The following is a 111695-nucleotide window of genomic DNA, read 5'->3' as shown; positions in this document are numbered from 1 at the left end:
CTGCATCTCAGTGCTAGAGGTGTCACTACAAACCCTGGTTTGATTCCAGGCTGTATCATAGGGGGGCGCACAATTGGCCCAGCGTCGTTCGGGTTATGCTTTGGCCGGGGTAGGCCGTCATTGTAAATAAGAATTTGTTCTTAACTGACTTGCCTAGTTAAATAAAAGTCAAATAAATAATAGTGATTAAAGTCATGTCCAAATCACTTCATTAAGGTTGTTTCTTGTTACAATGTAATCTATTGCAATTTACTGTAAATTGAACACAGCCATGATATTTGCCTTGTTTTTTTCAGGTTGCTCATTACTTTTACCAACTTATGGAGGTGTGATGCCTTCCACTGTTCCCTACTGCATGGTTAAACGCTTCCTCTTGGATCGCCTTATCTTCGCCCCTGCATACCTGCTGGTTTTCTTTTGTGTTATGGACATCCAAGAGGTTAGTCAGCTGCCCCCTTAACAACTCTCCTGCACCATACACCTGAATTAACTCTCACTGCTTGGATCCGATAACCACCAGAATTGGTATTACTCTGTGTGGTTCAAATTTTAAGCAGGGATTGCTTATTAGTCTGTCAGTTTACATTGGCCCTAGTGAAATTATGCAGTACTTCTCTGACAGTTCATTTCCGTTAGTGGTTAATGAATTACTTTACAATCCAGACTATTGTTTATTTATTTAACCTTTATTTAACTGGACAAGTCACTTAAGAACAAATTCTACTGCTAACCTACAAAGCATTACATGGGCTTGCTCCTAGCTATTTTTCCGATTTGGTCCTGCTGTACATACCTATACGTACGCTATGGTCACAAGATGCAGGCCTCCTTATTGTCCCTAGAATTTCTAAGCAAACAGCTGGAGGTAGAAACTTCTCGTATAGAGCTCCATTTTTTGGAATTGTCTGCCTATCTGTGTGAGAGACGCAGACTCTGTCTTGACCTTTAAGTCTTTATTGAAGGCTCATCTTTTCAGTAGGTCCTATGATTGAGTGTAGTCTGGCCCAGGGGTGTGAAAGTGAACGGAAAGGCACTGGAACGACAAAGCGCCCTTGCTGTCTCTGCATGGCGGGTTCCCCTCTCTCCACCGGGATTCTCTGCCTCTAAACCTATTACGGGGGCTGAGTCACTGGCTTACTGGTTCTCTTCCATCCCGTGCGCCTAGCCATGTACTGTTATAATCTCAACCCGGCACAGCCAGAATAGGACTGGCTGCCCCTCAGAGCCTGATTCCTCTCTAGGTTTCTTCCTTGGTTCCTGCCTTTCTAGGGAGTTTTTCCTAGCCGCCGTGCTTATACATCTGCATTGCTTGCTGTTTGAGGTTTGAGGCTGGGTTTCTGTATAGTACTTTGTGACATCGGCTGATGTAAAAAGGGCTTTATAAATACATTTGATTTGTTGATTGATTTACAATGACGCCCTACCAAAAGGCAAAAGTCCACCTGCGGGGACTGGGGCTGGGATTAAAAAGTAAATAAAAATATAGCACAAAACACACATCACGACAAGAGAGACACCACAACACTACATAAAGAGAGACCTAAGACAACAACATAGCATGGCAGCAACACATGAAAACACAGCATGGTATCAACACAACATGGCAGCAGCACAACATGGTAGCAGCACAAAACATGGTACAAACATTATTGGGCACAGACAACTATTGTCATGCCTGTACATTCATTTTAATACATTCAAATGCTGTTTTAGGATAAGAGGTGGGCAAACTCCAGGACAAAGTGAATAGTAGTGCCTATACAGGTGAGCAATTCTCATTGGCTTTTCATTCAAGGATGCATACATTTGGAATGTATCGTGGTGCTCTGTTGCCAATCTGTGTTTTTGTGTTTTCAGTTTCAAGTGCTGTTTACCACATTGGTGGCATTATTTTGGAATGCTTACCTTGCATCTGTGAGGTAGTGAAGCCTCCAAAGACATTCTCCCAAATTACTGAATGAAGAGGGCACCGTGTGTGTGTGTGTGTGTGTGTGTGCCTCAGGAGTTACATAATGTTACAAGGGCTGGCCTGTGAATGCCAGTGCAGCAGTCTGGTACAACCAGGCAAATTAACTGGGGTGGTGCTTAGGACTTCGGTCAAATGCTACACAAGGTGCTACACTAATGAAATCCTAACACATTTATTGTGTTGCTCACATGCAAAATAACTTAGAACTGAAATAATAAGTCTTAATTGTATTCTTACTGATATTTAAAATATTGAATTAATTGAAACACTTGAGTATGCTTCCTTTGTGCCAATGTGTATTTTGGTTTGAGCAATGGTAAATACATGTTACCTATTCTTCATAGATACATATTTATATTTATATAATTTAAGATGAAGCAAAGCAAATGTGCTGTAGGAAATTAATAATAGTAACTGTTTCGGCCTTGAATCAAACTAATTTAAAACCATCTGAACATGCAACGTTTAGGATTTTCATCAGACCATGAAACATTGTGTATATTGCTGACAAGGCCGGCCTGTAGTTTCCCCATGTGGACTGCCTTGTCTCAGTTTGAGTCAACTCAACTGTAAATGTTACTGCTCTGTCTCTATCATGTCAAATAAGGGAGCAATAGCACAATGGACAAGAAACTGACCAGTACCTTATGTTGCTTTATCTTTTCTTTTGAGTTGGAGCCGTGACAATGATGGTTGACAGTTATAGTTTTATACATGTTTATTACTTGATAACAATCTCATTAATATATGCCTATATCAGCCATGCTTAATTTAATGTTTACAATTGAATACAAATGTAGAACAATTCACATTTTTGTTCAAGATTGATTGCTTTTTCTCTATAGACATGGAATGCATAATAAGTTAAGGGCTTCATGTGACAGGTGGTTTCAGGTCGATACTGGGTTTCTTCAGCCTCCCCTTAGACGGAGCGTCAGATGGATGGTGCTTTGATTTCTGATGTTGTAGTACTCCAGCGTCTGGCAATCCTCGAGCTGCCTACCCTCATGAATCAGCCTCTGTTGGTTGGCAGGGACTCCCTCCTTGTTTTGTACCTTGGCTTTGAACTGGGTTACAGTCTCACCAGGCACCACATCATATGTGTGTGTCTGGCCCTTTTCGTTTTTCAGGAACACCTGGATAGGAGCGGGCTCCGTAATCAGCACCATCACTTTAGATCCTGAATGCAGGCCGTAGTCGCTCAAAGTTTTTGAATCATCGCTGAGACTGATGTTGCTCCCATTGACACCTAACAGCCTCTGCTTTGTTGTGGCCACTTTAAAGTGTTCTTCAATCAAACTCTTGAGAGACCCCACAGTGGTGTGTGGCTGAACTGTCAGGGGAAGTGAGTTCCCGTTCAAAAGTGTTATAGTGAGTTCCATGATAGATATCTGAAAGAGGATGTAATGTATTATTTATTTGGCCTTACATTAGCATAGCTCAATGTTTTGAATGAATTCATTTAGTAACACAGGTGTAATGCTTTATAACTTGTTAAAAGCATGTATGATCCTTATAATAAGGCTAACAATATGTAATGTTTTGTCTCTAGCCAACATTTCAGCTGACTCAACTGGCTGGTATATAATGAGAATCATTATGAGATGATTGAAAGACATAAGGGAGTCATACACACTCATGACAAGTTATACTGTACAATGCATTATAACTTTTATATTTACCTACAGGCTTTAACATTACCATTTGTTCAGCCCATTGTAATAACTAACAAATTATAAGATAATTTGCTTGATATGCTGTTAAGCTTTTTTCTCCAGTACATTTCTGTAAGATAGGCCTGTTGTAGCTTAATAATAGAAAATGACTTACATGTTCAGTAGATATTGTTGAGGAGTTGTTGTGAAGTCTTGCAAGTTTGTTTTAAGAAATACTGTTGGTAAATCCGTATGCTGACAATTGAAACTCATCCGATGAAAGATGATGATAGCTCTGTCAGTGTACATCTGAGCAGTCTATTTAACATCTGATCTGCCCCGCCCCGCCCCTCAAATTGAGATTCGTTTTTCCCTCGCTGCCTCGCAGGTTTCGGTTTCCATTATAAAATAATGATATAGTCGGCTGCTGTTTGCAGAAAGTTGAGTGCAATAAATTGTTTCTTTGATATTTCCCAATGACAACTTGCCCCCATTCAAAGTATTCCCAATTTTGATTTAATTGATGCATATCACACTGAAATTCACAAAGATCACTCTAGCTCAGGGGTGTCAAACATTCGGACCGCGAGGGGTTCCAATCCGGCCCGCCGGTGACTAAAAATGAAACTACAGTTTCTTGACTGTCTGTCCAGCTCTCTAATAATCGCTAGACAGCCGGGGAGCATCGACAATTCATAATTTTGAGGCAAGGAAATATTTTTCTTTAGACGTCAGTACCGCCCTCCAGACGTCATTGAAGACCGAATGCGGCCTTAGGGGTAAAATGAGTTTGACACCCCTGCTCTAGACCATCCCATATAATTCATTATTCTAAACCGGGGTAGGCAACTATATAGATTCAGCCACCGGTCGATTTTTGTCGGAGGGGATGATCCAGATGCCAGAACATAATTATAATAATTTGTACACTGCAAATTGACTACAACGAGCCAAACATTAGATTGTATTTAAAAATAGAAATAATTTCATACTTTGATTACATTGAAACACGATCACATCTAGTTTTCTGTTCGTGGAAGTACTTGGTGAACAGATTTCTGCATAGTTCCTGGTGATTGTAGTCTTTTTTTGACCAGAAACTTTGGGGGGTCCGCCTGTTGGCCCGCAGTCCGCCTTTTCCCGAACCCTATTCTAGATCATTCCCTATCATTGAACCAGGTTCTAGATCATTCCCTATCATTCTAGAGAATTCCCTATTTTTCAACAAAGATATGTCAAACACCAGAAAGGAAAGAGAAACCTAATGTCATTATCAATGAAACCCAACCTCATTGGGAAAACCCAGGCACAGATGATACTAACAATGATGAGGAATTGCAGGTACCTTGTGATACGTCAGACATACACCTTTGTGAGTGCAGAGGGAGTTTTGTTAACAGCAATACAAATAAAAAGACTATTCCCTGCCTCCTCATTCCCAAAATGATATCAACACATGTTTATATTGTCAGTAGTTGAATCATGTCTTTCAGACTACACATCTTAGTCAGACTGTACCCAAAGTTATTCAGCCGTATGTTCTCTAGTACAAACAGTAACCAGTGGAAGTACAGTAACTTCTATATTCTCCAGTAACTTATGTTCTCCTCTTTTATTTCTACCTCTATGGATATTTCGGGGGTCAATGACCTCTGTGCATTTTACTGATGTAATTCTAATGAGTCAGACACCTTTCACCACTGATGTCCTGTTAGTAAAATACAAAGTCATTTTACATTACAGATGTGCCTTGAGTTAGAATTCTTGGTCATTCTAATTTCTGTCATAAGCAATGAGAGCAGAGAACGCTTGGGTGTTTATATTTTTAGCCATATGACTTAGCAGCAATTACAGTCATGGCGTAAGATGCTCCAATTTAACTAAAAAAGCAGATTGGGAAGGTATACCAAAGAAAATGTATTGCATACTTACACTACAACAGTGATTCTCAACTAGGGAGCCTCAGACTTTTCAAGGGGCCTGGGGGGGACAACAATTTTCAGGCTGACGCTATTTGCATGTGTCGTGTCTTTGGCTATGCCGAATTAAGTGATATGACATGCTAACTTATAAAATGATTTCTCTGTAATTAATATTACCTAATTAAGCTAATCATGTAAATGTAATTAACTAGAAAGTCGGGGCACCACGGAAGAACATTTATAGAGCCGTTATCTTCCGAATAAACTCTTAAAATACTTAGTAATATTTTACATCGATAGCAGTCAATATTAACCCTTATCTTATTTTCAGTCTCATAATGAAAGTTGTAAATTCTTGGCTATCTTCACGAACCCTGGCTAACAAGTTGAATCAGCAATACAAAATTGGGTTTAATTATTTATTTACTAAATACCTAACTAATCACACAGAATTACAAATACACAGAATACAATGATGTCATACAGAATTCACCCCTGGTGAACGGAACCTGTATGAAAGCTGGTTACACAAAGGAAAGGGGGTTGGGCTTGAATGAAAGAGCGGGAAGATTTAGGAACACAGAAACAGCAGCTATGCTATCGTAAATACATTATCTTATGCATTCTAAATTACCGCCCATTTGGAAAAGGAAAATGCAATAAATATTTACTCTGAGCTGCGCTTCGGTAGATTGGTCGTAGATGCTGGCCGGGTTGGCCAACAGATCTTCCTGTTACTCGGAAGAATGTCTCTGGTGGTAAATTGGATACGTGGTGGTATCTTCGTCCGTCTGTTAGACTGGATCCGTCGTCCGTCCTTTCCTAGCCCACGTCCACAGCGGCCGCTGCTAACTCAACGGCTAGGAAGTAGCACTTCTGTAGTGAATAAGCTCAAAGTTCATACCAGTTCATACCATAGCTCACGCCGAGGTTGGCTTAGTTGACATGTGTGTCCTTCTAACGTAGAGGCTGCAGACCTCCCGTACTGGAACTACCTGGTTATCTTTTCGTCAAAGGCTTATATAGTGGAGCGGGGGAAGGATGTGTTTCATCGTTTATAACCCCTGTCTCTTCACAGGGGTGGGCCACTGATCAAGCAGGGCATTTTCCTTATGAAAACCCAATTCTCTCATTTGGAAGCTAAAATTACATTTAATCTCCTAACAAACAATTTCAATATCAAACATTTCAATTGCATAACAATTCCATGTTACTCTGATAACTAGAGAGTGTATACTTTCTCAGGTACCGTTTATGTCGTCCTGTCATCAGTCATAATGTCTAAGGTGACAAGCGAACTGACATACATACTCATTACGTTATCAAGCATATTTCCAACTGGTTTTATTACCAAAATATGGTTCCTTTCCCCATTTGTTTGATGTTCCCAGACTCTCTATATTTAACAGGACAGCAGTCCTTCAGTAGGGTCAGTAAGAGAGGGGAAGGGAGAAAGATATTTATGGGGGGGGTCATAAACCTTACCCACAGGCCAACGTCATGACACATGACAGGCCTCAAGAAACAAAAACTAAAAACAATCAAACCAAAATAAGTTTTAGTTTGGTACTATTTGAAATACAAAACATGACATGCAGCCGGTAGATGATGGAGGCAGTGTTTTGGAAACGGATGTAACCTTTGAGAATGACGACTGGAAGAAGGCAAGATGGCAAATGACTAGGTTATGTGAGGCAAAAAGAAGGGTGCGAGGTTCAAACCCAAACCGACATCTGCGAAATACAAGCAGAGTACTTTCTTCTGAGTCAAGTACAGGAGAGATAATGCCATGTTCCGCTCCTGAAAACCCTGAGCAGTCGACGGATAGTGAACTCTCTCAAATTGAACCTAACAGAAGTGAAGAGGAAAAACCTGCGCCGACAGGTGAGGTGAAGGCTTCCGAGTCTCACACCAATGATCAGGAAATTGCCTGAGATGACTCTGCCCGGTAGGAGTATGATTCATGGAGAAAGTGGATCCATGCCTTTTGGCCGATCCGTTTGTGGAATCAGGCTGGGTGAAGAGGAAGTTGGGTTCTGTGAATTCGGTCAAAGTATCCAGAAGTGGACTCGCGTTTCCTGACTCGGAACGAGAGCTGTGGCCTGCTTTTCTCTCCGGAGCAGAGCGCAGCCGAAAGGAATGATAACAGGGGTTGTGTTGAGGTGGATCGACTGCATTTGAGGATCCCCCGGTGTCTGTGATGCACGTCGTTTGATGAGACGCAGACCCGGAGGGGAGCGCGAGACTGAGGAGACCCTGTCTGTCCTTCTGAGTTTTCATGTAGAGTGTTTGCCTCCGAAACATGACCCGCCAAGCCGTGCTTCTTAACACCCACCTGCTTAACCCGGAAGCCAGCCACACCAATGTGTCGGAGGAAACACCGTTCAACTGATGACTGAAGTCAGCCTGCAGGCGCCAGGCCCACCACAAGGAGTCGCTAGAGCACGATGAGCCAGGTAAAGCCCCCTCGGCCAAACCCTCCATTAACCCGGACGACGCTGGGCCGATTGTGCACCGCCATATGTTACTCACGGTCACATCCAGTTGTCACACAGCCTGGGTTCGATCCCAGGCTGTAGTGACGCCGCAACACTGCGATGCAGTGCCTTAGACCACTGCGCCACTCAGGAGGCCCAACATGCATCTTTTTTCAATGTTAAATTGACTGTCATTGAGAAAATAAAGGTTTCATAATGTATTTTTTTCTAACGTCCTTTCTGAATTTCAAAGTAATCCGAGAAGTAATCATGTAGTTTTTCAAAACTATCTGTATTTTCAGTTTACATGTAATCAATTACACCCCAACCCTGTTTGTGGTTGACTCGTAAGAGTATGGGGTTACTTTGATTTGCAAACTATGCCAAGGTAAATGTGCCCTTTGCCAAGATCTTTCCACCTTTCTCTCTGTCTTTTCAATCAATCAGCCTCTGCTCTGAGAACCCCCCCTTGTCTTTCCTGACAACAGTTGCTTTTATCATAGTTACGTTGTTTGAATTCACTTAAAGAAAACTTTCTTCAACTCTGACCACCACCATGACAACAAATAAACTGTCTACGTGTTTTTCAGTGGCATTCTCTCGGCCTTGGGAAGTCTTCTATCTCAAGCATTGGAAGCAAAACGAAAGGCCAAAGAAGGGTCCCCAGTGAAGGAGATTGACATTTCAGGACCTGCCCGCTTTGCCATTTATGAGTGGTCATTGAGATGCTCCCGAGTGGTGCAGTGGTCTAAAGCACTGCATCTCAGTGCTAGAGGTGTCACTACAAACCCTGGTTTGATTCCAGGCTGTATCATAGGGCGGCGCACAATTGGCCCAGCGTCGTTCGGGTTATGCTTTGGCCGGGGTAGGCCGTCATTGTAAATAAGAATTTGTTCTTAACTGACTTGCCTAGTTAAATAAAAGTCAAATAAATAATAGTGATTAAAGTCATGTCCAAATCACTTCATTAAGGTTGTTTCTTGTTACAATGTAATCTATTGCAATTTACTGTAAATTGAACACAGCCATGATATTTGCCTTGTTTTTTTCAGGTTGCTCATTACTTTTACCAACTTATGGAGGTGTGATGCCTTCCACTGTTCCCTACTGCATGGTTAAACGCTTCCTCTTGGATCGCCTTATCTTCGCCCGTGCATACCTGCTGGTTTTCTTTTGTGTTATGGACATCCAAGAGGTTAGTCAGCTGCCCCCTTAACAACTCTCCTGCACCATACACCTGAATTAACTCTCACTGCTTGGATCCGATAACCACCAGAATTGGTATTACTCTGTGTGGTTCAAATTTTAAGCAGGGATTGCTTATTAGTCTGTCAGTTAACATTGGCCCTAGTGAAATTATGCAGTACTTCTCTGACAGTTCATTTCCGTTAGTGGTTAATGAATTACTTTACAATCCAGACTATTGTTTATTTATTTAACCTTTATTTAACCGGACAAGTCACTTAAGAACAAATTCTACTGCTAACCTACAAAGCATTACATGGGCTTGCTCCTAGCTATTTTTCCGATTTGGTCCTGCTGTACATACCTATACGTACGCTATGGTCACAAGATGCAGGCCTCCTTATTGTCCCTAGAATTTCTAAGCAAACAGCTGGAGGTAGAAACTTCTCGTATAGAGCTCCATTTTTTGGAATTGTCTGCCTATCTGTGTGAGAGACGCAGACTCTGTCTTGACCTTTAAGTCTTTATTGAAGGCTCATCTTTTCAGTAGGTCCTATGATTGAGTGTAGTCTGGCCCAGGGGTGTGAAAGTGAACGGAAAGGCACTGGAACGACAAAGCGCCCTTGCTGTCTCTGCATGGCGGGTTCCCCTCTCTCCACCGGGATTCTCTGCCTCTAAACCTATTACGGGGGCTGAGTCACTGGCTTACTGGTTCTCTTCCATCCCGTGCGCCTAGCCATGTACTGTTATAATCTCAACCCGGCACAGCCAGAATAGGACTGGCTGCCCCTCAGAGCCTGATTCCTCTCTAGGTTTCTTCCTTGGTTCCTGCCTTTCTAGGGAGTTTTTCCTAGCCGCCGTGCTTATACATCTGCATTGCTTGCTGTTTGAGGTTTGAGGCTGGGTTTCTGTATAGTACTTTGTGACATCGGCTGATGTAAAAAGGGCTTTATAAATACATTTGATTTGTTGATTGATTTACAATGACGCCCTACCAAAAGGCAAAAGTCCACCTGCGGGGACTGGGGCTGGGATTAAAAAGTAAATAAAAATATAGCACAAAACACACATCACGACAAGAGAGACACCACAACACTACATAAAGAGAGACCTAAGACAACAACATAGCATGGCAGCAACACATGAAAACACAGCATGGTATCAACACAACATGGCAGCAGCACAACATGGTAGCAGCACAAAACATGGTACAAACATTATTGGGCACAGACAACTATTGTCATGCCTGTACATTCATTTTAATACATTCAAATGCTGTTTTAGGATAAGAGGTGGGCAAACTCCAGGACAAAGTGAATAGTAGTGCCTATACAGGTGAGCAATTCTCATTGGCTTTTCATTCAAGGATGCATACATTTGGAATGTATCGTGGTGCTCTGTTGCCAATCTGTGTTTTTGTGTTTTCAGTTTCAAGTGCTGTTTACCACATTGGTGGCATTATTTTGGAATGCTTACCTTGCATCTGTGAGGAAGTGAAGCCTCCAAAGACATTCTCCCAAATTACTGAATGAAGAGGGCACCGTGTGTGTGTGTGTGTGTGTGTGTGTGTGTGCCTCAGGAGTTACATAATGTTACAAGGGCTGGCCTGTGAATGCCAGTGCAGCAGGCTGGTACAACCAGGCAAATTAACTGGGGTGGTGCTTAGGACTTCGGTCAAATGCTACACAAGGTGCTACACTAATGAAATCCTAACACATTTATTGTGTTGCTCACATGCAAAATAACTTAGAACTGAAATAATAAGTCTTAATTGTATTCTTACTGATATTTAAAATATTGAATTAATTGAAACACTTGAGTATGCTTCCTTTGTGCCAATGTGTATTTTGGTTTGAGCAATGGTAAATACATGTTACCTATTCTTCATAGATACATATTTATATTTATATAATTTAAGACGAAGCAAAGCAAATGTGCTGTAGGAAATGAATACTAGTAACTGTTTCGGCCTTGAATCAAACTCATTTAAAACCATCTGAACATGCAACGTTTAGGATTTTCATCAGACCATGAAACATTGTGTATATTGCTGACAAGGCCGGCCTGTAGTTTCCCCATGTGGACTGCCTTGTCTCAGTTTGAGTCAACTCAACTGTAAATGTTACTGCTTTGTCTCTATCATGTCAAATAAGGGAGCAATAGCACAATGGACAAGAAACTGACCAGTACCTTATGTTGCTTTATCTTTTCTTTTGAGTTAGAGCCGTGACAATGATGGTTGACAGTTATAGTTTTATACATGTTTATTACTTGATAACAATCTCATTAATATATGCCTATATCAGCCATGCTTAATTTAATGTTTACAATTGAATACAAATGTAGAACAATTCACATTTTTGTTCAAGATTGATTGCTTTTTCTCTATAGACATGGAATGCATAATAAGTTAAGGGCTTCATGTGACAGGTGGTTTCAGGTCGATACTGGGTTTCTTCAGCCTCCCCTTAGACGGAGCGTCAGATGGATGGTGCTTTGATTTCTGATGTTGTAGTACTCCAGCGTCTGGCAATCCTCGAGCTGCCTACCCTCATGAATCAGCCTCTGTTGGTTGGCAGGGACTCCCTCCTTGTTTTGTACCTTGGCTTTGAACTGGGTTACAGTCTCACCAGGCACCACATCATATGTGTGTGTCTGGCCCTTTTCGTTTTTCAGGAACACCTGGATAGGAGCGGGCTCCGTAATCAGCACCATCACTTTAGATCCTGAATGCAGGCCGTAGTCGCTCAAAGTTTTTGAATCATCGCTGAGACTGATGTTGCTCCCATTGACACCTAACAGCCTCTGCTTTGTTGTGGCCACTTTAAAGTGTTCTTCAATCAAACTCTTGAGAGACCCCACAGTGGTGTGTGGCTGAACTGTCAGGGGAAGTGAGTTCCCGTTCAAAAGTGTTATAGTGAGTTCCATGATAGATATCTGAAAGAGGATGTAATGTATTATTTATTTGGCCTTACATTAGCATAGCTCAATGTTTTGAATGAATTCATTTAGTAACACAGGTGTAATGCTTTATAACTTGTTAAAAGCATGTATGATCCTTATAATAAGGCTAACAATATGTAATGTTTTGTCTCTAGCCAACATTTCAGCTGACTCAACTGGCTGGTATATAATGAGAATCATTATGAGATGATTGAAAGACATAAGGGAGTCATACACACTCATGACAAGTTATACTGTACAATGCATTATAACTTTTATATTTACCTACAGGCTTTAACATTACCATTTGTTCAGCCCATTGTAATAACTAACAAATTATAAGATAATTTGCTTGATATGCTGTTAAGCTTTTTTCTCCAGTACATTTCTGTAAGATAGGCCTGTTGTAGCTTAATAATAGAAAATGACTTACATGTTCAGTAGATATTGTTGAGGAGTTGTTGTGAAGTCTTGCAAGTTTGTTTTAAGAAATACTGTTGGTAAATCCGTATGCTGACAATTGAAACTCATCCGATGAAAGATGATGATAGCTCTGTCAGTGTACATCTGAGCAGTCTATTTAACATCTGATCTGCCCCGCCCCGCCCCTCAAATTGAGATTCGTTTTTCCCTCGCTGCCTCGCAGGTTTCGGTTTCCATTATAAAATAATGATATAGTCGGCTGCTGTTTGCAGAAAGTTGAGTGCAATAAATTGTTTCTTTGATATTTCCCAATGACAACTTGCCCCCATTCAAAGTATTCCCAATTTTGATTTAATTGATGCATATCACACTGAAATTCACAAAGATCACTCTAGCTCAGGGGTGTCAAACATTCGGACCGCGAGGGGTTCCAATCCGGCCCGCCGGTGACTAAAAATGAAACTACAGTTTTTTGACTGTCTGTCCAGCTCTCTAATAATCGCTAGACAGCCGGGGAGCATCGACAATTCATAATTTTGAGGCAAGGAAATATTTTTCTTTAGACGTCAGTACCGCCCTCCAGACGTCATTGAAGACCGAATGCGGCCTTAGGGGTAAAATGAGTTTGACACCCCTGCTCTAGACCATTCCATATAATTCATTATTCTAAACCGGGGTAGGCAACTGGTCGATTTTTGTCGGAGAGGATGATCCAGATGCCAGAACATAATTATAATAATTTGTACACTGCAAATTGACTACAACGAGCCAAAAATTAGATTGTATTTAAAAATAGAAATAATTTCATACTTTGATTACATTGAAACACGATCACATCTAGTTTTCTGTTCGTGGAAGTACTTGGTGAACAGATTTCTGCATAGTTCCTGGTGATTGTAGTCTTTTTTTGACCAGAAACTTTGGGGGGTCCGCCTGTTGGCCCGCAGTCCGCCTTTTCCCGAACCCTATTCTAGATCATTCCCTATCATTGAACCAGGTTCTAGATCATTCCCTATCATTCTAGAGAATTCCCTATTTTTCAACAAAGATATGTCAAACACCAGAAAGGAAAGAGAAACCTAATGTCATTATCAATGAAACCCAACCTCATTGGGAAAACCCAGGCACAGATGATACTAACAATGATGAGGAATTGCAGGTACCTTGTGATACGTCAGACATACACCTTTGTGAGTGCAGAGGGAGTTTTGTTAACAGCAATACAAATAAAAAGACTATTCCCTGCCTCATCATTCCCAAAATGATATCAACACATGTTTATATTGTCAGTAGTTGAATCATGTCTTTCAGACTACACATCTTAGTCAGACTGTACCCAAAGTTATTCAGCCGTATGTTCTCTAGTACAAACAGTAACCAGTGGAAGTACAGTAACTTCTATATTCTCCAGTAACTTATGTTCTCCTCTTTTATTTCTACCTCTATGGATATTTCCGGGGGTCAATGACCTCTGTGCATTTTACTGATGTAATTCTAATGAGTCAGACACCTTTCACCACTGATGTCCTGTTAGTAAAATACAAAGTCATTTTACATTACAGATGTGCTTTGAGTTAGAATTCTTGGCCATTCTAATTTCTGTCATAAGCAATGAGAGCAGAGAACGCTTGGGTGTTTATATTTTTAGCCATATGACTTAGCAGCAATTACAGTCATGGCGTAAGATGCTCCAATTTAACTAAAAAAGCAGATTGGGAAGGTATACCAAAGAAAATGTATTGCATACTTACACTACAACAGTGATTCTCAACTAGGGAGCCTCAGACTTTTCAAGGGGCCTGGGGGGGACAACAATTTTCAGGCGGACGCTATTTGCACGACAGGCCTCAAGAAACAAAAACTAAAAACAAACAAACCAAAATATGTCAAGTTTTAGTTTGGTACTATTTGAAATACAAAACATGACATGCAGCCGGTAGATGATGGAGGCAGTGTTTTTGGAAACGGATGTAACCTTTGAAACTGACAAAGTATCTAGAAGTGGACTCATGTTTCCCGACTCGGAACGAGAGCTGTGGCCTGCTATTCTCTCTGGAGCAGAGCGCAGTTGAAAGGAGTCATAACAGTGGTGGGGTTGAGTGTTGAGGTGGATCGACTGAAGTTTTGGATCCCCGGTGTCTGTGATGCACGCCGTTTGGTGAGACGCAGACCCAGTGGGGAGCCCGAGACTGAGGAGACACCCTGTCTGTCCTTCTCAGTTTTGATGTAAAGTGTTTGCCAGATAAAGTCATGCTAGGGTATATAAGTTATCCTGTGAGAGCTTTTGTTTTACGAACCCGCTATGGTGTTTCAGGTGCCAAGTTTATGGTCATGTTGCAGCAGTATGAAGGAGGGAGATTCGGAGGTGTGAATTGTGCAGGAGAGCATAGTTCAAAGGAGTGGGTGGTTTTGGTGTTCAACGCGCAGTGTTTACATTTTTAGGGCGGCCATGTTGTTGGGGATCAGAAATGTCCCGTGCGAGTGAGACGGGTTGAAGTTTCCAGGGTGAGAGCAGTGCAGAAAGTGTCATGCTGAGGCAGTGAGGAAAGTTAAGGATGGTGGGGAAAGGGTGAGGGACCCTGAGAGGATCCCTGTGAGTAGTAGGCCTGTACAGAGTGACCCGTACAGTTTGTGCATTGGTAAGGTTGGCTTTTTGGTGTTTATTGCTATGGTCATTGCCTTTTTCCCCCCCAATTCCCTTTTTTGTGAACAAATGTGCAATGCATTTTCCGAACTGTGAAAGGCACCAATAATCAACAAAGCCTCTAGTCTGCCCGAAAACCCCACGAAGAAGAAAACATGCAGACAAAAAACAGTGCAATTTGTGGGCAGGGGCGCAACCTGGTGGATGTGGTAGGTGGTTTTTGACGGAACCGGAAGTCAGTGGATGGAACTGGGTAGCCTAACTACCTTAAAGAAGCGCAGAGATCCTCCGACAAAGGTTTGAGGGTACCGATCTCTGGAGATAAGCAAGAAATAACATTATACGAGCTTTAGAAAAGAATCACAGCAACCACAGAGGTTGCAGGTCTGATCAGCGACACAGGAAGGTAGGTGACCTATCATGTACTTTTCTGCAAACCCAAAACATGGCACACGAGTCAGCTAGGCTAACTTGCTAGCTAGATGCTAACTTGCAACCGAAGCTAACGTTACATTAGTTAGTAGCTATTTGTTGTCGACAATTTGCTGGTTAAGTAATGAATGAACGGGCTAATCTGGGTTTTACATGTGAGTACAGATTGGGAATCCAGGCAGGTAGTTACCACGAGGCGATATGAAACGTGTTATGTTTGAAATATAGAAACTATCAAACTAGTTAGCTAACCACTGTATCCCGCCCCCAGCCATGTTATCATTTTTGAAAGGAAACATCACATGAATAGCTAGGCTAGCTTTAGCGTAGCAGGCTACCCTAGTCGAGAAGGGTGTAATTTCGTCCCGCAATTCGGGGCGTTCCTGTATATGCAGGAGCCCCTCTTTATACTTCTATTGGTCCATTTTAAAATACAATTTAAGATAGGACTCAGACGGGGGCGCTCCAGTACACTAGGTGGCGGTAGCCCATTCACATACACGACCTTTAGCGCCTATATATTGGTGATCGAATCTTCTGTCTGGGGGTTTTGTTAAGAGCCCCACGCTTGCTGTAAACGTTACCAAACATCTCTTGCTGTACGATTTGGAAACATAAGGAACCTATCTTTGATATGAGCGAGAAATCCTAATAAATAAAAAAATTACTCTAGGTTTTTATGTGGTTAGGGTTCCCACACAGACATATTTCCATGTTACAGCGCTTATATATGGGCGACGGGCGTACTGGTGCTAGTTCTGTGTCTCGGAACACCGGTGTGTAAACGGAAGACTGAGGCCACAAACGTGTTGTGACTGAAAAATACTGTCTGCTGCAACTGTTAAAACTGGTTAAAACAGCTTACAGTAAGTGTATCTTTAGTTTGTTACATTTTTGATGTGATATGAAAGCAGATATTTGTTTGTAGAACCGTACTGCAATTGAAAATGTATCCACGTTTAGCTGGAGTATTTGGCTGACAGGCCCATTATCCTCTAAAAAACAGACCACGTTAAGTTTCTTTAGTCCATTATTGGTCTAGGACACCGGTAGACAGTGTCCTTCACCTCCGCCTGTTGGGCATTGTTTACCCGCACTTCCACAGGAGGTGGGAGGCCGGGGCGACACCGCTAGTTAGCTAGGTCACCAATAGACAACCTGAATATCAAGTGTCGCACAAGCTTGAAGATGGCGTGCTCGAGGGAGTGGGGGGCCTGTTCAAGCCGGAACCAATGGGATGCTAGAGTGGGGGGCGTTCCTGCAGATGAATGAATGCCCACATCCAGGAACTCCCCGAATAAGCGGGCCGCAATCAGACACTATTGTCCGGCTGGGATTTCGTCTCAACAGGGCCAGGTTTTCTGATAGCGACGGAATTTAGGCGTAACGTTGCATCATTCCTACAACAGCCGAAAATGTAACAACCGTTTCCCAAGCACCACGCTGACTTGCCTAGTTATATACAGGTACAAAAATGAGAGAATGGTCGCTAAGTGCGTCGTTGGAGCATTTGTTGATACTGATAGGATAGAAAGTGAGCGCTGCTCTCAGATCAGCTTCCTCCATTCAAATCATTCCTAAACATAATTATTTCACAATACTGACGACGGATCAGCTTCTAGAGATATTACCACATACGGCTGCAAATATTAAGGTGGCTTATTCTAATGCTTACTCAATAAAAATGACAAATCACCGATTTGGTGGCACATTGCATACGTTTGTAAGTCGCTCTGGATAAGAGCGTCTGCTAAATGACTTAAATGTAATGTAAATGTTAGGCTAGTCCTCATAATTAAATATATTGTGACAAATTAGACAACAGCCTACATGTAGCAAAATAGAACTCAATTGATTTAACATGAAGTGCGTTTCAATATGATTGAAAAAACCTATAGCCTACTGTTTATTTTAAAGCAGTCATGCTTCAAATGAAAACCGATATATTTTTATACTTCGCTTGTTTGTATCAATTGCAACGACATTGGCAACTAAGTAATTGTAGTCAACTTTTGTTCTGAAGTTATCAGCGGCCACAGAGAGACGGGTCAACCATGTGATTTGATGTTTACGCGGAAGCACCTAACACACTTAACATGTAGTTAGCGTTTCTACGAGTGGTCTGAGGCAGGCATTAGATTACGAGCGTTTAAGTGCAACGTTAATACAGATGGTTTTGTTACAACTTCGATACTTAACGATGCTCCTACGAAGGTTCTAACGATGAACTTAACCTTAAGATGCTTTTGGGAAACCGGGCCCTGGTGGTTGAACCATTGGGTGTGGGTTGGGGTTTGATTAATACCTAGCTCTGTATTTGAGTTGTGTATATGTTGCAGTCTTGATAACATGTACTTGTAGGGGGTTGTTTGCAATGGTAATCTATTTTTGAACATTTATGAATGGCAGAAATTAGGGGTCAAAACATACATTTGAGTTCAGGGAGTGTTCAGTATTGATAACGGCTCTTTTTCCTTCAGGATCAGTTCAGTTAACATCATGGCAGATGGCAGGATCTACGTGGGTAACCTTCCAGCTGATGTGCAAGAGAGGGACATTGAGGATATATTCTTCAAATATGGCAAAATCAGAGACATTGAGTTGAAGAACAATAGAGGCACTATTCCCTTTGCCTTTGTGCGCTTTGAAGATCCACGGTAAGATAAACGTCCATGAATGGATTTCTTACTCGTTGACCAATAAGACCAGATTTACATTGTCATTTTAGTCATTTAGCAGATGCTCTTATCTAGAGCGACTTGAGTTAGTGCATTCACCTTAAGATAGCTAGACGAGACAACCACATATCACAGTCATAGCAAGTACAGTTTCCCTGAACTCGGTAGTAATGAAAAGATGGCAATGTGCTGGACGGCCGCCGTTTTGCGAACTCCGACTAAACTTAGCTATTTTGTGATTCATTTGGCATTTACTTTATTTTCACAAAATATGTTATCATGAAATATAACATGCTGCCACTTAATGAACTGTATGAGGCTATAAACAATCAGGAAAACTTGCATCCAGAGGCTGCCTTTCTTGTCGCCGGCAATTTTAGTTCCGCTTCATTAAGACACACGATGCCCAACTTTCATCAGCATGTCTCCTTCACAACTAGGGGCAATAAAGTCCTAGACCGCGGTTACTCTGCCCACAAACAAGATACAAGGCCCTCCCTCGTCCGCCATTCGTTAAATCAGATCATGGCTCCTTACTCCTGCTTCCTGTTTACAAGCAGAAGCTCAAACAGGAAGTACCCGTGACTTGCTCCATTGTGAAATGGTCATTAGAATCAGAGGTTATGCTTTAGGACTGCACTTTTATTCAATATTTTTTTGCTTAGATATTGCAGAATTATTGTGGGTTCTATCAAAGTAATTGTTTGCATAATTTCCTATTTTCCCCCCCTAACCCTACCTAAACTAAAGGATTGCAATACTTAGGCTTCTACTTCCAGTTTATACATACTATATACATTTTACGGACATGGTACATTTTACATTAGTTATCTATTTTTGTTGTTATTATTATTATTATTTTAAAAAAATTATTCCACCCTTCAGCTACCCTTAACCCCTCCCATCTCTAAAAAAAACCATCGCATCTTGATGTCTACTTGACAAATATTTAACTGTGGTGGGATGTTTCAAAACAGTTCTGAACCTTTCTATCATTAATTAACAAAGATTATATTGTTAACAATTTCAAAGAATGTTTTATTATCAATTAGTATTTTTCAGTTTAACCATAATATTTGAAATATTTGTTCTGTTTCTTTTTTGTGTGTTAAACTGAAATTGCAACCAGATTTCTATGGCTTGTTTTAAAAAGTGATAGTTTGGAGATTATTTCAGTTTCAAATGACCGAAAGTGACAGGTTGTTATCTGAATAAATAACATGCAATTTTTTAACATGGGGTGAGCCATTCTTACAAGTCTGCTGGAGAACCAGTTTGAATTTAAGTATGTATTATTATTTTTTTAAGCCTTTAGTGAGAGGTTCAATGCTTTAATATTGAATAATTTTAGTCTTCCAAATGTATATTCATTTTATAAATAGGGCTGTTGAATTTTGTCTGGCTTGCCAAATAAAGTGGAATCTCTTTGGCTCATATAATACATTTTTTAAAGGTATTCCAGTGTAGGCAGGGCCATCAGTAAATGGGTATTTATTTTTATTTAACTAAGCAAGTCAGTCAACAACACTTTCTTATTTACAATGACGGCCTACTGAAAGGCCTCCTGCGGAGACGGGGGCTGGGATTTCAAAATAAATAATAAATAAAACTGGGAAATGATTAAACAATTCATTAGTTATTTTATTTTTTTATTTTATCACAAATACAGTGCATTCGCCAAGTTATTCAGACACCTTGACTTTCAGAATTTGTTACATTACAGCCTTACTATAAAATGGATTCAATTGTGTTTTCCCTCAATCTACACACAATACCCCATAATGACAAAGCAAAAACAGGTTTGTAGAATATTTTGCAAATGTGTATGTATAAAAAATCACATTTACATAAGTTTTCAGACCCTTTGCTATGAGACTCGAAATTGAGCTTGGGTGCATCCTGTTCCTACAACTTGATTGGAGTCCACCTGTGGTAAATTCAATTTATTGAACCTGATTTGGAAAGGTGCACACCTATCAATATAAGGTTCCACAGATGGCAGTGCATGTCAGAGCAAACACCAAGCCATGAGGCTCCAGAGAGGCACACCGGTCTAAGGCACTGCATCTCAGTGCTAGAGGCATCACTACAGACCCTGATTCGATTCTAGGCTGTATCGCAACCGGCTGTGATTGGGAATACCATAGGGCGGCGCACAACTGGCCCAGCGTCGTTAGGGTTTGGCCAGGGTAGGCCATCATTGTAAATAAGAATTAGTTCTTAACTGACTTGCCTAGTTAAATAAAGGTTAAATCAAAAAGTAAATAAAATTGAAGTCAAAGGAATTGTCCTTAATGGTACAAAATGTGGGAAAAGTCTAGGGGACTGAATACTTTCTGAAAGTACTGTAGACAAGTATTTACCTTCCCATGGAAGCAAGATCTTGTATATTTTTTGCTAACTTTCTATGAAAATGTATTGAATTTATTTATTTCACAATATGATTACAGACTATGTCCACTTCACTGTCAGACCATTTTAATGGTAAACTACACGGTAATGTAAAAGTTGTATTTTTTTAGTGATCCAATACGTAATGTGTACACATCATCCAGAGAGGTTAAATACATTATCTAGGTCCTCTGAGGCTGTGCAGGGATCCATATTGTGGATTTAAAAGAAAACATGAGTCGTCCTCGTACAATGACCCCTTTGATTTTAAGCCCTGGATGTCTAGCCCCTTAATATTACTGTTGGATCTGATTTTTAATAGCTAAAGTTTCCATGGCCATAATAAATGGATATGGCTATAGTGGACAGCTTTGTTTTACTCCTCTTGACAGTTTAATACTTTCTGAGAAGTAGCCATATTTACTATTTTACACCTGGGGTTACTATACATAACTTTAACTCATTGTATAGGAGATTCTCCAAAATGAAAATAATTCATGCATTCTAGTCCTTTTGAAAATCTGCAATGAATACCAGGCCTGGTATACCATATTTTTTTTAAGTGTTCGATTGTTTCCAGTACTTTATCTCCAATGTATCGCCCATGTAAAAACCTGTCTGATTAAGATAAATAATATTCGACAATACCTTTGAATTCTAAGCACTAAACATTTTGCTAGAATTTTGGCATCACAACACTGAATTGTAAGGGGTCTCCAGTTTTTTAGGTAGACTGGATATTTGCCACATGGGTCCTGTTTCAGTAATTGTGAAATCAGACTTTCTTGCTGAGTATCTGAGTCTACCAGTTTTTATAGGAGCGGTTGAAACATGTTAACGGACCAACCCTGAAGTTTTCCCTGACTTGAAGGCTTTAATTGCATCTTGAAGTTCCTTCACGTGAGTCTTTCTTTACAGCTATTAATTTTTACACTTAATTGTAAGGATTCTTTTCCTATTAACTTCAGTTGGTGGAGATTGAGGAACCTGAAATGAAAACATGCTTAAAGTACTTTGCCGCCTCTTTCAGAAAATCATTTGTAACAAGATTCTTTAAATAATTTTGGTAGCATTTCTATGTTGACGATTAAAGTTGGTGCATTTTTCCCAATATTCCATCCAGTTCACTTTGTTTGTATAATATATTACGCTTGAGATTTTTTGAATATGTTCCTCAATTTATTTTTCCTCTAACTTATTCTGGCCTCTAAAGGCACATTTAAAAGTGTCCCGTACCTTAAAGGGGATCTGCTGTACCTATGTTATGTAGAATAAAGTCCATTATAAATTCTTGGTTAGAAACAAGTTGTCATCCAGTAGGTTTTTATTACATTTCCAATATCCTCACTCTCGTGGATATTCTGTATGATTAAGGTGTACACCAATTATTTGATGGTCTGACTGCATTCTGTCCCCATCAACACTTTAAAACTTTTGGTGCCAGAGAAAATGACATGGTCAAGACGATCAACTTGATTGAGCCTCTTTCATGTATATCTCACTAGGTCAGGATATTTAAGCCTCCATATATCCACTAGTTCCAATATATCCATAATATTTGTGATTTCCTTAAGTGCATGAGGGTGATAATATGTAGTGTGATTACCTTTTATGGTCCATCGAGGTATTTAAACCCGTATTTTAATCTCCCACCATAATAACTGAGTCGTATTGCTTGTTAACTCGATAAATTTTTATATATTTTCAAAGAAGCCTGGATCATTATTTGGAACATATAGATGAATGAGCCAAGTATGTTTATGGTCCAATAGCATATTTAGAAGGATCCACCTTCCTTGAGGATCTGTTTGAACAGTTTGCGCATTCTGCTCAAAATGATTGTTAATTAATATCACCCCTTTTGAATTTCTTTTCCCATGGGAGAAATACACTGCTCAAAAAATAAAGGGAACACTAAAATAACACATCCTAGATCTGAATGAAATAATCTTATTAAATACTTTTTTCTTTACATAGTTGAATGTGCTGACAACAAAATCACACAAATAATCAATGGAAATCCAATTTATCAACCCATGGAGGTCTGGATTTGGAGTCACACTCAAAATTAAAGTGGAAAGCCACACTACAGGCTGATCCAACTTTGATGTAATGTCCTTAAAACAAGTCAAAATGAGGCTCAGTAGTGTGTGTGGCCTCCACGTGCCTGTATGACCTCCCTACAAGGCCTGGGCATGCTCCTGATGAGGTGGCGGATGGTCGCCTGAGGGATCTCCTCCCAGACCTGGACTAAAGCATCCGCCAACTCTTGGACAGTCTGTGGTGCAACATGGCGTTGGGGGATGGAGCGAGACATGATGTCCCAGATGTGCTCAATTGGATTCAGGTCTGGGGAACGGGCGGGCCAGTCCATAGCATCAATGCCTTCCTCTTGCAGGAACTGCTGACACACTCCAGCCACATGAGGTCTAGCATTGTCTTGCATTAGGAGGAACCCAGGGCCAACTGCACCAGCATATGGTCTCACAAGGGGTCTGAGGATCTCATCTCGGTACCTAATGGCAGTCAGGCTACCTCTGGCGAGCACATGGAGGGCTGTGCGGCCCCCCAAAGAAATGCCACACCATGACTGACCCACCGCCAAACCGGTCATGCTGGAGGATGTTGCAGGCAGCAGAACGTTCTCCACGGCGTCTCCAGACTCTGTCACGTCTGTCACGTGCTCAGTGTGAACCTGCTTTCATCTGTGAAGAGCACAGGGCGCCAGTGGCGAATTTGCCAATCTTGGTGTTCTCTGGCAAATGCCAAATGTCCTGCACGGTGTTGGGCTGTAAGCACAACCCCCACCTGTGGACGTCGGGCCCTCATACCACCCTCATGGAGTCTGTTTCTGACCGTTTGAGCAGACACATGCACATTTTTGGCCTGCTGGAGGTCATTTTGCAGGGCTCTGGCAGTGCTCCTCCTGCTCCTCCTTGCACAAAGGCGGAGGTAGCGGTCATGCTGCTGGGTTGTTGCCCTCCTACGGCCTCCTCCACATCTGATGTACTGGCCTGTCTCCTGGTAGCGCCTCCATGCTCTGGACACTACGCTGACAGACACAGCAAACCTTCTTGCCACAGCTCGCATTGATGTGCCATCCTGGATGAGCTGCACTACCTGAGCCACTTGTGTGGGTTGTAGACTCCGTCTCATGCTACCACTAGAGTGAAAGCACCGCCAGCATTCAAAAGTGACCAAAACATCAGCCAGGAAGCATAGGAACTGAGAAGTGGTCTGTTGTCACCACCTACAGAACCACTCCTTTATTGGGGGTGTCTTGCTAATTGCCTATAATTTCCACCTGTTGTCTATTCCATTTGCACAACAGCATGTGAAATTTATTGTCAATCAGTGTTGCTTCCTAAGTGGACAGTTTGATTTCACAGAAGTGTGATTGACTTGGAGTTACATTGTGTTTAAGTGTTCCCTTTATTTTTTTGAGCAGTATATATTCCCCCTAGTCCTTTTTCCATACAACTTCATCTAAAGGTGTCGAATGAGTTTCCTGTAAACAATAGATATTATATTCCTTCTTTTAACCAGATAAACTGATTATTTTCATCTGCTAAGCCATTACAATTATTACTAGCTATACTTTTCACCACTTACCATAATGAGATACAGGTTTTGATTATACTTATCATAATGTTTGTAAACGTACCATGATAATTGAGTGTCCATATAGCTATACAATGATATTTGCACTGTTAAGCATACTGTAGCTGCAACTAAGTATGCCTCTAATTGTCTTCCTATACTCCACCCGCTACAACCTCCCCCATCCCAAGTTGGGTCGTCGTCCCAGTGACTGGCTAACCACCCTTGTACACATGGATCCAAGGGCCTTTAAGAGAGAGGGGCCTATCCTTTAAAAAGAGCACATGGTGCCACCTACGTTACAGACCCAGATTCACATCCAACAGCATTTCTAACGCCTTCGCCTTGTACCGCATCTAGTTACTAAAAAATATGTATACTGAACAAAAATATGAATGCAACAAATTCTGACTTTACTTGTTAAGAGTTCATATACGGAAATCAGTTAATAAAAATGTATTAGGCTCAAATCAATGGATTTCACATGAGTGGGCAGGGGCGCAGCCATGGGAGGGCATGGGCCCACCCACTGGGGTGCCAGGCCCAGCCAATTCGTTTTCCCCCCATAAACGGGCTTTATTACAGAAATAAATACCCCTCCGTTTCATTAGATCTCCGGGTAGCTGATCTCAGACGATCCTGCTGGTGAAGAAGCTGGATGTGGAGGTCCTGAGCTGGCGTGGTTGTGAGGCCGGTTGGACGTATGGCCAAATTCTCTGAAACTGTTGGAGGCAGATTATGGCAGAGAAATGAACATTCAATTCTCTGGCAATAGCTCTGGTGGACATTCCTGCAGTCAGAATGCCAATTGCATACTCCCTCAAAACATGAGACATCTGTGGCATTGTGACATAACTGCACATTTTAGAAACCTTTTACTGTCCCCGGCACAAGGTCCACCTGTGTAATGATCATGCTGAATCAGCTTCTTGATATGCCACACCTGTCAGGTGGCTAGATTATCTTGGCAAAGGAGAAATGCTCTCTAACAGGGATGTAAACAAATTTGTGCACAAAATTTGTGAGAAATACGCTTTTTGTGCATATGGAACATTTCTGGGATCTTATTTCAGCTCATGGGACCAACACTTTACATGTTGCGTTTTATATTTTTGATCAATGTGTATATGTATATAAAATAGCAGTAAAACTAATTCAAGAGTTCTTTATTTGTACTATTTTCTACATTGTAGAATAGCGAAGACATTTAAAACTATGAAATAACACACATGGAATCATGTAGTAACCAAAAAAGTGTTAAACAAATCAAAATGAGTTTCTTCAAAGTAGCCACCCTTTGCCTTGATGACAGTTTTGCACACTCTTGGCTTTCTCTCAACCAGCTTCACCTGGAATGCTTTTCCAACTGTCTTGAAGGAGTTACCACATATGCTGAGCTCTTGGTGGCTGCTTTTCCTTCACTCTGCGGTCCAAACCATCTCAATTGGGTTTAGGTCGGGTGATTGTAGAGGCCGGGTCATCTGATGCTTCACTCATTGCTCTCCTTGGTCAAATAGCCCTTACACAGCTTGGTGGTGTGTTGGGTCATTGTCCTGTTGAAAAACAAATGATAGTCCCACTAAGCGCAAACCAGATGGGATTGCGTATCGCTGCAGAATGCTGTGGTAGCCATGCTGGTTAAGTGTGCCTTGAATTCTAAATAAATCACTGACAGCGTCACCAGCATACCGCCGCCACCTCCATGCTTCACGGTGGGAACCACACATGCAGAGATCATCCGTTCGCCTACTCTGCATCTCAAAGACAGTAGTTGGAGCCAAAAATCTCAAATTTGGACTAATCCAACCAAATTACACATTTCCAACAGTCTAATGTCCATTGCTCGTGTTTCTTGGCCCAAGCAAGTCTCTTCTTCTTATTGGTGTTCTTTTAGTAGTGGTTTCTTTGCAGCAATTTGACCATGAAGGCATGATTCATCAAGGCAAAGGGTGGCTACTTTGAAAAATCTAAATAGATTTTATAGTTGAGATTCAACACTATTTTGGTTACTACATGATTCCATGTTATTTCGTAGTTTTGTTGTCTTCACTATTATTCTACAATGGAGAAAATAGTAACAATAAATGTAAAACCCTGGAATGAGTAGGTGTCCAAACTTTTGACTGGTACTGTGTATCTTAATTCATTCCCACAGTTGATGAATTGTGCGTAATAAAAGCAAAAATCTGCGTTTTTGTCAGTCAGATGCATACTCACCCCATCCCTCCGCCACAAACACCTCTACCCCTCTCTCCCCTTCCACTCATAGATCGACCTACTGTTTCCACTTCACAGTAACAGCACTTAGTTAACCAGTGCTGCTCTAGCAGGGACTTAGCTGTCCTGTTCAACTGTAAGTGCTGTTATTGTGAAGTGGAAAAGACCATCTAGTTTAAGATACTTTTTGAAGAGGTAGGGTTTCAGACATTTTCGGAAGATGAGCAGGGACTCTGCTGTCCTGACGTTAAGGGGAAGCTCGTTCCACCATTGCGGTGCTAAGATGGATAAATAGACTGACTCCCATATGCAATGTGTTAATCAAATTGACATGTCCTTATGTATCAGGGATGCTGAGGATGCAGTCTATGGGAGGAATGGTTATGGATTTGGAGACTGCAAGCTTCGCGTTGAGCACCCTCGCTCTGCCTCCTCTAAATTCAACGGTTCTATGGGTGGTAGTGGTCGAGGGAGTGGGGAAGGAGGTCCCGGTGGTCCTAAAGGGAGGTTTGGGCCTCCTACTCGGAGATCAGAGTTCAGAGTTATTGTGACTGGTAAGTGGATAAAGTCTGTGCTTTTGATTTTTTTATTCAAAGCTCCTCTCTTCCTTCCATTTACAGCATGTTAGATGTACCCTGGTATTGTTGGGCGTTGCCTATAAAGGCCAAAGTTCTCAATGATTTGGTCTCTGTTCCCACAGGTCTGCCTCCGACTGGGAGCTGGCAAGACTTGAAAGATCACATGAGGGAGGCTGGAGATGTTTGTTTCACAGATGTTCAGCGGGATGGGGAAGGGGTGGTGGAGTTCCTGCGCAGAGAGGACATGGAGTATGCCATGCGGCGCCTGGACAGGACAGAGTTCAGATCACACCAGGTAACTAAACAGTCAGATCCTCAGCTATAGTGTTTAAGAATGCGTTTTCAGGACTTTCTCTGACATGGACATCTTTCAGGGGGAGACTTCATCGATCAGAGTCCATGGAGAGATGGGAGCCAGCAGAGGACGCTCGCGGTCCCGTTCCAGATCCAGGGGACGGTACTCACCCGCTTATCAAGGTCGCGGCTCTCCACCCCCTCGTTATCAGTCGCCCCCTGCTCGCAGATTGTCTCGCCATAGCCCCCCTCCACGTCGCCCCTCTGCAGCACACCGTAGCCCATCAAGCCGCAGCCCACCCCCTCGTCACTACCGATAGTCTACCTACAGGAAGGAGCCAAGACTGGTGATAACTTTCTTTTGTGTTGCTTTTTAAGTATGTCATGTGCATTCCACTATGAGGACTGTCTCCAGAGGACTTTTTAAATGGTGTAGACAGAGCGAATGGGCAGATCTGCATTTGCCTCACATTCTCATTGATTCATTCTCAGACCTAGGATATGGCGGTTTAGGGATATTTGTGAAGGAGACTGCATACTAGAGGAATACACCATAATACAGCTCTTTAATGTAGTTTAAAAAAAATAAAAATAAATCATGTTTCTCTAAGAGCCTGTCTTGCCTGCCCTGCCTTATAGAAGGTTGCCTCGCAAGTGTTCTCCATTTTGTTCCTCTTTTTTATTTTACGTGAGAATGAAATTATTTCTTTCTCCTGCCCCATTCTCAAAATAATCTTTGTATCTCGTAACAGCTTTGTTAAAAAGTGTTATTTTTTTCAAATAAAGTGAGGACTCTTAGTATGTTTATTTGTTTTAGTTCCTGAATGCATGAATTGTACATCCATTGGTTGCCTCTTTAGTCCTTGATAATCATTTGCAGAGCACCCACAAAGTATGTACCATTGGAGTGATGGTTTTCTGCTTTTTCAACATAATGTTCAGAGAATACATTGCATACATAAGGGAGTACACACACACGGATCAACAACACTGGATGATCTTTCTTTGATTTGGCTTCAGTTCGTCTGGTTTGAAGGTACCTTAATACATGCCAAGCCCTGACCCTCTTGATGGTTGGTCAGTCTTTATCATTTAGCCATGGATTTCTTTGCAGAGGTCTCTGTCAAATGAAATACAGTATCCAGTCATTAATTTACATTTCAGTAATTTAGCGAACTCTTATCCAGAGCGCCTTAGTGCATTCATCTTAAGATACATGGGTGGGAATACCACAGTCAAATTTAGCTATCAGCAAAGTCAGAGCACATACTTTGAGTCAGAACTCAGAGTGCTTCAACATGGCAGCTCTCTCCTCTCTCTTCGGTAGTGGAATGTTACCTGCAGAGAAAAGAGCAATTTAAGTTTCATGATATACAAAATGGGGTACTGCCGCCTTCAGAATGAACAACGATATTAACTCCAATTCATGAGCTGATAAAACAGTAGCCAAGCTTCTCACCTGGCGGTGCCACAAAGTACTCCTCCACTGTGTTTTTAGAGAGCTGGAGCAGTTCCTCTGCACAGTCACCCTCTGCCACGGCATCCTCCCTCAGATACAGTGCCCTACAGAACAGAGGGTTTTCAATCTGTGAGACTAAACAAGTCACCTTAAGGTTAGGTAGGTAACTATTGGTTCCCTCTCCAAAGATTACTCAGTATTTGTAGATCTGAAGCAGTTGGATAAGGGCAGTAAGCAAAATGTGATTGCTCAACCAAACCTTCAATTAAACACTTCCAATGGTTTACCACTACCCAATTCCTTCAGATCAAACACTGAAGGGCTAGGGGTTGCTTCAGAATCTGCCTGAGTCTAACCTTTCCTCCAGAACTGAATCCATTGGGTCAACCCCATCTGTGTCAACAACATGGAGCTGATCTGCAAATCGGATGGCTTTCTCCAGACAGGCCAGCCCCTCCTGGTTGCGGAAATCCACCAGGGCTAATCGCTCCAATTTGTCAACAAGGTCTACAGGAATTTGGCAAGGCTGTAAGGAAAAAGCTTATAAATTAGAATTTGTCACTAACATATAGCCATTTAAGTATTTGATCTGGCTTAATTTACAAGCTAATAAAAACCACTTCATTAACAAAGTACAGTATACTAACTGGGGGTAGCTGGTTCTCCAATACAGGCTCCCATGTTGCTACCCTGGGCACCTAGGATTGAAACATTTACATGGGCAATACAAGAAACTGCAACCACAGTCCACATGTGTACGATATGCTGTACTGTACATTAGCTAGTTAGCCTAGCGTAGCTAATCACTTACCTTAGAGTTGCTAATTCGGGTACTGTATTGATGTACTAAAGTTATCAGATGAGTCCAACGACAACAGCTAAAGTTTTGCTTGGATTTTCGGTCCTGTGACGTTATGGAAGCTCCTGTGACACCTTGGTGGTAGCACGAAGACCCTAGATTAAATGCTAGGGTCTGTAATCTTCGTGTATAATTCACTACGACATACATGTTATGCTGGCTAATGTAGCTAATTTGCAAATGCCTATGCAATTCCTATTACGATTGCGTAGCTAGCTAGTCAATTTAGTAAACTAAGCAATGGTTAGCTAGATTTTATGAGCGTCTCCGTTGATTCCTGGAACTCAAAAATAATTTCAGTCAACAGCTAACTGGCTAGCTAGCAAAGTCGAGTAGGGGAGAATATCAATTACATCCTACCGGCTTTTTCTCCAAATCCATTGGAGAAGAAAGTTAGAGGGGCGGGACTTCTGGCTTTCTCATCCAATGGGTTTTGAGAAGGAGGTGACGCAAGGAGTTTTCAATTGAGATTCTCCCTAAGCATTTTCTTAGTCAAGGATCTTCTCTGTTGACTGTGAAATGACTTTCATGGTTGACCTTAGTCAAACAGACAAGATGCTTTCTACACGGACAAAATGTTAGATGTATTTCTACTTTTTATGCAAATCAGAGATTATGAAATAAGGACAGATGTTTTTAGAATCACTTCCATTTTGTTTGATGTTTCTATTACAATAAGAATAGCAGATTTTATAAGAGATTGAAATGCATTCTTTATAATTTGAAGTATTTCTGTCAAAACAACACTTTTTTATGCAAATGAAAGGTTGTAAAAGTAAGCCAGACCTTTTTAGAATAATTTGCATTTTGTTTAATGTTTCTATGACAATCCATGAAAAAGTTATTGCAAACAAGAGATTTAAATGCATTTTTTTTTAAATGATTTGATGTATTTCTATCAAATCAACACACATTTTTATGTAAATGAAAGGTTGTTTAAGTAGGCCAGGGGTGTCATTACACCAATTCTATTGCAAACGTTTCGTCTGTTGCAAAACATTTAGCAAAAGAAACCATTTACTCCAAACGCTGTTGAGCTCCGTTTAGTTTTTTAAACGGATGTCATAGTTCAGTCGTGTCTCTTAAAAAAATAAAAATAAGCAGCAGGAAGAAGTTGGAAGGAACCCTGCGGACTTCACTCCACTAGACCACGGAATAATCAACTTTTTAGATGTGCAGCTTGTGCCAAACACTTCGCAGACTATTCAAATTGGAATGGCAACCATTGAGCTGTAAAAGAACGATGGCAACGAGTGGAAACCATACAATGAAAATTAACTACAATTTCCGTTTAAGAACCCAACATTTTTTACGTCAAGTTTTGCAACTGACGAAACGTTTTGCATTAGAATCGGTGTAATGAATCATTAGCATTTTGCAATTAGCATTTTGTTTAATGTTCTATGACAATCCATGAAAAAGTTATTGGAACAAGATATTTAAAGCATTTTTTTTACGATTAGATGTATTTCTATCAAATCAACACTTTACTTTTCATGCAAATCAAAGGTTGTGAAAGTAGGCCTTTTTAGAATAATTAACATTTTGTTTAATGTCTCTAAAACAATCCATGAAAAGGTTATTGCAGATAAGAGAATTATATGCATTTTAAATAATTTCACGAATGTCTGTTGAATGTTGAATATAAAACAAATTTTACATCAGTGAAGAACTGCGGAAGAGCATCAGATTTTTAATCGTAGGTTCCAGGGTTCAAGTCCCTGTTCGGATTTGATTTTTCCCAATTTAACAATAGGTTATAGATTTTGTTATGGTACGTTGCATGAAAAATACGTAATTTAGCCTACAGTTGCCCACAGACAGCCAATGATGTGAATTCAAACTATGAATGAGAATGCACAGCACCGCATACATCTTTCGGTAAGGACTTTTTGAAGGCAGAGTTTCTAAATAGAAAGAGGTGCAACATCGCAAGACTTCCAGGAAAGCTTGCGAAGCAGACCAAGCCTGTGTTTGGGGTTAGAGAAGTCAATGGGAGAATTTATATATTCTTCCTTAGTTGTTCATTTTCTCGACATCTAAAGGCATTTATATATTTATATATACACAACCAAGATCTGTTGCCTATGCCTTATAGTCCTACTCATCACTTACAATTATTATTACAAATCTTTAACCCTCATCGAATATTCAATATATTCGATTACAATAATGAGATGTATCCACCAATCCAAAAAAAGGATAGGCGGGTGTTAGACAGCCCGCTGTGCCGCTTTGTGGACAACGACTCACCTAATTAGGGTTCGAATCCAGGTTGCATCACATCCGGCCGTGATTGGGAGTCGCATAGGGTGGCGCACAATTTGCCCAGCATTGTCCAGGTTTGGCCGTCATTGTAAATAAGAATTTGTTCTTAAAACTGACTTGCCTGGTAAAAAAAATTATGATAATAATATCTTGTCAGTACAGTATATCCATAAACTTTGCCAATACAATACATCAGTAATCCAGGGTTTATATACCTCACTGGTCAGTACAAACTTGAGGAAATTATGACATCATTGAATTTGTATTTTGCGCTACAATAGATTCACTCCATCCTATTCATTCCTATGGAGGACTGCTCCTTCTAGGGAGTGCCAATATGGCCGACCGGTGGCTTCAAAGCCTCTCAATGGCCAATACATAGCATCAGCAATCCAGGGTTTTTTATAATGTACGTCATTGGTGTGCACTGCTGAGGCCCGTCAGAGGCTTGATCACTTTGCCAATCAGGCCAATCAGAACGTTGAAACACTGCAGCATGAAGTTCACTAAGGATGGCAAGTTCAAAAATTCTGATTTGTGGGCTTCAAAACTGAAGAAAATGCGGACAAGTCACTGAAGCATTTCAATAAAAGATTTGTGGACACGTCCAGAGTAACGTTGAGACAGTTAGCCATCCAGACTTCTTTGTACTGGTTAGATGGATAGATAGTCAATCACAAATTCTATACCAACATTTAATTAATTGTGATTAGCTCGCCTGACAGATAACGCCATGGTCCTCTCCATATCTGCCTGGCGGATACATATGGATGGAGTGTAAGATGGCTCAAATGCACAGTGTTGAATTTTTTCTTGTCTTCCTTGACATTGATGTTCTGTTTAATCTTGTTTCTGTTTTATCTTGTGTGTGTATGTGTTAGCTGGAGGCTTTCCAGGAGTTTGTGTAAGTGCATCATAACCGCAGCCAGTTGCCTACCTGGGCCAATGACTCTCTGCCCCAATCAGCAGCACCCGAGAATGGCCAGGGGAGGAGTCAGGAGAAGAAGGACCTTGTAGTCATAGCAGATAATATTCTAATTTTTGGTGACTTTAATATTCACATGGAAAAGTCCACAGACCCACTCCAAAAGGCTTTCGGAGCCATCAACGACTCAGTGGGTTTTGTCCAACATGTCTCCGGACCTACTCACTGCCACAGTCATACTCTGGACATAGTTTTGTCCCATGGAATAAATGTTGTGGATCTTAATGTTTTTCCTCATAATCCTGGACTATCGGACCACCATTTTATTACGTTTGCAATCGCAACAAATAATCTACTCAGACCCCAACCAAGGATCATCAACAGTCGTGCTATAAATTCTCAGACAACCCAAGATTCCTTGATGCCCTTCCAGACTCCCTCTGCCTACCCAAGGACGTCAGAGGACAAAAATCAGTTAACCACCTGAGGAACTCAATTTAACCTTGCGCAATACCCTAGATGCAGTCGCACCCCTAAAAACTAAAAACATTTGTCATAAGAAACTAGCTCCCTGGTATACAGAAAATACTCGAGCTCTGAAGCAAGCTTCCAGAAAATTGGAATGGAAATGGCGCCACACCAAACTGGAAGTCTTCCGACTAGCTTGGAAAGACAGTACCGTGCAGTATCGAAGAGCCCTCACTGCTGCTTGATCATCCTATTTTTACAACTTAATTGAGGAAAATAAGAACAATCCAAAATGTATTTTTGATACTTTCGCAAAGCTAACTAAAAAGCAGTATTCCCCAAGAGAGGATGGCTTTCACTTCAGCAGTAATACATTCATGAACTTCTTTGAAGAAAAGATCATGATCATTAGAAAGCAAATTACGGACTCCTCTTTAAATCTGCGTATTCCTCCAAAGCTCAGTTGTCCTGAGTCTGCACAACTCTGCCAGGACCTAGGATCAAGGGAGACACTAAAGTGTTTTAGTACTATATCTCTTGACACAATGATGAAAATAACCATGGCCTCTAAACCTTCAAGCTGCATACTGGACCCTATTCCAACTAAACTACTGAAAGAGCTGCTTCCTGTGCTTGGCCCTCCTATGTTGAACATAATAAATGGCTCTCTATCCACCGGATGTGTACCAAACTCACTAAAAGTGGCAGTAATAAAGCCTCTCTTTAAAAAGCCAAACCTTGACCCAGAAAATATAAAAAACTATCGGCCTATATCGAATCTCCCATTCCTCTCAAATGTTTTAGAAAAAGCTGTTGCGCAGCAACTCACTGCCTCCCTGAAGACAAACAATGTATACAAAATGCTTCAGTCTGGTTTTAGACCCCATTATAGCACTGAAACTGCACTTGTGAAGATGGTAAATTACATTTTAATGGCGTCAGACCGAGGCTCTGCATCTGTCCTTGTGCTCCTAGACCTTAGTGCTGCTTTTGATGCCATCGATCACCTCATTATTTTGGAGAGATTGGAAACCCAAATTGGTCTACACGGACAAGTTCTGGCCTGGTTTAAATCTTATCTGTCGGAAAGATATCAGTTTGTCTCTGTGGATGGTTTGCCCTCTGACAAATCAACTGTACATTTCGGTGCTCCTCAAGGTTCCGTTTTAGGACCACTATTGTTTTCACTATATATTTTACCACTTGGGGATGTCATTCGAAAACATAATGTTAACTTTCACTGCTATGCGGATGACACACAGCTGTACATTTGTATGAAAAATGGTGAAGCCCCAAAATTTCCCTCGCTGGAAGCCTGTGTTTCAGACATAAGGAAGGGGATGGCTGGCGGACAAAACAGAGATGCTTGTTCTACGTCCCAAGAAACAAAGAGATCTTCTGTTGAATCTGGCAATTAATCTTGATGGTTGTACAGTCGTCTCAAATAAAACTGTGAAGGACCTCGGCGTTACTCTGGACCCTGAACTCTCTTTTGATGAACATATCAAGACTGTTTCAAGGACAGCTTTTTTCCATCTACATAACATTGCAAAAATCAGACATTTTCTGTCCAAAAATGATGCAGAAAAATGAATCCATGCTTTTGTTACTTCTAGGTTAGACTACTGCAATGCCCTACTTTCCGGCTACCCGGATAAAGCACTAAATTAACTTCAGTCAGTGCTAAATACGGCTGCTAGAATCCTGACTAGAACCAAAGAATTTGATCATATTACTCCAGTGCTAGCCTCCCTACACTGGCTTCCTGTTAAGGCGAGGGCTGATTTTAAGGTTTTACTGCTAACCTACAAAGCATTACATGGGCTTGCTCCTACCTATCTTTCTGATTTGGTCCTGCCGTACATACCTACACGTACGCTACGGTCACAAGACGCAGGCCTCCTAATTGTCCCTAGAATTTCTAAGCAAACAGCTGGAGGCAGGGCTTTCTCCTATAGAGCTCCATTTTTATGGAATGGTCTGCCTACCCATGTGAGAGACGCAGACTCGGTCTCAACCTTTAAGTCTTTATTGAAGACTCATCTCTTCAGTAGGTCCTATGATTGAGTGTAGTCTGGCCCAGGAGTATGAAGGTGAACGGAAAGGCACTGGAGCAACGACCCGCCCTTACTGTCTCTGCCTGGCCGGTTCCCCTCTCTCCACTGGGATTGTGGAGAGATGAGTTGGGGCTGAGTCACTGGCTTACTGGTGCTCTTCCATGCCGTCCCTAGGAGGGGTGCGTCACTTGAGTGGGTTGAGTCACTGACGTGGTCTTCCTGTCTGGGTTGGCACCCCCCTTGGGTTGTGCCGTGGCGGAGATCTTTGTGGGCTATACTCGGCCTAGTCTCAGGATGGTAAGTTGGTGGTTGGAGATATCCCTCTAGTGGTGTGGGGACTGTGCTTTGGTAAAGTGGGTGGGGTTATATCCTGCCTGTTTGGCCCTCTCCGGGGGTATCATCGGGTGAGGCCACAGTGTCTCCTGACCCCTCCTGTCTCAGTCTCCAGTATTTATGCTGCAGTAGTTTATGTGTCGGGGGGCTAGGGTCAGTCTGTTATATCTGGGGTATTTCTCCTGTCTTATCCAGTGTCCTGTGTGAATTTAAGTATGCTCTCTCTAATTCTTTCTTTCTCTCTCTCGGAGGACATGAGCCCTAAGACCATGCCTCAGGACTACCTGGCATGATGACTCCTTGCTGTCCCCAGTCCACCTGGCCGTGCTGCTGCTCCAGTTTCAACTGTTCTGCCTGCGGCTATGGAACCCTGACCTGTTCACCGGACGTGCTACCTGTCCCAGACCTGCTGTTTTCAACTCTCTAGAGACAGCAGGAGCGGTAGAGATACTCTCAATGATCGGCTATGAAAAGCCAACTGACATTTACTCCTGAGGTGCTGACCTGTTGCACCCTCGACAACTACTGTGATTATTATTATTTGACCATGCTGGTCATTTATGAACATTTGAACATCTTGGCCATGTTCTGTTATAATCTCCACCCGACACAGCCAGAAGAGGACTGGCCACCCCTCATAGCCTGGTTCCTCTCTAGGATTCTTCCTAGGCAGTTTTTCCTAGCCCCCGTGCTTCTACACCTGCATTGCTTGCTGTTTGGGGTTTTAGGCTCGGTTTCTGTACAGCACTTTGATATATCAGCTGATCTAAGAAGGGCTATATAAATACATTTGATTTGATTTGAAGAAGCGTTGGATGATTACTTCAAATTTGAGTCAGTCGAGAAGAAGAAGGATGAGGAGTAAGATGAGGAAGAAGACCAGGTTAGGTACACATGCCTACATAGACCCTTTGTTTGACAGATGCTGGTAAATGTGTGTGTGTAAACAGTGTGTTTTCATTGTCAGGTGCTAATAAAGAGGCTCTGAAGTCTGGCCTCTCTGATATGGAGTACCTGTGGCGTAGAGACGGGGTGCTGCTGAGGATGAAGATGATGAGGAAGATGAGCCTGCCCCTATGCAGCAGACAGACAGTGCCTATGAGAGTGGGGATAGAGACGGTATCCAGAGGGCCAGAGCACCAGTCCCTTCACTGGATAAAAGCCAGGGCAAGCCTGTCAAACAGCAGGAGGTAGGGCAAATGCCTAACCTTTAACACCTAGCATTTGACCTGCACCCCTGACCCACAAACCTTGGGACTGTAGATTTAAACTCAAATCCTACCTTCATTGAACTGATGGAGGATAGCAGTTAAAATGACATATGGTGTAGCATTCTGACAGTGAAATTAGGGTTGAGGGTTTTCATTGCCGTATTCCCTTTGGTAATGTGTGTGTGTGTCCCTATCTCTCTGTGCCCCATAGACTGAATCCACAGTGAAACTGCGAGAATGTCCCTTCAACGTCAAAGAGGTGAGTGTGTGTGGCTTGATGTGGAGTTCAGAGTTGGGGAAATGGTTTATTTATGCGTGACATCTTGGGTTGTTTATGTGTGATATAAACAGCAACAAGTGCAAGAGTTCGTGACTTCTCTGAAGCCTGCAGCCATTCGAATCATCAAGAATGCCACCGGCAACAAAACCAAGTATATGTACGTGGACCTGCGCTCAGAGGAGGAGGTGGAAAAGGCTCACAAGTGTGAGGGGCAGGTGGAGAAAGGGAACGAGAGGAGATTCACCAGGGAGCTGAAGGAAGATGAAGAGGAGGAAGATGTAGCAGAGTCAGGAAGACTTCACAAGGAACCTGCCCTAAACCTGCACAGAAGAGGAGCTCCAAGACTTCATCAAAAAGCATGGTATGTACATACACGCACAGATACTGTATCAAATCAAATCACATTTTATTTGTCATATGAGCCGAATACAACAGGTGTAGGTAGACCTTACAGTGAAAGGCTTATTTACAAGCCCTTAACAAACAATGCAGTTTTGAGAAAAATCTCTAAATAAATATAAAAATGTAAAGAGCAGCAGTAAAATAACAATAGCGAGGCTATATACAGGGGGTACCGGTACAGAGTCAATGTGTGGGGGCACCGGTTAGTCAAGGTAATTTATACATGTAGGTAGAGTTATTAAAGTGACTTATGCATAGATAATAACAGAGAGTAGCAGCAGCGTAAAAGAGTGTGGGGAGGGGGGATTTGGAGGGGGGGGACAACGCAAATAGTCTGGGTAACCATTTGATTAGATGTTCAGGAGTCTTATGGCTTGGGGGTAGAAGCTGTTTAGAAGCCTCTTGGACCTAGACTTGGCGTTCCGGTATGACTTGGCGTTCCGGTAGCAGAGAGAACAGTCTATGACTAGTGTGGCTGGTGTCTTTGACAATTTTTAGGGCCTTCCTCTGACACCGCCTGGTATAGAGTTCCTGGATGTACTGGGCCGCACACACTACCCTCTGTAGTGCCTTGCGGTCGAAGGCCGAGCAGTTGCCATACGAGGCAGTGATGCAACCAGTCAGGATGCTCTCGATGGTGCAGCTGAAGAACCTTTTGAGGATCTGAGGACCCATGCCAAATCTTTTCAGTCTCCTGAGGGGGAATAGGTTATGTCGTGCCCTCTTCACGACTGTCTTGATGTGATTGGACCATAGTTAGTTTGCTGGTGATGTGGACACCAAGGAATTTGAAGCTCTCAACCTGCTCCACTACAGCCCCGTCGATGAGAATGGGGGCGTGTTCGGCCCTCATTTTCCTGTAGTCCACAATCATCTCCTTAGTCTTGAACAGGTTGAGGTTGAAGTTGTTGTCCTGGCATCACACAGCCAGGTCTCTCACCTCCTCCCTATATGCTGTCTCGTCGTTGTTGGTGATCAGTCCTACCACTATTGTGTCATCTGCAAACTTAATGATGGTGTTGGAGTCGTGCCTGGCCATGCAGTCATGAGTGAACAGGGTGTACAGGAGGGGACTGAGCACGCACCCCTGAGGGGCCCCCGTGTTGAGGATCAGCGAGCCGGATGTGTTGTTACCTACCCTTACCATCTGGGGGTGGCCCGTCAGGAAGTCCAGGATCCAGTTGCAGAGGGAGGTGTTTAGTCCCAGGGTACTTAGCTTAGTGATGAGCTTTGAGGGCACTATGGTGTTGAACACTGAGCTGTAGTCAATGAATAGCATTCTCACATCGGTGTTCCCTTTGTCCAGTGCCGGGCCGCCTCTGCTAAATGGTTGCTGCCACAAATTATTTTCACCCCCAAAAAATGTATTAATTTATTTTTAAAATAATTTTTGAGATGGTAAAACGTTTTCAGTATAAACGTAAACGACTAAAACTGGATTTGAAGTGTGATAAAAATATAATGGAGCTATATATTTTTAAAATAAGATCATCTTTGAGAACTAACAATGACCAAAATAGAAACTAGACAGTCTGAAGAATCTAAAATTCCCAAAATGTAATAGCATGGGGCCTCCATTGATTTTGTTAGAAAATGTGCTTTATAACTGCACAATTTTCTCGCTGCCCATTGGCAAAATATGTAGAATTGCAGGAAATTTTCTTTAAAAGAAATGTTCACCGATATTGAATGTTAGAATGTTTTTGTGCATCTCTGAGGGATGTGCTATCGATTTCCTAGGTCATATCACATTTTCATGTGTATCTGAGTTATTGGCGTTCAAGCAGGCAGAAATCCGTCCGGTATGACGTAGCACTGTGATAAAGTCACTCTGATTACAACGGATGTTAATAGGAATACGACTTTTAGATCGAGAAAACGTCTATCATACATGTCAGATTTCAATACTGGCAGATGTCATAACTCGGGAGGATGTCTTCTCTTGAATGAGCCATTGATCATATTTTTGCGATATTCCTACCTCGAGAAATGTGTAATTTAACGAAGGGTCTAGAATTGTTTTCCTATTTGTCTGCCTCTTTAGTCCAGGGTGCATTGCATGGTGCTGTTGCTAGAGATATTCAACAAAGGAGATAAGAATCCCATGAATGAAGGAACGTATAACACCCCACTTAGCAGAATATCGACCAATCACGTTCACGTTGTCATGCTGCGTCACACGGTTGCTAAGGTAATAGTCACGCAATCCCTTCTCAATGTCAGTGTATATGTTGAGAAAAGTGCCTATTTCCCTCGAACGTACGTAATGTCACAATAGCAAGTTAATTATCTCACATCTCGGCATAGTACAGCATTTGGTGGATGCCAGGTGCAGAAAGGGGCTAGAGAGGCTTAGAAATATAGAATTAGTCATGATGTATTGTGTACAGATGCTGTAAAACAGATTGGTGGAACAACAGTGTGGAATGATGTAGCTTCCACGGCTGTTCCTGTAGTAAGTGGACCTAATGTCGTGGCTGGTGTTTCTGCTGGTCCTGGCATGGTTTGGAGGCCTGTTCGGAAATCTTGCGCTCATGAATGTGCGGTGTCAAAGGTCACTTTTATTGGTAAGGTTGTCAATACGTCTCTGGGTGTGGAAAGCAAAAATGCCAGGTTGAAGGTTATTGTGGAGACAGCAAAAGGGATATTTGGGGTAACAGATGTTACTGTTGAAATTGTTGTTGACTTGCTGAACAATCCTGAAGGTGGAGTGTTTCAGCATGATATAGATACAGTTTAATGGGGTGGGGAGTTGGGGATGGTGTGGTAGAAGTTAGTAGGGATTTATTTGTTTTTTATTTTCATGGTAGTACAGAATTGGGCAGATCATGATTGATTGTACATTCCAGCACAGTAGGTGGCGGCATGTACTTAAATGATTGATTGCGGACCGCCATGATATCATAGAAGAGTGTAACAGTGAGGATGTCCAGGAGACTCGCCAGTTCCTGTTAAACAACCACATTTGTCTGGACTCCTTCAGTCAGGTATGTTGCAAAATACTGTCTAGGATTTGCTAACAGTGCATTAAGAAGAGAACATTATTTAAAGTTCATAACATTATTTAACATTTTGATCACTTTGGATTCTGTTTATTTGTGTGTGTGTGTGTGTTTAGACGCAGGGGCCTCGTGGCACGTGTGTATTCCTGGTGAAGAACCTTCCAGCGGGAGTGAAGGTCGAGGACCTGGAGGTGCTGCTCTCATAGCATGGCACCCTGGGTAGAGTGCTGCTGCCGCCTGCGGGCCTAACTGCCATAATAGAATACCTTGAGCCCACTGAGGCAAGGTGTGTGTGTGTTCCATATAAATGTGGCCTCTAATGCGACAATAGGACTGAATATGCATACATTACATTTGTATTAGCAGAATGCTGTCTGAGGAAGACCATGGTCGCGTTCAGTTTTAGTGTATTGTAACATACTGTCTCTCTCCTTCTGCCTGCCTCACTTTCTAGTTCTTGCACGTTCCCCTATACTTAGAGTGGGCCCCGATAGGAGTGTTCTCAGCAGCCATGCCCAGTAAGATAGGTGAGGTTCTTGATGAAGAGTGTTGATCCCGGTGCTTCTTTATTTGTTATTATTATACCCCTTTTTCTCCCCAATTTCGTGGTATCCAATTGGTACTTACAGTCTTGTCTCATCGCTGCAACTCCCGTACGGACTCGGGAGAGGCGAAGGTCGAGAGCCGTGCGTCCGCTGAAACACAACCCAGCCAAGCCGCACTGCTTCAGACACTGAAGACACTGAAGGCAGCAGAGAAGGCCATAAGGCAGCTACAGGTACTGACCCTAGTACTGATCCTTGACACCTAACCTTTAACCCCTACACCTACAGATACAGACCTCACACTTATCTCTCTCACCCTGTCTATCTGTCAGTCTCTCCTCCCCCATCTCTCTTTCTCTTAGTACTGCAGTGTGGCTGACCACCAGTTGGAGTTGAAAGTCTGAGTGCCACCAAGAGAGTCACTTCATCATACTGACCATGGTTACACAAGCTAACAACAAACTAATAGTAATAATGCAGATTTTCTCCTTATAGATATGGGAGCATTGGAAGGGAGACGCTGTGAGTTGAGGTGCAACGTTTAATAAAACAACAAACATGAAAGGAGACAACATAACAGTGGCATTTACACATGAATACAGGAAGAAGAAAAAAACTGATTGAGGAAGGAACCCAAGGGAGAGACAGATATAGGGGAGGTAATCAGGAAGGTAATGGATTTCAGGTGAGTATCATGATGATCTGCAGGTGTGCATAATGATGGATCCCAGGACCGGTGGTTAGTATACAGGCGACGTTGAACACTGGAGGGGAGGAGTGGGAGTAGACGTGACAAGCATTTTCAAATTCTTTGTCGCCTTAGCTTGCTACATAACTTCTGAGTGATAGGAAGCACAAGTACCACCACCAATCAGCCTACACCATTGTGTTCACACCCGTCATTGCTATGACAACCAGCATAGCTATGTCAGAAAAATGACTGCTGTCTGAACACACATCCGATTTGGTCACTTGTAACTTATTATTCCAAAGCGGATTTGAAAAACAAAACTGATTTGAGCATTAAGGCCTGCAGTGTGAACAAGGCTTCAGTCACTCTCACACTGATGATGATGATGATGATGATATGTGTATCCCCTCCAGCACGTTTGGGGAACTGAAGACTGTTCGTCTGCCAAAGGCGGCGCCCGGTACCGGCACCTGGGTTCACAGCGGGTTTGGCTATGTAGACTTCCTCACAAAACAGGATGCCAAGGTGAGTGAGGGTGAATGACCATGGTGTGTGTTATTTCTTGTTTCCTCTCTAAAAAAAGCATTATTGTTGCTGTACAGTACTGTTGAGAGTTGTTATTTCTTGAATCCACTGTAGAAAGCATTCTCAGCGCTGTGCCATAGCTACTGTACCATCTGTACGGGCGTCGGCTGGTTCTACAGTGGGCCGATGCCGAAGACACTGTGGAGACGCTATGTAGGAAAACAGCTGAGCATTTCCACGGTAACACCCAGCGTACCAGCATACAGATACAGTAATACATTTCATATTGATGTTTGGAGAAACCTATTCCATGACCTCTCTCTCTCTCTCTCTCTCTCTCTCTCTCTCTCTCTGACGTCCCTAAGAAGAAGCAGAGGTGATGGAGGGGATTATGGAGACCGAGGGGGCAAAGGATGACTGACCCCTAAATCACACACCTTAACCACAACCCAGCCCTGATTGGTGCCTGTGGCCCCATGTGGGTAGGACTGACTACATAATCTGGACCTAGTGACAGGAGAAGGAGGAATCAGAAACGGCAGATTGGTGCCTGCCCTGATTGGTGCCTGTGGCCCCATGTGGGTAGGACTGACTACATAATCTGGACCTAGTGACAGGAGAAGGAGGAATCAGAAACGGCAGAACTCGGCAGAAGCCAATTCTTTTGTCAGTGATCCTGCGCAGAGCCTTGTCAATCCAATCCTCTCGAGCACACTGAGGGACTTTGACAGAGTGCTGTTGAGACAAGGAACTCCGGTGTGTGTGAGAGAGAAAGAGATTTCTCAGTAAAAGGGCCTTGACGATGACATCAAATAAATGTTTATTTGTCACATGCGCCAAATACAACCGGTGTAGACCTTACAGTGAAATGCTTACTTACAAGCCCTTAACCAACAATGCAGTTTTAAGAAAAAAAAGTGTTAAAGTATTTACTAAAATAAACTTTTGTAAAAAAAAAAAAAAGAATAATAATCAAACTAATAATTAAGGAGCAACAATAAAATAACAGTGAGGCTATATACAGGGTCTACTGGTACAGAGTCAATCTGCAGGGGCACCGGTTTGTCGAGATAATTGAGGTAATATGTACATGTAGGTGACTATGCATGGATAATAAACAGAGGGTAGCAGCAGCATAAAAATGGGTGGCGGGAACAATGCAAACAGTCCGGGTAGTCATTTGATTCGCTGTTCAGGAGTCTCATGGCTTGGTGGTAGAAGCTGTAAAGAAGCCTTTTGGTCCTAGACTTGGCGCTCTGGTACTGCTTGCCGTGCGGTATCAGAGAGAACAGTCTATAACTAGGGTGTCTTGAGTCTTTGGCAATTTTTGGGGCCTTCCTCTGACACAGCCTGGTATAGAGGTCCTGGACGGCAGGAAGCTTGGCCCCAGTGATGTACAGGACCGTATGCACTACCCTCCGTAGTGCCTTGCGGTCGGAGGCCGAGCAGCTGCCAGACCAGGACATGGGACTCTGATGATGATATGGTTATTTGTACTCAACAATTAAATGTTATCCATTTGATAAAGTGGCTTTGAGTGTTTGTTTTTTAATTAATTGCATTTTTATTTTATCAGAACTTATATCACCTATGTTAGAGGGTGGGGACTTTGATTTTGAAATTCCTTCCTCAGTTTTCGTCACATAACCCACATTAGTAAAGATGTCTGACAGGTGCCCACACAAGTCAACCTCAGTGAAGATTTCTATGTTTTTATGTGTTTTGTATTTATCATGGACGCCTGTTCAGACCGAGATTAATTCTACAGTTCTCGATAAACAAACTGGCCAGCTGTCTCTACAAGAGGGTTTCCGAGACGACTATGTAGCCTGGGCGAACTTTACTGACGACATCAAGAACTCAGGGTAAATTCCTCTGCGTGCTATCGCCCTGGACCAGCGCTAATGTAGCTACATAGACGAAGCAGGACAAAAAATATGCATTTGGGTAAAGAGCAAGTTACAACGAGCAGTTTAGCCAGACATGGACTCTCAAAAAATAGATTTAGTCTAGACAACATTGGCTTGACAATGGGGATAGGACAGACTATGTACTAGAATTGATTTTAGTCAAATGGGAGTGCCTGTTCTATTACATCTGTTGTGATAAAAGAGCATTCCCATTTTTATTCAGGGTTGTAGTTTAACAGTGTGTCATCCAAATCGACCCCATAGAGTAGACCAGGGGTTCCCAAACTTTAATCGTCCATGACCCCATTTTGATATCTGAAAATTCTTGCGACCCCAACCATGTGAAAGAAAAGTATGTAATTAACAGCCAATGTTTACTTTTTTATTTGGGGCTATTGCAGTCAATTGCAAAACATTCTAAAAGTATTTCTGATTGTCTTCTAAACTCACGATCACATACTTGTAATGTGGGGCTATGACAGTCAATTGCAAATTAGTCTGACATGTCAAATGCCGCGTTCAAAACAATTGGGAACTCGGAAATCTCCGACTTCATTGCGTTCAAGACAACTGGGAACTCGGAACAAAAATTGGTCAGACTGTGAAATCATTGTTAGGTCATCCAACTCGGAATTCTAAGTCGGGAACTCTGCCTCTTTCTAAAGCTCCTACCTGAAGTTCACTGACGTCATGATTTGACCTCATTTTGAAAGCACCATTATCTCACCAGTCACCACCACTAATGAGATGGGTGTGCATGAAGCATGTCACGTCGAAGCTTCTCAAAGGCAGGGGGAGTAGTCAACAGTGCACACTTCATCTCTGCTGTCACATCCAACCTGGATTGATATTTGGTTATAATGCAGACGAGAGCACTGCTGACTGCAGCTTCACACAGATATGAGCTGGCGAAGGTTACCTTGAGTTTTAATGCTCTGAGGGAGATGGCAGGGTATTCCCTTTGAGTCGACCAAAACTCCTCCCTAGTAACCCGTGATTGGGTATTCTGCAGCATTCGGTCACATGACAGCTCGAAAGGCCGCAGTTGACTGTTGGACTTGTATCGTTCCAATTCGAGCGCAACGTTTAAGTGCGGCCTTTTCCTACGATCTAAGGACAGGCTAGTTGAATTTAATCTTTTAGATTTCAAAAATGTTATTTTAGATTTTTAAATGTTAACCACATTACAATGATTTTGAGATACAAAGAAGATATATAAAACATTTTGGGGGTGGAAATTTGTCTGCGACCCCATTTTCATATCCCTAGTTTGGGAACCGCTGGAGTAGACACCCAAAGACTTTCCTAACAAGTCAGGTCGTGATCAGGGTAAAACTCCTTACCCAAATACATTTTTATGTATATTCACTAAGTGTTCTCTCCCTCAGCTGGGCATATCTGGAGGTGACCACTAGAGGGCGCTATAATGATAGCATCCAAGCGTACGCTGCTGGGGCCGTTGAAGCTGCAGTCAGCTCCGAGGTAAGGTAGAGAGAGACACAGTCACCCTAACCCTGCTGGGGCAGTGGAGTCTAAGGTCGTGTTCCCCTGCTCAGACATTGCTGACAAATGCCAGATCTTACAAACATTACAGCAGTCTGGTGTCTGACGGCACAATCGATGACGTAGCACGCAAACATTGGTTGATCCATGCAACATCTGAACAGGGGAACACGACCCAAATCTATTGCTGATCTATTTGTGTGTTTGTGTCATAGCTGATCTATAAGCACTGGATGAACACAGTTATGGGGTACTGCGGTCCGTTTACATTTGAGTCAGGATTCTGTCACAGACTGAAGGATTACATCACCACCAACCTGCAGTGGGTCAGACAGCAGATAGAGGGGCATCCACACTGTCCCTACTGGCACCAGGTATTGGCTGAGTCTGGGTCAGCCAATGTGCTAAATCACCAAGTATCTACTCCTTTTTCTCTGTGTCTAAACAGTAAATAACTTGCTAGAGTGGATCATTCAGTACACACTTGGGATCTAATAAGAACGCCTTAGTAGAGGACATTTTGTATTTAGACTTTCTCTCGCTTAGGTGTGGTTGGTGTTGCTGCAGCTGAAAGGTCTGGAAGATGGCTACAATGATCAGCTGTCATTTCCCAGAGGCCCTTTCACTCTCAACCCCTTCGGCTTCCTGTAAGTGTGGTCTGTGACCTCTGATGGGTTAGAGTTCACCCATAGAAAATGATAGAGGACTCTAGTGCCCAAAAGCTATTTTAGCATGGGCAGCGCCATTCAGGACTTAAACTATTTTGAAGTAGTCAACTGGGTGGGACTTAATTCCATCACATAATTCCATCCAGATCATCAGGAGGGGTCAGCCAATGAATAATACTTGTGAGCAAACATTCCATAACTGCAGGTGGCAGTAAATCGCCAACCTTGGCTTTATCTGTTCAAACAACACACTGCAAGTAGTATGCACCCTTTCAGTTTGTTTACCAACTCATAGAAGTAGTAGAAGAAAATTGACTACTTCAAAATGGAAATGGCCTCAATGGTGCTGCCCGTCCACTCACAGACGGCATAATTGGACAGATATAAAGAAGAGTCCTCTATCATTCTCTATGAGATCAGCCCAGCAGTGAGTTTCTGTAAGCACCCCTGATTTTACTCACCAAGAGTACCCATCTCAGGAATAATGTGAGGGGTTCCAATGGGGATTTTTTTTAGGGTGAGCTAAATCAAGTGCACCTTGCTATACAGCTATGACCAAACCCTCTATTTCTTTGTGGCTATTCCATAGAGAATGATAGCGGCATCTAGTGGCCAAACGCCATTTTAGCATGGTCAGAGCTATTGAGGGCTTCCACCATTTTAATGTAGTCCACTTAGTGGGACTTCCAACTTCATTGGCTGATCCCTCCTGGTGATGCTGCTGGAGTCATGTGCAACCAGGTCATCAGGAGCGATCAGCCAATCGTAACAAATAAGAAAATGTACTACTTCAAAATGGAGATGGCCTTAATAGCACTGCCCATGCTGTCACAGACGCCATAATGGCATGGATACAATGATGAGGCGTCTTTCCATCTCTATGGGCTATTCATTTTATTGAACCTCGGCAAGACAGAGCTGCTCTTCCTCCCGGGGAAGGACTGCCCGTTCCATGATCTCGCCATCACGGTTGACAACTCCCTTGTGTCCTCCTCCCAGAGTGCTAAGAACCTTGGCGTGATCCTGGACAACACCCTGTCGTTCTCCACTAACATCAAGGCGGTGACCCGATCCTGTAGGTTCATGCTCTACAACATTCGCAGAGTACGACCCTGCCTCACACAGGAAGCGGCGCAGGTCCTAATCCAGGCACTTGTCATCTCCCGTCTGGATTACTGCAACTCGCTGTTGGCTGGGCTCCCTGCCTGTGCCATTAAACCCCTACAACTCATCCAGAACGCCGCAGCCCGTCTGGTGTTCAACCTTCCCAAGTTCTCTCACGTCACCCCGCTCCTCCGCTCTCTCCACTGGCTTCCAGTTGAAGCTCGCATCCGCTACAAGACCATGGTGATTGCCTACGGAGCTGTGAAGGGAACGGCACCTCCATACCTTCAGGCTCTGATCAGGCCCTACACCCAAACAAGGGCACTGCGTTCATCCACCACTGGCCTGCTGGCCCCCCTACCTCTGAGGAAGCACAGTTCCCGCTCAGCCCAGTCAAAACTGTTCGCTGCTCTGGCACCCCAATGGTGGAACAAGCTCCCTCACAACGCCAGGACAGCGGAGTCAATCACCACCTTCCGGAGACACCTGAAACCCCACCTCTTTAAGGAATACCTAGGATAGGATAAAGTAATCCTTCTAACCCCCCCCTTAAAAGATTTAGATGCACTATTGTAAAGTGGTTGTTCCACTGGATATCATAAGGTGAATGCACCATTTTGTAAGTCGCTCTGGATAAGAGCGTCTGCTAAATGACTTAAATGTAATGTAATGTAATATTCAGACTTTTCCAGATGGGAGGAGACCTGGTGGATCTTGAGGGGGCCCTAAACAAATCTAGCCAATCCCGGACACTGGGCTCTGGCTCCAGCTCCGCCCTCGTTAAGCTATTGCCTGGCAACAAGGATCTGCTGGTATCTCATGATACCTGGAACATCTACCAGGCCTTGCTGCGCATCCTAAAGAAGTACCAGTTCGCCTACCGTGTCACTCCTACAGGTAACCTTTGACCCCTAAAACTCTCATAAGGATAAGTTAACTATGTCTACAATGTCTCCTAATGTCCCTCCTAACATACACACTCTTAATGAAGCACTCCTGGAAACTCCGCTTGTGAATACTGGGAAAGGCCAACCATGAGTTGTGTGGTGTTGTGTGTTCTATATTTTATGGTTCTGAGTTTGATTTCTGTGTTCTGTTGTTCTCAGACAGTGATCCAATCCCTGGCGGAACCCAGGCCTTCTCCTCCTACCCAGGGTCCATTTTCTCTGGAGATGACTTCTACATCCTTAGTACCGGGCTGGTGAGAGCTTTGTGTAATATGTGTGTACATAGTATATGTGTGTGTAGTATTTGTTTTTTAAAGATGTCCCTCCACAGGTTACCTTGGAGACCAGCATCGACAACAGTAATCCCGCCCTCTGGAAATTTGTTCAACCAACCGGAGCAGTGATGGAGTGGCTGAGGAACATCGTAGCCAATGGGCTGGCTGCATCCGGCAAGGAGTGGGCAGAGATTTTCACCAAACACAACAGCGGAACGTGAGTCTCTGCAGGCCATTTGGGCGACATTTTCTCCTTCCTGTAGACTCTCATTGACCTATGGATGTCTACCATGTTGGTTATCTCTCCAGTCCTGTTAGACCAAAGCTGGAGATCAGAAAACAAACCCTCAACAAGCTATTTAACTGTCCATTTAAAGGACACTAGGAGATGAAGAGTGAACTGAACTATCCCTTAAAGGAATTAAGTAAACTAAAAATAACATCACATGAAATATCACGAGTGGTCAGGTGACCTGAGTGAGATTTTTTTTCGGGGAGGAGCAGAGTTAAGTCAATTCTGTACTGAGTTGCAAATTTCTCTTTAATTCCAATTCAATTCTTGAAATTGGCCACCCCCACAGGTAGCAGAATTTGATTTAAATTTGAATTAAAGGAAGTGGAATTTAATTCAATGAAATTAAAATGGCTTATTTATTCTACACATCACCATAGTAATGTTTATTTTGACATAATGTATGGTTACCAATACCATGTAGCATAAGGTTGAAACATTTAATTTTTAAAACTCATTCTCCTAAAACAATTGTAAATAATTACAGTGGTCTGGAAATATTCTAAGATTGTGTTGTGGGTTGTCTATAATAATTCATAATTCCCTTAATGTTTTCATATTTTTGAAGAAAAAAACATCTCATGACAAAGAAAAATATTGTTTGACATCTTTGAGTTATAATGAAACTAATATTTGAAATTGTGTATTCTTTGCATTAATAAGTGGCATATGTCAAATGAATGAGCCTTTCATGTTTCACGTCTCAGTTTAATTGGTTTTAATTAAATTCTACTTCCTTCAATTCAAACTCAATTCAAATTCTTCATTCTGCGGCATGGGTTGGGGCCAATTCATATATTGAATTCAATTCCTACATTCGAATTGACCCCAACTCTGCTGGGAAGGCAGGCATGGGACTTATCAGTGACGCCGACTCAGGCTAAAGTCCCCAGAAATCAAAGGTTACTCATGTTGATTTGTAGGGTTAGAGTTAGGGCTATTTAATCTGTCTTCTACAGCTTATCTCAGTCTCTGAGATGTTTTACTTCTCTAGCCTATCTCTAGCATATCTACTTACAGTCTGTCGGATAACAGCCTCTGTTACTCACCAGAGGGGAGTTACAGTGGAACCTAAAAGACTAACTAGTGTCTCATCAATCATCATAAATTACTCAATGGCCTCAATACAGACCCCCAGACAGCGTAGAATGTCTACCTTTGGAACCAATGTATTCCCTCACTTGTAGGTATGTGTGTGTTAGGTGTAATAACCAGTGGATGATCGTGGACTACAGGCATTTCACTCCGGGGATGACAGAGACCAAGGAGCAGCTGTTTACTGTACTGGAGCAGCTCCCGTAAGAGTCAACACACACACGGCTGGTCACGATACCAGTGTTAAGATACTAGGAATGAAAAGAAACAAAACCTTCATTCATTTCTTGAGGAAAACAGTCCTCATGTTTTTATCCAGAGTCACATTTGTTTATTTTGCAAGCTATATCACACAAATATTTTACATAAAGTAGGGATTTAAAGGACCATAAAGTAACATTTTTTGGGCCAAAAGAAAATCCGGTATCGTAGTATTGCGATCCTGGTATCGCGACAACCCAAGCACACACACACATTGGAGAAATGTTTTGTGTGTTCATCCTGCTGTGGTGAGCTGGCTATTTATCAATAACAGCAATAAGTGTGTGTGTGTGTGTGTGGTTCTGTTCTGTAGTGGGCTGGTTGTTCACTCTGATAAAACCCAGGAGTTGCTGCAGAAAGGTTACTGGTCCAGTTATAACATCCCGTAAGTACCAATAACAACATATATAACTACCACACACTAGTAATGACTATATTATTAAAAGGTGGTGACTGTCTGTCTCTCAGGTTTGTTCTGATCAACAACAACAACAGAAATAATCTGTGTATGTGTGACACACACTCTCACTGTGTGTGTGTAGGTACTATGAGGAGGTGTTTAATGCCAGTGGCTGTCGAGAACTGGTTAAACAGTTTGGTCCGTGGTTCTCTCTGGACATGAATCCTCGAGCCCAGATCTTCAGAAGGAACCAATCACACATCACAGACATGGACTCCATGGTCCGCCTCATGAGGTACGCTCTTCCAGTCAGAGGCTTCTACACCAGATGTCACAGGAGGGAGAGGGACAGACCTGCATTTAGGCTTATATACACGAGTATCCTTACCTACAGTGCATTCGGAAAGTGTCCAGACCCCTTGACTTTTTCCACATTTTGTTACGTTACAGCCTTATTCTAAAATGGATTAAATGTTGTTTTTTTTCCCCTCATCAATCTACACACATTACCCCATAATGACAAAGCGAAAAAAGGTTTTTGCTCCCGACATTCAATGTCAACTGTGGGACCTTCTATAAACAGGTGTGTGCCGTTACAAATCATGTCCAATAAATTGAATTTACCACAGGTGGACTCCAATAAAGTTGTAGAAACATCTCAAGGATGATCAATGGAAACAGGATGCACCTGAGCTCAATTTCGAGTCTCATAGCGAAGAGTCTGAATACTAATGTAAATGTGATATATTTTTTTTAAATAAATGTGTATACATTTCTAATAACCTGTTTTCGCTTTGTCATTATGTGGTATTGTGTGTAGGTTGAAGGGGAAAAAAATATAGAATCCATTTTTAGAATAAGGCTGTAACGTAACAAAATGTGGAAAAAGTCAAGTGGTCTGAATACTTTCCGAATGCACTGCATTTTTAGCCAATGTATGAATATCCCTTCCCTACCCCCCTCTTTTTCTGTAGGTATAATAACTTTAAGGAGGACCCGTTGTCTTGGTGTGAGGGCTGTGACCCGCCTGCTAATAGAGAGAACACCATCTCAGCCCGGTCCGACCTGAACCCGGCTAACGGAACGTATCCCTTCGGGGGCGCTGAAGCAGAGACCACATGGAGGAACGGATATGAAGGTAAGGCCGTCCTCCAATTCTACTTTCTATTTCTCTAGGTATGAGTTAGGTGAGCTGTTATGACATGCTTCTTGTAGGTGTCACTAATTGGCTGTGTGTGTACCTTTTGGGTGTGTACCTTTGAGTGTGTCTAGGTGACGTCCTACAGGCTGTGGCGTGAGTTTGGCTTCCTGGCAGCGAGTGGACCCACTTGGGACCAGGTACCTGCCTTCCAGTGGAGTTCCTCCCCCTACTCAGACCTGATGCACATGGGACACCCTGACACCTGGGCGTTTGCACCTGTAAATGTCACCTGGTCTACCTAACCCTTCTGGTAAATCCTTCTTTCCCCTGATTCTGCCTCTTCGACACTACTCTCCTCTCTTTCCGCATCCTATGACTTGCACTATGTCCCTTTCCTCCCTGCTGGCTCGGCCCTCCTCTCCTCTCCTGCTCCGTGGCCTGAGTGACGCATTGCGAGCTTACAGAAGAGGGCTAGGGGCAGCTGAGCGAAAATTGAGGAAAACTAAACTTCAGGAGGACCTATCATCCTTTCACTCCTTCCTCTCTACCTACTCTTCCTCTGTATCTGCTGCTAAAGCCACTTTCTACCACTCTCTAACCCTAGGAAACAATTTTCTACCTTCAACGCCCTCCTTAATCCTCCACCACCTCCCTCCTCCCTCTCTGCAGACGACTTTGTCAACCACTTTGAAAAGAAGGTTGACAACATCCGCTACTCATTCACTCAGCCTATTGAGTCCACTGGTCTCACTCACATAGAACTACCCTACGCCTTGACCTCTTTCTCCCCTCTCTCTCCAGATGACATCCTGCGAGGTCTGGCCGCAGAACAACCTGCATGCTCAACACCATCCCCTCCTCCCTTCTCCAGAACATCTCTGGAGATCTTCTCCTATGCCTCACATCCATCATCAACTCATCCCTGACCACTGGCTGAGTCCGCTCTGACTTCAAAATGGCCAGAGTCGCTCCCCACCTCAAGAAACCAACACTCGACTCATCTGACGTCAAAAACTATAGACCTGTATCCCTTCTTTCTTTTCTTTCCAAAACACTTCAGCGTGCCGTCTCTGATCAACTTTCTCGTTATTTCTCTAAGAACAATCTTCTTGACCCTAACCAGTCAGGCTTTAAGACGGGTCACTCAACCGAGACTGCTCTTCTCTGTGTCGCGGAGGCTCTCCGCACTGCCAAAGCTGACTCTCTCTCCTCTGTTCTCATCCTCCTAGATCTATCCGCTGCCTTTGACACTGTGAACCATCATATCCTCTGCTCAACCCTCTCAGGGCTGGGCGTCTCTGCACACTCTTGGATTGCATTCTACCTGGCAGGCCGCTCCTACCAGGTGACGTGGCGAGGATCTGTGTCTGCACCAAGTACTCTCACTACTGGTGTTCCCCAGGGCTTGGTTCTAGGTTGAAAACCCCGCTTGTGCCGTCAAACCCCTGCAACTTATCCAGAACACTGCAGCGCACCTGGTTTTCAACCTTCCGAAGTTCTTTGTCACCCCAGTCCTTTGTACACTCCACTGGCTTCTGGTCAAAGCTCAAATCCACTGCAAGACCATGGTGCTTACCTACGGAACAGCATGAGGAACTGCCCCTCCCTACCTTCAGGCTGTGCTCAAACCCTACACCCCAACCTGAGAACTCCATTCTGCCACCTCCCGTTCTAGCTCTGACTACTGATTTATTTACTTGAGAAAAAATGTACTCTCTATGCCTGTGATATGTGATTGTCCCACCTAGCTATCTTAAGATGAATGCACTAACTGTAAGTCGCTCTGGATAAGAGCGTCTGCTAACTGACTAAAATTGAAATGTACCCCTTACATTAACCCTACACGCAAACACCCCTCTGTGTCAGAGAATAAACTAAGGGGTGATAGGTTTAATTTCAGAAGGGAAATGATTACAAAAGTAATGTAATGTATTAGGTATACAGTACAACAGTAAGCTCAGGGTTAGCATGTATATTTACTGCTCTGTTGTGTGAACAATCTTGAAATAAGGAAGTGGGTTTTAACTGAGTTTTAATTTTTTTTTAAATGTTTTGCTCGTTCTGGCTGTTTTATTGAATGTGATGTGAGATGAGAACTTTAAATGAGGCTGGAGTTCCACATATGACAATATAGAGGTAGGAAATTGTACTGGGAAAAAATGCACTATTCTTTTGGCCAATAGAGAATGATTAAAATAGATATATTTAATCAAACAGTTTAGTGTAGCCTATGTGCCTACTTGAAGTATTCTACCATTTGATTCATGCTGCTATGACACTGGTCAATTTGTTAAATTCATGTTGACCTTATTAGACAGTAATCGCATAAAAACATGTATTACATTTGTTAGCATTTGACAGATGTGCTTTAATACGGTCAATGGTTTTTGGAATTATTTTTGTTTTAAACTTTACTTTATAGCCATGTCATGTGTAGTTTATTTAGAAATACAAAGCTGGCGTTCTGTCTTTTGGTGTCGTACACTGTTGTCGCTGATGGCCCAGACTTTATTAAGCATTCCTGAAAGCGAAACACAACTGATTTGAAAGAAGGGGAGGGACATAGTCATCACATGTTCAAATCCAATGACAATGCACGTGGCTCTGCTTTCCTCCAATCCGAACTCTTTAACTACACTTCTTGTTGTTCTGCCTTATTACCGTTCTCCTAGCAGCAGGATATTATGATGACAACACGATCACAGATTATTTTAATTTTAAAATAAGAGTCCCCCTGCAAAAACGGGCAACATTTTGGGAATATCGTTTGTTTTTATCACTAGTGCAGTACAACTCTTTCTCACAGATTTGCTACCACCTTTGAAAAAAAATGTATGGATAATTTGACTTTTAATATTGTAGTATTTATAGGGCAATGAATGAAAGTGCTGCTGGGGATTTAGACCACAGTTCTCCATAAAATAACACCATATAAAGATTCTACAGACCTTAGTTAATGAGTAATCCCAACCCCACTTTTACCTCAGCACATATAATATTTTTTTCTCTATAAACCAATATTACATTTTTTGGCATGTAGTATTGTATTGCATTGCAGTGGGTGGAGTAGAAAGTGCTGCTGGGTGTTTACACCTCAGGACCCCAAGAAATAATACAATATATAGATTACAGGCCACAGGAGGCTGCTGAGGGGAGAATGGCTCATAATAAGGGCTGGAATGGCGAAAGTGGAACGGCATCAAACACATGGAAAACATGTATTTGATGTATTTGATACCATTCCACCTATTCCGCTCATGAACACGAGCCCGTTCTCCCCAATTAAGGTACCTCCAACCTCCTGTGTTACATACCCAACTGAGTATTCCCAACTCCACCTTTACTTTGCAACATGTCCATTCACTGTATTGCATTGCAGTGAATGGAATGGTTGGAGTAGAAAGTTCTGCTGGATATTTAGATCTCAGTCCCCCAAGAAATAACACCATATATAGATTCTCTAGAGACCCTACTGAGTATTGCCAACTCCACTTTTACCTTGGCACATAAAATCGTTTTTTCTATACACCCTAATGTTGTGAACATACCAATCTAAACATTGCATTTTTGATAGTGCTCTTAAAAAACAAATAGAAGCATATTTGCAATTATTTACATAAAGTCCTTCTTCATTTGCTTAAGAGCACAATAAAAATGGACATTGATTCAAATGTAATATACACTGCTCAAAAAAATAAAGGGAACACTTAAACAACACAATGTAACTCTAAGTCAATCACACTTCTGTGAAATCAAACTGTCCACTTAGGAAGCAACACTGATTGACAATAAATTTCACATGCTGTTGTGCAAATGGAATAGACAACAGGTGGAAATTATAGGCAATTAGCAAGACACCCCCAATAAAGGAGTGGTTCTGCAGGTGGGGACCACAGACCACTTCTCAGTTCCTATGCTTCCTGGCTGATGTTTTGGTCACTTTTGAATGCTGGCGGTGCTTTCACTCTATTGGTAGCATGAGACGGAGTCTACAACCCACACAAGTGGCTCAGGTAGTGGAGCTCATCCAGGATGGCATATCAATGCGAGCTGTGGCAAGAAGGTTTGCTGTGTCTGTCAGCGTAGTGTCCAGAGCATGGAGGCGCTACCAGGAGACAGGCCAGTACATCAGGAGACGTGGAGGAGGCCGTAGGAGGGCAACAACCCAGCAGCAGGACCTCCAGCAGGCCACAAATGTGCATGTGTCTGCTCAAACGGTCAGAAACAAGACTCCATGAGGGTGGTATGAGGGCCCGACGTCCACAGGTGGGGGTTGTGCTTACAGCCCAACACCGTGCAGGACGTTTGGAAATTTGCCAGAGAACACCAAGATTGGCAAATTCGCCACTGGCGCCCTGTGCTCTTCACAGATGAAAGCAGGTTCACACTGAGCACATGTGACAGACGTGACAGAGTCTGTAGACGCCGTGGAGAACGTTCTGCTGCCTGCAACATCCTCCAGCATGACCGGTTTGGCGGTGGGTCAGTCATGGTGTGGGGTGGCATTTCTTTGGGGGGCCGTGCAGCCCTCCATGTGCTCGCCAGAGGTAGCCTGACTGCCATTAGGTACCGAGATGAGATCCTCAGACCCCTTGTGAGACCATATGCTAGTGCGGTTGGCCCTGGGTTCCTCCTAATGCAAGACAATGCTAGACCTCATGTGGCTGGAGTGTGTCAGCAGTTCCTGCAAGAGGTAGGCATTGATGCTATGGACTGGCCCGCCCGTTCCCTAGACCTGAATCCAATTGAGCACATCTGGGACATCATGTCTCGCTCCATCCACCAACGCCACGTTGCACCACAGACTGTCCAGGAGTTGGCGGATGCTTTAGTCCAGGTCTGGGAGGAGATCCCTCAGGAGACCATCCGCCACCTCATCAGGAGCATGCCCAGGCGTTGTAGGGAGGTCATACAGGCACGTGGAGGCCACAAACACTACTGAGCCTCATTTTGACTTGTTTTAAGGACATTACATCAAAGTTGGATCAGCCTGTAGTGTGGTTTTCCACTTTAATTTTGAGTGTGACTCCAAATCCAGACCTCCATGGGTTGATAAATTGGATTTCCATTGATTATTTGTGTGATTTTGTTGTCAGCACATTCAACTATGTAAAGAAAAAAGTATTTAATAAGATTATTTCTTTCATTCAGATCTAGGATGTGTTGTTTAAGTGTTCCCTTTATTTTTTTGAGCAGTATATTTTGAATATTTATCAACATTGCATCACATATGCTACTGCTATTATCTGTCACTTTATTCCTAGTTATATGTACACTACCGGTCAAAAGTTTTATAACACCTACTCATTCAAGGGTTTTTCTTTATTTTTACTATTTTATACATTGTCGAATAATAGTGAAGACATCAAAACTATGAAATAACACATATGGAATCATGAAGTAACCAAAAAAAGTGTTAAGCAAATCAAAATATATTTTATATTTGAGATTTTTCAAATAGCCACCCTTTGCCTTGATGACAGCTTTGCACACTGTTGGCATTCTCTCAACCACCTTCATGAGGTAGTCACCTGGAATAAAAAAGATGCTAAAATGTGCGGTTTTGTGGACACAACACAATGCCACAGATTTTTTACGTTTTGAGGGAGTGTGCAATTGGCATGCAGACAATTATCTGCATTATTGCCAGATAATTGAATGTTAATTTCTCTATCATAAGCTGCCTCCAATGTTGTTTTAGAGAATTTGACATACGTCCAACCGGCCTCACAACCGTAGACCACGTGTAACCACTTTAGCCCAGGACCTCCACATCTGGCTTCTTCACCTGTGGGATCGTCTGAGACCAGCCACCCGGACAGCTGATGAAACTGTGGGTTTGCAGAACCTCAGGATTAATGCACTAACTGTCAGAAACTGTCTCAAGGAAGCTCATCTGCGTGCTAGTCATCCTCACCAGGGCCTTGACCTGACTGCAGTTTGGCACGTAACCGACTTCAGTGAGAAATGCTCACCTTCGATGACCACTGGCACGCTGGAGAAGTGTGCTCCTCACTCCTCACGGATGAATCCCGGTTTCAACTGTACCGGGCAGATGGCAGACAGCATGAATGGCGTCGTGTGGGCAAGCGGTTTGCTGATACCAACGTTGTGAACAATGAACACAATTGCATTTTATTGTTTGCAATTTGAATGCACAGCGATACCGTGATGAGGTCTTAAGGCCCATTGTCGTGCCATTCATCCCCCGCCATCGCTTCATGTTCCAGCATGATAACGCACGGCCCCATGTCGCAAGGATCTGTACACAATTCCTGGATGCTGAAAATGTCCCAGTTCTTCCATGACCTGCATACTCACCAGACATGTCACTCATTGAGCATGTTTGGGATGCTCTGGATCGACTTGTATGACAGCATGTTCCAGTTCCCGACAATATCCAGTAAATTTCGCACAGCCATTGAAAAGGAGTGGGACAACATACCACAGGCCACAATCGACATCCTGATCAACTCGATGCGAAGGAGATGTGTCGCGCTGCATGAGGAAAATGGTGGTCACACCAGATACTGACTGGTTTTCTGATCCACGCACCTACCTTTTTTTAAGGTATCCGTGACCAATAGATGCATATCTGTATTCCCAGTCATCTGAAATCCATAGATTAGGGCCTAATGAATGTATTTCAATTGACTGATTTCCTTACATGAACTACAATTCAGTAAAATCTTTGAAATTGTTGCATGTTGCGTTTATATTTTTGTTCAGTGTAAATATCTGCCTGAATTACCTCTTACCCCTGCAAGTCGACTTGGTACTGGTACCCCGTGTATATAGCCAAGTCATTGTTATTGCTTTTATGTGTTGTATTTTTATATTTCTTTCCCCACCCCCCTCTCTGCATTGTTGGGAAGTGCCCGTAAATACACATTTCACTGTTAATCTTAACCTGTTTGTTTACGAAGCATGTGAAGAATAAAATGTGCGGGTTTTTATTTTGAAGTTTTCTTCATTACCATACAAATTGACGTCATTGTTTGTGCTGCCTGCAGAATACTAGTTTGTCTTTCAAAACAATATGGTCCAAATTCTCAGACATAGGTTAGAAATGTAACGAACTAACTTGCTTTGTTTGTACTAGCTAGTCTTCTCATGTGAACTGCATACTTTAGATGTAGCTAGCTTAGAAAAATCATGATTTAGTTTGCATTAAACAAAGCTGCTTGCTAGCTGATTAACTTTCTACCGATCAGGTTTAACTATAGTAGCGAGTTGTAGATTGTACGGAACTGTATGGCTAGCTATGCGCTTGGCTTTTGCTATTAAAAGCAACGACAGCTACAAAAGTTGTACTTTGACTGGTAAATTCCGTTGTCTTGACATGGCAAGCAACGCGAGGTAGCATTGCAGAGTACGGCTCGACGTTGGACTAAATTTACGTCACCCCTGTGGACCTGTCTGTGATGATCCCACAAGCCAGGTAACGTATGTTGTTTCTAAATCGTTTTGTGGCGAATGCAATGCGCTTATGGAATGTTTGCCTGAATCCTGGATTGTCGTCAGTTTTTTTAATATCAGCAATCTGTTGTGTGTGTTACAGGTGTGTGATGGGCTCCTGGCAGCCAGTTGCTAATCTAAGGGACTATGTTTCCCAGCATCCTCCTGGGGTCACCTTCTTCCTCTGTGTGCTGACCCTTGCCCTCACCTTCCTAAGCCTCGGGTCATACACGCACACACACCGCCTGCCCAATCCAGACACGCAGGTACAACATACATTACACACATAGTTTGGGCTTGGTGATATGGCCAAAATATCATATGATATTTTTCACATTTGACGGTATTTTATGTTTTTGACTAATAAAAGTGATAAATATTCACGACCCAATAGTGGTAATACATTAATTATAAGTGTTTTCAATGGGGCATTCACCATTCTGTTTGATTTATACATTTCCTGCACTTTTGTTATCATTTCCACACTGTGTCAAGTAGTGCTAAATAGGGCTGTATGACAGATATGGGCCAAAAATCTAGGCCTAGAGCAGTTTATTGGTGAACTGTTGATATTATGTAAATTATTATTGTAGTTCAACAATTAGAATATAGTGGGCAGCATTTTGAATACCTTGCTGTTTGAAAAGACAACAAAGGAATAAGCCGGGGAGTCATTATTTTGACAGGGTCGGAACCAAATTGATTGTCAGTGTTTTCTAGGGGACCCGATACGATGTAACAGTACATGTGTATTCTCCATAGAGAATGATAGAGGCCTCTAGTGGCCAACAGGCCATTTTAGCATGGGCAGCGCCGTTGAGGGCTTCCACCATTTTAAAGTAGTCAACTGGATAGGGATTCCTAAGGCGCTGCCCATGCTGTCACAGACTAATGGTACAGATATAAAGGACTCATCTGTATCTATCGCTATGGTATTCACTTCATGTAGTTAGCTAATATATTCATGCTTTGCCTATTCCTTGCTGATTTAGAAGATACCGTTGCACAAACAACATATTGATCTAGGCCTACCCCAGCACTGGTATCAGGCTGTATATTAGCAAGCTTTGTTTGCTCTGACTGATTACATTTAGCCATAGAGAATGATAGAGGCCTCTAGGGGCAAAAAGGCCATATTAGCATGGGCTGCACCATTGAGGGCTTCCACCATTTTAATGTAGTCAACTGGGTGGGAGCTCTGACTTCTTGTCCAACCGGGTCATCAGGAGGGATCAGCCAATCGTGAAGAAGAAAATTGACTACTTCAAAATGGAGATTTCTTCAATGGCACTGTCACAGATACAATGATGAGTCCTCTCTCTTTGCATTTAGCTAGCGATTAACATTAGTGGCTAATAGTGGGATTTGTTTTAGCCACAACTTGCTAAGAAAAAAAAGCTGTTTTTAGACATTAAGATACACAAACAAATAGTGTAATTATAGAAAGCAGCATCATTGTCACCCAACATCTTGTTGCGTCTGACCATGCAGACTGCAAAGTGAACGGCAAGTGAAGTGCTCGTGACTCCATGGTCGAGCAACAACTGCTCTCCTTGAGTGACAGTTGGCAGGGCTTGCTGTGGGAAGTGAGAGACAACTTGCAAGTAGCAAACGGAGTAAACTATAAAAACACACATTACACGCGCCAGAGTTGCGTATCACATTTAACAAACTAAACATTGAAATGCTGTTTTAAAAGGTAAAGTAAAAACCCAAACTGGTCCATGCATCAATACCGGTCTATAGTAAAATACTATGGTATACTGCCCAGCCATACACATTACACACAATGCCTGCCCAAGTGCCCAACTCTAACACTACAGTTACGCCACACTCACCGCTTGCCCAACCTTGACAAACCACAGATACAACACACACCAATAGGCGTGTGTGTTGTGGCTCAGTTGGTAGAGCATGGTGTGTGCAACGCCAGGGTTGTGGGTTCGATTCCCATGGGGGGCCAGTACAAAAACAAATGCATGAAATTAAAATGTATGAAATTAAATTAAATGTATGAAATGTATGCATTCACTACTGTAAGTCGCTCTGGATAAGAGCGTCTGCTAAATGACTAAAATGTAAATGTAAAATTCATGGTAACTTATACCATTATGCCGGAGGTTGGGGAACTGCCCCTTTACCTTGTTGTTCCTATACTTTTGTCCATACAGTAGAGCAGGCCTGGGCAATTCCAGTCCTCGGGGGCCTGATAGGTGTCACAATTTTCCCCCATCCCTAGCAAACACAGCTGATTTAAAGGAATTGCATTCTAAACTGAAGATCATGATTGGTTGATTATTGGAGTCAGTTGTGTTAGCTGGGGCAAAAGTGTGACACTGCTAGGTGTTGCAGAGCACATCTTTTGGATTTTGGCCCTGCTCAATGCATCTTGGACATGCAGGCCAAAAAATCCCTTAAGGGCTAGATGAGTGCAGACCACTAGATGTACAGAGAAATGGAAATGCATATTTTCATTCAAAGGACTGGAACCAGTTCCTGTCGTCGTTGGCCAACCTCCAGTTGTGTGCGAGAGCCAATGGTACAGCAATGGAGACGGTTTCCTCTCCTCCATTTGCGAAAGAGGAGGTATGTGGAACAGTATTGCTGAACTCCACCCAGAGCCCACCATCCATCACACAGTTGTCCCTTTGGGTGCCACTGGCTGTGATGGACAGCTCAGACATCCAATCCCTGAGCGACCTCTGCCTCCATGGAACGTTATTGGCCAGTCAGCTGGGACTCACAGGTCAGTTTTTGTCCTCGATAGTCAAATAGTGCACATTTCATGTTATGCTTAATTGGTTTTATATGATGAAACCATGCTTAATAATACATAAATGAGAATTATGTGCCATGGTGAAATAACTATACAGTAGCAGCAGTAAAGGTTGAAATTGTCTCTGTCTCCTCAGGTAACGAGGCTGTAAACGTGACACTGATGTTCTCCTCTCCATCTGTGGGGGGCAACTCGCACGCCTGCCTTAGCGTCAGCGCACCTACACACATCCTACCTCCGGCCCTGTGAGTCACACACACACACACACATACCTAGTCTTCCATATACTGGTTCATTCACCTGTTGCATACAGCTCTGTACAGAGTGCCTAGATGGCACTTCTGCCTTATCTCCTCTGGAGTGTCTCTGCGTAAAGTCTAGTGTCTTCTGTAACGTGTGTATGTGTATGTATGTCCAGGCTGCCACCTATGTGCCCTGCCAATGAAGGGACATCCTCTCCTGTCAGAGCGATTGCAATGGAGATAAGCAGCCAGAAGCCCTCAGCGTCACAGTCTTGCTACAGTCTACAGTACACACCTGATCCTACACTCACCGCCATGCTAACACAGGTACACATACACACGACCCCACACTCACAGCCATGCTCTAAAATTTCAGTTGAGTCACAACCTACACACCGCCACGCTAACAGGTCAGGGATTCTTGAAAGTCGGGACAATCTTTGTCCGACAGGGAAATTTCATTTTAATAGTTGAAAAAATGTAGCTCATTTGATCTTAAAAAATACATTTAGGGGAATTTTATTATGGAAAGATTCGTTTTTGTAATTTTCCACATATTTTAACAGAGAAATGATCACATGTAGTTTCTTGCAATAGCCACCTCTGACTTTAAGGAATATTTCTCTCAAAACTGTGATTCCTATCAAATTTGTCAGGAGTTATGGTCAACTCCATCAGATTTATCTAAAATCATAAATGAATCCAAAATGACCAGGGTCAGCTATACCATGAGAACCGATTCATCTCCGGATGTTATCATTTATTTTGTAGTCCTTTTTTACCCCTTTTTCTCCCCAATTTCGTGGTATCCAATTGTCCCATCGCTGTAACTCCCGTACGGACTCAGGAGAGGCAAAGGTCGAGAACAGTGCGTCCTCCAAAACACAACCAACCAAGCTGCACTGCTTCTTGACACAATGCCCACTTAACCCGGAAGCCAGCCGCACCAATGTCTCGGAGAAAACACTGTACACCTGGCGACCGTGTCAGCGTGCATTGCGCACGGCCCGCCACAGGAGTCGCTAGACCGCGATGGGACAAGGACATCCCTGCCGGCCAAACCCTCCCCTAACCCGGATGACGCTGGGCCAATTGTGCGCCGCCCAATGGGTCTCCTGGTCGCGGCCGGCTGCGACAAGAGCCTGGACTCGAACCAGGATCTCCAGTGGCACAGCTAGCACTGCGAGGCAGTGCCTTAGACCACTGCACCACAAAAACTCACCCAAATAAATGTATTGCCCCGTTGGAAATTATAAATGGACTGTTTGAAAATGGGATGAGAAAAGAAATGTAAATCACATTTTTATTTGGTGTACCCCCGACGGCATTGAGCGTACCCCAGTTTGAGAATGCCTGGCCTCGGGAGGCAGTGCCTTAGACCACTGCACCACTCGGGAGGCATTTTCATCTCCTGATTAACTCTAGTGCAACAAGACCACCCATGGGCTGAAAAGTTCTGTACTTTTGATAGGTTTGCACAGCTATTTTCAGGTCTCTCCAGAGATGTTCGATCGGGTTTAAGTCCAGGCTCTGGCTAGGCCACTCAAGGACATTCAAAGACTTGTCCAGAAGCCACTCCTGCGTTGTCTTGGCTGTGTGCTTAGGGTTGTTGTCCTGTTGGAAGGTGAACCTTCGCCCCAGTTTGAGATCCTGAGCGCTCTGGAGCAGATTTTCATCAAGGATCTCTCTGTACTTTGCTCTGTTCATCTTTCTCTCGACCCTGACTAGGTCCTGCCGCCGAAAAACATCCCCACAACATGATGCTGCCACCACCATGCATCACCATAGGGATGGTGCCAGGTTTCCTCCAGACATGACACTTGGCATTCAGGGAATCTTGTTTCTCATGGTCTGAGAGTCTTTAGGTGCCTTTAGGCAAACTCCAAGCAGGCTGTCGTGCCTTTTACTGAGAAGTAGCTTCTGTCTGGCCACTCTACCATAAAGGCCTGATTAGTGCAGTGCTGCAGAGATGGAAGTTTCTCCCATCTCCACAGAGGAACTCTAGAGCTCCGTTAGAGTGACCATCGGGTTCTTGGTCACCTCCCTGACCAAGGCCCTTCTCCCCTGATTGCTCAGTTTGGCCGGGCGGTCAGCTCTAGGAAGAGCTTTGGTAGTTCCCAAACTTCTTCCATTTAAGAATGATGGAGGCCCTGTGTTCTTGGGGACCTTCGATGCTGCAGACATTTTTTTTAGTACCCTTCCCCAGATCTGTGCCTCAACACAATCCTGTCTCGGAGCTCTACGGACAATTCCTTCGACCTCATGGCTTGGTTTTTGCTCTGAAGTGCACTGTCAACTGTGGGACCTTATAGAGACAGGTGTGTGCCTTTCCAAATCATGTCCAATCACTTTAATGTACCATAGGTGGACTCCAACCAAGTTGTAGAAACATCTCAAGGATGATCAATGGAAACAGGATGCACCTGAGCTCAATTTCAAGTCTCATAGCAAAGGGTCTGAATACTTATGTAAATAAGGTATCGGTTTAGAATTTTTAATACATTTGCTAAATTGTCTAAACTGTTTTTGCTTCGTCATTATGGGATATTGTGTGTAGATTGATGGAAATGTTTTATTTAATCCATTTTAGAATAAGTCTGTAACGTAACCAAATGTGTAAAATGTCAAGGGGTCTGAACTTTATTTGAATTAGGGTTCAGAGTCAAAGCAACTTAGGAAAAACTAAATTGCTACTTTGAATACCACTTGAATAATGAGGAAAATAAGCAATTTTGTCAGATTTGTCTAATGTCAACTAGGCCTGAAAGACCTGATAGGATAGTCATATTTCGTTGGGAATTGTCAAATTTAATAATTTTCCATATTTTACTAATGTTTGTAGGTAACTTTAAGACAAAAATCTCGGTCTTGAGTTTCTGTTGTCAACTCTGTCTGTGGCTTGTGAACTCCGTCACTGATTGCTAACCCCCTTAAGAGGAAGAAATGTGTTCATTGTCCTGCGATATGCTTAAACTATTGAAGTGCTTGCTGTGCTTGACATAATGTTTGCTTTATAAATCTTGTTTTATGTTCTGAATCTAGAAAAACATGCCAAAATGCTAACGAAATTAGCCCTGGAGCATTATGCAATGATATAAAACAAAACAATGTTTGGAGATATGTATTATATATTGAACAAAAATATAAACCCAACATGCAACAATTTGGAAGATTTTACTGAGTTACAGTTCATACGATGGCAAGAAAAAGTATGTGAACCCTTTGGAATTACCTGGATTTCTGCATAAATTGGTCAAGAAATTTGATCTGATCTTCATCTAAGTCACAACAATAGACAAACACAGTCTGCTTAAACTAATAACACAAACAATTATATGTTTTCATGTCTTTATTGAACACACTGTGTAAACAGTCACAGTGCAGGGTGGAAAAAATGTGAATCCTTGGATTTAATAACTGCTTGACCCTCCTTTTGCAGCAATAACCTCAACGAAACGTTTTCTGTAGTTGCAGATCAAACTTGCACAACGGTCAGGAGGAATTTTGGACCATTCCTCTTTACAAAACTGTTTCAGTTCAGCAATGTTCTTGGGATGTCTGGTGTGAACTGCTCTCTTGAGGTCATGTCACAGCATCTCAATCGGGTTGAGGTCAGGACTCTGACTGGGCCACTCCAGAAGGCGTATTTTCTTCTGTTCAAGCCATTCTGTTGTTGATTTACTTCTGTGTTTTGGGTCATTGTCCTGTTGCATCACCCAACTTCTGTTGAGCTTCAATTGGCGGACCGATAGCCTAACATTCTCCTGCAAAATGTCTTGATAAACTTGGGAATTTTTCCGTCGACGATAGCAAGCTGTCTAGGCCCTGAGGCAGCAAAGCAGCCCCAAACCATGATGCTCCCTCCACCATACTTTACAGTTGGGATGAGGTTTTGATGTTGGTGTGCTGTGCCTTTTTTTCTCCACACATAGTGTTGTGTGTTCCTTCCAAACAACTCAACTGTAGTTTCATCTGTCCACAGAATATTTTGCCAGTAGTGCTGTGGAACATCCAGGTGCACTTTTGCAAACTTCAGATGTGCAGCCATGGTTTTTTTAGGACAGCAGTAGCTTCTTCCGTGGCATCCTTCCGTGTACACCATTCTTGTTTAGTGTCTTGCGTATCGTAGACTCGTCAGAGATGTTAGCATGTTCCAGAGATTTCTGTAAGTCTTTAGCTGACACTCTAGGATTATTCTTAACCTTATTGAGCATTCTGCGCTGTGCTCTTGCAGTCATCTTTGCAGGACGGCCACTCCTAGGGAGAGTAGCAACAGTGCTGAACTTTCTCCATTTATAGACAATTTGTCTTACCGTGGACGGATGAACATCAAGGCTTTTAGAGATACTTTTATAATCCTTTCCAGCTTTATGCAAGTCAACAATTCTTAATTTTAGGTCTTCTGATATCTCTTTTGTTCGAGGAATGGTTAACATCAGCTGCGTACACCCTCTAGCACCAGGATCAGTGCACTCTCAAGTGTTGTTTTTTGCCATCATTGTAAGCCTGCCACACTATACGATACATTTATTAAACATAAGAATGAGTGTGAGTTTTTGTCACAACCCGGCTCGTGGGAAGTGACAAAGCTCTTATAGGACCAGGGTACAAATAATAATATAATAATAAACAATAATTTTGCTCTTTATTTAACCATCGTACATATTAAACCTTATTTGTTCATCGAAAATTGTGAATAACTCACCACAGGTTAATGAGAAGGGTGTGCTTGAAAGGATGCACATAACTTTGCAATGTTGGGTTGTATTGGAGAGAGTCTGTCCTAAATCATTTCCCACAGTCTGTGCCTGTATTTAGTTTTCATGCTAATGAGAGCTGAGAATCCACTCTCTCTCATATGTACGTGGTTGCAAAGGGCATCAGTGTCTTAACAGTGTGATTTGCCAAGGCAGGATACTCTGAGCGCAGCCCAACTCAGAAATCTGGCAGTGGCTTCTGATTTAAATACAATTTTCACAGAACCGCTTGTTGCAATTTCGATGAGGCTCTCTTGTTCAGATATCGGTAAGTAGACTGGAGGCAGGGCATGAAAGGGATAACGAATCCAGTTCTTTGTGACATCCGTTTCGGGAAAGTACCTGCATAATTGCGCACCCAACTCACTCAGGTGCTTCGCTGTATCACATTTGACATTGTCCGTAAGCTTGAGTTCATTTGCACAAAAAAAATCATTATGATGGAAAGACCTGTGTGTTGTCCTTGTTAATGCAGACAGAGAAGAGCTCCAACTTCTTAATCATTGCCTCAATTTTGTCCCGCACATTGAATATAGTTGCGGAGAGTCCCTGTAATCCTAGATTCAGATCATTCAGGTGAGAAAAAACATCACCCAGATAGGCCAGTCGTGTGAGAAACTCGCCATCATGCAAGCGGTCAGACAAGTGGAAATTATGGTCAGTAAAGAGAACTTTAAGCTTGTCTCTCAATAAAAAAAAAGTGTCAATACTTTGCCCTTTGATAACCAGCACACTTCTGTCTGTTGTAAAAGCGTTACATGGTTGCTGCCCATAGTGCAGAAAATACACGAGAGTTCAGGGGCCTTGCTTTAACAAAGTTAGCCATTTTCAATGTAGTGTCCAAAACGTCTTTCAAGCTGTCAGGCATTCCTTTGGCAGCCAAGCATTACCTCCACTATGTCTCCCAGTCATGGCTTTTGCACCATCAGTACAGATACCAACATGAGCAGCAGCTACGTTTGGCTACATATGGACCTTTAGTGGAATTCCCTCTATAGAGTAATGGTTCATGTGATTGGACGTTAATTATTTGACTAGGCTACCTGTATTTGACATTGTTGTTATTTCGCTGAACACTAGATGGTTTAATTTTATTTGGCAGTGAAACAAGGCTACTCAGGCGAGGGGAAAAAAAACTCACCCAAATGTATTGCCCCGTTGGAAATTATAAATGGACTGTTTGAAAATGGGATGAGAAAAGAAATGTAAATCACATTTTTATTTGGTGTACCCCCGACGGCATTGAGCGTACCCCAGTTTGAGAATGCCTGGCCTAGGGGTTCATCCAACCTACACTGTGACTGTTTAAATAATGTATTCAATATAGACAAGAAAAATACAATAATTTGTTTAAACACACTGTCTTTTGTCGTGACTTAGATGATCAGATCAAATTTGATTACATTTATGCAGAAGTCCAGGTAATTCCAAAGGGTTCACATACTTTTTCTTGCCACTGTATAAGGAAATCAGTCAATTGAAATAAATAAATTAGGCCCTAATCTATGGATTTCACATGACTGGGCAGGGGTGCAGCTATGGGTGGGCCTGGGAGGGCATATGGTGTATTTGGAAAGTATTCAGACCCCTGGACTTCTTCCACATTTTGTCATGTTACAGCCTTATTGTAAAATGTATTTAATTGTTTTCCCCCCCTCGATATACACACACAATACCCCATAATGACAAACCAAAAAACTGGTTTTTAGAAATGTTTGCAAATGTATAAAATGTAAAAAAAAAAAAAATACCTTATTTACAGAAGTATTCAGACCCGAAATTAGCTCAGGTGCATCCTGTTTCCAATGATCATCCTTGATGTTTCTACAACTTGATTGGAGTCCACCTGTGGTAAATTCAATTGATTGGACATGATTTGGAAAGGCATACACCTGTCTATATAAGGTCCCACAGTTGACAGTGCATGTCAGAGAAAAAACTAAGCCATGAGGTCGAAGGAATTGTTCAGAAAACCCAGACAGGATTGTGTCGACGCACAGATCTGGGGAAGGGTACCAACAAAATGTCTGCGGCATTGAAGGTCCCCAAGAACACAGTGGCCTTCGTCATTCTTAAATGGAAGAAGTTAGGAATCACTAAGACTCTTCCTAGAGCTGGCCGCCTGGCCAAATTGAGCAATCGGGGAAGAAGGGCCTTGGTCAGGGAGGTGACCGAGAACCCAATGGTCACTCTGACAGAGCTCCAGAATTCCTCTGTGGAGATGGGAGAACCTTTGTTCTATAAAAATGTATATTTCAAATGTTAATATTTGAAAAAAAGTTGATGGTTCCGCCTTTCAATAATCCCTGAGATACAAACACATGCTGTCAAAGGTACACACACACACTGCCCTAGGTCAGTCCCTAAACTTGTGTAATTCTGCAGGAGGAGCTGGGCCTGGCGAGTAGGCATCTGATCCAGGTGAGTGTGTGTCTACTGGGGGTGTGTGTGCTGCTCTGCTTCTCCGCCAGTCTCACACACTCACACGTACGGCGTTACCACAGCAACGGCCTGGAACTGCAAAGGGTTAGGTTTCTGATTAATATAACTAATATACAGTTAGTGGGTTGAAGTATTTACAGATCTGCAATCTAAGTGGCATGTTGTTTATGTGAGTGTTATTTAACTCAAGACGTTATCACTGCTTTCCCCCATGACAGGAGCCACTGATTGACTCCTGAACCAGTCTCCACCACACCATGCAGCTAGTACCCAGTAGAGAAGGAAGAAAGAGGGAGGATGGTTCAAATAAAGGACTCTTTCTGAGAGAGTGCTGCTTCTGCTGTTGGGATCAGAGTTTGATGGAGCATCTCATTTTCAACTGCTTAGCTGCTGTTGTTGATCTCAAACCATGCTCTGTCCACAAACATTGCCCTCTGGTCGACGTTTGATATTCTACCCTGTCATGTTATGACTGCAGGGCGAATGGGCACGTTATTAAATATTTACATTTTATTTAAACACGTTGCCACATCCTAAGGTGGTTTTATTCTGCTCAGGCCTCTTGGCACTTCCATCCATCTGAGCCGCCTGCAGCTGTTCATCCCAGTCCAGCTCCTCTCTCTGGAGTGTCCTCCCCACCACTGTCAACAAAAGTTGGAGTCACTGCCCATCTTCTGCAGCAGGCTGAAAAACCATCTCTTCATACTGCACCTTGATTCCAGTACTGTCTTCTCCATCTTATCACTTCTCCTACAAAGTTCACTTGTGGTGCAAACTTGTATTGAATCTTGCACAGTTTATTAGTTTAATAAATTATGGCACTTTTTGTACATAGTCCCCCCATTTTAGGGGACCAGAAGTATTGGGACAAATTCACTTGTGAACTAAAGTAGTCAAGTTTAGTATTTGGTCCCAAATTCCTAGCATGCAATGATTACATCAAGCTTGTTATTTTAATGTCTAATAGAAAATAATGGTAAATCATGTATTGTCATTTGATTCACTTATTGTAAATAAGAATAGAATATGTTTCTAAACATTTCTACATTAATGTGGATGCTACCATGATTATGGATAGTCTTGAATGAATCGTGAATATCATACCCCCCACAAAAAAATGCTAACCTCCCTTGTTATTGTAATGGTGAGAGGTTAGCATGTCTTGGGGGTATGATATTTTGTGCGCAACAAAAAACGCAAATGCACCCAACAGGTTTCTAGAGTCGCAAGCTTGATATAATCATTGCGTGCTAGGAATATGGGACCAAATACTAAACTTTTGACTACTTTAATACACATATACAGTAAGTGAATTTGACTCAATACCTTTGGTCCCCTAAAATGGGACTATGCACAAAAAGTGCTGTAATTTCCAAACGGTTCACCTGATATGGATGAGAATACCCTCAAATTAAAGCTGACAGTCTGCACTTTAACCTCATAGTCATTGTATCGTTTCAATTCCAAACTGCTTGAGTGCAGAGCCAAAACAAATAATTCACTGCCCCAATACCTTTGGAGCTCACTGTAGATGCAGATCTATCACAAAATGGTTGGTTTATGTCAATGGAAGACTGGAAGATGTAGGATTCCATCATACAGACACCATGACCTTAATGGGTCTGTAGTACTGGACTGAGACCCTGCCAACCTGATCATATTGTTGACCATGTGGCTATTGATCCATGGATGGGATCCCAGCAGTAGAGGTGAACCATTATTTTCACCCTAGCTCTTCAAGGTTAGTCACATAGGGGCCGATTCAGACTTAGGGAAGGAATGCCTTTTTTACACATTTTGATTTATGCACTTCAGTATTTGGTATTCAGACTTACCTCGTGCACGGTTTGTGGTTGTAGCTCTCTTGCGTGCACTGCATAAATATAATTCAATCCCAGAAAACACACCCACTGGGTTGCCAATGAACTTGATCAGTTAAATATATAATTCTGTTAATTTATCTAAAGCAGTCTCTTTAATTTGGACCTGTTTAATTTCAATTTGATTAGCACAACAGAATAATCTATGGAGAATGCTTTCAGAATGGAGATCAATGAAATATAGCCATTCAAATGTATGGATATTTATTTCCTTTTCAGAACCCATGCTTAGATTTAAAAACACTGATATTTCACAATGTATGTTTAGGGAAGTTTTCATCAGCCCTGAGCTACTTCATGGAAAAATAGGGTTTGGGGGGCCTTTACGCATTGACAGTCAATACTAGTGGCTAATATTTAACATGACAGAAATAGGAGGAAACAGAAAGTCGGGGCATATAATTAAAAACTTTTGAGAGTGCCCAAAGGTTAAATTTGGTGCGACTGTCATTGTGCAATGCTTTACATCATCATCACATGCTCTAGGCTGCAGTACCCATTTGGTTATGTCTCCAAGTTTAATCAATGCAAGGTAAAAGGCCATACAATAAAATAAAAAAATGCACAATGGCACAGCATTTTATTCTTCACTGTGGGAAAGGGGTGGAAATGCTTGTCATGTTGATATGCTTTTTGCATATTAAACATTCTAGTTTGAATACTGAGAATGCGTCATGCTTTGCATACTCAAACAGCCTACTATTTAGGGCGCAGGTATGGGTGTTTGGACATGGCCAGTAAGTTTTTCCACTTGGAACCGACAGATTCGCTTGACCTTATTCACGGTTTTCTGGTGTAGGAATTAATTCAAGGTCAGAATACAGAATATTTTGACAACTCTATTTCTGTGATCTCCACCCCAAATGAATACCTGGCTGGCACATGCGTTTCCCCATGCTTAAGTTCAATGTCAGTATACAGTAGGGAGAAAAGTGCATTTTAGTGCGAGTGACTCAGGTCTGAATTCCCCCTACAATCAAGGAAGGTTGGAATGAAGTGTTGGGGAGTTGACAATTTACATTTTCCAGTAGCTAAACTATCCTAGTAGCCTACTTAAAATAGACATATGGGTGTAGTACTCACCTAAATAAAGTACAAACATGCATGGGTCAACTAACTATTGCAGAAAACAAGAAGACACTGGCAGCCATTTCAGAATTTGACATTCAACATGGCTGTCAAGTAGTGACCAGCAACACACACTGACAAAACACACAGCTAAAGCTAGGTCCTAAATGAACAAGCAAAAGGATTCAAACAACGGAATATTCTGGAAACAAGGTACAAACCTGTACCATTAGCAAAACCTAATGGGTATTCTTTACTGGTGTGTAAACCGTCAACTAACTAGCAGTTAGCAGGCAACTAACATTGCTAATTCAACAAACTTACCATGGGGATAATAGAGCAAAGTCGAACTGCATGTCCAAAACAAAGATAAACGTTTAGTTTTGGCTAATAAGAGTTAAACTAGAGCTAGCCTAGGCTGAGTTTGAGAAGACAGAGATACTTAGAGAAATTAGTATTAACGGGCTTTCAGCACTTGCGTGTGCTGGGCTTCATTACGCATATTACAATAATAAGAAACAAAACTTTAACAGGCAAAAGGCTCACATTAAAATATTGATTACATGACGTCAATGTCTTTAAATATCGTTATTATATTTGCTTATTTCTTGAATCGAGACGTTCTACTTCCTGATTATTTACGTGGCACGAAGATTGACAAATTACAGTAATGTAAATAAATGACGTGTTTCTATTGGTGTTCAGATGAACGGTAGAGGCGGGCGTACCTTTCGGACCTTCCTCTCCTCTGTGCGCAGTACTGTGAGGGAGGGGAGAAAGGATGAGGTTTTCGCGGCCTGTAGAGTTGGTTGTTTTCAGAAATGTAACGTAGTTATCGCTTCGACGGATGTTTTACACGGACCTAAAGTCAATTTGAAGCTGCTGGCGCTCCAAACGGTTTGCATATTGGATAAATATACATGCTAATGTGCTCTTTACAGGTGTTTACTAACTAACTAGCTAGCTAACGTTTACATAGGGAGGGTAGCTACCAGAAATTGTGGGTGTGAGAGCCAATATAGGTTGCTAGTTAACTTGCTCAGTAGACTAACCATTTGTTAAAGCATGACTGGACATTGCAACTTGACAATAACCTCGTCTCTTTGCTCATCCATACTCGATAATAAAAATTACGTCAAGATTTAGCCTAGATGAGTCTTATGGAATGATCCAGATAAACAGCACTAACAGGCCTCCCACGTGAGTGTTCTGTTCTCGGCGGGCCAGTTTGAAAGTGGAGTGTTACCTGGCGCGTGGTCTATAGAGAAATTAGTAATGGCATCTTTTTCTAGGCAATAGCTCCGCCTTGGTTCGTTGGACAAAGCCTACGGGAAAATGAATGGAGTTTTTGTGCGGCTTTTTGATCAACGCCCAAAATAAGGTCTGTGGCAAACGAAGGCTTAGGAGATATTAATCAATCAAGTTTTGTGCTATGAGATCTTAATCAACTAAACATTTTTTTTTTTGGTAAACATTTTTGTGAATTTTGAAGAAGCACTTATGTAATCAGAAAAAGCACAAAGGTTTCATAATTCATAAAGGTCATGTTAACTGACTGATATTATCTCGTAGAACAAAACGTATACGATCTAAGCCTGTAACGTCAGACCTTATTTTGGGCGTTTATCCCAAAACCCGGTTCTTTCCCCATTCATTTTCCCCATAGGAATGGCTGAACGAACTCGTTTCTGTTTTTTAGGACTACAAACTGGCAAGCTCGAAACAGGACAGGAGCAGAGAGAGTGGGGGGTTGTTTGTGTGATAGAGACTGATCGTGCTAAGTAATAACACGTCTTTACCTCTAGAAAAAGCAATCAAATCCAGTCATGAATTGACAGAGGTTGCCAACCACCACAGGATTTATTTCCAAGTTTGAATAGGCATACTTTTCAACAGGACTTATTCCCTCTGATCAAATCAAACTTTATTTGTCACATGCGCTGAGTACAAGTGTAGACCTTACCGTGAAATGCTTACTTACAAGCCCTTAACCAACAGTGCAGTTCAAGAAGAGTTAAGAAAATATTTATCAAATAACTAAAGTAAAAAGTAACACAATAACATAACAATAACGAGGCTATATACAGGGGGTACCGGTACGAAGTTAGTGTGTGGGGGTACAGGTTAGTTGAGGTAATTTGTACATGTAGGTAGGGGTGAAGTGACTATGCATAGATAATAAACAGCGAGTAGTAGCAGCAGTGTACAAAACAAATGGAGGGGTGGGGGGGTTTCAATGTAATAGTCTGGTGGCTGTTTTATTAATGATGAAGTATCAGATATCTAGAGGTTTTTCCTCCAGTGGTATTTGTTCTAGGAAATTCCATTGTAATGGAATTACGCTGACACTCATTCACTTTAAGATGTATAGTATACCAAACAAAAACCATTGATTTCAAAGGACTACTTTTAACAATTTCCACTGAACATTTTATAAAAACAAATTTACGGGAAGAAGTGTGCAGATACATTTAGTAACAAAAACTGATACTAAAACGAAGGGAGATTTGACCAAACTTTGCATCTGCACAGTTTTTCAAGTATGTTTTTTATTTTTTTATTTTACTGTGTTCAAAGTAGTCATTGTGCATAGGGTTGTATGGTTCTTTGAAATCAATGTTTTTTGTTTGGCATACATTTTAAAGTGTAAAAAGTATCCACGTAATTCCGTTACTGTGGAATAGCCCTTTGATCTTTATGAAAGCTCATTATATTCCAGGCTCTTGTTATTTCACACATTCATAATATCCTTGACACCATGCATATGTTTGACCAGTGGAGCTGACTGCTGCTGTGAATCTGTAGGTGCATGAAGCTCTTGAAAAGCCACACTGGACTGAGAGGAAGTCAGAAAGAAGACCAGGAAGTAGCTTTTAACGAGTGGCGATGGCCTATTCTAACTACAGCACCCTGAACAGGGCTCAGCTCACCTTCGAGTATCTGCACACCAACTCGTAAGTACCTTCTGTGGTATATATATATCTCACAGCTACACACACCACACTAGCATTAATACTACACACATCACATGGAGGTCACAAAATACACATGAAAGTATTACTTGACGTTTTTCCAATGTGGACATTGTAAAGAGGAGAGGAATGTCATTGTGGACGTCGAGTGAAAGTGATTTACAGACTGGCCACACTATGGAGCAGGACATTGCATTCCTTGGACGCTGACAGTCAACAACATGAGGGACTAAAATTGTGCCTTTTTTTAAAATCTCAAAAGATGGTTGAATAGACTACATAAAAAGGAACGGTTATGCTAAAAGGCCTTTTTACTGCAAAATATTGCTGCACCATACAGTTGAAAGACCTTCCTGAGCAAAACGCGGAGTAGTAAAAAGTTGAAAATGGCTGCTAATGATGCCTACATAACCAAGTCATTGATGGATACAGCTGATACATGACAGCTGTCCAGGGTGTCTGAACTTTTGCTTTCTCCCTGAAAACACTATATAAACAACTACTGTTTGACCGCTAAGGGCTCAGTGAAGGCCAGTGGTATAAGTAATTTATGGATAGGAGCAATGCACTTTGGACTAAGGCCAAGATGAGAGAGACTAACACCATCAAACAGCACACCATAAATAGCTGATGCAACTTGTAGATCAACGCCCTCCCCTTAATTAAGATGTGAAGATATTTCGCCGGGGGGGGCTTCAACATATAAAGCCCTGTTTACATAAAATGGGCATTAATTCATCAAATTGGATATGAGTCTAAGCACAGCCCGACTATGTAGAACTCATGAAGTCACAGGAGACCAACTGTACATGATGCTTTAACACCCCCGCACACACACACATACTGTACTTCTTTATGCAGAGTGCTGTTGAACTCTGGCCACATGTAAATAACGCCACATTCATGGGTTGCCATAGCAAGGAATACCATCCCCACAGGGGCATTTTTATGTTCTCACATTTGGAGAGGATAGAGATCATAACAGGTATAATAAGGTATTCTAAAAATAAGGTTAAAACTATTAGCTTCCTAAAGCCTCTTATACCTGCTGCCCGAGGTTAATACTTAATGCACTCCACCCTCTCCTGTGGCATTTCCTTTCAAACAACAAAAGGAAAAGATAATGTGTTGCCTTTACTGGGATGAATGAATGGAACAGCTAAAGAGGATAAAGGATACAAACTGCATTCAAACCTGGATCGACCATGTTGGCCCACTGTGCCAAAGCCTTGGCATTCTTTCTGGGAGCTAGCATGTGTGTTCAGGTCTCAAGCAAGGTTACTTAGTTCATCAGAACACCTCTGCTACACATTGCCTGACGACTCAAACTGAATTCTTCCACTGCTCTATGTTCGCTATATATTTCAGTCTGACACTGCCGTCTTTGAAGTAGTTTGTGGTAATCTCAAAATGGGGGGTGTTGTACAAAACAAAGTCATCAGCGATTGGATCATTTCAAACCAGTCAGAGTATCAAAGCCAATGACACGTTTTCAAAATGCCGCCTTACTCCGGGTTCTAGCTCTGGCCTAACCCATCGGTTTCTGGGACCAATCAGAACGGTTAGAATATGTTTACATTCTAGAAATCGTCTGAGAGGTACTCAGATCTAGACTCATTGTGGAGAAGGTGCTAATGTCTGTGGGCGTGGCATAGTGTTTGACCAGAGCAAGGAGTTGGGGTAGCCAGGCAATGCTACACGATTACATAAATATGAAATACTCCAGTAGAGAATCTAAAACACAAACTCACTGGGCCATGGCCTCCTCAGACCTGCTCTTACTTGGGGCCAAGGTGAGGCCGCTGGGGACTTTTTCCCAGCCTTTACATAACAATGGCTAACTGTGAATATGGGTTAAGGACATGCTTCGGGAACTTTTGAGACTAGTATTTTTTTTTAAACCTCCCGCTTTGGGCTGGATGTGTCAATGTGTAGTTCATACATGCATAATTACTTTCTTACCTCAATTAGCCATGAAACCCCTAGTTTGAAAGCGATTGTTTTCTGGAAGCTGTGCTGCGCCATTTCCCCCAGTGGAGGCTGGTGGGAGGAGCTACAGTGCCTTCAGAAAGTTTTCACACCCCTTTTTCCACATTTTGTTACAGAATGAATTTAAAATTGATCACATTTAGATTTTGTGTCACTGATCTACACACAATACCCCATAATTTTAAAGTGTAATTATGTTTTTAGAAATGAAAAAGTGAAAGGGGAGTGAAGGGAGCCTGTACGGTGAAGGGAGCCTGTACAGAATAAAATATTCCAAAACATGCATCCAGTTTGCAATAAGGCACTAAAGTAATACTGCAAAAAAAAATTTTGGTCCTGAATACAAAGCATTGTGTTTGGGGCCAACACAGCACATCACTGAGTACCACTCTTCATATTTTCAAGCATGGTGGTGGCTGCATCATGTTATGGGTATGCTTGTCATCAGCAAGGACTAGGGTGTTTTTTTTATTAGAAGAAAAAGAAATAGAGCTAAGCACAGTTCAGGCAAAGTCCTAGAATAACTTGTTTCAGTCTACTTCAGACACTGGGAAACAAATCCACCTTTCAGCAGGACAATAACCTAAGACAGGAGGCCAAATATACACTAGAGTTACTTACCAAGACGGCATTGAATGTTCCAGAGTAGCCTAGTTACAGTTTTGACTTAAATCGGCTTGAAAATCTATGGCAAGACTTGAAAATGGCTGTCTAGCAATGATCAATAACCAACTTGAGAGTTTGTAGAATTTTTTTAAAGAATAATGGCCAAATATTGTACAATCCAGGTTTGCAAAGCTCTTACCCAGAAAGACTCAAAGCTGTAATCGCTGCAAAATGTGATTATAGTGTATTGACTTTTTATTAATGGAAAATACTATGTACATTTTTCTTTCACTTTGAGATTAGAGTATTTGTTTGTAGATCGTTGACCAAAAAATGTATGAAATCCATTTTAACCCCACTTTGTAACAACAAAATGTAGAAAGTCGAGGGGTGTGCATACTTTCTGAAGGCACTGTATAGGACAGGCTTATTGTAATGGCTGGAATGTAATTATTTGAACAGAGTCAAACGTGGTTTCCATATGTTTGATACCATTCCATTTATTCCATTGTAGACCGTACAATGAGCCCGTCCTCCTCCTATAGCTCCTCCCACCAGCCTCCTCTGCTTTCCCGCCCACGTGGGCCAGCCCTCTAGCAATTTCAGTTCCAGCCAATGAGTTTCAGCCCCTCGCCATTTGAGTGACAGCTAGCAAGAATCACACAGCAGAGCGAGAGAGCAAGCATTGACGTGGTGCACATAAACTCAGCAAAAAAATGTACTTTCCTTTTTCAGGACCCTGTCTTTCCAAGATAATTCGTAAAAATACAAATAACTTCACAGATCTTCATTGTAAAGGGTTTAAACACTGTTTCCCATGCTTGTTCAATGATCCATAAACAATTAATGAACATGCACCTGTGGAACGGTCATTAAGACACTAACAGCTTACAGACGGTAGGCAATTAAGGTCACAGTTATGAAAACTTAGGACACTAGAGAGGCCTTTCTACTGACTCTGAAAAACACCAAAAGATGCCCAGGGTCCCTGCTCATCTGCGTGAACGTGCCTTAGGCATGCTGCAAGGAGGCATGAGGACTGCAGATGTGGCCAGGGCAATAAATTGCAATGTCCGTACTGTGAGACGCCTAAGACAGCGCTACAGGGAGACAGGATGGACAGCTGATCGTCCTCGCAGTGGCAGACCACGTGTAATAACACCTGCACAGGATCGGTACATCCGAACATCACACCTGCAGGACAGGTACAGGATGGCAACAACATCACCAGGAACGCACAATCCCTCCATCAGTGCTCAGACTTTCCTCAATAGGCTGAGAGAGGCTGGACTGAGGGCTTATAGGCCTGTTGTAAGGCAGGTCCTCACCAGACATCACAGGCAACAACGTTGCCTATGGGCATAAACCCACCGTCGCTGGACCAGACAGGACTGGCAAAAAGTGCTCTTCATTGTCGAGTCGCGGTTTTGTCTAACCAGGGGTGATGGTCGGATTCGCGTTTATCGTCGAAGGAATGAGCGTTACACCGAGGCCTGTACTCTGGAGTGGGATCGATTTGGAGGTGGAAGGGTCCGTCATGGTCTGGGGCGGTGTGTCACAGCATCATCGGACTGAGCTTGTTGTCATTACAGGCAATGTCAACGCTGTGCGTTACAGGGAAGACATCCTCCTCCCTCATATGGTATACAGCCATACTGCTTGTTCTGTGCATGATTTCCTGCAAGACATGAATGTCTGTGTTCTGCCATGGCCAGGGAAGAGCCCGGATCTCAATCCCATTGAGCATGTCTGGGACCTTTTGGATTGGATTTCATTACCCCCAGAAATATCTGGGAACTTGCAGGTTCCTTGGTGGAAGAGTGGGGTAACATCTCACAGCAGAAATTGGCAAATCTGGTGCAGTCCATGAGGAGGAGATGTACTGCAGTACTTAATGCAGCTAGTGGCCACACCAGATACTGACTGCTACTTTGGATTTTGACCCCCCCCCTTTTGTTAAGGGACACATTCCATTTCTGTTAGTCACATGTCTGTGGAACTTGTTCAGTTTATGTCCCCGTTGTTGAATCTTATGTTAATACAAATATTTACACATTTTAAGTTTGCTGAAAATAAACGCAGTTAACAGTGAGGATGTTTCTTTTTTTGCTGAGTTTATCTGCGCGTATATGATATAGTACGCTATTTTCGTGGACTACTTTTGGCTCATGGGGGACTACGTTAAGAACTACTGGCTAAAAAGTATACAAAAGTACAGGAGAATCCCTTAGAACACCTCAAAAGCAACTGCTTTGATTATGCAGTTTGTTGAATCTGCTATCCATACAGTGTATTCAGACAGACACCTTGACTTTTTCCATCTTTGTTATGTTATAGCCTTATTCAAAAATGTATTAAATAGTTTTCCCCCCCTCAATGTGTACACACTACCCCATAATCACAAAGAAAAACAGGTTTTTAGAAATTGATAGTTTAAAAAAAATATCAATCACATTTACACAAGTATTCAGACCCTTTACTCAGTACTTTGTTGAAACACCTTTGGCAGCGATTACAGCCTTGAGTCTTCTTTGGTATGACGCACCTGTATTTGAGGAGTTTCTATCCATTCTTCTCTGCAGATCTTCTCAAGCGCTGTCAGGTTGGATGGGGAGTGTCCAACTTGCACAGCTATTTTCTGGTCTCCAGAAATGTTCGATCGGGTTCAAGTCCGGGCTCTGGCTGGGCCTCTCAAGGACATTTTTAGATTTTAGTCATTTAGCAGACGCTCTTATCCAGAGCGACTTACAGTAGTGAATGCATACATTTCATTTCATGCCTTTTTTTTTTTGGTACTGGCCCCCCATGGGAATCGAACCCACAACCCTTGCGTTGCTCTACCAACTGAGCCACAGGGAAGGACATTGAGACTTGTCTCGAAACCACTCCTGCGTTGTCTTGGCTGTGTACTTGGGGTCGTGGTCCTGTTGGAAGGTGAACCTTCGCCCCAGTCTGAGGTCCTGAGCTCTCTGGAGAAGGTTTTCATCAAGAATATCTCTGTTCATCCTTCCCTCGATCCTGACTAGTCTCCCAGTCCCTGCCACTGAAAAACATCCCCACAGCATGATGCTGCCACCGCCATGCTTCACCATCAAATCAAATTTTATTTGTCACATGTGCCGAATACAATAGGTGTAGACCTTAACATGAAATGCTTACTTAATCAACAATGAAGTTCAAGAATGAGTTAAGAAAATATTTACCAAATAAATTAAAAGTAACAATAAAATAACAATAACGAGGCTATATACAGGGGGTACCGGTACCGAGTCAATGTGCGGGGGTACAGGTAGGTAGGGGTAAAGTGACTATGCATAGATAAACAGCGAGTAGCAGCAGTGTAAAAACAATTGGGGTGGTGTCAATGTAAATAGTCCAGTTGGCCATTTTAATAATTGATTTAATTAATTATTAATCAGTCTTATGGTTTGGGGGTAGAAGCTGTTAAGGAGCCTTTTGGTCCTAGACTTGGCACGCCGGTACCGCTTGCCGTGCGGCAGCAGAGGGAATAGTGTATGACGGGTGGGCAACTCCAGTCCTCGAGGGCCTGATTGGTGTCACACTTTTTTGTTCTCCATCCCCAGCAAACACAGCTGATTAATCAAATTGTATTCTAAACAGAAGATCATGATTAGGTGATTATTGGAGTCAGGTCTGTTAGCTGGGGATGAGGAAAAACTGTGATGCCAGTCAGGCCCTCGAGGACTGGAATTGCCCACGCCTAGTCTATGACTTGGGTGACTGGAGTCTGACCATTTTTGGGGCTTTCCTCTGACACCACCTAGTATATAGGTCCTGGATGGCAGGAAGCTTGGCCCCAGTGATGTACTGGGCCGTATGCACTACCCTCTGTAGTGCCTTACGGTCAGATGCCAAGCAGTTGCCATACCAGGCAGTGATGCAACTGGTAAGGATGCTCTCGATGGTGCAGCTGTAGAACTTTGAGGATCTGGGGACCCATGCCAAATCTTTTCAGTCTCCTGAGGGGGAAAAGGTTTTGTCGTGCCCTCTTCACGACTGTCTTGGTGTGTTTGGACCTTGATAGTTCGTTGGTGATGTGGACACCAAGAAACTTGAAATTGTCAACCTGCTCCACTACAGCACCGTCGATGTTAATGGGGGCCTGTTCAGGCAAGCCTTTTTCTGTAGTCCACGATCAGCTTCTTTGTCTTGCTCACATTGAGGGAGAGGTTGTTGTTGTTTTTGTTGTCTCTGACCTCCCTGTAGGCTGTCTCACATTGTTGTCGGTAATCAGCAAACTTAATGATTGTGTTGGAGACGTGTTTGGCCGTGGGTGAAGAGAGAGTATAGGAGGAGACTAAGCATGCACCCCTGAGGGGCCCCAGTGTTGAGGATCAGCGTGGCAGACATGTTGTTGCCTACCCTTACCACCTGGGGGCGGCCCGTCAGGAAGTCCAGGATCCAGTTGCAGAGGGAGGTGTTTACCACCAGGGTCTTTAGCTTATTGATGAGCTTTGAGGGCACTATGGTGTTTAACACTGAGCTGTAGTCAATGAACAGCATTCTCACATAGGTGTTCCTTTTGTCCAGGTGTGAAAGGGAAGTGTGGAGTGCGATTGAGATTGCGTCTTCTGTGGATCTGTTGGAACGGTATGCAAATTGGAGTGGGTCTAGGGTATCCGGGAGGATGCAGTTGATGTGAGCCATGACCATCCTTTCAAAGCACTTCATGGCTACCGACGTGAGTGCTATGGGGCGGAATAATTTAGGCATGTTACCCTCGCTTCCTTGGGCACAGGGACTATAGTGGTCTTCTTGAAACATGTAGCTTTTACAGACTCTGTCAGGGATTGGTTGAAAATGACAGTGAAGACACTTGCCAGTTGGTCCGTGCATGCTTTGAGTACACGTCCTGGTAATCCATCTGGCCCCGCAGCTTTGTGAATGTTGACCTGTTTAAAGGTCTTGCGCATGATCACACAGTCGCCTGGAACAGCTGGTGCTCTCATGCATGCTTTCAGTGTTGCTTGCCTTGAAGCGAGCATAAAAGGCATTTAGCTCGTCTGGTAGCTCTCGTCACTGGGCAGCTCGCAGCTGGGTTTCCCTCTAGTCCATAATAGTTTTCAAACACTGCCACATCCGACGAGCATCAGAGCCAGTGTAGTAGGATTCAATTTTAATCCTGTATTGACGCTTTGCCTGTTTGATGGTTCGTCTGAGGGCGTAGCTGAATTTCTTTTAAGCGTCCTGATTAGTGTCCCGCTCTTTGAAAGCGGCAGCTCTAGCCTTTAGCTCAATGCGGATGTTGCCAGTAATCCATGGCTTCTGGTTGGGATATGTACGTATGTTGACTGGGGCTGACGTTGTTGATATACTTATTGATGAAGCTGATGACTGAGGTTGTTTGCTCCTCAATGCCAGGTTTCCTCCAGACGTGATGCTTGGTATTCAGGCCAAAGAGTTGAGTCATGGTTTCATCAGACCGGTTCCAAACTTCTTCCATTTTAAGAATGATGGAGGCCACTGTGTTCTTGCGGACCTTCAATGCTACAGAAATGTTTTGGTAGCCTTCCCAAGATCTATGCCTCGACACAATCCTGTCTCGGAGCTCTACGGACAATTCCTTAAACCTCATTGCTTGGTTTTTGCTCTTACATGCACTGTCAACTGTGGGAGCTTATATAGACAGGTGTGTGCCTTTCCAATTCATGTCCAATCATTTTAATATACCGCAGGTGGACTCCAATCAGGTTGTAGAAACATCTAAAGGTTGATCAATGGAAACAGGATGCACCTGTGCCCAATTTCGAGTCTCATAGCAAAGGGTCTGAATACTTATGTAAATAAGTTATTTCTGTTGATAAATTAGCAAACATTTCTAAAAATCTCTTTTCGCTTTGTCGTTATGGGGTATTGTGTGTAGATTGAGGAAACATATATTTAATAAATTTTAGAATAAGGCTGTAACACATTCCAATATGTGGAAAAAGTCAAGGGGTCTGAATACTTTCTGAATTCACTGCATGCCTTCAATGTCACCCTGGGTGACGGAAACGCACTTTCTAAAAAATAACAATCACTTTAACATAATCACTGGAGACACTCGGGTGCTGCTATGAAAAAGGTCCATTACTTAGTAGTATCGACTGTCAGGCCAGATGAGAATTTGTCCCAAGGTGTGCAATTGGCCTAGCGTCGTCCGGGTTTGGGGAGGGTTTGGCCGGAGTTGGCCGTCACTGTAAAATAAGAATTTGTTCTTAACTGACTTGCCTAGTTAAATAAAGGTTGCTAAAAAATAATCTGCCTGATTCAGGTGCTTCAAACCTGCATGTATTCGACTAGCTAGGGCTGGTTGACTCCAGTATCACATAGTGTCCCACCTAAAATCTACCAGCTTCCATTCTGCCCCATTACCCCAGCTGTCAACTTTCACCAATGAGTCAGCCACACCCCACAACTCCCATTATGTTACCCAACCCTGGCCTGGTGATAGCACAGGGCCCAACCCCCACCCACATTGAACTCACTGATGTTTACACTGACGTGAAATTGTACTCGCTGGCACACTCCTTACCTCAGCAAAGTGTTTTGGAAATGTAACTTCTTAAGCACCAGAACTGTAGGTTGATTGGTTGGATGTTTGTTTTCAGAACGACACATGAGTTCCTGTTTGGAGCTCTGGCTGAGCTGGTGGACAACTCCAGGTACCAACAATGCACTTATCTCTGTTCTTACTCACAATTCTTTGTTCTTCTATCTCTACCCATCCAAAATGTGTGTATGTGGGACATCATGCATAAGTGTTAGTAAATCACAATTGCAGCAAAACAATACTGAACTGATTCAGGATTAAACTGGTGGGAAATGTATTTGTTAGTATTCTCTGTATTCTGAAATAAAAGGTAAAAGCATTCTAATTGGAACCGAGTCTAACCACACTGGTTTATCTGCCTTCTGATTGGTCTGCCACCTGCCAATCATCTCCTTACAGGGATGCAAATGCCACCCGGATTGACATCTACACAGGTATACACACACATACATATTGCTTCACATACACCGGTACATAGATTTGTGTCTATGTGGAAACATTTCCATTGCTCACCTCTCACCCCTCTGACACTACTATACAGATCACGCTGCTTATCAACAATCTAGAATACCTACAGTGCCAATGGTTACCGGACTACTGATTTTTAATTATAAGCTACACCCAGGATTTGACTAGTTCTGTTTTTAGAAAGCTTAGTTTCAGCTATTGAAAAAGGCATCTATTTCAGTAGTAGTTATGTGTGTTATGCTTTCTCTTTTCCCCTCTTGTGTCTAACCTGTGTGTGGCTTGCTATCTCATCCACCTCCTGTTGTAACGTGTGTCTAACCTCTCTTCCCCTCGTGGCCAACAGAGAAGAGACAAGATTTGCGTGGAGGCTACATGCTATGTTTCTTAGACGACGGCACAGGAATGGACCCCAGTGAGTTTCATTCAAATGAAATGACTAAAGTAGACAGTAATTAAGTTGATCCACAAATCTATATATGAGCTATAAGAAATACCATATATGATGGTTATAATTCCCTCCTATCTCTCAGGCGAGGCGACCCATGTGATCCAATTTGGGAAGTCCACTAAGCGTACACCAGATTCTACTCACATCGGCCAGTATGGAAATGGTCTCAAATCGTAAGCCTCTCACACATAATATATACCCCTTTGCAGACACTTTCATACATTTAGTTCATACATTTATAGTGATTGTATGTGGTCCTCGCCGTAATCGAACATGCAATCTTGGGGTTGCTAGCGCCACGCTCTCGCCAAGTGAGCCACATCGTTTGTGTGTGTGTTTCTCTCTAGGGGCTCCATGCGTATTGGGAAAGACTTTGTTCTGTTCACCAAGAAGGACAACACTCTGTCCTGCCTGTTCCTGTCTAGAACGTTCCACGAGGAGGAGGGGCTTGACGAGGTAAGGGGTCAGCTGCAGCAGGCACTCTCCCATCCAGCAGACACACTGATGATATGTCCAGTGGCTTAAAACATAGTGTTTTATTTTGTGACTGTCGTGTTATACTCTGATTTACTGAAAGAGCCTTTATTGACTATGTCCACCTATTTGAAACAACACATAACATAACACCTCTTGAGAAGTGTTGTCAGTATGTATCTTAAGGTCCGTTTGTCTCCTCTTGTCAGGTGATCGTACCCCTGCCCACCTGGGACCTACTGACCAGACAGCCAATCACAGGCGACCCTGAGAAGTTTGCCATAGAGACGGAGCTCATCTACAAATACTCTCCTTTTAAAAACGAACAGCAGCTGATGGAACAGTTTAACAAGATAGAGGGCAGCAGCGGTGAGACGTGTGTCTGTCTGTCTGTCTGTGATCATCTATAACCTGAACTGTGTGTGTAGGTACTCTGGTGATCATCTATAACCTGAACTGTGTGTGTAGGTACTCTGGTGATCATCTATAACCTGAACTGTGTGTGTAGGTACTCTGGTGATCATCTATAACCTGAACTGTGTGTGTAGGTACTCTGGTGATCATCTATAACCTGAACTGTGTGTGTAGGTACTCTGGTGATCATCTATAACCTGAACTGTGTGTGTAGGTACTCTGGTGATCATCTATAACCTGAACTGTGTGTGTAGGTACTCTGGTGATCATCTATAACCTGAACTGTGTGTGTAGGTACTCTGGTGATCATCTATAACCTGAACTGTGTGTGTAGGTACTCTGGTGATCATCTATAACCTGAACTGTGTGTGTAGGTACTCTGGTGATCATCTATAACCTGAACTGTGTGTGTAGGTACTCTGGTGATCATCTATAACCTGAAGTTGATGGACACCAGAGAACCAGAGCTGGATGTAGAGACAGACCACCAGGATATCCTGATGGCTGGGACCCCTTCAGAGGGAGTGTAAGTATGGGGTCTGGGTGTGTGGGTAATATATATATATATATATAACTTGAAGACTACCTAGGACTGTGTGTTTATGCTGATGATATCACTTCCCCTCATACAGGAAGCCAGAACGTCGGTCGTTCCGAGCATACGCAGCGGTCCTCTACATCGACCCCAGGATGAGGATCTTCATACAGGGACACAAAGTCAGGACCAAGAGACTGTCATGCTGCCTCTACAAGCCCAGGTTTATATATATATATATACACACACACTACCGCATCCAGAGACTCTCCTGTCTAGAGACATCACTAAGACTAAAATCCTAAGTCCTGTTTGTGTCCATTCAGCTAAGTCTGTGTCTGTCTCTCAGGGTATATAAATACACATCGACTCGATTCAAAACCCGTGCTGAGCAGGAAGTAAAAAAGGCTGATCACCTCGCTAAAATAGGTGAGTTGCCCACATACACACAGATCACCTGGCCAAGATGGGTAAGACACACACGCACACACACACACACACACACACACACACACACACACACACACACACACACAGAACCAGTTCTGCCTTTAGAACCCACTCCCCTCTCTGTGTGTGTGTGTGTGTGTGTGTGTGTGTGTGTTCCAGCGGAGGAGAAGGCTCGTGAGGCGGAGAGCAAAAGTCTGTCTCTGGAGGCCAAACTGGGAGACGACCTGTCCAAAGAGTCACGGGTAAGAACCAACACACACGGCAAGATTAGCAATATCTTGACCCAATGGTCTGACTCCTCTCCTCCCTTATTCAAATCCTCTCTCTGCTCCAGGTCATGTTGCGTAAGGCTCAGGAGGGGGCCATGATGCTGCGACGGGAGGCAGAAGTGAAGAAGATGATTCAGGAGTCCAAACAGAAGTCAGTCAAAATAAAAAATGTAACTTTATAAACAAACGAAAGTCAAACCAAACAAAACGTTAACCCTGCTCTCTCTCCTTCCCCCAGGGCATTGAAGGAGCCTAAGGAACTGAGTTTTATCTTCGGGGTGAACATTGAGCAGAGAGACCTGGATGGGATGTTTGTCTATAACTGCTCTCGCCTCATCAAGATGTACGAAAAGACTGGACCTCAGCTGGAGGGAGGAATGTGAGTAACACACACACACACACATACACTCCCTTCGATTGTCCTCTTATTGGCTAGTCAGTGACCAGTGAGACGACCAGAAATGGTTTCTAATGAAGTGTGTGTGTGTGTGCAGGGCGTGTGGAGGTGTTGTGGGGGTAGTAGATGTTCCATACCTGGTTCTGGAGCCCACTCACAACAAGCAGGACTTTGCGGACGCTAAAGAATACAGACACCTTCTGAGAGCCATGGGAGAACACCTAGCCCAGTACTGGAAGGACAGCAACATAGGTAACACACATAACGTCTATATAACCATGATAGTGGAAGATTGTAATTTAACCCTTATTTTACCAGGTCAGTTGACTGAGAACACATTCTCATTTACAGCAACGACCTAGAGAATAGTAACAGGGGGGAGGAGAGGGTAGCTAATGAGAGAGAGAACAGACACAGAGAGCATTGGTTCCTGAGTTCTGCAAAAAGATAGAATTACAGTTGGATAAATGTAGATTAACCTGAATTTTTTCGCAAGGATTTATACACAACACTAACCTCAACATCAAAACCTTCATTCCAAATCACAATTCCATACCTAAAACCTTGATTTTGGACAAATTTACCTGAATGGACTATTGCTACCAAGGATTATCAAGAAAAAAGTTCTAACAAACCAAAACCTGCAGAAGAAACACAGCGGAACATGGAAATACCATCCAACACAAAACTGAGTGAGTAATGTTCAATCTGAACCTACTTCTGAAGCCAAAAATGAAAAGACAATCATCTCTAGGTAATTTTGTTGTTTAAAGCTTATTATAAACTGTGTGGTTCCAGCCCTGAATGCTGATTGGCTGACTGCCGTGGTATATCAGACCGTATACCACGGGTATGACACATTTATTTTTCCTGCTGTAACCAGTTTATAATAGCAATAAGGCACCTCGGGTTTGTGGTATATTGGCCATATACCACACACCCCCCCACGTGCCTTATTGCTTAGTTATAAACTGGGTAGTTTGAACCCTGAATGCTGATTGGCTGACAGACCATATACCACAGGTATGACAAATAACTTGTTTTTCCTGCTCTAATTACGTTGGTAACCAGTTTATAATAGCAATAAGGCACTTTAGGGGTTTGTGGTATATGGCCAAAATACCACGGCTAAGGGCTGTGTCCAGGCACTCCACACCACTGCATCATGCTTAAGAACAGCCCTTAGCCGTGGTATATTGGCCAGATACCACATCCCTTCAGGCTTTATTGCTTAAATAAATAAGGTTACTAAGCTACCAAGCTGCTAGGAAAGAAACTGACTAAAATTAGCACTGAAGTGTGAAGTGAGGTGTTAAAACTCTTGAGCCTAACAATGGCAGGAGAGTTTCACAGCCCCCCTCCCCACCCAAATGCAGTGGCCTTTGAAGCCCCTTCGATCCCCTGGATTCATCTCTATGTTTAACTGATATGCAGCCAGGACACTTCAAATGTAAATTACCTTAGTAAGAAACAATATTGTTGATTTGATCACATCGGAAGATATCCTCAGAATCCACAAAATACAACAGCCACAGGACAACTTTGTTTGGACGTCGTAAAGGATCATTTGCCGAAACTGAAAAGATATAGCCAGCTAACAACCTCCTTTTCCACATGGAAAAGATGGTGGACAGAGACTTGCTAGATTTTCTACAAGGAATCTATCTTCCAAAAAAAGCTTCTCCCAAGTAGGTGTGACACCTACTCCCGTTGCCTGCTGCACTGCTGCTTGGATTCCACCTGGTGATCTGTTCACCATCCTCCCTGGCCTGTCTCCCCCTGTCTGGTACAGATACCACTGCCTCTCCCCGAGCTTTTGTTCGCCTCCAGCACACACACACACACACACACTGTTGGGGCAAGTGACTATGAACTTACAATGGCTAGCCCCAAGTTGTTATATTTTTCTCTTGTGCTTTATGCTATTTGCCTCATGACTCCTGCGTGCTTTGTTGACTAGGAACCTGCTTGTTTACCCAACTGTGGGACAGACTATTTGTTCTCAGACTCTGACTCTCTATTGGTTACACGGACTCTTGACCTTCCATCCTGTTCTAACCACCTCTCGCCAGCTTTGTATTCATGGTACCTGATGGAATTGCTGCACAATATTATCTTGTTGCCATCGAATGCACATTCAGATGTTATAAATCAGCACTGCAGAGATCTCCCTGTCCTCTGCCGTGCCCTGATTTTATTACCGCTGATTATATCTGGAAATGTGCATTTACATCCTGGCCCATCTGTTGCTAGCCTCAATTCTGATTTGTGCTCTGATATCTGCTTCACTGATTTCTGCTTTCGTAAAAGCCTGGGTTTTCTGCACGTTAACACTAGAAGCTTGTTACCAAAAGTTGATAAATTGAAAGCTCATTACTGAGACGTGGTTAAGAAAGAGTGTTTTGAACACTGATGTTAGCCTTTGGTTATAACCTTTTTTGGCAAGACAGATCTTCCAAAGGTGGGGGAGTGGCAATATTTACCTTCAGTACTCAGTTATCTCCACCAAATCTGTCCCCAAACAATTTGATTTGCTGGTATTAAGCAGTAAACTTTCAAATAGCTCTTTGTTGACTGTTGCTGGGCGTTATCAGCCACCATCAGCACCGGCCTGTACCCTCTCCTGGCCCCTTACACTTAGTCTGCAATTGTCCTGCTAGGTGACATAAACTGGGACATGTTTAAACCACCCTCCCATCTCCTAAAGTAATGGGACTCCCTAAATCTTTCTCAGATTACCAATCCCACAAAATATGACTCCAAACACCCAGAAAAGGCTACTCTCCTCGATGTTATCCTCACAAATAATCCTGATGGTTATCAGTCTGGTGTTTTCTGTAATGACCTTAGTGATCACTGTTTTACAGCCTGTTTGTAATGGCTTCTCAGTAAAACGACCTGTCCTGATTTGTCATAGACGCTTGCTAAAAAACTTTAACGAGCAAGCCTTCCTTCATGAACTGGCCTCTGTAAATTGGTATAGAATCAGCTTAATCCCTTCTGACGAAGACTCTTGGACCTTCCTTTTTTGATATTTTCAGTGGTATCGTTAACAAATACGTACCCATAAAGAAAATAAGAATTTAAAACAGGTTCGGCCCCTGATTTGACGGTGATGTGGTAGTTACTCCAGCTCAAGAATTCCATTTGGCAAATCGCTCGGCACAAGCATACTCATGCTGACTGGCTCTCGTTCAGGCAAATTAGAAATAAGTGCACTCAGGCTATCCATCTCTGACCTTTTTACACTCTCTCCTCTGGGGGAGGTTCCCATTGCTTGGAAGGTAGCCACGGTACGTCCTTTATTTAAAGGGGGAGATCAAGCTGATCCTAACTGTTATAGGCCTATTTCTATTTTGCCCTGTTTATCAAAAGTGTTGGAAAAACTTGTCAATAATCAACTGACTGGCTTTGTTGATGTCTATAGTATTCTCTCGGGTATGCAATCTGGTTTCTGCTCAGGTTATGGATGTGTCACTGCAACCTTAAAGGTCCTAAATGATGTCACCATTGCTCTTGATTCTAAGCAATGTTGTGCTGCTATTTTTATTGACTTGGCTAAAGCTTTTGATACGGTAGACCATTCCATTCTTGTGCGCCAGCTAAGGAGTATTGTTGTCTCTGGGGGATCTTTGGCCTGGTTTGTTAATTACCTCTCTCAAAAAGTACAGTGTATAAAGTCAAAACATCTGCTGTCTCAGCCACTGCCTGTCACCAAGGGAGTACCCCAAGGCTCGATCCTAGGCCCCACACTCTTCTCAATTTACATCAACAACATAGCTCAGGCAGTAGGAAGCTCGTTCATCCATTTATATGCAGATTATACACTCTTAAACTCAGCTGGCCCGTCCCCGGATTTTGTGTTAAACACTCTAAAACAAAGCTTTCTTAATGTCCAACAAGCCTTCTCTGCCCTTTACCTTTGTTTTGGAGGTGTTCAGAACAAGGTTATGTGGATTGGTAAGAAGAATGCCCCTCTCCCCACCGGTGTGATTACTACCTCCTGAGGGTTTAGAGCTTGAGGTATTCACCTCATGCAAGTACTTGGGAGTATGACTAGACGGTACACTGTCCTTCTCTCAGCACATATCAAAGCTGCAGGCTAAGGTTGCATCTAGGCTTGGTATCCTCTATCGTAATTGCTCGTCTTTCACCCCAGCTGCCAAACTAACCCTGATTCAGATGACCATCCTACCCATGCTAGATTATGTAGACGTAATTTATAGATCGGCAGGTAAGGGTGCTCTCGAGCGGCTAGATGTTCATTACCATTCGGCCATCAGTTTTGCCACCAATGCTCCTTATAGCACACATCACTGCACTCTATACCACTCTGTAAACTGGTCATCTCTGTATACACGTCGCTTATTTATAAAACCCTCTTAGGCCTCACTCCCCCTCATCCTCCACATACAACGCCTGTTCTGCCAGTGACATTCTGTTAAAGGTCCCCAAAGCACACACATCCCTGGGTCGCTCCTCTTTTCAGTTCGCTGCAGCTAGCGACTGGAACGAGCTGCAACAAACACTCAAACTGGACAGTTTTATCTCAATCTCTTCATTCAAAGACTCAATCATGGACACTCTTACTGACAGTTGTGGCTGCTTCGCGTGATGTATTGTTGTCTCTGCCATCTTGTTCTCTGTGCTGTTGTCTGTGCCCTATAATGTTTGTATCATGTTTTATGCTGCTGCCGCCATGTTTGCTCCCATGCTGTTGTTGTCGTCTTAGGTCTCTCTTTATGTGGTGTCTCTTGTCGTGATGTGTGTTTTGTCCTATATTTTTATAATAAATAAAAAAATGTGTCCCCGCAGGAGGCCTTTTGGTAGGCCGTCATTGTAAATAAGATTTAGTTCTTAATTGACTTACATAGTTAAATAAATACATATAGCTTCAGGGTTACATTAAATTAGTAATTCTAGCGTTAAGAAAGTTGACATTCTCCACTTTTTTACAGTATACAACTAACATTGTAAGCTAAAGCATTGAAAGAATATCAAAAACTTCTTAAAGGAATACAGTTAATCCCCTACCCAAGTGTAGGCTACCATACCCCTCACTCTCTGTCTACAATGTCCCTCGCCCTGTCTACCATGTCCCTCCCCCTCGCCCTGTCAACCATGTCCCTCCCCCTCGCTCTGTCTACCATGTCCTCCCCCCCCTCTGTCTACCATGTCCGTCGCCCTGTCTACCATGTCCCTCCCCCTCGCTCTCTGTCTACCATGTCCCTCCCCCTCGCTCTCTGTCTACCATGTCCCTCCCCGCTCTCTGTCTACCATGTCCCTCGCCCTCTGTCTACCATGTCCCTCGCCCTCTGTCTACCATGTCCCTCCCCCTCTGTCTACCATGTCCCTCCCTCGCCCTCTGTCTACCATGTCCCTCCCCCTCGCTCTCTGTCTACCATGTCCCTCCCCCTCGCTCTCTGTCTACCATGTCCCTCCCTCGCTCTCTGTCTACCATGTCCCTCGCTCTACCATGTCCCTCCCCTCGCTCTCTGTCTACCATGTCCCTCCCCCTCGCTCTCTGTCTACCATGTCCCTCGCCCTCTGTCTACCATGTCCCTCGCCTCTGTCTACCATGTCCCTCCCGCCTACCATGTCCCTCCCCTCGCTCTCTGTCTACCATGTCCCTCCCCCTCGCTCTCTGTCTACCATGTCCCTCGCCCCTACCATGTCCCTCCCCTCGCTCTCTGTCTACCATGTCCCTCCCCCTCGCTCTCTGCCTACCATGTCCCTCGCTCTCTGTCTACCATGTCCCTCGCTCTCTGCCTACCATGTCCCTCGCCCTCTGTCTACCATGTCCCTCGCTCTCTGTCTACCATGTCCCTCGCTCTCTGTCTACCATGTCCCTCGCTCTCTGTCTACCATGTCCCTCGCGCTCTGCCGACCATGCGCCGCCCCGCTCTTCCTGTCTACCATGCCCCGCCCCCTCGTCCAGTCTACCATGCCCCTCCCCCTTGCGCGCCCTGTCTAGGGTGCAACATGAGGGGGACAACAATACATGCAGGCAGGATGTTTAGTAGGCTAAATATACATATCAAGGGTAGCAAAACAATGTAACTATTAATCTGTGTATAGCTCTAGTTAGACACACTACTGTTAATGAGCATAGTTACGCGTGGTTGTATAGTTTCTGCAACAGCCTTAGTCCATATGTCTAGCATGTTTCTGCTTTTCCCACTTTTTTTAGCTCAGAAGGGCATAGTGAAGTTCTGGGATGAGTTTGGGTACCTGTCGGCCAGCTGGTCCTCACTCCCCTCGGCTGAGCAGAGATACAAGAGACGCCGCGCCATGGAGATACCCCTCACCATACAGTGTGGTGAGTTGTACACAGAGACACTTTAAAGTGTGTCAAGTCACACACATACACACACACACACACACACACACACACACACACACACATATTTAAATAAATAGACAAGCTCTGAGGTTTGTCTTTCTCTCCCTATCTCTGTAGATAAATGTCTGAAGTGGAGGACTCTGCCATTCCAGATGGATGCGGTGGATAAACGTTACCCAGACAGCTGGGTGTGTCTGATGAACCCTGACAGCACTCAGGACAGGTAAACACACACACACACACACACACACACACACACACACACACACACACACACACACACACCTGCAGGAACACCACATACAGTATATCTCAAATGTTGTGTGTGTTGTAGGTGTGATGCAGCGGAGCAGAAACAGAACCTCCCATGTGGAGTTCTGAAGAAGGACAGGCAGACGGCCGAGGACAAACAGAAAGAACTGACAGAGAAGATCAGACAGCAGCAGGAGAAACTAGAGGCTCTGCAGAAAACCAGCACCATCAAATCAGCAGCAGATGTGAAGAAGTTGCCTCTGGACGTCAGCATGAGACCCATGAATGACAGTTCTTCCCAGGTACACACACACACACACACACACAGTCACACAGTCACAAATACTCCCCATCTACAGGTAAACACACACTACATGTATACAGACATACTTAACCTCTACTGGTTTCACACATTAACACATACTGTCTCCTGATATCTGTATATAATGTTTCATGTTCTCTCTGTCTCCTAGGCAACCAGGTCTTCAGAGCGTGTTTCACGCCCTCGCTCCCCCCCTCTCCCCGCCCTCCTCAAGAACGCCCCCAGCCAGCCGCCAGCCCTCAACCGCAAACTTACCAATTCACCTCGACCGACCGCCCGGCCTGCTGCCCCAGCCTCCAGAGTCGACCAATCTAGAGCCAGAGCTGCAGCGAAGCCATCACCCCCTCCAGCTAAGCCCGCCCCCAAAGCCCCAGCCAAAATCCCCGCCAAACCCACCCCTCCAAGCCGCAGCTCACGGGTGAGTATGTTTGTGTGTGTTGTCCTTTATCAAATCTATTACGGTTATGTTAAAATAGTGAGAGACTTTGGGAATTAAGCCATTTATCTACTTACCCAGAGTCGGATGAGGTAGACTTCGTCATTGCACTATTAAAAACAGGTTTTTAGAAATGTTTGCGAATGTTAGCATTTGCTCGCAAAACTACCTCTAACTTCCTTCAAACTGGATTCAGAGACATAAAAATGGAATCCATGAGTTAATTGCCAAATACCAAAATAATTTTCCAAATACCTTTATGGTCCTTTAGCAGTATCAGTAATATCTATGGTGTTTCTACAGATTCAAGCCAAATCGTCTCTTGCCAAAGCAACCACACCTGCTAGCAGCCAGCGCAAGAGAGTGATGGAGCAGGAGGAGAGTGAGGAGGAGGAGGAGGAAGAAGAAGAGGAGGAGGAGGAGGAGGAAGAAGAAGAAGAGGAGGAGAAGGAGCCTCAGCCCAAGAAATCCAAGATGGCAGCTGCAGTGGGGAATCGTGGGAAAGCTGTTGAGAAAGCTCCACTCAAACGGGGAAAGGTGGCGGAGGTACACTCTCTCTCTCACTCACACACACACACACACACACACAAACACACACATTCACTGCTCAGACTATCAAACTGTCAATCTATAGAATATCTGTATACAATGTATCAGACAGACACAGGAAAGTACTGCATGTGTAAGAGGAGAGGGAACGGAAAGATAAAGGGGAAGGGAAGACGAGTGAGGACGGAGAGGTGATGTTAGGGACGGAGAGGTGATGTTAGGTACGGAGAGGTGATGTTAGGTACGGAGAGGTGATGTTAGGTACGGAGAGGTGATGTTAGGTACGGAGAGGTGATGTTAGGTACGGAGAGGTGATGTTAGGTACGGAGAGGTGATGTTAGGTACGGAGAGGTGATGTTAGGTACGGAGAGGTGATGTTAGGTACGGAGAGGTGATGTTGGGTACGGAGAGGTGATGTTGGGTACGGAGAGGTGATGTTGGGTACGGAGAGGTGATGTTGGGTACGGAGAGGTGATGTTGGGTACGGAGAGGTGATGTTGGGTACGGAGAGGTGATGTTGGGTACGGAGAGGTGATGTTGGGTACGGAGAGGTGATGTTGGGTACGGAGAGGTGATGTTGGGTACGGAGAGGTGATGTTGGGTACGGAGAGGTGATGTTGGGTACGGAGAGGTGATGTTGGGTACGGAGAGGTGATGTTGGGTACGGAGAGGTGATGTTGGGTACGGAGAGGTGATGTTGGGTACGGAGAGGTGATGTTGGGTACGGAGAGGTGATGTTGGGTACGGAGAGGTGATGTTGGGTACGGAGAGGTGATGTTGGGTACGGAGAGGTGATGTTGGGTACGGAGAGGTGATGTTGGGTACGGAGAGGTGATGTTGGGTACGGAGAGGTGATGTTGGGTACGGAGAGGTGATGTTGGGTACGGAGAGGTGATGTTGGGTACGGAGAGGTGATGTTGGGTACGGAGAGGTGATGTTAGGGACGGAGAGGTGATGTTAGGGACGGAGAGGTGATGTTAGGGACGGAGAGGTGATGTTGGGTACGGAGAGGTGATGTTAGGTACGGAGAGGGGAAAAGCTCTTTTGGAGGAAGAACACGAGTCTGACACATGGAGCACACCAGTTTACCCATAGTTCAGAGGTCATGTGATGTCATCGACCCCACAGGTACCCACCCCCCCACTCAGCACCAAACCCCCGCTGCCTGAGAAGAGGAGTGCTACCATACCAACAAGGCTGCCCCCCGCAACACCACCGCCAGCCAAACCCATCCCCACCCCGCCTAAGCCCTCGGCTGGGGCGAGAGCCAAGGTACCCACCAGCCACGGCGCAAGAGGCTACACCTTCTCTACTCATAATGTTATCTGTCCTATCCCTCTCTCCTAACTCTAATCATAATAGAATAGATCCTCTCCTTCTCTCATAATTCTACTCTAAATGGAATGGGTCCTGTCTGTCTCCTAACTCTACTCTTAAGGGGGTTTTCGCATATAGTCCTCTTTAAAATATCTGATCTCAGTCTTCTTTAAAGTGAACTTTGGGGTTAAGAAAAACCAAAAAACTCTTATCTTGCTTTTGAATGAGGACTCGACTCTTTTGCCACTTCACTTATTTTTCCTCTTTGCGTTCACATTGCTATGTTTAGAAAGGAACCGACATCTTTTCCCAACATTCACTCAATGCACTGTGGGTTTTTTACATAGTGCAGGACAAGCCATTCCATCAGAATGTGTTAAATTACAGCTAGATATACCTATTTACATTTTGGAAGCTAATAGATTGCATTTAGTTAAGAGACATCATTGTAATCTGAAGATATTATTAACATTGACGTATTATTGGTAACAGAATAAATAGCAGAAGAATAACTGCAGATGAAATAATGCTAGAATTGATTTTGCACCCCAAGTTGTGATTCTCTCCAAATATTGTCACACTATTCAAATCCCAGAATTGAATAAACGGCTTATGAAGCTCTCAGCCTATAGATCACATATTGGAAGCCAAATAATCTGAACTATTATTTTGGAGTTTGTGCATCTTTGACAATCTCTAATCAATATCCATAAATGGCATGTTTTTTTCAACGAACCTGCACATCTCTTTGTTGTGGCACCAATGTGAGGGTTTATGGCAGGGAAACTGTGTTGCAGTAGTCTAGTGTGAGGTACGGGAATACTGACACGCAAACCTGAGGACCCAACACAAAGGTTCCATCTGTCTCAACTATTCTATATATAGTTGCTTATATTCTGCTCTCCTGCTCTCTTTTCTCAATAACACACCACTCTTGTATTTCTTCACACACACTTACTACTAGACAGTTTGAGCAGTGTGTTTTCTGTGTGTAATGTTTTTAGGTGACAGGCAGTGCAGAGGACGAGCACCCAGAGAATGAACCGAAGAATGCTCAGAAAGGTGATTTTCATTACATTCTTGATGATAGTTGATTTGCTGAGAAGATTTCCTATTAGCAATGCCATAGACATCAGAGTTTCAGGACAAAGCTTCACAAATTCCTCTGTTGTCTCCTGAAGATAAGGGTATGTTGGTGGAGGTACGTGTGAATAAGGAATGGTTCACAGGCAAAGTGGTTGCTGTGGAAACCAGTAAGCAGAGCGTTCGCTGGAAGGTGAAGTTTGACTACGTCCCCAGATCCACCCCCAAGGACCGATGGTAGGCTCACCAACTCACCGTGTTTGTGCTTTGTTGTTTTCCCTTTATATGTGTGTTGTACTGGGGCTGGGAATTGCTAGGGACCTCACATTTCGATATTATCACAAGACTTAGGTGCCGATACAATATGTATTGCGATTCTCACGATTCTGTATGTATTGCAATTTGATACTGCTATTTTATTATATTGCGAACTATGTCTGCTGCAGAGAGACAAGAAGGGGCATGAGAAAACAAGTTTTGATCAGTCAGGCAAATAAGTGCTGAAAACATGTTGGCTCACTATTTAAAAAGATGGAGAACAAGCTATAGCTATTCTATTTATTTAAATCGGTACTTGGAGTAAAATATCAATATATTGTCCAAAAATAATATTGCATATGTAACTGTAAAGATTTTTTCCCCCATCGCTATGCTGTACCAGTGGCCAATGATGTGCCAGTTTCTATTTCATTTCCAAATGTTTTGATACGTTTCTGTGCTCAGGAGTTTTGCGGTGCTGTTATTACGGTGGTTAAGGGCAGGTTGAGGTTGTTGGTATAATTTATGGTTGTTGTTATTAGGGTTTTCAAAGGCAGTGAGGAGGTGAGGTTGATGCGACCGCCCTCTCCCCTCTCCCAGACCCCTGACACACAGCAAGGGGAGGGGACTGAAAAGGGGCCCGCCCCCATGGAACCCGACACCACCCAACCAGGAACCAGTCGAGAGGTGACTGACAACCTGGTCAACATGATGAGGTAACCATGACTACCTGATACTCTGTCATTGAGTCCTACCTGTTGGTTTTTGGCCTCCAATTGCTAGTTTTTTTTCAGAGGGCAAATGGAACGGGGATGTCACAACTCTCATTTTGTGTGTGGTGTTCTCTTCAGGACGCTGCTGCGTTATTTCTTCCCTCCTGATTTCCGGATCCCGAAGGACGATGTCAACAGCATGACCGCAGAAGAGCTAGTGGCCTTCCCTATGGTGAGACTGACCTTTAACTCCTGACCTCTAACTTTAACCCATGTCTTCTAGAGACCTGCCCTGGAGTCTGCTGCAGTCATAGTAGACAGTCATATCATTGTAATTCATACCAAAGCAAAATCGTATGTATGTGTGTATATATATATACACTACCGTTCAAAAGTTTGGGGTCACTTAGAAATGTCTTCTTTTTTTAAAGAAATGCAAAAAAGAAATGTCCATTAAAAGAACATCAAATTGATCAGAAATGCAGTGTAGACATTGTTAATGTTGTAAATGACTATTGTAGCTGGAAACGGCTGATTTTTAATGGAATATCTACATAGGTGTACAGAGGCCAATTATCAGCAACCATCACTCCTGTGTTCCAATGGCACGTTGTGTTAGCTAATCCAAGTTTATCATTTTAAAAGGCTAATTGATCATTAGAAAACCCTTTTGCAAGTATGTTAGCACAGCTGAAAGCTGTCGTGCTGATTAAAGAAGCAATAAAACTGGCCTTTAGACTAGTTGAGTATCTGGAGCATCTGCATTTCTGGGTTCGATTACAGGCTCAAAATGGCCAGAAACTAAGAACTTTCTTCTGAAACTCGTCAATCTATTCTTGTTCTGAGAAATGAAGGCCGTTCCATGCGAGAAACTGAAGATCTTGTACAACGCTGTGTACTACTTCCTTCACAGAACAGCACAAACTGGCTCTAACCAGAATAGAAAGAGGAGTGGGAGGCCCCAGTGCACAACTGAGCAAGAGGACAAGTACATTAGAGTGTGTAGTTTGAGAAGCAGAAGCCTCACAAGTCCTCAACTGACAGCTTCATTAAATAGTGCCCACAAAACACCAGTCTCAACGTCAACAGTGAAGAGGTGACTCCGGGATGCTGGTCTTCTAGGCAGAGCTCCTCTGTCCAGTGTCTGTGTTCTTTTGCCCATCTTAATCTTTTATTTTTGTTGGCCAGTCTGAGATATGGCTTTTTCTTTGCAACTCTGCCTAGAAGGCCAGCATCCCGGAGTCGCCTCTTCACTGTTGACGTTGAGACTGGTGTTTTGCGGGTACTATTTAATGAAGCTACCTGTTGAGGATTGTGAGGCGTCTGTTTCTCAAACTAGACACACTAATGTACTTGTCCTCTTGTTCAGTTGTGCACCGGGGCCTCCCACTCCTCTTTCTATTCTGGTTAGTGCCAGTTTGCGCTGTTCTGTGAAGGGAGTAGTACACAGCGTTGAAAGAGATCTTCAGTTTCTTGGTAATTTCTCGCATGGAATAGCCTTCATTTCGCAGAACAAGAATAGACTGAGTTTCAGAAGAAAGTTCTTTGTTTCTGGCCATTTTGAGCATGTAATCGAACCCACAAATGCTGATGCTCCAGATACTCAACTAGTCTAAAGAAGGCCAGTTGTATTGCTTCTTTAACCAGAACAACAGTTTTCAGCTGTGCTAACATAATTGCAAAAGGGTTTTCTAATGATCAATTAGCCTTTTAAAATGATAAACTTGGATTAGCTAACACAACGTGCCATTTGAACACAGGAGTGATGGTTGCTGATAATGGACCTCTGTACGCCAATGTAGATATTCCATTAAAAATCAGCCGTTTCCAGCTACAATAGTCATTTACAACATTAACAATGTCTACACTGTATTTCTGATCAATTTGATGTTATTTTAATGGACAAAAAAATGTGCTTTTCTTTTAAAAACAAGGACATTTCTAAGTGACCCCAAACTTTTGAACGGTAGTGCATATATCTATCTGACCGTGTGTATGCATGCGTCTGCAGAAGGAGTATTTCCAGCAGTATGAGCTGGGTCTCCAGTCTCTGTGTAACTCGTACCAGAGCAGAGCTGACGCCAGAGCCAAAGCTGTGGAGGAGAAGAGTACCAGCGCTGAGACCAAACTCAGAGAGGCAGACGAGAAGCTGCAGAAACTACGAACCAACATCGTACAACTGCTGCAGAAAGTACAGGAGGTAAGACATACACCAAAATCGAAACTTAGCTACAGAGAAGATGAGAACCCGCATGCACGCACTCACGCACACGGACAAACTGAAATGGAATGTCGCTCCTTCCCTCCTGCAGGACATTGACATAAACACGGATGACGAACTGGATGCCTACATCGAAGACCTGCTGACCAAGGGGGACTAGTGAGGAGACAGACAGACTCTCGGAACCCTGTCTTGCTCTCAGAACCTTGGGTCCGTCTGTACTTCCCAAAGTACTGTAGCTCTGTAGCTCCGCTACAGATGCTCTTTACCCATAACCCTCCACGAGGCCTGCCCGCCCCGCTCTGCAGATGGAGAGGAGAGGCAGCTGCTGCCTGACCTGCTGCTGTTGCCGTTTGGTCCCCAAGTTTGTTTTTATAAAACTGCAGTATGGTTTTGTGTTTCTCGGTCTGTTGTTGTTTATTTAACATTAGCATGCTCTGGTTTTGGATGGTCCATTCTGAGATTAGCACGTAACGGACATCTCTTTTTAGTCCTTTTATATCAACAATCTATTATGTTATATACAAGCTCTGTTACGCTACTGTATGTTACACCAACCAGTCCTGATTGACTGCAGAACTGAAACTCTTCTCAATCTGTAGGTGGGGATCAGATTCTGCTCTGTTGCTGTGTTCTGATCTTGTGCCGCGTACACGCATACATACGCACGCCAGTCCAAGTACGGCACCAAGCGTCGCCGATCAAAGTTCCTGTGATGTAGATGACAGGCAGTTCTCTGATTTCAGAAGAGGGTCTGATGGTAACCTAAACTATGGAGCAGTTAAGATTCATAAGTATTCTCCATATTGATCTGTGATCAGGTGGAGAGAAATTACATGAATCATAAACCTATAATAGCGTCCTGACCTCTAATCCTGACCCATAACCCCTTTACCACCAGTCACAGTCTGATGCAAATCCAGTCCCATTGAGTGCCAGATTTGATGTTAGTTGCCATCAGATGGTCAAGCCTTTTCTACCCTGTGTTGAAGCTTTGTTTAACCCAGTGTTGAAAAAAACTAATCAGTGTTGCCTAGCTGCTTTCAACCACCTCTCTCACACCCTAGCTTCTCTCACACCCTACCCTCTCTCTCTCTCTCTCTCTCACACCCTAGCCTCTCTCACTCTCTCTCTCACACCCTACGCTCTCTCTCTCTCTCTCACACCCTACCCTCTCTCTCTCTCTCACACCCTAGCCTCTCTCACTCTCTCTCTCACACCCTAGCCTCTCTCTCTCTCTCTCTCTCTCTCTCTCACACCCTAGCCTCTCTCTCTCTCACACCCTATCCTCTCTCTCTCTCTCTCTCTCTCTCTCTCACACCCTAGCCTCTCTCTCTCTCTCTCTCACACCCTAGCCTCTCTCTCTTTCACACCCTAGCCTCTCTCTCACTCTCACACCCTAGCCTCTCTCTCACTCTCACACCCTAGCCTCTCTCTCACTCTCACACCCTAGCCTCTCTCTCACTCTCACACCCTAGCCACTCTCACACCCTAGCCTCTCTCTCTCTCTCACACCCTAGCCTCTCTCTCACACCCTAGCCTCTCTCTCTCTCTCTCACACCCTAGCCTTTCTCTCTCTCTCTCTCTCTCTCACACCCTAGCCTCTCTCTCTCTCACACCCTATCCTCTCTCTCTCTCTCTCTCTCTCACACCCTAGCCTCTCTCTCTTTCACACCCTAGCCTCTCTCTCACTCTCACACCCTAGCCTCTCTCTCACTCTCACACCCTAGCCTCTCTCTCACTCTCACACCCTAGCCTCTCTCTCACTCTCACACCCTAGCCACTCTCACACCCTAGCCTCTCTCTCACACCCTAGACTCTCTCTCACACCCTAGACTCTCTCTCACACCCTAGACTCTCTCTCACACCCTAGACTCTCTCTCACACCCTAGACTCTCTCTCACACCCTAGACTCTCTCTCACACCCTAGCCTCTCTCTCTCACCCTAGACTCTCTCTCTCTCTCACCCTAGCCTCTCTCTCTCTCTCACCCTAGACTCTCTCTCTCTCTCACCCTAGCCTCTCTCTCTCTCACACACCCTAGCCTCTCTCTCTCACATACCCTAGTTCTCTCTCTCTCTCTCACACCCTAGCCTCTCTGTCTCTCTCTCTCTCTCACACCCTAGCCTCGTCTCTCTCTCTCTCACACACCCTAGACTCTCTCTCACACCCTAGACTCTCTCTCTCACACACCCTAGCCTCTCTCTCTCTCACACACCCTAGCCTCTCTCTCTCTCACACACCCTAGCCTCTCTCTCTCACACCCTAGACTCTCTCTCACACCCTAGACTCTCTCACACCCTAGACTCTCTCTCACCCTAGCCTCTCTCTCTCTCTCTCACCCTAGCCTCTCTCTCTCACACACCCTAGCCTCTCTCTCTCACACACCCTAGCCTCTCTGTCTCTCTCTCTCACACACCCTAGCCTCTCTCTCTCTCTCTCTCATACCATAGACTCTCTTCTCTCTCACCCTAGCCTCTCTCTCTCACCCTAGCCTCTCTCTCACACCCTAGCCTCTCTCTCTCTCACACATCCTAGCCTCTCTCTCTCACATACCCTAGTCTCACTTTCTCTCTCACACACACACACCCTAGCCTCTCTCTCTCTCTCACACACACACCCTAGCCTCTCTCTCTCTCACACCCTAGCCTCTCTCACTCTCACACCCTAGCCTCTCTCACTCTCACACCCTAGCCTCTCTCACTCTCACACCCTAGCCTCTCTCACTCTCACACCCTAGCCTCTCTCTCTCACACACCCTAGCCTCTCTCTCTCTCACACCCTAGCCTCTCTCTCTCTCACACCCTAGCCTCTCTCTCTCACACCCTAGCCTCTCTCACACCCTAGCCTCTCTCTCTCTCACACCCTAGCCTCTCTCTCACACCCTAGCCTCTCTCTCACACCCTAGCCTCTCTCTCTCACACCCTAGCCCTCTCTCTCTCTCTCTCACACCCTAGCCTCTCTCTCTCTCTCACACACCCTAGCCTCTCTCTCTCACCCTAGCCTCTCTCTCTCTCTCTCTCACACCCTAGCCTCTCTCTCTCTCACACCCTAGCCTCTCTCTCTCTCACACCCTAGCCTCTCTCTCTCTCTCTCACACCCTAGCCTCTCTCTCTCACACCCTAGCCTCTCTCTCTCACACCCTAGCCTCTCTCTCTCTCACACCCTAGCCTCTCTCTCTCACACCCTAGCCTCTCTCTCTCTCTCACACCCTAGCCTCTCTCTCTCTCTCACACCCTAGCCTCTCTCTCTCTCTACTCTCTCTCTCTCTCACACCCTAGCCTCTCTCACTCTCTCACCCTAGCCTCTCTCTCTCTCACACACCCTAGCCTCTCTCTCTCACATACCCTAGTCTCTCTCTCTCTCACACACCCTAGCGTCTCTCTCACACCCTAGCCTCTCTCTCTCTCTCTCTCTCACACCCTAGCCTCTCTCTCTCTCCCTCTCTCTCACACACCCTAGCCTCTCTCTCTCTCTCTCTCTCTCTCTCTCTCACACCCTAGCCTCTCTCTCTCTCTCCCTCTCGCTCTCACCCTAGCCTCTCTCTCTCTCTCTCTCTCTCTCACACCCTAGCCTCTCTCTCTCTCTCTCTCACACCCTAGCCTCTCTCTCTCTCTCTCTCACACCCTAGCCTCTCTCTCTCACACCCTAGCCCTCTCTCTCTCTCTCTCTCTCTCTCTCACACCCTAGCCTCTCTCTCTCTCTCTCTCTCTCTCTCACACCCTAGCCTCTCTCTCTCTCTCTCTCTCTCTCTCACACCCTAGCCTCTCTCTCTCTCTCTCTCTCTCTCTCACACCCTAGCCTCTCTCTCTCTCTCTCTCACACCCTAGCCTCTCTCTCTCTCTCTCTCACCCTAGCCTCTCTCTCTCTCTCTCTCCCTCTCGCTCTCACCCTAGCCTCTCTCACACCCTAGCCTCTCTCTCTCTCTCACACCCTAGCCTCTCTCTCTCACACCCTAGCCTCTCTCTCTCACACCCTAGCCTCTCTCTCTCACACCCTAGCCTCTCTCTCTCACACCCTAGCCTCTCTCTCTCTCACACCCTAGCCTCTCTCTCTCACACACCCTAGCCTCTCTCTCTCTCACACACCCTAGCCTCTCTCTCTCTCTCTCACACACCCTAGCCTCTCTCTCTCTCACACACCCTAGCCTCTCTCTCTCTCTCTCACACACCCTAGCCTCTCTCTCTCACACCCTAGCCTCTCTTTCTCTCACTCACTCACTCACTCACTCACTCACTCACTCACTCACTCACTCACTCACTCACTCACTCACTCACACATCCTATGTTGTTAGCGTGTTTGACCATGAATCTTGTTCTGGAGGCAGCTCTGTAGAGTGGTCACTAGCTGGCACAGCCACCAAGTCATAAAATCTGATTTTACTCCTAACCTCAAATTTAAACCAAAAGGCACATTTATGTTTTCATGAATTTTTACAATCTAGACCATTTTGACTTTGCAGCTGGCCCATCTAGCAGAAATCTTTCAGTTATGCCTCAAGGGCAAGTTTCATGACAGTAAACGTCAACATGCTTCCTGTTCTGACTGTGTAGCCATCAGGTTTACCAGCCAGACTATTGAGGATGTTTGGTCCTCCCAACGCCCTGGAGACCGAAGTACTTACTGGGTTTTATCAGTACGATTATCTGTTACGTCTCCTCAATACAACTATGTCCCTATTGTTTCTTCTTGCCATTGTGACATGACAGTTCACTGTTTTCATTTTGGTCTCAAAGGTGATTGAGTTTATAGTTATCTAAAGTTCTCTGTTCATATTATTCAGTGGTCATGTTTCTTCTAATGGGTATTTTTAACATGTCAAGGAAATGTTTTATTAAATGGTGTCTGGTGTGTGTACTCTTATTTTTAATATGTCTGTCTATATGGAGAAACAATAAATTGGGTTCCCAGACAAGTGCAGCGCTGGATTAAGAGATCATAGGTCCTGGGGCTTCTGAGTTTTTCTATTGGTTCTACAAGCATATTAGTCTTTTTTTCAGCCGTAGGCATTTGCTTTCCAAACTGTGCCTATTTCCTGGCCACAATGCAACAAAGCTGTAGGCTATATTTGGCAGGCATACTGCCCAAATGGCGGCCTTCCTGACTCTAGGCATACCGGTAACTGACAAAATAAAGGAAACAAGGGATACAAAGTATACAGTTTATTTGGAAGGTATTCAGACCCCTAGAATTTTTCCACATTTTTTTACATTACAGCCTTATTCTAAAATGGATTAAATAGTTTTTTCCCCTAATAAATCTACACACAATACCCCATAATAACACATCAAAAACAGGATTTTATAAATGTTTGTATATGTATTAAAAATATCGCATTTATTTAAGTATTCAGACCCTTTACGCAGTACTTTGAAGCACCTTTGGTGGCGATTACAGCCTCGAGGCTTTTTTGGTATGGTGCTACAAGCTTGGCACACCTGTATTTGGGGAGTTTCTCCCATCCCTCTCTGCAGATCCTCTCAAGCTCTGTCAGGTTGGATAGGGAGCGTCGCTGCACAGCTATCCTGAGTGCACTGGAGTAGGTTTTCATCAAGGATCTCTCTGTACTTTGCTCTGTTCATCTTTCCCTCTATCCTGACTAGTCCCTGCCGGTGAAAAACATCCCCACAGCATGATGCTTTCACCGTGCAAGGTTTCCTCCAGACGTGAAGGTTGGCATTCAGACCAGAGTCCTTTAGGTGCCGTTTGGCAATTCCAAGCGGCCTGTTATGTGCTTCCGTCTAGACTACCATAAAGGTCTGATTGGTGGAGTGTTCCAGAGATGGTTGTCTTTCTGGAAGGTTCTCCCATCTCCACAGAGGAACTCTGGAGCTCTGTCAGAGTGGCCATCGAGTTCTTTGTCACGTCCCTGACCAAGGCCCTTCTCCCCCGATTGCTCAGTTTGGCCGGGTGGCCAGCTCTAGGAAGAGTCTTGGTGGTTACACACTTCTTCCATTTAAGAATGATGGAGGCCACTGTGTTCTTGGGGACCTTCAATGCTAAAAAAATTAATAAAAATGTGGTACCCTTGCCCAGATCTGTGCCTCATCACAATCCTGTTTCTACAACAAATTCCTTAGACTTCATGGCTTGGTTTATGCTCTGACATGCACTGTCAGCTATGGGACCTTATATGATGTACACAGATGTGTGCCTTTCCAAATCATGTCCAATCAATTGAATATACCACAGGTGGAATCCAATCAAGTTGTAGAAACATCTCAAGGATGATGAATGGAAACAAGATTTACATTTTTTAAAACATTTTAGTCATTTAGCATATACATATACAGTGTCTCACAAAAGTGAGTACACCCCTCACATTTTTGTAAATATTTGAGTATATATTTTCATGTGACAACACTGAAGAAATGACACTTTGCTACAATGTAAAGTAGTGAGTGTACAGCTTGTATAACAGTGTAAATTTGCTGTCCCCTCAAAATAACAACACACAGCCATTAATGTCTAAACCGCTGGCAACAAAAGTGAGTACACCCCTAAGTGAAAATATCCAAATTGGGCCCCAAGTGTCAATATTTTGTGTGGCCACCATCATTTTCCAGCACTGCCTTAACCCTCTTGGGCACGGAGTTCACCAGAGCTTCACAGGTTGCCACTGGAGTCCTCTTCCATGACGACATCACGGAGCTGGTGGATGTTAGAGACCTTGCACTCCTCCACCTTCCGTTTGAGGATGCCCCACAGATGCTCAATAGGGTTTAGGTCTGGAGACATGCTTGGCCAGTCCATCACCTTTACCCTCAGCTTCTTTAGCAAGGCAGTGGTCGTCTTGGAGGTGTGTTTGGGGTCGTTATCATGTTGGAAACCTGCCCTGCGGCCCAGTCTCCGAAGGGAGGGGATCGTGCTCTGCTTCAGTATGTCACAGTACATGTTGGCATTCATGGTTCCCTCAATGAACTGTAGCTCCCCAGTGCCGGCAGCACTCATGCAGCCCCAGACCATGACACTCCCACCACCATGCTGGACTGTAGGCAAGACACACTTGTCTTTGTACTCCTCACCTGGTTGCCGCCACACACGCTTGACACCATCTGAACCAAATAAGTTTATCTTGGTCTCATCAGACCACAGGACATGGTTCCAGTAATCCATGTCCTTAGTCTGCTTGTCTTCAGCAAACTGTTTGCGGGCTTTCTTGTGCATCATCTTTAGAAGAGTCTTCCTTCTGGGACGACAGCCATGCAGACCAATTTGATGCAGTATGCGGCGTATGGTCTGAGCACTGACAGGCTGACCCCCCAACCCTTCAACAATGCTGGCAGCACTCATACGTCTATTTCCCAAAGACAACCTCAGGATATGATGCTGAGCACGTGCACTCAACTGCTTTGGTCGACCATGGCGAGGCCTGTTCTGAGTGGAACCTGTCCTGTTAAACCGCTGTATGGTCTTGGCCACCGTGCTGCAGCTCAGTTTCAGGGTCTTGGCAATCTTCTTATAGCCCAGGCCATCTTTATGTAGAGCAACAATTCTTTTTCCAGATCCTCAGAGAGTTCTTTGCCATGAGGTGCCATGTTGAACTTCCAGTGACCAGTCAGTATGAGGGAGTGTGAGAGCGATGACACCACATTTAACACACCTGCTCCCCATTCACACCTGAGACCTTGTAACCAGGGGCGAAAATCTGATATCAACTTTGGGGGGGACAATTACATGAAATTTTCTCAAGAGTAATTCCTGAGGGGGACACCAAAAGTTGTGCTGTAACACATAGCCTACATTGTAATATGGTAAATGTATATTGAGGAACCAAAGAAATTAGGTGTTTGCCGTACTCCTAACTACCGGTACCCAAAACTACACAACTACTCACAACAGCAATACCATTGCCTTTAACAAATCTTAGTTCAGTCACCAGTTTAAGTTGAGAGTGGGGGTATCCATGGCATTTTCCAATTATGTTCCTATTTTACAAGTAAAAAAAATGGAGAACCTTTCATAATGTTGCCAAACAAAGACTCAACAAACTTACCTGAGACTCCCTGTCTCTGCCAGTCTGTCCCTGCATATCTGTCCCCAACTCTGCTGTCTGTGTGCCATCTGTTGCCTGCTCTGCCTAATGACATCATTGTGAAACATTTCCATTAGAATTTCATTTCTTTCTTATGAACATTTTATCAACTAATATTTGAGATATTAGGCTACTAGGGTTCTTACTTTGCGTTTTGGTGTACTGAAAAATACTCTGATGTCCGTCTTTTATTTTTCTGCCATTTTTCTACCTGGCTGGCTGGCTACACACACACACACAGTGTGTAGGTTATTTACAGTAGGAGATGGGCTTCTATCATCTTATCTTTTATCATTCTATTTTGGCTTCGATCTAAAAGGTAGCTAGAAAATGTGAAACGGATTAAAATGACAAGAGTTGACAGCTGTATGAGTTCACCATTTACACAACATATGCTGCAACCTTTTGTAATTTTAATAGTTTGTTTCATATTGGCTGGCTTCCAACAATAGCTGAATTTGCAAAGCTAGCGAGCACCAATTCAGTTTCAGTGGTGTTTGCTATAATCTTTGCTACCCGGGTTAAATAAAATAAATAAATAAAAGTTCCCTTGCGACAATTTAGCTTTTGCAACGAGACCATTAAATATATTTAAGACAATGGTAGAAGAGAGTGTAGTTCTGTTCAGTTTGGACTTCAGTTTATCGCTAACCTTATCACAGGGACTTTGAAGCACTAACTTACATCATCTGCATGCTGATCTCGGAATAAATTGACGATAGCAAAGATTCCATCTTTGACGAGGCCACATAAATGGAATAGGTACTAGCTAGCTTAATAGTTAATATTTGCGCGCTAGCTCTGCATATTCAGCTAGTGTGTGTGCGCGATTGACTGGATTAACCTCACGTCAGTTACGTTCATTGAGTGCCTTTCAGACAGTGGCTACGACCCCTCTGTTTCCTTGCCAGTGGATCAAACCATTGTGAGGAAAAGGGTGGGGGGTCGCAATCTTTTGAAACTTAAAAACGCGCCTATTAAGTGTCTATAATCAGCACAATTGCTTTCATTGCGTATTATTAATATTATTTAAATTACATAGTTATGTTTCAGTGATATATTGGGGGGGACAAATCATATTTTTCCCAGGATGGGGGGGTCGTGTCCCCCCCGTCCCCCCCGGGATTTCCGCCCCTGCTTGTAACACTAACGAGTCACATGACACCGGGGAGGGGAAATGGCTAATTGGGCCCAATTTGGACATTTTCACTTAGGGGTGTACTCACTTTTGTTGCCAGCGGTTTAGACATTAATGGCTGTGTGTTGAGTTATTTTGAGGGGACAGCACATTTACACAGTTATACAAGCTGTACACTCACTACTTTACATTGTAGCAAAGTGTCATTTCTTCAGTGTTTTCACATGAAAATATATACTCAGATATTTACAAAAATGTGAGGGGTGTACTTTTGTGAGATACTGTATACACACACACACACACAGTACCAGTCCAAAATATGGACACACCTACTCATTCGAGGGTTTTTCTTTATTTTTACAATTTTCTACATTGTAAAAAGACATCAACATTATGAAATAACACATATGGAATCATGTAGTAACCAAAAAAGTGTGAAACTAATCAAAATATATTTTGGATTTTAGATTCTTCAAAATAGCCACCCTTTGCCTTGATGACAGCTTTGCACACTTTTGGCATTTTCTTAACCAGCTTCACCTGGAATGCTTTTCCAACAGACTTGAAGGAGTTCCCACATATGCTGAGCACTTGTTGGCTGCTTTTCCTTCACTCTGCGGTCCAACTCATCCCAAACCATCTCAATTGGGTTGAGGTCGGGTGATTGTGGAGGCCAGGTCATTTGATGCAGCACTCCATCACTCTCCTTCTTGGTCAAATAGCCCTTACACAGCCTGTTGGTGTGCTGGGTCATTGTCCTGTTGAATAACAAATGATAGTCCCACTAAGCTCCAACCAGATG

General features: G+C 43.4%; 7 protein-coding genes and 1 pseudogene across 11 annotated transcripts; 5 read left to right on the top strand and 3 right to left on the bottom strand.

The window, feature by feature from the left end:
- Positions 1-2672: 2672 nt before the first annotated feature.
- On the bottom strand, positions 2673-4214 carry LOC123730375 (polyubiquitin). The gene is made up of 2 exons (XM_045706718.1): positions 3800-4214; positions 2673-3360 (listed from the first exon to the last, which is right to left on the bottom strand). Exon 2 carries the CDS (start codon positions 3349-3351, stop codon positions 2881-2883), a length of 471 nt encoding a protein of 156 aa, XP_045562674.1. The 5' UTR covers positions 3352-3360; positions 3800-4214; the 3' UTR covers positions 2673-2880.
- Positions 4215-11641: 7427 nt separating this feature from the next.
- Positions 11642-12672, bottom strand: LOC100136541 (ISG15-like protein). The gene is given in 2 exon segments (NM_001123640.1): positions 11642-12145; positions 12585-12672. A coding segment is annotated over 1 exon segment (471 nt). The 5' UTR covers positions 12137-12145; positions 12585-12672; the 3' UTR covers positions 11642-11665.
- Positions 12673-15392: 2720 nt separating this feature from the next.
- Positions 15393-28206, top strand: LOC106584994 (serine/arginine-rich splicing factor 9). Of its 2 annotated transcripts, none has more exons than XM_014170711.2 (5): positions 15393-15624; positions 18131-18307; positions 26885-27090; positions 27237-27409; positions 27489-28206. In XM_014170711.2, the coding sequence occupies exons 2-5, from the start codon at positions 18150-18152 to the stop codon at positions 27726-27728; spliced, it is 777 nt and encodes a 258-aa protein (XP_014026186.1). In that variant the 5' UTR covers positions 15393-15624; positions 18131-18149; the 3' UTR covers positions 27729-28206. The 2 variants fall into 2 exon arrangements, with proteins under 2 accessions (XP_014026186.1, XP_014026187.1); XM_014170712.2 differs by lacking the exon at positions 15393-15624 and adding an exon at positions 16239-16516.
- On the bottom strand, positions 28069-29999 carry gatc (glutamyl-tRNA amidotransferase subunit C). The gene is made up of 6 exons (NM_001139604.1): positions 29679-29999; positions 29515-29565; positions 29224-29393; positions 28868-28971; positions 28679-28746; positions 28069-28528 (listed from the first exon to the last, which is right to left on the bottom strand). The coding sequence occupies exons 1-5, from the start codon at positions 29874-29876 to the stop codon at positions 28685-28687; spliced, it is 585 nt and encodes a 194-aa protein (NP_001133076.1). The 5' UTR covers positions 29877-29999; the 3' UTR covers positions 28069-28528; positions 28679-28684.
- A 1572-nt stretch (positions 30000-31571) lies between these two features.
- Positions 31572-43965, top strand: LOC106584917 (probable RNA-binding protein 19; annotated as a pseudogene).
- Positions 43966-44098: 133 nt separating this feature from the next.
- LOC106584996 (putative phospholipase B-like 2) lies at positions 44099-54498 on the top strand. The gene is given in 14 exon segments (XM_014170713.2): positions 44099-44298; positions 45732-45825; positions 46062-46220; positions 46393-46493; positions 48301-48515; positions 48725-48819; positions 48897-49057; positions 50335-50430; positions 50802-50873; positions 51031-51183; positions 51863-51983; positions 51985-52026; positions 52161-52339; positions 52831-54498. Coding segments are annotated over 13 exon segments (1638 nt in total). The 5' UTR covers positions 44099-44140; the 3' UTR covers positions 52332-52339; positions 52831-54498.
- A 4526-nt stretch (positions 54499-59024) lies between these two features.
- On the top strand, positions 59025-72243 carry zgc:158398 (TMEM219 domain-containing protein). Of its 2 annotated transcripts, none has more exons than XM_014170720.2 (7): positions 59025-59470; positions 59591-59753; positions 61969-62233; positions 62400-62508; positions 62682-62832; positions 69648-69683; positions 69923-72243. In XM_014170720.2, the coding sequence occupies exons 1-7, from the start codon at positions 59454-59456 to the stop codon at positions 69941-69943; spliced, it is 762 nt and encodes a 253-aa protein (XP_014026195.1). In that variant the 5' UTR covers positions 59025-59453; the 3' UTR covers positions 69944-72243. The 2 variants fall into 2 exon arrangements, with proteins under 2 accessions (XP_014026195.1, XP_014026194.2); XM_014170719.2 differs by having other exon boundaries at positions 69648-69788.
- Positions 72244-72738: 495 nt separating this feature from the next.
- Positions 72739-102732, top strand: LOC106584997 (ATPase MORC2A). Of its 3 annotated transcripts, none has more exons than XM_014170716.2 (27): positions 72739-72865; positions 75458-75606; positions 84831-84884; positions 85172-85206; positions 85584-85652; positions 85771-85861; positions 86036-86144; positions 86372-86531; positions 86991-87102; positions 87209-87334; positions 87461-87540; positions 87721-87803; positions 87896-87981; positions 88069-88209; positions 88325-88479; positions 94418-94546; positions 94688-94793; positions 94905-95124; positions 95296-95562; positions 95884-96126; positions 97258-97401; positions 98451-98508; positions 98628-98766; positions 99330-99503; positions 99639-99732; positions 101512-101700; positions 101813-102732. In XM_014170716.2, exons 2-27 carry the CDS (start codon positions 75539-75541, stop codon positions 101879-101881), a joined length of 3201 nt encoding a protein of 1066 aa, XP_014026191.2. In that variant the 5' UTR covers positions 72739-72865; positions 75458-75538; the 3' UTR covers positions 101882-102732. The 3 variants fall into 3 exon arrangements, with proteins under 3 accessions (XP_014026191.2, XP_014026189.2, XP_014026190.2); XM_014170714.2 differs by lacking the exon at positions 72739-72865 and adding an exon at positions 73387-73549; XM_014170715.2 differs by lacking the exon at positions 72739-72865 and adding an exon at positions 73571-73593.
- Positions 102733-111695: the final 8963 nt, after the last annotated feature.

Source organism: Salmo salar, chromosome ssa24 (genome assembly GCF_905237065.1).
Source record: "Salmo salar chromosome ssa24, Ssal_v3.1, whole genome shotgun sequence".
Lineage (NCBI taxonomy): Eukaryota > Metazoa > Chordata > Actinopteri > Salmoniformes > Salmonidae > Salmo > Salmo salar.
This window is presented reverse-complemented; position numbering and strand designations above follow the sequence as displayed.

Bases quoted from the DNA above. Each gene is read 5' to 3' on its own strand.
- LOC123730375 (XM_045706718.1), bottom strand. From the start codon at position 3,351: ATGGAACTCACTATAACACTTTTGAACGGGAACTCACTTCCCCTGACA.
- gatc (NM_001139604.1), bottom strand. From the start codon at position 29,876: ATGTATGTCGTAGTGAATTATACACGAAGATTACAGACCCTAGCATTT. The intron at 29,566-29,678 runs GTAAGTGATTAG...TTTCAATCCTAG, and splicing joins CCCGAATTAGCAACTCTAAG to GTGCCCAGGGTAGCAACATG. The intron at 28,972-29,223 runs GTTAGACTCAGG...TCTGTTCTGTAG, and splicing joins GATTCAGTTCTGGAGGAAAG to GGCACTGTATCTGAGGGAGG.
- LOC106584994 (XM_014170711.2), top strand. From the start codon at position 18,150: ATGGCAGATGGCAGGATCTACGTGGGTAACCTTCCAGCTGATGTGCAA. The intron at 27,091-27,236 runs GTAAGTGGATAA...CTGTTCCCACAG, and splicing joins GTTCAGAGTTATTGTGACTG to GTCTGCCTCCGACTGGGAGC. The intron at 27,410-27,488 runs GTAACTAAACAG...GACATCTTTCAG, and splicing joins CAGAGTTCAGATCACACCAG to GGGGAGACTTCATCGATCAG.
- zgc:158398 (XM_014170719.2), top strand. The intron at 59,754-61,968 runs GTACAACATACA...TTTCATTCAAAG, and splicing joins TGCCCAATCCAGACACGCAG to GACTGGAACCAGTTCCTGTC. The intron at 69,789-69,922 runs GTTAGGTTTCTG...CCCCCATGACAG, and splicing joins ACGGCCTGGAACTGCAAAGG to GAGCCACTGATTGACTCCTG.
- LOC106584997 (XM_014170716.2), top strand. From the start codon at position 75,539: ATGGCCTATTCTAACTACAGCACCCTGAACAGGGCTCAGCTCACCTTC. The intron at 87,541-87,720 runs GTGAGTTGCCCA...TGTGTGTTCCAG, and splicing joins TGATCACCTCGCTAAAATAG to CGGAGGAGAAGGCTCGTGAG. The intron at 95,563-95,883 runs GTGAGTATGTTT...GTGTTTCTACAG, and splicing joins CTCCAAGCCGCAGCTCACGG to ATTCAAGCCAAATCGTCTCT.